The sequence below is a fragment of the Vigna radiata genome, chromosome 10, assembly GCF_000741045.1.
Source record: "Vigna radiata var. radiata cultivar VC1973A chromosome 10, Vradiata_ver6, whole genome shotgun sequence".
Taxonomy (NCBI): Eukaryota; Viridiplantae; Streptophyta; class Magnoliopsida; order Fabales; family Fabaceae; genus Vigna; species Vigna radiata.
In genome coordinates this window covers 19,743,518-19,878,145 of record NC_028360.1, presented here as the reverse complement: position 1 = coordinate 19,878,145, position 134,628 = coordinate 19,743,518, and the positions used below count along the sequence as shown (strand labels likewise).

At 32.5% G+C, this 134,628-nt stretch overlaps 19 protein-coding genes and 1 pseudogene across 34 annotated transcripts; 14 read left to right on the top strand and 6 right to left on the bottom strand.

Moving 5' to 3' along the window:
- Positions 1 to 7,092: 7,092 nt before the first annotated feature.
- LOC106775605 (7-deoxyloganetin glucosyltransferase-like) lies at positions 7,093 to 10,328 on the top strand. 2 transcript variants are annotated; one of them, XM_022786764.1, is made up of 3 exons: positions 7,093 to 7,688; positions 8,159 to 8,864; positions 9,922 to 10,328. In XM_022786764.1, exons 1-3 carry the CDS (start codon positions 7,169 to 7,171, stop codon positions 10,157 to 10,159), a joined length of 1,464 nt encoding a protein of 487 aa, XP_022642485.1. In that variant the 5' UTR covers positions 7,093 to 7,168; the 3' UTR covers positions 10,160 to 10,328. The 2 variants fall into 2 exon arrangements, with proteins under 2 accessions (XP_022642485.1, XP_014518240.1); XM_014662754.2 differs by lacking the exon at positions 8,159 to 8,864 and having other exon boundaries at positions 7,100 to 7,688; positions 9,216 to 10,328.
- Positions 10,329 to 18,486: 8,158 nt separating this feature from the next.
- On the top strand, positions 18,487 to 19,509 carry LOC106775455 (protein EXORDIUM-like 2). Its single transcript, XM_014662580.2, has one exon. The coding sequence runs from the start codon at positions 18,523 to 18,525 to the stop codon at positions 19,390 to 19,392; it is 870 nt and encodes a 289-aa protein (XP_014518066.1). The 5' UTR covers positions 18,487 to 18,522; the 3' UTR covers positions 19,393 to 19,509.
- A 1,305-nt stretch (positions 19,510 to 20,814) lies between these two features.
- On the bottom strand, positions 20,815 to 24,067 carry LOC106776084 (phospho-2-dehydro-3-deoxyheptonate aldolase 2, chloroplastic). The gene is made up of 5 exons (XM_014663400.2): positions 23,543 to 24,067; positions 22,398 to 22,675; positions 21,920 to 22,196; positions 21,475 to 21,720; positions 20,815 to 21,367 (listed from the first exon to the last, which is right to left on the bottom strand). The coding sequence occupies exons 1-5, from the start codon at positions 23,978 to 23,980 to the stop codon at positions 21,110 to 21,112; spliced, it is 1,497 nt and encodes a 498-aa protein (XP_014518886.1). The 5' UTR covers positions 23,981 to 24,067; the 3' UTR covers positions 20,815 to 21,109.
- A 1,838-nt stretch (positions 24,068 to 25,905) lies between these two features.
- On the bottom strand, positions 25,906 to 30,478 carry LOC106776078 (polyadenylate-binding protein 2). Of its 3 annotated transcripts, none has more exons than XM_014663386.2 (6): positions 30,317 to 30,478; positions 30,058 to 30,160; positions 29,086 to 29,156; positions 26,536 to 26,727; positions 26,325 to 26,455; positions 25,906 to 26,243 (listed from the first exon to the last, which is right to left on the bottom strand). In XM_014663386.2, exons 1-6 carry the CDS (start codon positions 30,362 to 30,364, stop codon positions 26,195 to 26,197), a joined length of 594 nt encoding a protein of 197 aa, XP_014518872.1. In that variant the 5' UTR covers positions 30,365 to 30,478; the 3' UTR covers positions 25,906 to 26,194. The 3 variants fall into 3 exon arrangements, with proteins under 3 accessions (XP_014518872.1, XP_022642492.1, XP_022642493.1); XM_022786771.1 differs by lacking the exon at positions 29,086 to 29,156 and adding an exon at positions 28,775 to 28,824; XM_022786772.1 differs by lacking the exon at positions 29,086 to 29,156 and having other exon boundaries at positions 30,317 to 30,459.
- A 1,252-nt stretch (positions 30,479 to 31,730) lies between these two features.
- LOC106775135 (tRNA (cytosine(38)-C(5))-methyltransferase) lies at positions 31,731 to 36,020 on the top strand. Its single transcript, XM_014662199.2, has 10 exons — positions 31,731 to 31,900; positions 31,974 to 32,084; positions 32,547 to 32,640; positions 32,723 to 32,841; positions 32,945 to 33,067; positions 34,056 to 34,395; positions 34,492 to 34,586; positions 35,141 to 35,203; positions 35,369 to 35,433; positions 35,626 to 36,020. Exons 1-10 carry the CDS (start codon positions 31,829 to 31,831, stop codon positions 35,699 to 35,701), a joined length of 1,158 nt encoding a protein of 385 aa, XP_014517685.1. The 5' UTR covers positions 31,731 to 31,828; the 3' UTR covers positions 35,702 to 36,020.
- A 2,346-nt stretch (positions 36,021 to 38,366) lies between these two features.
- LOC106776259 (probable DNA helicase MCM9) lies at positions 38,367 to 49,360 on the top strand. 4 transcript variants are annotated; one of them, XM_022786847.1, is made up of 20 exons: positions 38,367 to 38,591; positions 38,676 to 38,778; positions 38,868 to 38,958; positions 39,062 to 39,200; positions 40,113 to 40,179; positions 40,535 to 40,709; positions 42,689 to 42,758; positions 44,276 to 44,373; positions 44,646 to 44,711; positions 45,432 to 45,524; positions 45,663 to 45,779; positions 46,254 to 46,326; positions 46,949 to 47,015; positions 47,146 to 47,227; positions 47,402 to 47,523; positions 47,599 to 47,666; positions 48,084 to 48,193; positions 48,281 to 48,328; positions 48,409 to 48,561; positions 49,044 to 49,360. In XM_022786847.1, the coding sequence occupies exons 1-20, from the start codon at positions 38,380 to 38,382 to the stop codon at positions 49,100 to 49,102; spliced, it is 2,013 nt and encodes a 670-aa protein (XP_022642568.1). In that variant the 5' UTR covers positions 38,367 to 38,379; the 3' UTR covers positions 49,103 to 49,360. The 4 variants fall into 4 exon arrangements, 3 of the variants coding, with proteins under 3 accessions (XP_022642568.1, XP_022642567.1, XP_014519137.1); XM_022786846.1 differs by having other exon boundaries at positions 42,659 to 42,758; positions 45,453 to 45,524; XM_014663651.2 differs by having other exon boundaries at positions 42,659 to 42,758.
- Positions 49,361 to 49,934: 574 nt separating this feature from the next.
- Positions 49,935 to 51,892, top strand: LOC106775248 (probable calcium-binding protein CML20). The gene is made up of 7 exons (XM_014662343.2): positions 49,935 to 50,112; positions 50,337 to 50,460; positions 50,557 to 50,593; positions 50,674 to 50,701; positions 50,951 to 51,103; positions 51,174 to 51,276; positions 51,639 to 51,892. The coding sequence occupies exons 1-7, from the start codon at positions 50,110 to 50,112 to the stop codon at positions 51,701 to 51,703; spliced, it is 513 nt and encodes a 170-aa protein (XP_014517829.1). The 5' UTR covers positions 49,935 to 50,109; the 3' UTR covers positions 51,704 to 51,892.
- Positions 51,893 to 53,210: 1,318 nt separating this feature from the next.
- LOC106775368 (putative F-box protein At1g32420) lies at positions 53,211 to 54,485 on the top strand. Its single transcript, XM_014662485.2, has one exon. It carries the CDS (start codon positions 53,287 to 53,289, stop codon positions 54,460 to 54,462), a length of 1,176 nt encoding a protein of 391 aa, XP_014517971.1. The 5' UTR covers positions 53,211 to 53,286; the 3' UTR covers positions 54,463 to 54,485.
- A 3,271-nt stretch (positions 54,486 to 57,756) lies between these two features.
- Positions 57,757 to 63,462, top strand: LOC106776157 (dihydropyrimidinase). The gene is made up of 13 exons (XM_014663509.2): positions 57,757 to 57,904; positions 58,062 to 58,199; positions 58,321 to 58,372; positions 58,821 to 59,090; positions 59,211 to 59,422; positions 59,831 to 59,951; positions 61,445 to 61,532; positions 61,626 to 61,704; positions 61,909 to 61,996; positions 62,102 to 62,142; positions 62,249 to 62,301; positions 62,425 to 62,581; positions 62,882 to 63,462. The coding sequence occupies exons 1-13, from the start codon at positions 57,815 to 57,817 to the stop codon at positions 63,071 to 63,073; spliced, it is 1,581 nt and encodes a 526-aa protein (XP_014518995.1). The 5' UTR covers positions 57,757 to 57,814; the 3' UTR covers positions 63,074 to 63,462.
- An 854-nt stretch (positions 63,463 to 64,316) lies between these two features.
- Positions 64,317 to 67,901, bottom strand: LOC106776254 (dicarboxylate transporter 2.1, chloroplastic). The gene is made up of 4 exons (XM_014663646.2): positions 66,767 to 67,901; positions 65,860 to 66,173; positions 65,011 to 65,459; positions 64,317 to 64,604 (listed from the first exon to the last, which is right to left on the bottom strand). Exons 1-4 carry the CDS (start codon positions 67,589 to 67,591, stop codon positions 64,489 to 64,491), a joined length of 1,704 nt encoding a protein of 567 aa, XP_014519132.1. The 5' UTR covers positions 67,592 to 67,901; the 3' UTR covers positions 64,317 to 64,488.
- Positions 67,902 to 71,690: 3,789 nt separating this feature from the next.
- Positions 71,691 to 75,387, top strand: LOC106776284 (bifunctional riboflavin biosynthesis protein RIBA 1, chloroplastic). Its single transcript, XM_014663684.2, has 7 exons — positions 71,691 to 71,959; positions 72,647 to 72,971; positions 73,111 to 73,332; positions 73,927 to 74,249; positions 74,387 to 74,516; positions 74,589 to 74,885; positions 74,974 to 75,387. Exons 1-7 carry the CDS (start codon positions 71,907 to 71,909, stop codon positions 75,226 to 75,228), a joined length of 1,605 nt encoding a protein of 534 aa, XP_014519170.1. The 5' UTR covers positions 71,691 to 71,906; the 3' UTR covers positions 75,229 to 75,387.
- Positions 75,388 to 76,684: 1,297 nt separating this feature from the next.
- Positions 76,685 to 77,428, bottom strand: LOC111242614 (annotated as a pseudogene).
- Positions 77,429 to 79,501: 2,073 nt separating this feature from the next.
- LOC106775582 (classical arabinogalactan protein 1-like) lies at positions 79,502 to 80,246 on the top strand. The gene has a single exon (XM_014662728.2). The coding sequence runs from the start codon at positions 79,616 to 79,618 to the stop codon at positions 79,946 to 79,948; it is 333 nt and encodes a 110-aa protein (XP_014518214.1). The 5' UTR covers positions 79,502 to 79,615; the 3' UTR covers positions 79,949 to 80,246.
- Positions 80,247 to 85,449: 5,203 nt separating this feature from the next.
- LOC106775192 (RING-H2 finger protein ATL54-like) lies at positions 85,450 to 93,665 on the top strand. 5 transcript variants are annotated; one of them, XM_022786523.1, is made up of 5 exons: positions 85,450 to 86,721; positions 87,888 to 88,044; positions 88,346 to 88,520; positions 92,479 to 92,534; positions 92,809 to 93,665. In XM_022786523.1, exon 1 carries the CDS (start codon positions 85,482 to 85,484, stop codon positions 86,655 to 86,657), a length of 1,176 nt encoding a protein of 391 aa, XP_022642244.1. In that variant the 5' UTR covers positions 85,450 to 85,481; the 3' UTR covers positions 86,658 to 86,721; positions 87,888 to 88,044; positions 88,346 to 88,520; positions 92,479 to 92,534; positions 92,809 to 93,665. The 5 variants fall into 5 exon arrangements, with proteins under 5 accessions (XP_022642244.1, XP_022642242.1, XP_022642243.1 ...); XM_022786521.1 differs by having other exon boundaries at positions 92,644 to 93,665; XM_022786522.1 differs by having other exon boundaries at positions 92,479 to 92,740.
- On the bottom strand, positions 89,995 to 91,986 carry LOC106776098 (H/ACA ribonucleoprotein complex subunit 4). The gene has a single exon (XM_014663421.2). It carries the CDS (start codon positions 91,936 to 91,938, stop codon positions 90,211 to 90,213), a length of 1,728 nt encoding a protein of 575 aa, XP_014518907.1. The 5' UTR covers positions 91,939 to 91,986; the 3' UTR covers positions 89,995 to 90,210.
- LOC106774411 (ubiquinol-cytochrome-c reductase complex assembly factor 1) lies at positions 93,126 to 98,154 on the top strand. The gene is made up of 8 exons (XM_014661398.2): positions 93,126 to 93,265; positions 94,603 to 94,750; positions 94,864 to 95,077; positions 96,063 to 96,229; positions 96,444 to 96,568; positions 96,739 to 96,799; positions 97,365 to 97,413; positions 97,774 to 98,154. Exons 2-8 carry the CDS (start codon positions 94,604 to 94,606, stop codon positions 97,845 to 97,847), a joined length of 837 nt encoding a protein of 278 aa, XP_014516884.1. The 5' UTR covers positions 93,126 to 93,265; position 94,603; the 3' UTR covers positions 97,848 to 98,154.
- Positions 98,155 to 102,797: 4,643 nt separating this feature from the next.
- On the top strand, positions 102,798 to 105,325 carry LOC106775210 (pentatricopeptide repeat-containing protein At5g09450, mitochondrial). Its single transcript, XM_014662294.2, has 3 exons — positions 102,798 to 102,929; positions 103,109 to 103,361; positions 104,261 to 105,325. Exons 1-3 carry the CDS (start codon positions 102,895 to 102,897, stop codon positions 105,152 to 105,154), a joined length of 1,182 nt encoding a protein of 393 aa, XP_014517780.1. The 5' UTR covers positions 102,798 to 102,894; the 3' UTR covers positions 105,155 to 105,325.
- A 1,335-nt stretch (positions 105,326 to 106,660) lies between these two features.
- LOC106774984 (pyruvate decarboxylase 1-like) lies at positions 106,661 to 119,730 on the top strand. Its single transcript, XM_014662005.2, has 6 exons — positions 106,661 to 107,070; positions 116,045 to 116,445; positions 118,179 to 118,993; positions 119,063 to 119,180; positions 119,270 to 119,458; positions 119,560 to 119,730. Exons 1-6 carry the CDS (start codon positions 106,746 to 106,748, stop codon positions 119,728 to 119,730), a joined length of 2,019 nt encoding a protein of 672 aa, XP_014517491.2. The 5' UTR covers positions 106,661 to 106,745.
- Positions 119,731 to 124,763: 5,033 nt separating this feature from the next.
- Positions 124,764 to 127,870, top strand: LOC106776161 (root phototropism protein 3). Of its 2 annotated transcripts, XM_022787014.1 has the most exons (5): positions 125,195 to 125,394; positions 125,493 to 125,532; positions 125,624 to 125,693; positions 125,812 to 127,098; positions 127,185 to 127,870. In XM_022787014.1, the coding sequence occupies exons 1-5, from the start codon at positions 125,322 to 125,324 to the stop codon at positions 127,734 to 127,736; spliced, it is 2,022 nt and encodes a 673-aa protein (XP_022642735.1). In that variant the 5' UTR covers positions 125,195 to 125,321; the 3' UTR covers positions 127,737 to 127,870. The 2 variants fall into 2 exon arrangements, with proteins under 2 accessions (XP_014519000.1, XP_022642735.1); XM_014663514.2 differs by lacking the exon at positions 125,493 to 125,532 and having other exon boundaries at positions 124,764 to 125,394.
- A 2,769-nt stretch (positions 127,871 to 130,639) lies between these two features.
- LOC106775898 (transcription factor SAC51) lies at positions 130,640 to 134,241 on the bottom strand. 5 transcript variants are annotated; one of them, XM_022786576.1, is made up of 6 exons: positions 134,137 to 134,214; positions 133,836 to 133,914; positions 133,629 to 133,713; positions 132,924 to 133,500; positions 132,568 to 132,719; positions 130,640 to 132,474 (listed from the first exon to the last, which is right to left on the bottom strand). In XM_022786576.1, exon 6 carries the CDS (start codon positions 132,455 to 132,457, stop codon positions 131,420 to 131,422), a length of 1,038 nt encoding a protein of 345 aa, XP_022642297.1. In that variant the 5' UTR covers positions 132,458 to 132,474; positions 132,568 to 132,719; positions 132,924 to 133,500; positions 133,629 to 133,713; positions 133,836 to 133,914; positions 134,137 to 134,214; the 3' UTR covers positions 130,640 to 131,419. The 5 variants fall into 5 exon arrangements, with proteins under 5 accessions (XP_022642297.1, XP_022642298.1, XP_022642296.1 ...); XM_022786577.1 differs by lacking the exon at positions 133,836 to 133,914 and having other exon boundaries at positions 134,137 to 134,215; XM_022786575.1 differs by lacking the exon at positions 134,137 to 134,214 and having other exon boundaries at positions 133,836 to 134,128.
- Positions 134,242 to 134,628: the final 387 nt, after the last annotated feature.

Here is a 134,628-nt window from a genome sequence, read left to right as displayed (position 1 = left end):
TTTTTACGTCAATTACTTATAATTGGTAATCTTGCAATGAAGAAGCGTAAGTCAAGTGAAGCACAATCACTGTGTGGAGGTATATATAGCAAAAGATTCAACTCTACTTTTGGAACTTTATATAAGTAGTGATGGAACTTTATATAAGTAGTGAAGAGAAGTGAAGAGAAGTGATTTTCCTTGTAGTTAGTGTGAACTTTATATAAGTAGTGATGGAACTTTATATAAGTAGTGAAGAGAAGTGATTTTCCTTGTAGTTAGTGTGACTTTCCTAACATTGTATCGGATTTAAAAATTTTAATATACATCATGTCTTAAAAATATATTATTAACATTTATTTTAATATTTAATTCTCTAAACAATGATATGTAATTTGTGACTTAGAACGTGTAACGTGTAGCCTAGAACATGTAATGTGTAACGTGTAATATGTTATCGGTTATCTTTTATCTATAACTTCTAATTCGTAACATGTAATTTGTAACATTGAAACATGTAACCTATTATCTGTTACTTGTAATATGTAACATGTTATCTCTAACCTGTAATCTGTAACTTGTAGATTGTAACTTGTAACTTATAGTATGTAACTTGTAACTTATAACTTGAATCTTGAATATTGAATTTTGTAGTTTCTAGCTTGTAAATTATATGTTGTATAACTTGTAACTTGAATCTTGAATTTTGTAACTTATGAAACCTGCAACCTGTAACATGTAATTTGTAACCTGCAATATGTAACATTTATCCTCTAACCTGCAACCTACAACCTATAACTCATAACATGTAACCTCTTACTTGTAGTTTCTAGCTTGTAACTTATAACTTGAATCTTGAATCTTTCATTTTGTAACTAATGTAATATGTAACTTGTAACTTGTAATCTCTAACTTGTAACTTACAACCTGCAACCTGTAACCTGTAAAATGTAACCTGTAACTTACAACCTGTAACTTGCAACCTGCACCCAGCCACCTGCAACCTGCACCCAGCCACCTGCAACCTGCACCCAGCCACCTGCAACCTGCAACATGCAACCTCTGACCTACAACCTTTAACCTGCAACCTACAACCCTAACCTGCAATCTGCAACCTGCAATCTGTAACTTGACACCTGAACCCGCAACCCGTAACCCGAAACTTGTAACCTGCAACTCGTAATCCGTAACCTGCAACCTGCAATCGGTAACCTGTAACCTGTAACTTGTAACCTACAACCTGTAACATTCAACCTACAACTTGCAACCTGCAACCTGTAACATGCAACTTGTAACTTGTAACCTATACCTTGTAATTTGCAACCTACAACCTCTAACCTACAACCTATAATGTGCAACGTACAATCTGTAACCTGTAACTTGGAAACTGTAACCTACAACCTGCAACCTGCAACCTGTAACACACATATTGTAACTTGTAACCTGTAATGCATAACCTACAACCTGAAACCTACAACCTACAATCTGCAACCTGCAACCTACAATCTGCAACATGCAACCTGCAACCTGTAACTTGTAACCTACAACATGCAACCTGCAACATGCAATTGCAACTTACAACCTCCAACCTGAAAACTGCAACCCTTTAACCTGTAACCTGCAACCTGCAATCTGCAACATACGGAACCTGCAACCTGCAACATGCAACCTACAAAATACAACCTACAACGTGCAGTCTGTAACATGCAACGTGTAACTTATAATATGCAACGTGTAACCCGTAACCTGAAACTTGCAACCTGCAACCCGTAAACTGTAACCTGTAACCTGCAACATGTAACCTACAACCTGCAACCTTCAACCTGCAAATTGCAACCCGTAACCTGCAACCTGAAACTTGTAATTTGCAACTTGCAACCTGCAACCTGCAACCTGTAACCTGCAACCTTTAACCTGCAATATCTAACATGTAACTTATAAACTTTAACTTGTAACTTATAACCTATAACCCGTAACCTGCAACCTCACACCTACAACCTGTAATCTACAACCTCCAAACTATAATATGTAACCCGTAACCTTCAACCTGTAACTTGCAGCCTGCAACCTGTAACCTGTAACCTGTAACCTATAACCTGCAACCTACAACTTGTAACCTACAGCCTGCAACCTACAACCTGTAACATATAACCTGCAACTTGCAACCTGTAACCTGCAACCTATAACCTGTAACCTGCAACCTACAACTTACGACCTACAAATTGTAACCTGCAACCTACAACATGCAACTTGAAACCTGTAACCTGCAACCTGTAACCTGTAACCTGCAATATCTAACATGTAACCTATAACCTTTAACTTGTAACTTATAGCCTATAACCCGTAACCTGCAACCTGCAACCTACAACCTACAACCTGCAACCTGTAATCTACAACCTACAATATGTAAACAGTAACCTGAACCCTATAGCCCGCAACCTGCAACCTGCAACCTATAACCTGTAACCTATAAACTGCAACCTGTAACCTACAACCTGTAACTTGCAACCTGTAACCTGTAACTTGTAACTCATAACCTGCAACTTACAACCTGTAACCTGCAACCTACAACCTACAACTTGTAACCTGTAACCTACAACTTGCAACTTGCAACCTGTAACCTGCAACCCCTAACCTGCAATATCTAACACGTAACCTATAACCTTTAACTTGTAACTTATAACCTATAACCCATAAACTGCAACTTGCAACCTGCAACCTGCAACCTGCAACCTGCAACCTACAACCTACAACCTGTAACCTGCAACCTACAACCTACATCCTGTAATCTACAACCTAGAACCTACAATATGTAACTCATAACCCACTGCCTGCAACCTGCAACCTGCAACCTGCAACCTGTAACCTGTAACCTGCAACCTATAACCTGTAACCTGCAACCTACAACTTGTAACCTGCAACCTACAACCTGCAACCTGCAACCTGCATCCTGTAACCTGTAACTTGCAATTTGCAACCTGTAACATGCAACCTTTAACCTACAACCTAAAATCTGCAACTTGCAACCTTTAACCTGTAAGGTGTAACCAGCAATCTGCAATCTGTAACCTCTAACCTGCAACCTCTAACCTGCAACCCATAACCTGCAACCTTCAACAAACAACTCCTACAACTGCAACCAGTAACCAGTAACATGTAACCTGTAACCAGTAACCTGTAACCTGTAACTTGTAACCTTCAACCTGTAACTTGTAACGTGCAACCTGCACCTTTTAACTGTAACATGTAACCTGTAACTCGTAACTTGCAACCTGCAACCCATAACCTACAACCTGTAACTTATAATTTGTAACCTATAACTTGTAACCTACAACCTTTAACATAAAACCTGCAACCTGTAACTTGCAACCCGTAACCTATAACCTGCAACCTGCAAATTGCAATCTACAACCTGCAACTTGTAACCTGCAACCTGCAACCTGTAAACTGTAACCTCTAACTTGTAACCTGTAACCTGCAACCTACAACCTACAACCTGCAACCTACAACACGTAACCTATAACTTGTAACCTACAACCTTTAACATACAACTTGCAACTCGTAACCTGCAACCTGTAACCTATAACCTATAACCTGTAAATTGTAACTTCTAACTTGTAACCTGTAACCTGCAACCTACAACCTACAACCTGCAACCTGCAACACGTAACATGTAACCCGTAACCTGCAACCTGCAGCTAGCAAAATGCAACTTGCAACGTGTACCCTACAACCTACAACATGCAATCTCCAACTTGTAACATATAACCTACAACCTACAACATGTAACCTGCAACCATTGACCTACAACCAACAACTTGCAACCTACAACCTACAACTTGCAACCCGTAACCTGCAACCTGTAACCAGTAACCTGCAACCTGCAACCTATAACTAGTAAACTGCAACCTGCAACCTACAACCTACAACTTGTAACCTAACCCATAAACTATAACCTTGTAATGTGTAAACCTGTAACCCGTTACTTGTAACCTACAACTTGCAGCCTACAACCTGCAACCTGCAATCTGCAACCTGTAACCTACAACCTGCAACCTGCAACCTATTACCCGCAACCTTCAACCTTCAACTTGCAACCTGCAACCTGCAATCTACAACCTGAAACCTATAACCTGCAACTTGCTACCTGCAACCTGCAACTTCTAACCTACAACCTGCAACTTGTAACCTACAACCCATAGCCTGTAACCTGTAACCTACAGTCTGCAACCTGCAACCTTTAACTGGCAACCTGTAACCTGCAACCTACAACCTTCAACCTGTAACCTTGTAACTTGCAGCCTGTAACCCTTAACTCGTTACTTGTAACCTGCAACCTGCAACCTTAATGTGCAACCTACAACGTACAACCTGCAACCTGCAACCCGCAACCTACAATTTGCACCTACAACCTGTAACCTGTAATTTTGTAACTTGTAACTCGTTGCTTGTAACCTACAACCTTCAACATATAATGTGTAACTCGTAACCTGAAAACTGTAATCTATAACGTATAACTTATAATTTGTAACTTGTAACATATAATCTCTAACCTCTATCTTCTGACACATGTAACTTGTAACATATAATCTCTAACCTCTGTCTTCTGACACATGTAACTTGCAATATGTGACCAAAATAAATACTAAAAGTCACATGAGCGAACAATACAGTATTTTTCTCCTCTCACATACCTAGAAAATAGTTAAATAGTTTTATATTTGCATTAATGTAGTACTTCTGAAAAACATCCATTGGATTGAAAAGTTTTAGAACATTTTTCCGTACATACCGAATGAATCTTAATGGGCCACAATCGAACTTTTCATTTGGGCCATAATTTCTCACTTGAAAGTTGGCCCAGTCTTCGAATAAGTGTGTATACCTACTATTGATAAATACAAACGGGGAAGACCTGGCTCTAGCCATAGTATCTATTCGTCATTTTCAATCATCAAGTCCAAAACAAAGGTCCAAAATATAATTTTTATGTATAATTATATGATATTATTTTATGTTTTTTTACAAAAAAGTTAAACTATTTTTCATTTTATTTATTTTTCAATTTAAAATGCGATCAATAATAAATATATTATTATAATAACCATTGAATCTTAATCAGTATGTTACGTTATATGTGTAATAAACAAAGGTTTAGTTTACAGATAATATATATGATAATAGATTTATAGTGTTTGGTGTTGTTTAACAGGATAAAGACATAAATAAAAACTTAAATTATAAGGAAAATAAACCTAAAAGGTTAACATTTTAATAAAGAAAAAAGTATGCGTACAAGTTTCAATGTAAAATGTTATTTTATCTATAATCCACAATATAGTTAGAGTTATAATATTAATATTTTAAAAACAAAAATATAAAAAATAAATCATAAAAATAGAATTAATATTTTAAAATATGTAAGTAAATTAATGTCAGAAAAGAATGTGACAATTGATTTATTGGAATGTGGTAAAATCAATACAAATGAGTTTGAAAATGTATATATTTATCATTTTAAAACAATAACTTTTTTCTAGTGGTATAAGTGAATCGAGAAAAAAAGTGAGTCGAATTTGCGCTGCATCAATCTTATTGTCACTTTGATGTTTAAGTTTTTTGTTTTATATAGTAAACTTATGAAATACACAAGTTGTTGCGAGGACTGTGTTATCCTAACTCCAGAACTTTCTGCAGCATTTATTTCTTGCCCATCATTCACCATTAATTTTGCCTTTGAATTATTTGGTTTGGCTGGAAGTAGGTCCATGAATTTTTAATTGCTATAGTGGTTTGTTAAAAAAATAAATGTTCAAGTCAGAATGGTCAGAGATTCTTATTGAGTTAAAGATCCTCAATATTCGGGAATGTTCATCAAGTTGTAGAATCAAGTATCAAATGGTCTGTGTAGAGCATAGTTAGGAAGGTAATAGGTTTTGGAATTGAGTTAAATACATGCTCTAGACTTAGAGGTCGTGTTATTCAACATGAAAAACTAAGGTAGAGATGTTCTCGATCTATAAAGTTATGTCAAACATAATAAGATTCAAATCATTAAAAAAAATAATTTCTAATTCTTTGACATATAACAATGTTGGTTTTGGAAAATAATTGAAAATATCTTTAAATAGGTAGTGATGACAAATTTTCTCTTGTAGTTAATGAGATTTTCCTAACATTTTATATGGGTTCTAAATATTTTAACATGCATCATATCTTAATAACATATCATTAAGGTTGAGAGGGTGTAATTATGCATAATCATACAAAATGGTTGGGTTTTTTTGTATGTTGTTATTGTGTGTGTTGATACTTTGAACGATGATCATCTAGTAAATGTAAGCAAAGAAAGATAATTTAAATTTTGGATGGAGATAACGACTAATGTATATATGTTGTAGTATATATATATATATATATATATATGCTTTATTTTGAATGTACTAGAGGATTTTATTATTGTACATAGTTTTTGGATTAGTGACTTGTATATAAAACTTGGTTCATAATTATTTTTAGATAACTGTTATGTGATTTTATATTCCTCTAATTGTTAACTTTTTTATTTTTATTGATTATGTGATATTTTTATATAGTATTTATACTATTTAAATTAGATATTATAAATTTACATTTAACTTTTTTTAAAAAAATACTAAAAGTCACAAGATTATAAAAAGAAATTCATAGACGGGAGATATACTATTTGTCTCATTAAATTATTTCATATGTTTGTCTGAATTATTTTTAAAACAGCTATTTGTTCATAAAACAAAAACATCTTCTAGTTTCCAACAATTTCAGAGTATTTTTTCCTCAACAGTTTTATGCTACCTTTGTTATAAACTATAACCAGTGGATAACATTACCCGTTATAATTTAATATACTTTTAGAACATAACTAAAAGACCTTGTGTTAAAATTTATAATGATCATAAATATTAAATTTTACTAGAAATTAGTAAATATTTTATTGTAGTATTTTGAAATGGCATTTATAAATAATTTGTGTAGCCTTTATTTCTTGCCCAACATTCACCATAAATTTTGCCTTATTTGGGTAGGCTGGAAGTAGGTGCATGAATTTTGTGAGAATAATGTTTATAAATTGTAATTAGGGTTACTCTCCATGTGAAGATATAAGTACAGTCTGTTCTCATCTTGCAAGAGAAGAAAGGAAAAGCGAAAGATGAGTTACATTGCAGATAGAAAACCTCACGCTGTGGTGACTCCTTATCCAGCACAAGGTCATGTGACCCCGATGTTCCAACTAGCCAAGCTGCTTCACCTCAGAGGCTTTCACATAACCTTTGTCCATACTGAGTATAACTACAAACGCATGCTCAAATCAAGAGGTGCCAATGCTCTCGATGGCCTACCAGATTTTCGCTTTGAGACCATCCCAGATGGCCTTCCTCCATTGGAGAACGATGATGTTACTCAGCCCGTACCCGCAACTTTTTACTCTATCCGAAAGAACTTCCTTCAACCCTTTTGTGACCTTCTTCATAAACTTAACCATTCTGCCTCTCAGGGTCTCATTCCCCCACTTACTTGCTTAGTTTCTGACGGTTGCATGTCCTTTGCTGCACAAGCTGCTCAACGATTTGCACTTCCTAACGTTATCTGTTGGCCTGCTAGTGCCTGTTCGTTATTGTCTGTTATGAACTTTCCCACCGCGGTCGAGAAAGGTCTCTCACCACTCAAAGGTTGGCGTCAACATATGTACTTTCGTTCTTAAACTCATATGTATTGTTTATTAGCACGTGTTTGTTTGGTACATCTTTAGCACAACGAACAAAAAAAATTTAGTATCCCCGAACAAATATTTAAATTTTGGAAAAAAATTCTTTGACAATTTTTTTTTTTACAATTTTTTTTGAAAACGCAAATTAACGCAAATGAAACGGTAAAATATATATGTGAAAAAGTTGCTAAAAAAAATGTTATTAAAATATTATAATCTCAAATATAACTTTTATTTTAAAAAGTTCAAGTTTTGTCTGTAGACTACTTTTCGTCAAGTAGAACTTTTTACCGAATTTTGTAATTATCTTACAATTTGAACACTGTGATAACTTTCTTATAAACAAGTATCGAAGAAAATAAAGAAAATTTGCCCTGATATCAATTCATACAGGAAGCTTTAAGCAATGGCTTTTGTGTTTATGATATGCAGACGAGAGTTATCGGACAAACGGGTTTTTGGACTCCAAAGTTGACTGGATTCCTGGCATGGAGAATTTTCTGCTGAAGGACATGATTGACTTCTTATGGACAACGGATCCAAATGATGTACTTTTGCAGTTTTTCGTTGAATTTGCAAATACAGTTGAAAAAAACTCAATAATTCTTCTTAACACTTTTGACGAACTTGAGGACGATGTACTGAATGCTCTATCGTTTATTTTCCCTTCTGTTTATCCTATTGGTCCGTTATCTTTACTTTTAAACCAAAGTCCACATCAGCACTTGGAATCTTTAGGTTACAATCTTTGGAAGGAAAATACTGAGTGTGTCAATTGGCTCGAATCCCAGAAACCTGGATCTGTTATTTATGTGAATTTTGGCAGCATCACAGTTATGTCCGCTGAGCAAATGTTGGAGTTTGCTTGGGGTTTGGCCAACAGCAAGAAACCGTTTTTGTGGATCATTAGGTCCGATCTTGTCGCCGGAGGTTCCGTGATTTTGTCTTCAGAGTATGTGAATGAAACTCGAGACAGAAGCCTGATAGTAAGCTGGTGTCCACAGGAGGAAGTGTTGAACCATCCTTCAGTTGGTGGTTTCTTGACTCACTGTGGATGGAACTCGACGACTGAAAGTGTTTCCGCCGGAGTCCCAACCCTGTGCTGGCCATTTTTTGCAGATCAGCCAACAAACTGTAGATATNATATATATATATATATATATATATATATATATATATATATACTTTCTTTCCTAAACTCATGCATAATTTATTACCACGTGTTTGTTGGGTACATCTTTAGCACAAAGAACAAAAATATTTTAAAATGGTGTCTGTCAAATGTAACTTTAATTTTAAAAAGTTCAAGTTTTGTACCGAATTTTGTAATTATCTTACAATTTGACTATTGTGATAACTTTTAGTAGAAATTATGTCAGAATCATAAATTTTTCTTATAAACAAGTATATGGAAGAAAAATAAAGAAGTTGAAAATCGATTAACAATTCATACATGCAGCTTTAAGCAATGACTTTTGTGTTTATGCAGACGAGAGTTATCGCACAAACGGGTTTTTGGACTCCAAAGTTGACTGGATTCCTGGAATGGAGAACTTTCGGCTGAAGGACATGTATGCCTTCCTATGGACAACGGATCCAAATGATATAATTTTGCAGTTTTTCGTTGAATTTGCAAATACAATTGATAAAAACTCAATAATTATTTTTAACACTTTTGACGAACTTGAGGAAAATGTACTGAATGCTCTATCGTCTATTTTCCCTTCTGTTTATCCCATTGGTCCGTTCTCTTTACTCTTAAACCAGAGTCCACATCACCACGTGGAATCTTTAGGTTACAATCTTTGGAAGGAAAATACCGAGTGTGTTGATTGGCTCGAATCCCAGAAACCTGGATCTGTTATTTATGTGAATTTTGGTAGCATCACAGTTATGTCCGCTGAGCAAATGTTGGAGTTTGCTTGGGGTTTAGCCAACAGCAAGAAACCGTTTTTGTGGATCGTTAGACCCGATCTTGTCGTCGGAGGTTCCGTGATTCTGTCATCAGAGTATGTGAATGAAACTAGAGACAGAAGCTTGATAGCAAGCTGGTGTCCACAGGAGAAAGTGTTGAACCATCCTTCAGTTGGTGGTTTCTTGACTCACGGTGGATGGAACTCGACGATTGAAAGTTTTTGCGCTGGAGTGCCAATGTTGTGTTGGCCATTTTTTGCAGATCAACCAATAAACTGTAGATATATGTGCAGTGAGTGGGAGATTGGGATTGAGATTGATAGAAATGCGAAGAGAGAGGAGGTGGAGAAGGTGGTGAATGAGTTGATGGTAGGGGAGAAGGGAAAGAAGATGAGAGAAAAGACCGTGCAGTTAAAGAAGAAAGCAGAGGAGACAACAAGACCCGGTGGTCGGTCATACATGAGCTTGGACAAAGCAATTGAGGAGGTGTTGGTTAGGCAGAAGACATCATTCGATTGAAGGATGTTTCTTTTTTATAATATTCTTCTGAGATATTCTCCTTTAGAACCTTTTGCACCAGAAATAATATGGCGGTTATAGCGCCATTTTGTGTTTTATTGGCAGAACTATGTGTTGGTTTATGAATTACTTATCAATAAATAATGACTGTTGTTTCATTTGTACTTTAGATTATTCTTGTTTTTGTCTTTGATTATTTGTGTGTGTGTTTTTTTTTTAACGATCACCTGAATTTTGTCAATGAGATGTTCTTCAAGTTGTTCAGTGCGATGTTGAGAGAGAAGCAGCAGCATTAATAAGTTTTATCTTTCACGTATAGAATCTACTTTTTTTAGAAATTTCAAGTTTCATTGTAAGTTGTCATCCTTATACTTTTTATTTTAGTAGTTTTATACTATTAAAATTATTAAAATAAAATGTTTCTTATAAAATAAAACAATTTTCAATTTTTTTTAATGAGAAAATGGAAGGATTAGTTCTTAGAAACAATTAGTAATCTGGTTCATGATTTTTCCTCTGTATTTACTCCTCTAATGGGAATAAAGAAAAAGAAACAAAAATTATGAGAGTGTTCGCATATAGGGACCATGACTTGTTGGAAGTCTCACATCAACTAGAGATAAGACCAAATTATAATATATAACTTGGTGAAAACCTCACTTTATTACAAGTTGGTTTTGTGGGATCGAGTTAGACTTAAAGTTTACTTCTTGATACCGTATTAGAGTCATGGTAAAACACTCGTATGAGCAAATATGCTCATGAAGGACCTTCGGTGTAACATGTCATCAAGGAGTTTGTCCCTAAGTGTTTTATGAAAATTCATTTAGTGTATACTCTTTCTTTAAGGATTGATTTAATGTCACAATACGCATTTATGTGACAAAAATCAATCATATACCTTGATTGATGCTTCCTATGATAGTTCACAAACAGAAACAATGATCCCTTTATGTCACCATTGTCACTTATTTTTTGTAAGTTTCAATAATTTGAGTCTTTGAACAAATTAAAATTATCACTAGTCTCTACATAATAAACTTTTCCCGTCATATATATCCTTAATCATATTTACTTAATTAAATCACTTTATAATTATTATTATATATATATATATATATATATATATATATATATATATATATATATCCCAAAATTGTTTACAATATCTTTTTCTTAACATAATTTTTTGTTAAGTAGCTTAATGTTAATGTCTAAGATATAATAAAGTTTAATACTCACATTTTATAAAATATAATATTTTATAAGGTCATTATCAGTGACGGTTATGTTTAGACTTAATAATACATATTGTTTGTCAATAAAATAAATGTTCAGACAAAATAGTTAATTATAGATTTTTATGGTGTGAAATTGAGTTAAAGATCCTTAATATTGAAAATTGAAGAAATGTTCATCAAGTTCTAAAGTCAAGTTTCAAATTGTCTATGTGTAGAGCATAGCTAGGAATGTACTAGGTTTTGGAATTTAGTTAAATATGTTCTAACAATTGAAGACAAGATATATACTCTGGACTTATTGAGCTAAGCTGACCTTACTAAACAAAGCTATAGATGTTTTCGATCTATATTAAACATAATAAGATTTAAATTGTTAAAAAATAATTTCTAATTCTTTGACATATATAAGAAAGTTGGTTTTGCGAAATAATTGAAAATATTTTTATATAGACAATGATGAGAAGTGATTTTCTGTTATATATAATGTGACTTTCCCAATATTATCAGTTATAAATGTTTTAATATGCATCATATCTTAATAATATATCATTAACATTTGTTTCAATATTTAATTTTGTAGTTTAAGTGTTACTTTCTTTTAGTGTTTAGATAAATATATTATATATGTTCAGTAATTATCATTTTAAAGGCAATAATATTTTATTTTTCATAAAAAGTTCACCATTTCTCTTTATAATATTCACTTTGAAATAATGATCTTTTTTTTTCGTTTTAGACATACTACTTAAATATCATTTGTATATTGTTTAAAAATTATAAATGACTGAATTTATAATAAAAGGACAGTATTAGTCTTTCCTTTACATTAATCTGATTTTACAATTAAATTTTTCCAAAAGAAATAATAAAAGTCACAAAATTATAAAAAGGAATTCATAAATGAGAGATATATTATTTTTCTCCTCTAATATATTATCTTTTCTCATTAAATTATTTCATATATTTGTCTGAATTTGTTTTCAAGACAGTTACTTGATCATAGAACAAAAACATCTTCTACTTTCCAACAATTTGAGTGTAACTTTTCCTCAAGAGTTTTCTGCTACCTTTGTTATAAAGTATAGTGGATAACATTACTGATTATGATTTAATATATTTTAAGAACATAATTAAAAGACCTTCTGTTAAAAATTATATTTATCATAAATATTAAATTTTACCATAAATTAATAAATATTTTACTGTAGTATTTTGAAATGGCATTTATAAATAATTTGACTTTTTGAAAGAGATGTTTAATTTATCTTACAACCTAGCACTCCGAAGTCTCTGCCACAAAAATGAATGTGTCCTTCAACTTCATGGTTCAGAAAATAATTAATTATTTATATTTGCATCAATGCAGTACTCTGAAAAAAAATCCATTGAATTGAAAAAATTTAGAACATTTTTCCGTACATACCGAATGAATCTTAATGGGCCACAGTCGAACTTTTTCATTTGGGCCATAATTTCTCACTTGAAAGTTGGCCCAGTCTTCTAATAAGTGTGTATACCTACTATTGATAAATATAAAGGGGGAAGAACTGGCTCTAACTATAGTAGCTATTCGGCATGTCCAACCATCAAGTCCAAAATATAATTTTTCTGTATATATGAGTATTTTATGTTTTCTTTTACAAAAAAGTTAAATTATTGTTTTATTTTATTTATTTTTCTATTTAAAATGTGATCAATAATAAAATATATTATTATATTAACCATTGAATCTTATCAATGTGTTTCGTTAATTGTGTAATCATCAAAGTTTTAGTTTACAGTGATATATTATGTATGATAATAGATTTATAGTGTTTTGGTGTTTTTTTAACAGGATAGATAAATAAATAAAAACTTAAATTATAAGGAAAAGAAACTTAAAAAGTTAACATTTTAATAAAGAAAAAAGTATGCGTTTCAATGTAAAATACTATTTTGTCTGTAATCCACAATATAATTAGTATTGTGTTATAGTATGTGTTTCTGTTATGAGTTTGAAAAAGTATATATTTATCTTTTCAAAACAATAACTTTTTTTTCTGTGGGTACATGGGAAACGAGAAAAAAAAAGTTGAATATTTGTCTGTGAGTGTTCTTTTAGAGAGATCAATTTTTAGGGTGAGGTAGTTGACGAATTTGTAGAAATTTGAGAGTAAATTCAATTTTGTTTTTTTTTAAAATGAAAATGAATTTGAATTTTTTTTTATAAAAGTTAGTGTTAGATTTGATGAATGTAATAGATAAAGAATTGTTTTAATTAATAAAGTAAATATTATCAAAATGTTTTTAGTGATAAAAGTAATGTAAAATAATATTATTTTAATAATGTATTTAATGGTAAAAAATATTATAAAAAAGAAAAAAATCTAAAATATTTTTAAAATAAAATAAAATTGTATTTGGGTAAAATTAAATAATTATGAATAAAATTTAACGTTTTATGAATATAATTTACTTTAATTTATTTACTAGTAATTGTTAATGCGATGGATACTTTAGCTAATCCTTTTGCATTTGAATATTAATATTATTATATATGTATAGTCCTTCACTTGGAATGAATAATAAGTATGGACAAAGATTGAAAATCAATAAAGGTTTTCGGATTCGATCACATAATGTATTAAACTTTGGTAATTATGAAATGGTTCAAGGACAAACATGACAAATTATCACAAATCTAAGCAAATCATACAATTTCAGTGATGATTCAAAAAGGAATGAATAATGTATTTCTTTATTTTTCCTTCTTCTTAAATTCATGCAAATGAACATTGGTTAAATTGAAAACCCGTCTTTGCGAATCACGATAAATTCCTCACAAACAAACAGAGTATATTTTTTCTTGGAGTAGTACTTGAATAATAAATTATAACATAAATGTTTTCTCTACTATTAATACTTTCATATTATTTAGAAATAAATGTTAAATCTAGTTTTAAAACAACTACAGACACAAAGTTTCAAAAACATTCAATCTCTTAAGTTTCTACTGATAATAACCAGTTATTTTCCTTAGACTTTAGTTGAAAGAATTATATTCTTATCACAATCATAATGAATAATGACCTGTGATTTGAGATAAAAACAAAAAGTTATTTCTAAAAATTATGATATATTTTTAAAATTTATTAGGTTTGATATCATTGTTGATCCCAATTTTTGTCAGTTTTGTTCGAAATGGTTCCATTTTTTTAGAATGTTCAATGTAGTCCTAAATATTTAGTTCTTTCGGTTAACAACGTTTAAATTATTAACGATACATCACCAATAAGTGAATTACATGGTAGTTATTGGTTGATGTGGCTAGGACCAGAGTTGACTAAGAATGGTCGCGCCAATGAGGGCTTGACATGTGGCAACCCTTTTCTTCACCCAAAAATTAGGGTTTCAAATTTGCATTTGCAGATTGGGGAAAACTTGTTCCAATGTCGTCATGCGAGAATAAGATTTCTCCTTCACGGGGGATATGGTGAACTTCGTGATAGTTAGATTGCTTCTTGGTTTTTCTCCTATAGGTGAATGAAGAAGGCTCGGTGGAGATGCTTGCAGAGGCATGTTGCTATGACGGTTGAAGATTATTGCATGATTCAACTTTGCATTTTTGCGATTTGGATTTTGCTCGCGAAGTTGGTGATGATATTGATATGGCTTTTCACCGTTGTGGCACAAATCACACTTCTGGTTTGAAGGAGATTTTTGGTTCTGTTGGTTTTGATCTTCTGTGTTTCAGGTTGATGGTGGGTGGTGGAGAATGAAGAAGCTTCATGACGACGTTGCTCAGAGACGCGAGGAACTCGCAATTCAGTTTCACGATGCTTGTGGCGGTGCGTTTGGAACAACAGCGTGGCTATCTCGTTAGGATTTCGAAATGTCTGATGATATCGGTGCAAATATGGTGACTGACCGTGAGTGTGACGATGGCGGTTAGGATTGGTGGTCAAGGTTTTTGTGTAAGGGGAAATTAGAGTTTCTGGACGTAAAAGATAATAATGACGCGTCAAGGGTGATGTGTCGTTGATTGTCCAACTGATCATTTAGTCATTAACAATTTAATCATCTAGTAAAAAAACTAAATTGAACATAAATTATGAGATGTTTAGGACTACATTGAACATTTTAAAAGCTAACAAAAATTGGAACCAACATTATTAAGCCAAATTATTAATAGTACTGATAATTAATTATAATTTTCACAATTAAGTAAATAATTATTAACTGAGTGGATAATTAATAATAGTTTTATAAGTAATTAAAATTATTTGTATTATTAATACTAATTATTAATATTAAAAAAAGTAAGAAACCGCAAATGTGGAAAATCGCAAGTGCAATTAAATAATTAATTAAATTGAAAAGATGAAAGTTTTGTGGTCAAAATTTCAGACATTGCTGCTATGGCGAATGCAACTGAGATATCACACTTAAAGAGTCAACTTTGGATGTGAATCCTTCATTTCTTGTCCTCCACAGAACATCATGGAATGAAAAGTCAATGGCTTTTTGCGAAAACCGGTAAAAGTGTCTTCTTTCAAAGACTTTGTCACCAGAAGCCAAATTCTCAAGATTCCTTTTTTACTGTCACATTCTCAAAGCTGTTTCCTACTAAGTATACCCATTACTTCCAATATTGTCTCCTAATCAATACCTTTCTACCTTGGAAATTTTCTTCTTCAAAGAGAAAGATCATCTTATTCAGATTGTAATAAAATAGGATTGGATATATTTGTAATTTTTAAAATTATATTCAAAATTAAAATTTATTTTTATTTCAAATTATGATATATTTTAATAATAAAGTTAATTAGAAGAAAAAAATGATATATTTATTATAATCTAACAACATAGATTTTTTTTACGTATTAAACAACATTTATATTTTTGGTTAAAATTTTTGTTAAAAAGTGTCAAAAGCCAAACATTAGTTTGAAAAATTATTTGATGCATTAAAAAATTTAAGTAGATTATTTTAAAATTTGGGATACGAATTAATTTTAATTTTGTGTTAAAATTTATTTAATCCTATTAAAATACTATATGATTTCAATAACAACCATTGAATCACAAAATACATTAAATGGATTTTTTTTTTAAATGTGAAATTTGTTTTTTTTTAATTCTTTGAACATTATATCATAAATATTTAAAATGGTGTTCATTATTGATTCCAAATGATTTATTTATTATTGAGAAAGACATTGAAAGAAAATAGAGAAAATTTAGGTGTTATATGATGACTTTCTCCTAATACATCCTCAATCACCGACTATATCTGACAACAACACAAATTGCAGTAGGCTATACGCTATCCAACAGTTAGATAAATGAAAGCTAAGTTTTCATATACAAATTAATACAAGCATAATAGTTTCACAATCTTAAGCCACACAACTAATGTATTGGATTATTGGTTTAGAAATTATGCTGCCATACCTAAAAAACTTTTCATATTTAATTTTTTTAGTTCTTATATTAATTTTAAAACTTAAAAATTTCTTTATCTTTTTTAAGCTGTTCAACATTAAATTGTACAACAGATAATAAATTTTAAAAAATGAACATATAAAATAAGCATGAAGTTATTAATTTTCTTCTTCTTTTTTATACTTAATTCATCTTAATAGGCTCATGGTGAAATAATACACACACTTTTATAAAAGGAAGTTTAATATATATATATATATATATATATATATATATATATATATATATATATATATATATATATATATATATATATATATATATATATATATACGTAATGAAATATCATTTTCTCAAAAGCTAGAATAATATATTTTTATTTTTTATTATACTTTTTATTTCAATTTACACAGTTGAAGATGATCATGCACAGTAGTGATATGTGAGAGTGATGTGACAGTGCTGATAAATGGTGGGACAAACGCGGCCTAGTTAGGTTTGACTTTGCATAAATTTGTATTACCCTGTTAGGTATTTTTATATACAGTAAAAGTATTTTTATATTTTGATATGTTAAATATATAAATATTTCATTAACAAAAGATACGACAACAATATGTAACAAAATTTTATTAAATATGATGTAACAAAATTTGAAATATGTTAGAAAATTTAAAAAATTGGTGTCAAATTAGATACATACAAAGATAAAGAATGATTTAGATTTTGACACAAATATTTTTCGAATAATGTTAAAGTCAATTGAAAGAAATTTTCCAATTTGAATATATTTAAAAGATATTTAAAATTCAATCAAGTAAAAAAATATATAGAGCAAAATGAATCATATAACTAAAATATAGATACCAAATTATTAATCAAGTTTTAATATTTGTAAAGATGATCAGGGGTTGTTTTGATTTGAAGTACATTTCAATCACCACTTTCGAGATTATCTTCTTTCAAGTTTAAAACTCTTATTATAATTTTGTTCATACAAGAAAAAGCATCAGGCAAAGTTATTTTATTTTTGGCAAAAAAAAAATGGCAGGATGAGTTAGGGTGGGGTGGGTTAATCTGTTTTATATCTTTGCTACACTCATCAGTCTATAACTGACAATTAAATTGGAATAAGCTAAGTAAACATAAAATTAATATCTGCATATAATAAATGTCTCAAAGTTCAAAATTTCAGGAAAAAAATCAAATGAAAATAAATTATTGTTTAAACTACTAAAAATCTATAAACGTTAAATGTAAATAATAGAGTTAACTTAAATAATAGAATTAACTTAAGGTTTAAAGTTAAGGAGAAAAAGTCCAAAGTAACACTCTAATACATCAGTACTGATAATTAATCTTATCAACTAATTAATTAATGCAGTTAATTTTTAAAATATTCATTACTTTTTTAAAAATAATAAATTATAACAGTAATATTTGTTATATAAAATTCATTTTGTTATTAATTAGCAAGTATGAATAATAAGAATACATGAGTTGAAGTTATCCAATTAAGAATACTTTGAAAGATGTGATTAATATTTTAAACTGGAATTAGAAAATCTGGAATGCAATACAGTAAAACCATTAGAGAGAAAGAGATGAAGAATAGTATAAATAGGGTCTCTAATCATCAATGTTCTTCGTCCAAAACACAAACTATATCTCTCTGTTCTCTCACTGCCATAGATAAACATGACTTCCAAATGTTTGTTAGCCATGCTGTTGTGGTGTGTTCTGCTACAGCTGAAGCCCACCGTGGAGGCGCAGAAGCTCGAGCTCAAATACCACAACGGCACTCTCCTCAAGGGGAAGTTCCCCGTTAATATTTTATGGTACGGGGATTTCACCGAGATCCAACGCTCCATAATTGTTGACTTCGTTGATTCATTTCTCTTCTCCGGATATACCCAATTACCCTCCGTTTCCTCGTGGTGGCAGACGACGGAGAAGTACAAGGGCGGCTCTACAACGGTGTTCGTAGGAAAGCAAATTATGGAGCCATACTCTCACGGGAAGCACATCAACCAAATACAACTATACGGCCTCGCATCACGCTTCAAGGACGTCCAAGCAATCAACCTTGTTCTCACCGCAAAAGACGTCACGGTGGACGGCTTCTGCAGTAGCCGCTGTGGAACCCACAACTCCATTGACGGGAAAATCCCCTACGTATGGGTAGGCAACTCCGAGACCCAGTGTCCGGGCCAATGCGCCTGGCCCTTCCACAAGCCCATATACGGCCCACAGTCGCCGCCTTTAGTTGCACCTAACGGTGACGTGGGCGTCGACGGCATGATCATAAACATTGCAACTCTGTTGGCTGGAACCGTGACCAATCCCTTCAACGGTGGATATTATCAGGGTCCCCCGACGATGCCGTTGGAAGCCGTTTCGGCTTGCGTGGGGATTTTCGGGAGCGGGGCGTATCCGGGTTACCCCGGAAAGGTTCTGGTGGACCCGGCGACGGGAGCGAGCTATAATGCGCACGGCAATCACAAGAGGAAGTTCCTCTTGCCGGCGATGTGGGACCCACAGAGCTTTCAATGCAAGACTTTGGTCTGAACGAAGACTTGAGTCAACGAATCTTAAGCGGGTGTTAAGTGTTGCGTGTAAATCCCTTTCTGCATGGTCAATCATTGAAATACATGAAATAAGATAAAGGAATAACATTTTTATTTATATGAATAATCTATTTTATTATTTCGAATTCCCTCTAAACTTCTGTTATATGATAATCCAACAATGACAGCATTCAATTTTAAGACGAAAAAAAAAATAGTAATTTCATGTTCTGATGCTTGGATTAAATTTTTAATTTAAAACATTACAACAGGGCAGTAATTAATGTATATTTTTATACAATTTTTAATATTCTCATTTTCAAAATAAACATAGTATACTGACTCTACTCAGCTAAGTTCTAAAATAAAATAGTTCATAATTAGCTTATATAATTTATTTAAACAATGAAAACAGTATAATTAAAGGGCTCATGCATGTTTAATATTTTCCAAAATATAATAAATATAGATTACTTTTTAAATAAAAGACATTTAAATATGTGTGTGATTAAAAAGACCTTCAAATGCATGTTTAATATTTTCCAAAATATAATAAATAATATATATTTATTTTTTGAATAAAAAGACCTTTAAATGTGTGTGATGCATGTTTAATATTTTCCAAAATGTAAAAAATAATAAATTAAAGTAAAAAATAAAAGTGTGTGGTTAACATCCAACAATAAAAGTGACATTTTATATTAATCACAAAAATTATCTCGTATAATTTTAACGTAAGAATAATACGTGAAGACAACTAAATAAGAAGATAAGATAAAATGCATATCACTCAATTAACAGAAAAAATAAATAGCAGCGACTTAACTAAAAAATATACAATTTTTCAGTACTCAAGAAATAAAAAAATTAATTTAGACTAACTGAAAATATCTATTAAAAAATAGTTTATATTTATTTTAATTAATAAACTAAAGTGATAATATCAATGCAATTAAAAATATAAAAAATATAGTTTTTGTAATCTTTTTTAGGATATAGTTGGGTCGTGTTAGCTAATGACTTAACCCAATTGAATTTTATTTATCATTAATTCAAATCGATCTAACCTAAAGTAATTCATTCTTATGCAGGTTGAGTTATAAGTTTAATATGGATAATCTAAAATATAATTTGAGATTCAATCTTATACTCGTGTTATATATAAACTGTGACATTTTTATTTTCATGTCCTAACTCAGTTTAGACAAATTTATTATAACTTATTAATTTAATTAAATTATTGAATTAATGTTTTGTAAAAATTATATTATTTTTTAATATCTTTGAATAACTTTCCACTTTTTTTTAAAGAAAAAAAGAAAAAAGTTTTACCACTGTGAAAAGGGAATTCTGAAAACTTGATGAAAAAACCTGTATATTACTTTGTCATATCAGAGAAATAAATACTAAGAAAAATATATAATATTCAATAAAAATTTCACCATGATGCTTTATTATGTAAGTTGTACCTTGAAATTTTTACTTATTACTCACTACCCAGGCATAAATACACACACAATTTCTCCAAACCTTAAAGTCAAAGTTCACAAGTACAAGAAGATGTTTTATCTGACATGTAACACTCTGACAGCACAACTATTAATTATGCTATTTAGGTTGTTCATAACAGTTGGTGAGTGGCTCCCAGAAGAATTTGTTGTAAGAACATGGTAGCTCAGTATTGTGATCCAGGAACACAGGAACATGGTAGCTCGTGTCTAAAGTCCAAGTGATTGTGCTGAATTGAGCCTTCTTTTACGCAGCCTTTCTGCAATATTGAATGCAAGCTCGAGAGACTGAGAAGCATTAAGCCTTGGATCACAGTGAGTGTGGTAGCGAGAGCTCAAATCATCATAAGTAATAGTCCTCGAGCCTCCAACGCATTCTGTCACGTTCTGTCCAGTCATCTCTAAATGAACTCCTCCTGGGTAGCTTCCTTCTTGGTCATGCACATCAAAGAATGCCCTCAACTCAGCCTATCATCAACACCACCAACATCTTATCATACACCAAAAACATAAAACTGAAACTGAAAGAGAGTATGTATAAAACAGAATTATATATCTTGGAAAAAGGAAATTACTCTTATTGCATCAAAAGAGCGGGTTTTTAAACCAGATGGGGCTTTAATGGTGTTCCCATGCATGGGGTCGCTAACCCAAGTGACAATTTGTCCTGCTCTGCGAACTGCTCTGATGAGATGAGGAAGCTTCACTCGCATATTCTCAGCTCCCATCCTAACAATTACTGTAATTCTGCCAGGCTTGTTTTTAGGGTTGAGAATGTCTATCAGCTTGACAAGTTCGTCTGGCACCATCTTATCACTCACCTGAAAATCATGTAGCCTTTCAGTAACTGCAATTTTTTGTCAGAAGCACACTAACTACTGATAATTTCCAACAGGACCTCTCAAGAGAATAACAAATAAGATTGTAGTGTTGAAGGGGCATATCAAATGCAAAGAGAATAACAAATAAGATAAACCAAATTAAAGACCACAGGCAAATAGAGCTCTATGTAAGCATCACCTTTATGCCAAGTGGATTAGCAACTCCTCTCAAGAACTCAACATGAGCACCATCAAGTTGGCGGGTACGTTCCCCAACCCACAGCATGTGAGCTGAGCAATCATAATGAAGCCCTGTAGTGGAGTCCTCCCTAGTAAGTGCTTGTTCATAAGGGAGAAGCAAACACTCATGGGAGGTCCAAAAGTCTGTTGTACTTATGATTGGGTGCTCGGATGTGAGCCCGGCAACATTCATGAACCCAAGGGCCTCATCTACCCTATGAGCCAATTCACGGTACCTGTTTGCCCACAGCAAAAAAATAAAAAATAAAAAATCATATCATGAAAGTTGAGTGATTCCTTAGTCTTCTGCTGTCTTTAGAGCAATATGGAAAGGGTCCGTTCAATCTAAACCATTTTGGATAATGAAGAATAAGAACTAATGAAATACCAACGATTCAAAATCCATACATAAATTTAGAGAAGGTTAGAGATGATACCTGTCCCCCTGTTCACTATGCGCCATGAAATCAAGATTCCATTGGTTAACCCTTTGCATGGCAGCATAACCACCTGTGGCAAACGCCCTCAAGAGGTTCAGAGTAGCCACGGATTGGCAGTAAGCTCTAACCATCCTCTGTGGATCGGGGATTCTGGATGCCACATCGAATGCGTCACCATTCACATTGTCACCTCTGTAACTAGGAAGCTTCACTCCATTCTTCTCCTCAAATGGATCTGATCTTGGCTTTGCAAATTGACCGGCCATTCTCCCCACCTGAAGCACCATATCCAATACTGAAGCTTGTCATCCTCATTCATCATAAAAGTTTGAACCAACACGATGTAAGACTATCCAATCATTGCTCAATGGAAGAATTTGATCATAAGGTAAGTTTGTGGACAAGCCAGAACTTCTATAAGAAATACATTTTTTCTTTTACAGCGGAAAACCTTTTCTAGCTTTGTATCTAAAAAGGCTCTAACAACAATACATGAAAGACACAATCCTCTTCCTCCAAGTTGGTTACTCAAAAAGGAAAAGCTAAAGCTTTAAATTAATATTTTTTGTTCTTAATCCCAGCATAACACATTATTCTCTTTTAGAATTTGGGTTTGAACTGAACCTAACTCAGTCTCAGTTTGAACCTAAGTGAGGGTTACTTGTTACCCCAACAGTATACTATACTCTATCTATTGTGAACATATCCTGATTTCTAACTCATTTCTTGGACCTAACTTAGTCTCAGTTTGAACCTAAGTGAGGGTTTCTTGGACCAATGACTAAACTCTCTTCAATTTAAAATTTACAAGACGAGACTAGACATGATTGTCAGATAACTAGACGGGTAATCTGACGACTCTACAACAACTATCACGACAAATTCTAATACCATTTTAGTATTCAAGTTTTTATCTTTCTCAATCCAAAAGGTATATGCTCGTGTAACGAATATCGCTCCCACTCACACTATTTTTTTTTCTAAACCAGGGCCCATTCCTTCACTAACTCAAGCGCCACTCGAAACACCAAAATCTATCCCAGAGAGAAATTAACAATTCACAATAAAAGAAAAAGGAATCCTTCCCCAATTAAAAAGAAACAAATCAGAAGATGAAATGAAAGAACGGTGAAAAGATTGACCTTGATAACAGGCATTTGACCACCGAACATGAGGACGACACCCATTTGAAGGAGGACACGGAAAGTGTCACGGATGTTGTTGGCATTGAATTCTTTGAAGCTCTCAGCGCAATCCCCGCCCTGAAGGAGAAAAGCGTTTCCCATCGCAGCCTGACCCAGTTTCTCCTCCAGATTCCTGGCCTCACCGGCGAACACAATAGGGGGAAAAGAAGAAAGGGTTTCGAGAACTTGATCCAATTCATTCGCATCAGGGTACTCCGGAAGCTGAAGCGCCTTCTTCGTCCTCCAACTATCAACTTTCCAGCTCGTCGCTATCGGCGACACCGTCGGCTTGGCGCAATTCCGAACAACGACGGATCTCCTCGGAGACCCGAAAATGCAAGGCTTGACCTTGACCTTGATCGTGATAAGGGATGCTGAAGATGAGGCCAGAGCCATTTTCTGTTTTCTTCTTCTCAGCAAAAGGTGAGAGTTTGATTGATATCAGATGATTCTACTCAAACCACGTAACATGCATATATATAATTGTCCGTTTTAATCTTAAAAAGGAAAAACAAATCATCTTGGATGTTTTAAAAACAAAATATCATTCTATCATAGAAAGAGTTGTCATGAACTAACAGAAAAGAGGTTTGACCGTTTTTGTGTACCACTGTCGTTTTAGATATGAAAATCTTAGTTTGATAATGATTAAAAAAAAGCATTCATTTTACACTATATTTAATGATATAATAATACATATTATGATTTTAAATTAAAAATAATAATATAATTGTAGTTAAAATATTATTTTTTGACAGTGTCAAATGACCATAATTTGTCGTTTAAATACTATAAATAAAGAACATTACGTAGGTTAAAAATCTGTTAGAACAATAACCTCACACTATCATTACTGTTATTAATTTTTTTAACAACCATTTTAATAATTTTATCTAAGATATATTTGACGCGCATCGTACTAAAATTAAATTCGTATATTTATTTACACGTGATAAACATAGAATGATTGCATCTGTTTATTTTTTTTTCTTCTCATATTGTAACCAAAGTGTCGTTATATAAATTAAATAAATTAGTCCTCGATAACAAATATCGTTTTATGGATGAATTTAATTGTGTTTTTTATGATATTCAGATATTTTCTATTTTGTTAGCATTATTTTTTCATTTTTTTTGCATGAATTTTATACTCTCGTTTGTGGTGGAATAAAAATTTGAAAAATTTATCTTGGAATATTTTTGCAGGAAAAATAGAAAAAAAATTATAAATAAAATTCATACTATAGTTTGAACAAAACAAAACTATGAACTTTCCATAAATGTAAGGAAGTAATCGATTTTGAAAATTATAGAAAAAAAAATCTCAAATTTGGCAGAAAATATTCTCCAAAAACATGCAAGAAAACTTTATAAGTTTCAGTATATGAGTTTTTCATGCCATAATGAAAGAATAATATAAATTAAAAACATAGAAAAAATAGGTTTCAAAAATACAAAAAAAAGGTTTTTTGTTTTGAAACAACAATTAATCAACGTATGCAAAATTTTACGAAAATAATTATGAGGAAGGATTTTAAAAAAATATTATTTTATTTTATAACGTTAAAAAATAGTTGTTATAAAAATAATAACAATAAAGAAAATGACCAAAAGTCAGTTTTTTCAGTTTAATAACAAAATTCAAAAATTCAATATTCTTTTAATGATTTAAATTGAGAATTAAAATAACTTTAAATGAAAAATATAATAAAATCTTATCAACGCCTACTAAAAGTATAAATATTTTTTGGCACTTTTTAATTAATCTAACTTTATTATTGGCGTTTTTTTAAATTATTCTCTCTATTAAATATAAGTAAAACTAATAAACTTTTTCACTAACTAATTAATATTAACAACACTAATAACATTTATAAATAAAAAATTCCTTTATTATAAGTTAATATTAATTAAGAATACAAGAGTTATTTTCTCTAACCAATTTTAACGGTCATTTTTTTTTTATTGTACATGCTCGTTTGACGTGAAATCATCATACCCTGCATAATCCAAGTGTTTCGGTATTCTAATTTAAACTTACCTTGATGGTTGCATTGATATGATAATTACATGAATGACGACAAAAGTTGGAGACTTATTTGCAGTCGAGAGGGATAAACTACTGACACTGAGGTGATTAGATCAAAGAAAGACATTTCTATCATAAAGGAATACGTTCTAGACTTAGTTTTAATAATACCCAGATCAAAACCACTGATAAGAAGAGTAATCAAAGGTTATCACACTATTGACAGGAGACCCATCTAGTTATTTTATCTTTGTTATCTTAACAGGAATAATACTCACAGTTAAGATGTTCATGAAGAAGCACGAATGAGAAAATTGGATAAAACCTAAAACCCATGTATTAATCACACTTGCGAAAGAAACTTTTACACGAACTTAATCCAATATAATATAACAATACTAAAGCAAAGCAATTGCAAACACCACAATTTTACACGGTTGGCTGATAAGTAAACGCTTAATCCTCACAGAACTGGTTGGATTTTCCCTCTCCCATGTTCAATGGCCAAAACTCCGACCATGACACTACATAGGAGTAGAAGGGAGTCATTTAGTTTAGTCCATCTTACCCGAATTGGACAGTTAATAGTAGGGGCTGTAGCGCATTGCCATTCTGAACCTTGGGACCTTTCTGCAATTCATAGACAAATCTTGTTACTTTGTCTGTTGCAAGATAAAAGGATTTGAAAGGGATGATAGATTGTATTGTTACCCATATCCATATGGAGAATAGATAAAGGGAGGTGCATATGGGGATCTGCCTCGAAAGCCCCCAGCGTAAGGATTCGCCTGGCGGGAACGAAACTGTTTCATCCCTGGTATATTGGTCCTTTTAGCTGTCACCTAACAAATGCTCAAATAAGAAGAAATTATTAGAAAGAGGAAACAGTATATTCAACAGCAATATCCTCTAACTGTCTCACCTTTAATTGGCGCCCATGAAGTTCAGATTCATTCAACGAAAGGGCCTCTTGAACAGCTTCCACCTCAAGGAACTCAACATAAGCATAACCCTTGGGTTGGCCAAACTTATCAGTTCGAATAGTGACTCTGTTTACTGTTCCACAAGACTGAAAATGCTGTTGCACTTCTTCAGGAGTGCATGAATAGTCCACCTGTGGAGATTATCAAACCCATGAGACATTATATGAATAAACAAACAAGTAAAGCCAAAAGATTCACCACATGACATGTTTTCAAGCATCTGTTAATACCAAATTAAGGTTAAAAGATCATACTTACCAGTTTCTAGTCTACTAGTACAACCAGACATAATTAGCGTCACTAAATATCAATACAACATTTACTGAAAGAAACACATTTTTAAAAATTCAACCAGCTTCGTCAACAAAACCATCTGAAATAGATATAATAATATATACATTCAATATAGAACTGTTCTGTGGCAGCTATCAAATCACTGGCTCAGGACCAAAAATGATGAAGATCCACCTTCCTTGGCAGAACAACTAAGCTCTGTGTATTTCCATATTTGCAATCTCCATAGGCTGAAAGCAAATTGTTTTTGCTTTAATAAAACTGTTACAGATCTCAGATATTGTAATATAACCTCCAAAACTTGATCTCATGAAGTAAAAAAGGCACAACAACTAGGCAAAATGCAAACCTATACCAATATAGGTTTTGCCATCATTGTCATTACCAATGCTAATGGAATAAATTTTGGGCTTTGAGCAAGTCAGTTAATTTCAACCACTAAAAGAAAAAAAGGTTCACAACATACAGTAGATTTAAAGCCTCCCCCTAATAAATTTATTGTTTTACCTAGCCCATTTAAGATTGAGGAAGAAACAAAATCAAAATCAGCTCTTAGCCGCCATGTGTTATATCTGAAACATGGCTGTTTTAGCAAGCTGAAAAGTTTCAGGGATGCAGAAATATTTTGCCTGGTCCATGTGGTAGCAAGATTTATCCCTAAAATGCAAGGTAGGTCACAGAATAAAGTACCAGCAGACAAATGGGGGAAAAAACTAGGAAGTGGAATTTTTTGTAAATCCAGAAAATATTATTCAGTGGGTTCTTAAAACCATTGCTGCTGCTGCTGCTACAGTGTAATTTGAAGCTCTGCCTGCAATCTTGAGCAACTAGATGGCTGCTGGGATGTGCTGCCTTGGTGGTTTGGAAGTCTCTGTTTCTGAGTGAATCATATCTGGGCAGACTTCTGTACCTGCAACTATCCTTGGTTCCCATTATTAGCTGATTTGTGCGTAATTTGTTAGTCATATGCAAAGTTTCATGCTTTGCTGGCCTACAGGTGATGCCTTTGCATTCCCTGCTTCTTCCACTTAATTTCAGATTTTTCTCATTAAAAATGTCATCAAGAAGTATCTGTTTTTGAAAATTCTTGTAATAACTAAAATCTTTTATGCATTTTGAATTACAAGATACTTATATGCTATTGTGAGCGACCTTTTATTATTATTGCTATTATTCCTCATTTGTTTTACATATATTAAAACAATATAATTGTGCATTTCTACCTCCCAATGAGAGGACCTAGGATTTTGAGAAGCCCACTCACTGAAGTGCACCACCTTCCTTCTTGATCACTGTTTATTTTTCCAATTTTCCTTTAGTTTTTTCTAGTGTAAAGTGTATCAGAGAACAAAAAAGCCAATAGTCTAATCCCAAAGTAGAAAAAGGGAATGACAACAGTCCCTCACCATGAGAGAGAATAATTATTACATGAACTAGCACCACAGAAAGTTTGACCAGGTGACATATATGCATGCATAGCATTGTACCCATAAAATATGTCCTCTTCTCAACAGTAGGAGTCCAGATTCTTTACCTCCAATCCACAATTATTTGGTTTCCTGTCAATATCCCATTGCAAATACTTGGAATGTATACTGATAGAAAAAAGTCCTAGTTAAAGATTTTTCCTTTTCACATTTGATGACTTCCTATTCTATTTTCTTTATTCTTTTTTTATTTCCTTTTTTCGTTCCAAAAGAAAAATATGGAAACTCACAAAACCACAAAAATCACTTTATCCCTCAACAAATAATTCTTTAACGCTCTTGTCATCTCCTTTATCCCTCAATGTTTCTTGTGTTGTATATTTTGTTTTTCAACTCCATTTTTTTAATAACATACATTGCTAACATTTTTACCCTCCAAATATATTATAACACATACTTTCAACTGCTGCAATACAAAACCAGAAAACTTGTAGGTGGAAGCGTGACCTGCGATTGTAGTCAAAACATCATGTCAAAGCAGGATGCCACTGCTTGGAAATATACTAAAATTTCAAAACAGTAAAAAGCACATTCATCATCAAAGAAATTTAAAGGCTAGAATATGATGAAGCCCAACATATTTACTGACCAAAACACTTTGGCTCATAAATGAATCAGACACAACAAGCCCTTAACCCATATCATGAACGATGACAGACGGTGAAAGACAATCAAGCACGATAACATACAGGGTAAGAGAGAGCTCACATTGCCTACAAAGACTGATCGAGAATCTATTTCCTCTCTATTGGCCTGACTCGCAGAAGCAGTTGCAGGATCTAATTTTGGAGAAAATAATTAACAACGGAGATTGGAGTCCAACAAAATACATTGTAATAATATATGTTATGCATTAAAAAAACAGTTCTATGCCCAATATCAAGGAACGAAAACAATTTCAAGAAAAACTGGGGAAAAATAACAGAACTGATATTTGTAACCCAAGCATCAAAGAACGGTTCTTCCAAATTTTCAAACAGAAGTTAACAACATTACTAGCGCGCTGGCAGAGCAATAGCGGCAAGTAACCCCTGGCGGCTACAGGCGCTGCTGTGGCAGAGCACCTTAGTGTAGCGGCCTAAGCAGCACATAGCTTAAGACATCTATAACTTTTTATTTTTAATTAGGAACGGTCATTAACCTTTAGAAAATTTCATCCTTTATGAGAATTTATATGCATCCGTAATATATATTATATAGACTATAGACTTCACAAAAAAGATTCGAAATTGCGGTTATCTCATATATATATCTGCTATCCCACTGTAACGTTTCTGGGGCAGGCCACTACATACTACTATTCGGGATTTCTAATACTGAACTAGAATGGGTAGAAGGATATGTATATATATCTTATGATTTATGACCAAACTAAGAATGAATTTCTCATTACCACCAGCTAAGAGCCTAAAACTAGTCTACTGATCAAAACATATATAACCAAAATGTAAATCACAAAAGATATTCTAGCAAATAAGTTAAGACTCGTTGTAGAATCCTACACAAACAAAAAAGAAAAAAATAAACTAATTTCCATTTTGAATGTATCCAACTCACTGCACACTATAGCATTTTCTTCCCAAAAGGTAATTTTCCAAATTTTTTTAAAAAAAAAGTGGTTTCAAATATAAATTTTTTTGGAGAGAGAAAATAACAATAACAAAAGAGAAAGGGAGGCACCTTGAACAGATCCCATTTCCTTCTCGACCTTGGCCTGCATCTCTCGCAAAGCAGCAGCTTCATCCTCCATCTCTTTCAAGCGCTTCTTCATGTCATCCAATTCCTAAACCCAGATGATTTGGCACCGAGGAAAGAACAAATTAGGGTTGAAGGTTGAACGGCGGCAACACCAGAGAGGTTTGATTCAACGAAATTAGGCGAATGCAGAAAATTGAAATGAAAATTAAGAAAAAAGATAAAGAAGGGAAAGCATGAGTACTTCGTTGGCGTCGGCTGCGTGCATGTCAACATCGTCATCGCTTTCCATGGCTCCGCGAAAGAGGAAGAAGACCTGCAACCCACCCTTTGCTTTGCTTGCCCCTCACCCTTCAACCTGTTAGAGTGTCAGTGTGAGACCCAGAGGGGTTGGGTTAAAAGTACTTGGGCCTAAGACAAGACAACCTTTTTATTTTATAAGAATAAGAATAAACATATTTAAAAAGGATATATATATATATATATATATATATATATATATATATTTGATATACCATAATTTTCTAAATTTGCAATACTACAGCAAAAAAAAAAAATTAAAATCGTAACATCATATTTCAATATTCGTGATTAAATCTAATTATTACCGATTAATAAGATCAGGATTGTATTTCTTTGTTCAGTGATTTTTTTAACTGAAAAATGTTATATTATATACTGACAGAAAATGTTTTTCTATAGAAATTTAGCCAAAAATTGTCAACTTTTTGCAGGAACATAATTTTCAAATCTCAGATGCTGAATAAAAAAATAAAAATATTCTGCTAAACATCTCAAAATTCTATTTCTCAACCTAAAATGATGAATAATGAGATCAATAACAATTGTTTACTGGCGCTTTAAAGGAATTATATTCTCTATATGTTGATTTATTTAGGTTAATTGCTACTCCCATCTCATATAAACCTAAATATACTTAATTTCAGATTTATATTATATATATATAGACTTTTTGATTTACTTAATATATTTTAATAATTTAATCGAAGATGAAATAAATACGAGAATGAGTATTATAAGACGGGAATGTAACAAATATATAGCCACGTATACATCTTCATAAAAGCCCAGACATTACATACATATTAAACTTTTATTTTTATTTTTGTTGTATTTAAAATCATTGGAAGTAAAATAGAGTATGAGTATAATACTTCTAATGCTTGTTGTTGAGACAATTAATCAACGTAACCATGTTAACAATTGATCACAAATTATTATCTTTATTAAATATAATAATAAGTTATTTTAAAAAATAAACAGGCCGATTTGATAGCAGTAAATTGAAATATATTTTCTTTTATTTTATTCTCAACTAACCAACCTATTCAACATATTATTCTTCTATTATTTTTCTTGTTTTTGTTTAATTAAATTATCTTTATCTCTATTCTAACTTTTTCATATATTATGAAAAATGCAAGCTAATTTTGAATTAATTTGGCATACAAATGTTACAAAAAAAAAACTTGAGAATATTCAGTAAACTAGGAAAATTAGAGAATTGTTAATAAATAGTAAAGAATGACTTAATAATATTTTTTTATTTAAAAGTCTATTAAATATTTTCTAAAAAATCTTTTTTTTTTTAATTAATGGTTTACTTATTTCAAAGACTTGTAAGAACCCTAGGCTATTGGTCATTGATTGGCAGGAGGCAACTAGGGATTTTTGTTATATCATACGAATTTTTGTTTGCTAAAAAGCGATTGGTAGCTTAGAGGCATTAATCGGAATGGCGAAGGCGTCGTCCGAGGCACACGGTTGCCGGAGAGTGTTGGAGTTTTACAGTGGAATCGGCGGCATGGTATTCACTTCATTTACGGAAGCAAGTCTTTTTGCTTCAATTTCATATGCTAATGGTCTTAGTGTTTGTTTAGAGGTACTCTCTGATGAAGGCCCAGGTGAATGCCGAAGTGGTGGAAGCATTTGAAATTAACGACACAGCAAACGACGTTTACCAACATAATTTTGGTCATCGTCCTTTTCAGGTTTCCTTTGCTGTTTTTTTAATTTAAACTGTTGATTTGAAGTTCTGTTCACCTATTAGTTTCGTGCTTATTCCATTAGCTGAATGCTGTTAGTCTTTGCTTATTTAGTTATACTAGTTGTAGTTCTCAATTCTTTATGCATTCTGTGAAAGTCTAAATTCGTTCAGAATAAATTGGCTTTACTCCAACTTTTTTTTTTTCATTTCATCTTGTCAGTCAGGGGTCCTGTTTAACCCTCTAGGCTCTGTATACTGGTGAAAAGTTTGAATAGTTTGTACAAGATCCTATGTTGAAACCTTGTTGCCGCCATTGTACGCCAAAAAAAAATCTAGGTTCTTTTTGGAGTTTGGGTTTGTCATAATTGTCAAACTAGAGGAATGTGCACTTTACATGATATCCCAGACAAAGATAAAACATGAAATGATCAGGCTTATCTTTATTAACTTGTGCTTGCTGATTTAGGGAAACATTCAATGCCTGACTGCTGCTGATCTGGACAAGTATGGTGCCGATGCATGGCTTCTTTCTCCTCCTTGCCAACCTTATACACGACAAGGTGAGTTTTTCATCTTCAAATATTATGGGTTACCTTTTTCTTTCTTTGTTTGGCAAAAACTTACTCAATAATCCTGTGCTAGGCCTTCAGAAGGACACTGGAGATGCCCGAGCATTTTCTTTTCTTCAGATTCTTGAGCTCTTGCCATTTCTATTGAAGCCTCCAAGTATGTTATTTGTAGAAAATGTTGTTGGATTTGAGGTTTGTCTTGTTTGATTGAACTCATAGTTATTAGCCAAGACTCCAAATTATTTTTAATTATTTCTTCTATTAATTGTTTTCCTGTTTTATTCCTTGGTTACAGACTTCTGATACACATGCAAAACTGGTCGACATATTGGAAAAGACAGATTTTATCACACAGGAGTTCATTCTGACCCCTTTACAGTTTGGAATCCCATATTCCAGGCCTCGTTATTTTTGTCTGGTAGTGTTCTTGATCCTTGGCATAGTCTTTTTTTTTTTGGGATGTATTTTATATTATCTAGGAATCATCTGGAAATAGGGATTATGTTCTGGAATATGATCATATAAGTGTGATTTTTTGCAAACGTGTTTTCTTTTCTTAATTGTTTTAAAATTGATATTCTAGCTTTTATGTCCTCTGCTTTATCTGGAACGAAATGAAATTTTGTTGGGGCCTATAACAGAGATTTTCAGAGGGTTTCTTGTGGAAGCCTTCTTCTTGTTGACTTAAGCTGTGCTCACCTTTTGTATTTAAGTTTGTCATCCAAATATCTTAATACAGTTGTTCGAATTACTTGAGTATGGACCTCATGACCTAGTGGTGTATGTGTCATCAATATCAAATTACAGCATGTTTTTTAGAAATGAAATAACAAACACTGGGTCCTTAGCAGGGATGAATTCATTCTAATACTGGACCTACGATTCTGACATGTTTAAACAATACTATACTTTAAAATTATTCCTTATTCCTCAGAGAAGTTGATTTCTGTTTTGGTATGTTGATTTAGAGATACAATTTGGAAAAAGATAAAAAGAAGATACTTAATTATAAGGTTGTCTGATGGATTTTCCTGCACAGCCATATATATCTTGGTGTTTATTCAGATCATATTAATTTATAGCTGAGTGCAGATATAAAATAAAGATAAACATTGGTTAAAAAGCTTTTTGCAAAGTCTTTCAATTGGATTGAATAACTTCAGGAGGCGGTTGGAGTAAGATTTCTTACATTGAGTTATAGTGCGTGTGATGTTGTTGGTGTTTCCATTGCACTTTAATCTCTCTAAAAATTCTTGTTAATCACTCGATTTGGAAATTACATACGGATAGTGGGACAAAAACTGAGTCATACTAATATCATCAATTAGGATTCTTGCTAGGTGATTTGTAAACCTGTAATGTAAACATGTTTGTTACTGTTGACTTTATGTGTATAATATTTTCAGGCTAAGAGGAAAACTTCATCTTTTGTAAATGAATGTTTAAATCGCCAGCTGATTCAGTCTCCGGGGCCATTATTTGAGTACTTTGATACAGTGACTGATGATGAAGATGATTCGTCAAAAGAGGACAGACATAAATTGTTGCAGTTATGTCAACCTATTGAGAAATTTCTTGAATTGAAGAAAGCTGACAGCGATATACCTGTTGAACCAGCTACTATAATGTCTAGTTTTTCTAATGATGTTCCTGGGACTTCGGGAATAACTAATGGTCATGAATATGAATCTTTGGACCAATATTATGTTCACCCAAGCTTGATAGAACGGTGGGGAAGTGCTATGGGTATCCTTGCCACAGTAATTTGGTTACATCATATTCAAAACCATGTTATAATATGATCACTGTGTATTTCCCATCCCGTTCCTTAAAAGAGCTTAGATGTTGTCTATCCTGATTCAAAGCGCTGCTGCTGTTTCACAAAAAGTTATTACAGATACGTGAAGGGAACTGGATCCCTTTTGGCAACTGTCCAGGTAGGGATTCTATTTTGTGCAAGTCTTTCTTCGTCATATTGCTTAATATATCTACGTAACACTACAACTTGTTTGTTATTGAGTCACTGAAATGCTTTTCTCTCTATGCTCTATAGTCACCGTTTCATCTTATGTTTAGTATCTGCTCTCTGTTGCTCAATTGATGACAAAACTTGGAATTACTACCTGTGGTTGATGAAAGTTTCTTGCTCATTAACATAGAATATCCTGCTAGTTCTTTTTTATCATAATTGAGATATAATATAGTATAACATTTCTATGATACTAAAGAATATGTTTCTTGACATTGACCTTTTCAAATCACTATTTAATTTCCATATTTTTTCTTTTCAAGAAAACTATCCTGATAAAGACTATAAAGCTATCTTCTTATAATTGATCTTGGAACAAATGAGTAAATAAACTTACCAAACCCAACGTTTTGTTTTTGTTTGGGGAGGGAGCGTTGGGTAACTATTTGATAGCAACTCCCTTGACGTTAAAACTGGTTTCATTCTTTGCTTTCCTCCTCAAATCAACATTTAAATGTGCAGCCGATGAAGAGGGACAAAAGTTCACTGAAGGAGCAATGTCTCAGATATTTTACCCCGAGAGAGGTTGGTGGATTTTCTTTATTCTCAATTATTTAAATTATTTTTAGTCAATGTCATACGTTTTCAAGAATGCTTGCATGTGAATGCATGTGTTTCAGTGTCTGAAGTTTTCGTCTTGACTTCCGTGCATATTACTAATCTATATTGTATTTGTCATCATGTACCTAGGTTGCCAACCTACACTCTTTTCCTGAAAAATTTGAGTTTCCAGAGCACGTTAGTCTCAAGCAAAGGTATTGAATGATATTTTTGCATTCCTACGGAGGAATCCCTTATTTTAACTTTTTAGTGATGTTTAGTTGTTGACTTATTAATTCCGAATAGTCTGTGTTTTACACTATTAATTGGTCAGATTGCTGAGTTATATGCTTTCGTGTATTTATTGCTTGTGTTTTATTATACTACTGATATTTTTTCTTTTATAGGTATGCCTTGTTAGGGAACAGTTTAAGCATAGCAGTTGTTGCTCCCTTACTTAAGTATCTTTTCACCGAACCTTAATGATTTTCGATCGCGACATTCGTTCGACAGAAGCAGATAGATATTTCATAGGGCCTTCTCCTGTAATTTTGCTATGATAATGAGATCATGTATCATAATGCTGTGAGTTCGTGTGTCGATCATAACGATCCAACACTCACGAGTTTGGCCACTTCAGAATTCAAATGTAGTTTACTAATGAGGGATACTAAAATGTAAATGATATTTGGGAGAAATTTAAAATGTACTTATCCGGCATCTTGTAGAAGAAATGATAGCATCTTGTATCAAATTTGAATTTAAACAGATTTGAGGAAATATGCAGTTAAATTTAAGTGTTCTTTAAAGCTGATGGTTTAAAATGAATGGTTTCTTGCTATACACTTGATTTTGCTACGTTGTTATACATATTGTTTCCGAATCGTATAACCATTGATTCTGCGAAACACATAATGATGATGTTGGTGGTTTCATATAAAAAGATGCATACTGATAATGTCTCTTTGATACCTTAAATGTGCGATGTTATGGTAAGGTGAGTGTTCCTTTGTAGGAATCGATGGTTAACAGCTTTTACTTCGATAGCTAAGGTGGTGAGTGTTTTAAAATATATTTAAATATCATTTTAGTGTCTCTAAATATTATAATCTTTGATGGTTAAAGTTATAGTTTAATCTCTTTATTACACAATAAAAGGAAATAGTCTTTTGTAATCTTATAAAATTTGGATTTTCTGTTATTTTTTCTGAACAGTTTTTTTTTATTCAAAATATATTGATGAATACTGATTTTAATATTTTAAAATATATTAAAAGTATTTTTAGAATATTAACATCAATGTGTTTTAAAGTCACAACAAAGGACTAACATAAAAGAAAATCAATCATGAATATGTATATATTTAGGTTGTTTGGTTTGAGGCAAATTATAATAACAAGAAGACAGGTCTCTTGCAAATTTGAATATTTTTAATTAAGTATCTGTTGAATATTTTTGGTGTATTGGAAAGTTTTATATATTTTTTCTTATTTTCTTCTATTTGTCTTTGTGTTTAGAAATATGATATGTTTTTTTTATTAATATAAACTATTAATGTAAGTTGATAAATGATTTTTGTTATTTTCCTTTAAAATGTATTGGATAATAAACACACACTCATCAATGTTGATGACTTGTATCATCTTTTAATCACGGTAAGTAATGACATAAAAATAATGAGAGAACATGACATTTTTGTTATCCAACACATTTTAAATGAAAATAATAAAAGTTATTGTTATTTTAAATTAACATAGATATCGTTTTCGTATTAATCACGAAATTTTACGTATCTTAACACAGGGTGACAAATAAATAACATTAATCAATATAATAGTTATGTCAGATTGGTATAAAAATCAAACTATACGTTTTGAATACTCAACAAATAAAAAAATAATAATACAAAACTCAATTAAAAGTATTTTAATTTGTAAGAGACTCAAAACTTTTTTAAGTCTAAAAGAATGAAATCATTATTGAAATACTATATTACAGATAATAAAATTAGTACTTCTAAGACACGTAGTTGTAATTGTTCACCATGAAAAATTATTATATCGATGAAAATTGAATCAATAGACATAAAATGAAAAAATTAATTGTGTTTTGTGACGACCATTTATCACAGTATTATAGCCAAGAGAGGTGATGACCTTCTTACAAGATCATCAAGAATTTGTTGTATTTTCTTGATCATTATTAGTTTTTTTAGAATATTCAAAATTTATAATTCTTATGCCAAGGTTAAGTTCCATATTTCTAATTTTCTGCCTCTTATTTTATTATTATTTTTTCCATATTTGATATTCATCTGATCCTAGTATCAGAATTTATTATATCATTAAGCATATTCCTAATTAATCTTATGTGATAAAACTTATTCTAAGTAGGTTGAAGTTCTAATCATCACTACATATTTTTAAGTATAAGATGTATGACTTATTTTAAATTAGGTCAACATCTTAGCCATTAGAACACAACTCAAAGTCTTCGAACAACAATTCTTATTTTAAGGTAAGTTGAAGTCCAGTTTATCACTACTCAACTCCAAGTCTAAATGATAAGACATATTTTAAGATAAATTAAAATCTCACCTATTATTACATAACTAAAAAATCTTTAAGGGACAAAATTTATTTTAAGATAACTTAAATCTTAATTATCCCAAAGTTTATAATCAGTAAAACTTTCTTAAATAGGTCAAATATTACCTGTCACTACACAACCTTCAAGTCTCAAATAATAAGATTTTTCCTACATACAAGTAAAAGACATATCTATCTATACACAAAGTAAAAAGTTATAAGAAGTAAAACAATCAATTATCACAAAAATATAATAATTTATCCCAGAAAAAAAGTGGTAAATTTGTTTTTGCTTTTTCTTTACCAAACAACCTTAGTTTCAGTAACTTTTTATTCTCTCTGTTCTCCCGTCAACGTCTTAGATATAAAAATAAAAAGAAAAAAAGATATTCGACGAATAAAAATAATAGAACACTGAAGTAATAAAATAACAATATTAGAATTAAAGTGTACTTGGTTTTTTGTTTTAATATTTAAAGGAATTAATAATATATGAAAATACTTGGAAAAATTTTAGATATTCATAGTTTAAATAGCATGAAGACAGAGAGTTTGGCGTGTCACGTAAGGAAAATGGGAAACATTGAAACTTGGAGTGCTGGTTGTTTTCCCTCCGAAAGGTGTGAGAGTGTGCAGAGCAGAGGAGCATGGTTAACGGGGAATTACATCGCTCATCCAGATGACTTCCAGTTAATAGTCTCCTTTCTCGAACGCAACCATTCCGACCAGTTCCAGTCCATTCTTTCTTCTCCCGATTCCGACCTTCACTTCCCTCTTTTCGTCGAGTATTACGATTATTGTTATGCATTTTATACCTTTTCATTTGTTTTCTCACTGCAAGATTAACCAGTCCTCTTTTTCTTATTCAGTTTTGCTGAACTGTTCGAAGAGGAATTGCGCGTTGCTTGTCTCCTCTTGTTCCAACCCAATACCTATTTGCGAGTATTCGACGCGGCTGCCATTTCGGCCCAGGTACGTAGTTCTCTCTTGTGTTTGTTTATTTTGATTTGGAAGAGTAAAGGTGGAATTTTGACTTCTTTTTATGTTGTGGGTTGTGTTAGCAAACCGTATTGGCGGATGGTAAGAAAGGGGTGGAAAAAAAATCCATTCATGTTCGTATTAACACCTGTGGCTCACCCCTTGAATTCCCTGGTCTGCTTTTGCTCTCTAGTTGTTTGTTTCAATACCCCTTATGAATCCTGAGTTCAAATGTTGATTGATTCGTGTGTGAGTTTATTTTGTTTGGCTGAATCAGAAACTTTTCCAAGCATTGGACGTGTTCGCGTGCAGCACCATGGAATTCTTCTCACTCTCAAAGGGATAGTGATTAGGTCTGGAGCAATCAAGATGCACGAAGGGGAGAGGACGTACATGTGTCACAAATGCAAAAACAGGTGTCTCCTACTTCATTTTTTTGTCATTCTTCATAATTTGTCTGGCTAGGACATCATGGATAATTCCTCTTTGTCAGAATGTTTGGAATATCATCTGTACTAGTAATATTAACAATTGCGATGTTCTAATATAGGCTTTACTGCACTATTTTTTCTTAACAATTTATGCTACATACTCAATTCCAATGCACTCACCCTGTTTCACAACCTTAGCTCTCTGTATGTCATTGTACGTTATTAGTGTCTGGGTGGAAACCCTTGCTTCCCAATTTGGCTGTGTATCACTCCAGGCCATTCTCATGTTGGTGGGGAGCTTTTCGAGTTTTCCAAGAGTATTATCAGTATGCATAGGAGCCAGCGGTTTCCTGTTTTTCTTTTGTGTCACAAATTGCCATAAGTTTGCTTTTATTTCTCAAAACTCTATGAATCGATTGTTAAACTCCTACCAGGACAGGAGAAGCCTTGGTAAGTGTCTGTCAAGAAGTCAAACAATCTCTTAAAAATCATTGAATCAGTTATTCAACTATGTCATTATAGCTAGCTTAATGAGTATATGGTGTGTACGCTAGAATGAGGAAAAAACTGGATGTTATGAACAACTAAACATTAGCTCTAATACCAGTAACTAATTTAGCTGCACACTTATTATTGTTGCCCTAAAGGCTGTAACTAATTTCTCATGCTATGTGTGTGCACATTAGCATGAAGTCACCTGTGTACATTCACGGATTGATTATGGTTGACCTAGTGGGCGATGGTTTGGGTAGCTTGCATGATGTTAAGCTCAAATCTCATTGTCGCCATTGTGCACCAAAAAAATTATGCACATTCACAACTTGGTAAAGATATCTGTTTTATTCCCATACACCTCTCAATATCTTTCCCACATCAGTTAACTAAGTAAGTATGCAGCTTCCCAGTACATCCTTTGGTGGAAGCTCGAAACTCGATATCATTACCTTCAATTTGCCCAATTCAGGTATGTTCTGCATCTGAGTTCTACATTTTCCTTACAATACTTGGATATTTGTTCCCATTTCATAACCCAAAAATTAATACATAATAAGATATGCTATCATATATTAAAATATAAGATAAGCAAAGTGCCAGATTAGAATTTGCTTGTGTCATATGAATTTTCTTGCAACAAGTTGAGGACTATGTCAACTTTCTCAATTCTAGAAATTTCCTGAAAGCTTAAATTTGATTTTTGAACTCTTATCCTTTCAATTTATGTGTTTGTTTTTATGTAAATATGATATTAGTATACTTTGAAATTGGCAGACTATCTTTTCCCGTTGTTTATGTTTGTTATTTTGTGTTTATAACATCAGAATTCCAAGCCTTGTTCCGGCACGAAATTTCAGTATGTAGAGAACACTATAGTATGCCATGATTATCAGGAGATAAAAATTCAAGAAAGTACACAGGTGCTAGGTGTTGGGGCAATTCCTCGTTCAATTCTTGTCATCTTAAAGGATGACCTCGTTGATGTTGTTAAAGCTGGAGGTATTCACTTCAAGTTTTGATAACTATTGTATCCCATACACATTGAATTTTAACATATGAATTGATCTAGGGGTTATTACCGCTGGAAATTATGAGCAGGTTTCAGTATAATGTGTGGTAGCTCTATTTCTCATTCACTAGTATTTGATGTAAGGAATATAGTCCTTGAACTATGGTTTTTCCTTTCAAAAAATTATGAATGATGCATCTTTGGATTTCTTTGTACAAATCTGTTATAATTTCTATTTTGTCATATTGGCCTTACTTGAGATAAGTTGTTAAGATGTGAGAAAGTCTTATTTGTGTTGTAAATGGCTTCCACGTCATTTTAGCTTGGCTTGACCTGACATGAATTACAGTTTATGCTTACTGATTCTTAATGACTGTAAGAATCAGAGTGCATTCTGTATTGGATTTAGATTTTGAATGTTGAGTGGTCACTCTTAATAATCCTCATCGATAATGATGCATTTCTCTGTTTTGTCCGTGGAACTATTAATTTTGTGCCTACTTTTTCTTTCCTCTATTTGTATCCCTTGTTACATCTTAAGACTGTTTCTGAAATAATCAGGAATCTTGTTATGTGTATATTTATTTCAATGCCATGCAGTATTGGGTCATTTGTTTTAGATATGGGCTTTTCAGTAGAAAACGTTATTTTTATTGCATTATTTTCTTGACAATTTGATGGTCTGAATATGCTAAAGCTGGGGTATTGGAAGAGAATATTGACAAATTATTTCTGGTAACTATCAGAAAATTAAAAGCAGGCATTTCTATTAAAATTAGATTATGTGCGTTGTACCATGTAGTTATGCATAGAATACTTTCTTATTCGTTGTAATTTGGATTGGTCTTCCCACATATTTTTAGGGGCATACGACTAATAGGACAGATTTGTAGCCTAAATCCTTAGGTTAGCAATTATTTATTCATGCGCTTATATACTTGTGCCTATTTCTGTAAATAAACAGAAAATAATATACAATTTCAGCTCTCTCTTTGAGTAATTGGAAGAGCCTATCCTTTTTTAATGTTGTTGATGGAAGAAATAAAATGCCTTTGTTAGTCCTTACCCTGCACTATAGTGTATAACATCCAAAACAAATTAAATCAAGAAATACTCATAGTAACCTTTCATGTAGATAAAATTAATTGTCTCTATTGAACAATATCATACTGTAACCATGAAAAGATTGTTAGGCAATTTGCAGGCTGCAATCTGAATTAAGGGTTTTTGGAATTATCTCAAGCATGCAGCATCACACTCCTTTGTCTTGGCTTGGGATTTAAACGAGCTGAGCTCTTTAAGCTTGAATTTGGCTTGTGAAAAGATTAGTGGCTCAAGATTGACTCATTTATTCAGTTGAGCTTAATTAAAAGCTCGAGTTTGGCTTGTTAAAAAAATATTAAACTTGAGTCTGACTTCTTTAGCACGTTTATAACTTGATTAATTTTGTTTTTATGAAACTTTTCTTAAATTATCTGTCAACTTTATCAATATAGCATCCAATTCGTTTTATGACTAATCTACTAATAAGAAATATACATAAACTTTTTTTCCCAGAAAAATTACTAATTAAAAAAGAAGCTACATTTTGCACAAATGTAATTCAATATTAGCTAGTAGAACCTGAACTTTGAAACAAGTGTACTAACATCTCAATAAAACGAAAACTACAATTGATGTTAAGCTTTTAAAGCTTGGACTCAGCTCATATAATAAAGCGTAATTGAAAATTTGGATTTGTTTATTTAACATAGCAAATGAGCTTGAACGAGTAATTAACAGGTCTGGTCCGAATAACAAATAGTTTGGTTTATTTACACCTCTAGTACCGACCATTATAGCATTTATATTGCCAAGGGAATGATGGGGCGTATAATGAATTCATAAATGGAATATTTGAAGTTTGATTATGGTGGATTTGATTCTTATTTGCTTGCAGATGATGTGATCGTCTCTGGTGTCTTAACAGCCAAATGGGCTCCAGAGTTGAAGGATGTGCGTTGTGACCTTGATCCTGTATTAATTGCCAACAATGTAAGGTGCAAAAGAAGTTCTCACCATGTTTACCTTAAAATTAGTAAAAATATAAAGCATTCCTCGTGTTTGACATCGGTCATAAAAGTTTATCAGTTGATAAATATGTTTATTTAAGCACATCGAAACTTTTCCTGTTTCCCTATTCTGACAACGGTCTTCCAAATATTCTCTTTTCAACTTATTGAATTGTCAGTTCTTTAACTATGCAATGCCTAGATATGAATCTTACGTTTAAGTAGGTGTTATTCTTTCCAGCATTCTATTTACTTCTTATGATGATTTGAACTACTTTCCATTGCTATCACTCCCCAAATCCGAGGATGTTAATACAAAACTCTTCATGCACCTCCAGCTAATATATTAAGATTTCGGGTCCAATGAGTTCCTGGCATGGTATTGAACTTGAAGTCCCCTCAGCTAATATATTAAGTTTTCGGGCCCAATGAGTTCCTGGCATGGTATTGAACTTGAAGTCCCCTCAATCACATGGTCTATAAATTGGTCCTCGATAACCTCATTTTTCATATTAAATTACATTTTAGACCGAGTTAAAGTGGATTTGAAGTACCTCCTAAAGTGCTGTGTTGAAGTAAGCCAGGCCAGTCTTTCAACATTGTCAAATTGATCATTAAAGCACTGATGCTCTTGGATCCATTTGGCCACTTTTCACTAGAATGAGTTCTTAACAGGAGAAAGCAAGTTTCATTGAGAACTTCTGCTCAGTGTTCTTTTTTTCCTAATTCTAAATCCAATTTAATTGGCAACTTATCTGAAATGCCTTACAACATAAATTTAATGTGAAATGCCAAGTATCAATGGAGCTAATAAAGATTCTTTAAAATAAATTATGTGTGTGTATATATATAAATACAAATTTTGTAGCACAAATAGTCAGTAGGGTGAGCCCTGGCTCAAAGGTAAAGTGTCACTTTGGTGATCGGTTGGTCATGGGTTCAAATCCAGAAGCATCCACTTTTCACACGCAAAGGTAAGGCTGCACCCAATTATCCTCTCGATACCTTCACATAGCGAAGAGCCATCTAGCACTAGGATATGCTAGTTTATCCAGTCTTTATATTATATAAGCAGTCTTAGAGGTAATAGCACTCTTGCCTTATGAATATGTTCCAACCTGCATTTTTCTTCCTGACTATGGCATAGCTAAATAGGAATGGCGGGATATCATCATTTTTACTCATTTATTTTGGAAAATCTGTTCCTTTGTCTTCTTGAATAACTCTACAAGATTTGTTTGCAATACGGTGTTTTAAATTTTTTCTGTGCATTGATATCATTTTTACGGTTCTCTTATAGTTTTAGTATTTTGCATGAAAGAAAACATTATGATTCTTCTGTCACACGATATATATTTTAATATACTTAAACACAAAGCACAGATTAAGTGCTTTCAGGAATTGAACTTACGCTTTAAATTGTAGACATCTACTAGGATCCAATGGAAGGAAAGAGAGAATCTAATCAAGTTTATTTTGAATTTTTATTTTCTGTTTGTTGTCAGGAGAGTCAATGAACTGAAGTCAGTAATTGATGTTTCTGACGATTTTGTTATGAAATTCAAGCAGTTTTGGGCTCACTTCAAAGATTCACCTCTAAAAGGTGGTATTTTGATACACATTTCATGTATTGCTTGTATCAGTTAAATTCATATTTTTTGAACCTTTTGTTTTCTACTAATATTTGTGATTTTATATTGTCTATAAGAAATTTGACTACACAGTGCAGCATTATTCATCACTACCTTTTATTTTTAAATCGACCAGACTCTTCACATGCAAATTTGGTTAATGCTTGTACATATTTTCTGGGATGCTATAATATATGCATATTGTGTGAGATGAAAACTCTAAAGTCTTTTCAAATTGATCCAGGGAGGAATGCTATCCTGCGAGGAATTTGCCCGCAAGTATTTGGCCTTTTCACTGTCAAGTTGGCTGGTAAACGCATTCACCCTAGGTTGAGTCTTATGATTATTTACACATTCATCTTAAAATTTGTTGCATTTCAATATAGGTTCTGTACTTGCAACTTAGAAGCTTTCATCCTGGACTTACCTTTTCTTTTGAGAGTTTTATTTGAAATGTTTTCTAGTTGTATTAAGGAATATAGGATTCTATATATGATGAGTTTCCTTGTCACAGTTACTTGAAATAAATACCTTGGTTCATATTGGAAAGTTTGAAGTTTATGTAAATTTTAAATTAAAACTAAATTGAACCCTGAAATGAATAGTTCAAATAGAACCAAACTTTCAATTGATCTTGGAAACGGAAAGCCTAAAGATGAAGTAGTGGTCTCTTTGAATTCCATTCGAAAGAGGAACCTTATATAGGTTGTATAAGGAAGTACAGGACTTCAAAAAGAGTTTGAGGAACTTAGTCCATGACATGACTTTAAAGGGGCAACAGAATCGCAATGTGGTGGAGGCATTCGATATATTTTGAATTCAAATTCATGTCTTGACATGCAACAAGATAAATTTTATAGCTCTTTGCTTTGTTAGTATGGGTAAGAACTAGAGGATTTGTTCTTCTCAAACTGAGAATTATTTTTTCCTTTGATAAATTATCTGTCTCTTGTAACTGAAATTCTTCTTTTACGTGAATCACTCTCGCATCTCTTTGCAAACTTCTCATGTCTTTTGCTTCTGAAATCAGTTGCATTAACTCTTATTGGAGGTGTGCAACATGTCGATGCTTCTGGAACTAGGATACGAGGGGAGTCCCACTTACTCCTGGTTGGTGATCCCGGTAAGCGTTTAATTGCTGTTACTATTTGTGGAACTGTGGACTTTTCTGTCAGTTCTTATCATCAAATTTAGATAAAGAAAAAAAATGTTCTTATCATCCTAACTTTCCCTCACATACCACACACTGTCTTGGTTACAGGCACCGGAAAATCTCAGTTTCTGAAATTTGCTGCAAAATTGAGTAACCGCTCTGTTATTACTACTGGATTGGGAAGCACAAGTGCTGGATTGACTGTTACTGCAGTGAAGGATGGAGGTATGTTTTTTAAGCTGAAATTTTAATGGCAACAGATTCTTTTAGTCTCGTTCATACTTTGTTGCACCTGTTTATTTCTACTTTTGAATTTGCCACTTGCTGTTAAAGCTATTTTAAAACCATGTTCTAGTTACCCTTGAAGTCCTAGATTCTTTTTATTATTGTTGTTGAACCTCAACATGAAAGAATTGTTAGGTTGTCTTGGTTTTTTAATAATTGATTTTTGTTGTTGAAACTTGTCAGTGAAGGACTGTTTATGCAAATGTCTTTTTATTCAATATTATAACTTTATTCTCATCGTGTATTATGTTCAACACTAATGACGATGATTGTTATAGTCACAATCTAGCATTTCAATGGTACTTTAATTCAATTATACATAATCATTTAATTGAATAAACAATTGGCATGCATGGATCTACACAACTCGTGGATGGTTATAATAATTGCAAGCCTGCACTGTGGAATCTTTAGGAGAATGGATGTTGGAAGCTGGAGCTCTTGTTTTGGCAGATGGAGGATTGTGTTGCATAGATGAATTTGATAGGTAAGCTCTTTTGAAATTGCTTTGGATCTGAAATTTCTTCTGGAGATTCAGTCCTTTACCAAATGCTGTATATGGTCAATTATTATCTCAATTTTGGAGCTGAAAATTGAAATAAAGAGCTGGATATTCATATCTGTAGGTTTAAATTGGATATTTAATCAGGCAACTTGTGTGGGTAAGAATTATAAAACATTTTCTTTTGGTTTTTGAATGCTATATTCAAAATTTGATGTTTGTGTCTATTGCTATGCACAAAGATGCCTTCATTTCAGAAGTTCCTTTGCCTATCCAAGTTTTCTTTCTCATTTTTCTATGACGCAACAAAACTTGTAGTCTGTAAAAAGAGATCATACTTTGTTTTGATGGGGACAAAGCTTTTACTTTTAACTGCACTAAGCTACTAAATTTCTTCTATTTGAAACTTGGAAGACCTTAACTAGGTCATTCAATTGATTATATTTTTCCAATACCTGAAAGCTTCTACACCCTTAAGCTGAGTGAGGCAAGTTCGCTAGATGCTTTCGTGAAACTTTAAAGTTCTAATTTAACGGGAGTTCTGCAGAGTGTGTATTTTCATTTAGCACCCTGGGATTGGGTATGTAACTAAATAATATTTTGGCAGCATGAGGGAGCATGATAGAGCAACAATACATGAAGCCATGGAGCAGCAGACAATAAGTGTTGCCAAGGTAGAATGTTTGAGTACATTACGTAAAATTTGAATGAAATTCAGCTTTCTCTACAACACAAGTAAACTGGCTGCTAGCAGATCTGTGGTAAAAGAATGTGGTTACTGATTTACTCTCTTGCTTTATTCAGGCTGGTCTTGTAACAACACTCAGCACTAGAACAACTGTATTTGGTGCCACAAATCCCAAGGGACAGTATGATCCTGATCAACGTATCACTTAAGTTAACATATATTGGTTTAATACTATTTAAGATTAATTTTAAACTACAGTCCTTATTACTCTTGATGTGCAATCAAGAGTCCTTTCCTCTTGCTTCTAGCTTATGTCTAAAGAAGTTTGCTATTGCTTCAGTTTCAATACTTGTCTGACTTAACACAAGGTAGCTCTGTCTGTCAACACAACACTCTCCGGTCCTTTATTAAGCAGGTTCGATATTGTCCTTGTTCTATTGGATACAAAGAATCCTGATTGGGATGCAGTGGTTTCATCTCATATTCTTTCCGAGGTAATCTTTGTCCCTGTGCAATGCATAGAGGTTCCCATGACTAGATTATAATACTTGTATGAAAACTACATCCAGGCAGAATCGGATAGCACCACTAATGACGAAGATCTCATAAATAGCTGGCCACTTGCTACTCTCAAGAGGTAGGTATATGAGGCTAATGGCCATGAATAACATTGTCTTGTTTCAGTGTTATACTCTTATCTCTTGAGTACATTTAAGCTGTCAGCAAATTAGGAATCTGGAATTTAAGTTTAATTTATCTGCTTGTAATCTTGGGACCCATTGCTCATGATTTAATTATGTTGTCATTTTGAAATTGCTCATAGTGTTAGGCATATTAGCCAATTGCACGCTATAATAGAGTATTGGAGTGGCCTTGGTCTATAATGGATGCAGTGATCCTAGTTCTGTGTAAAATTTAATCTACATTGAGTTCCTTTTGTCCTGTTGGAATATGCTTCAAAATGGGATAGATCTTGTTTATTTGCAAACTTCGTAAAATTGATGCCTTTGTAAGAAACTCTTGGTTACTTAGAATAGTGAAAAGAACCTTGCAGGTACATACACTATGTGAAAGAACATTTCAGACCAGTCCTAACGAGAGAGGCTGAAATAGTTATATCCAGCTATTATCAACTTCAAAGGAAATCTGCAACTCATAATGCAGGTTTGACCTAGAAACCGATTGTTACGTAAAGTGAGTATGATACTTGAAAGATTTGTCACTTTCCTTGATTACAAATTTGCAATGTAGCTAGAACAACTGTCCGCATGTTGGAAAGTTTGATACGCCTAGCACAAGGTATATAACTAGTACTCGATGAAACTTCTCTGGTGAACGTATTCCTCTTATTCTGTGCTTTGACTCTTTGAATGTCACAGCCCATGCAAGGCTGATGTTCAGAAATGAGGTGACTCGACTAGATGCCATAACAGCTATTTTATGCATAGAATCATCCATGACTACCTCAGCTATCGTGGATTGCATTGGGAATGCTTTGCATTCCAATTTTGCTGACAACCCTGATCAGGAATGTATCCTTGCTGTCATTCTTTGCATAAGTTAGCCAGCCTTACATGCATTTAATGTCACTATGACAACCAAGCCTTCTCTTATTAAATTGGGGTTAGTCACGTAGATCAATTGAGATCATTGGGTGGGTGGGTGAGCTCAGTTGCAAAAAACCAAAATTACAGTAAAGCCACATGTGATAAATTTGATACGTATACTTTTTATTCTCGAGCCTAATAAAGTGATAGGATAAGTAGTGTTCTTTAGTTTAAATTGAAATTTTCTTAGAACTTTTTACATGGTAATATAGTTTGCCGAAGTCATAAAGATCAATCTGCAGAAGAGATCAAGGGGTATTAGAGATTTTGGGTGTTAGATCAAATGAATGCATTTAAATGGCCTGTAATTTTGTGCATGGCTAAGTTATATTGTCGTGTTGCGTTATGTCCTCTATTCACAGCTTTTTGACTTTGTTTCTACAAGATCCTTACTACCGGTAAAACAGATGCGAAGCAAGAAATATTGATCCGACAAAAATTGAATAGAGTGGAGAGTGAAGGCTAAGAAAGGAAAAAGAAATGGAAGAATCGTGTAGTATAAGTGGTTCCTTATGGTGGCCTCTGCTATTTTTGTTACAGTGGAATTGTTTTCTTTAGCCTTTTTTGAACACTTTTGAGATGTATACTTGACACTATGTTTACACAAGCTATCGAATTATCTTCTTTCCTTCCTGATGTATATCGTTGTGAATAAGTTGACAGTGTTACAAGCTATACGAGTCACAACATAATGGAAAGATTCCAGAAGTTTCTCACAACTTAAGACTATCAAGTGTCAACTTGTGGCAAAGTCAATTGCTTATAATTTTGTATCGCTTGAAAAAGAATAGCACAAATGCATGTGTTTGATTTCATGTGGATTATTCAAGATGAAGTTGAAATATCAATTATTTAACACTATCTAAAGTAATGTATAACATGTTTGATTCTATATTGAGAAACTGTTTATAATTTCATAACTGATGAAATTGAAACACCGTAAGATAATTTGTGTTAGATTAAAAGTTATACTAAATTGTATTATTAACTTATTTTATAATAAATACATCTAGATACAAATTACATAATGTGTGGGTCATTCACCTTCAGAATAAATTGCTTTGGCTATCAACAAATCTTGTGAGCAGACACAAAACTGTTCATATATGATGTAGTAAATTATAAATTTATAGTTAAAAATTTTGAAAAACATTTTTTAAAATACTTCTAAAATGTGTGATCAATTTTTTGATGTGTATTTAATTATATTTAAAAAATGTATTAGAGAGGTGTATGGACAAAATATAGGAGTGCATAAAGTAGTATCTAAAAATAAGTGAGGAACACCAAAAGCCCGATCTATTTAATTTGATTGAAAAAAAAAGAAAAAGGAAGATCCGAAAGAAATTTGAGGGTGCAGTCTTTCTAACTGTGTGCAGAAGAAACGTCGTTAAATTATCAAAAAGCGGGGAAAGGGAGATTCTGCGAAATTGTTTCAATTTTGGTCGTTTCGGTGCCCTGTCTCAGACAACCATGGTACGATCTCCCATCTTTACTCACTGAAACCAATACAGTAGATCATTCATCATGAGTTCTACTATTCTTTTACAATTTTTTTTTCTCTTCTTTTCAGATATATAATAAGCATAAGTCAGTAGCTTCGTTTTGTTTCTTGTATCAAATCTAGGGTTCGGAGCAAAAAATGATTTTTAAAAAAATTATGTTGAACGAACCATTAACTTGTACAATTCCCGTATCAGTCTTCATTATACAGAGGGGAATCTAGGAGGTACAACAATAAACAAAGAGGACGCCATAATTTGACAACGCAGAAGAAGCAGGAAATTAGGGAAGCCTTTGAGTTATTTGATACCGATGGCTCAGGTTTTGTATCTACGCTTCAGTTTGGCATCAAAATAACACTATGGTCCAATTTTTTATTTTTATTTTTATCAATGCTATTATTTTGATGATTTTTAGGTACTATTGATGCCAAGGAGCTGAATGTTGCCATGAGGTACTGTTGTTGTTCATAGTCTTAAAATTATTGTCCTATTGTTTGGCTGTGATGTTGCGAATGACATGTTATCTTGGCAGGGCTCTTGGATTTGAGATGACTGAAGAGGTATTATACAGTGACCATTTGATTTTCTTCTGATTGAATTGAATTTTGCAAGTTTTGCATTATTTCCTCTGAGAATACCCGATTGTCATGAGGATGGGAACCATCTGTTCTTTCTCTTATTGAGTATAAGGGAGTCGATCTGTTGTAATGAAATCCAGAAGTTAGCGTTGCAGTGGTATTTCCAGATGATATGCTGTTTGTTAGAGTTCTGTTTGCATATCTGATTGATAACATGCCGTGTCATTTCAGCAAATTAATCAAATGATAGCAGATGTAGATAAGGATGGAAGTGGAGCGATTGATTATGATGAATTTGAGTACATGATGACTGCCAAAATAGGAGAACGGGATACTAAGGAGGAGCTCATGAAAGCTTTCCATATTATTGATCATGATAAAAATGTAAATCTCTGCACTGCTGTATTATACATAACTTTAACATGTTGATTCTAATTAATCGTGGTCTTTTCAGGGAAAGATATCTGCATCAGACATCAAGCGTATTGCCAAAGAGCTGGGTCAAAATTTCACTGACAGAGAGATTCAGGAGATGGTTGATGAAGCAGACCAAGATAGTAAGTTATACCGATCATATCCTGGTCAACTTTCTAATTTTACAAGAAAACTTGTCATATTGTGAATTTGTATTGATTCACGAGCTTTAGATTATGCTGACATAATGCTGTGCATATGGCATAGTATTATCATTACTTTGATCTTCTAATTGACAGCTGTCTGCGCTCAAAGACATTAGACAGAAAATACTGTTGCGAAAAAGATTAAAATGGAATTAATTAAGATGATGAGAGGTCTCTAACTTGTATGCAAGATTTACTGAGAAAAATTACTCGTAGTTTGTCACTTGACATAATTTTCTATTACTTTACCATTTGTCTCTGTAATTTGAGATGTATTTTCTTTCCCTCAAAACGTGCAGAGGATCGAGAGGTTAGTCCAGAGGAATTCATCACGATGATGAACAGAACTCGCTTCCATCACTAGTGATATCTATGTGGGGGTAGTTGCTATCTTTGTTTGGATGCACTTGTATGGGAAAATTAAAATTAGAATGGCGAAGTTATATATTGTTATATATTGTACACTCTGTATGAATGATTCAAATGCTGTGACTTTTTGTATTGCCTATGAATAACATTGATGTATGCTCATATCCATGTGTGTTCTGAATAATTTCACTTTTGTACCAAATGGGCACAATGGGATAACTGAAACTCAAGATGGATCTATATATCGATTTCTGAAAGAAAAAGGAATAGGTAATTATGAAGGTGAAAGAAGGGGTCCTTGGAGGGAGGTCTTTTATGTGAAGTAAGTTGGATTTTAGATATACGTGATTAAAGCATAATCAAACAATTTGGTATAAAACACAAATAAAAGAAGAGTGGAGAGTTTAGGAATAAAAAGAATATTATTAAAAGGAAACTTAGAAGTAATTTTTCTTCAATTTCAAATAACTTGAGTGTACCATTAAAATAATATTTTTATTCATCAACATATTTTTTTATTAAATATGTTTTAAGTGAATGATTATAAATTTAAACTCTTATTGATAGGAAGCGTAGTATGTGTCCAGTGTAAGTTTTTTAATTATTCAATTTCTAATAACTTTTAGTAATTTCTATTGATGGTAGTTTTAACCTTATATTTCTATCATCCGAGTCCTTCTTCAAGATCCCATAGTTTATGTCATTTTAATTCAAAATTTTCAAAATCTTCAATATTCAATTGTTTTATAAAAAAGTCTATCTTATTTCGATATTCAATTCAATAGAAAGAATGTAATAATTATCACAAATAAAAGTAGTAAAAAACTTTATGACAATCAATTAAATTTCACAACTTTTAACTCTTTTTTTACTTAATTAAACGGAAGTATATTTCCTATTTCATAGTATTGCTTTTAGCCTATATTTGTTTTACGTTGTTTAGTGGAGTCAAGGATGGAACGGTGAGTCTTTCGTTAGTATCAAACGATTTGCAAAGAATTGCAAACTCATCATGAAATTCCCATTTTAACTTTAATGATTTTTCACTTTTTTTTATGCATGGTGTGTGGTTTTATTCCTGCAGACACAGTGAACAATGATTTTTAATGTTGTATTAAATGGATGAGTATAATTTCATTAATTATATCTCATATTTTATTTTGACATTATTGATACCAATTACATTTTATTTTAAATTATTTTTATATTTAAAGATAAAATGATTTTAATTTATCAAACTTATTATATCATTTATAAATTTTTATCTCATTTTTCTTTTCATAATTTTTCATTTAATTCAAAGAAACAATTTCACTTTAAAAAATTTTCTCCTCAAATTCATTCAAATCCAAATTTCAAAATCTAAAACAAAAATATATTATAAAAAATAAGAAACATATCCTAAATAATAATTCATTATTAAATAAGCAGTATGTGGGCGTATTTTTTATTTATAAGAAATATATATTGTTTTAGGTTTTAGGTGTATATATAATGGGTTGTGAAGTTAGATGTTGCAGAAAGTGCAGCAAACGAAAGAGAATTGAAAGCATGGAAATGGCGAGAGAATTGTTTTGAATGCAAAGATCTGAAATGGAGAAGGAGGTTCTGCCATTCGATGTTATGATAAACATTCTGAAGAGGGTTCCGGTGAAATCCCTAATCAGATTCAAATGCGTCTCAAAAGAGTGGTTAAACATCTTAGAAAGAAGCCCTTTCTTCACCAAACAGCACCTGGAGCACTTCGCCGCCAACAACGCCCTTCTCCTCCTCCAACGCATCCATCGACAGCCGCGACCTGAACCCTTCTCCACCTGCTTCATCGGACCCCACCACGACCTCATCGACGAATCCCATCTCTCCCACATCGTTTCCCCCTCCGCCAAGATCCTCGCCTCCTGCAACGGCCTCCTCTGCCTCCGCCACAACATCGGCCTCTCCATCCTCAACCCGGCCACCCGTCAAATCAGACAGGTTCCCATCACAAACCTTTTGGCCTTCAACTACGTCGGATTCGGGTTCAACCCCCTCGCCAACGATTACAAGATCATCCGAATCTCCATGTGCGTCTTCGCCCCGGACGACCAGGTGGTCGTTCTCGACAACATTAGGGTTGATCGGGTCGAGGTCTATTCGTTAGCCTCCAGCCTCTGGAGGGAAATCGACGCCGAAAAGTTGCAACCTTTGTGTATTGTCTCTTGTTCCGTGGCCATCACTGGAACTATATTTTGGCTTGCAAACACCATAACTTCTGCTTCTAACCCAGATTCTGAATTTGTGGTTTCATTTGACATCGGCAGGGATTTGTTTACTTTGGTGAACGGCCCTCCGATTCCAAATTCGCCCTATCATCCCTACAACAACAACATTCTTGCTGTTTGCAACGATAAACTTGCCATGTTTCGGAACTACATTGTTGGGGCCTTTGAGTCTGGTTCTTGTTCGTTTGATTTGTGGGTGTTGGAAGATTTTCATGGTGATGATCATGATGGGGAGAGTTGGGTGAAGATGTACAGTGTGGGGCCATTTTCGAGGCTTGTGTATCCTTTAAGCCTTTGGGGAGATGAAATTGTGTGCCGGGAAGAGTTGGCTGAAGCGGAGAATGATTTGAGAACAGTTAAAACTGTTTTGACTCTCTTCAATCCTCTCAGCAAGCAATTCAAGAAACTCCCATCTCGCAGAGACGAGTTTTTCTATGTTCCCTTCTCCTATTCTGAGAGTCTTGTTCCAGTTTCAAACCCTCTTCACCATTAACAGTAATGTTCATGTTTCCTTTAGCTCTTTCTTGTCATAGATTCATTTTCCTAGATTCTATATCATTTACTTTACAAAAGTCCCTCCTATTTTTAATAGGAAAACGATTTTTTTTATGATATAGTAAACAAAACATTTAATATTACACACTTTCTATATGTTATATTTTCTTCATTTAGTTTCTATATGTCCACTGGTTATTTCGATTATTTACTATGGGTTTTAATATGACTTATTTGATTTTTAATTTTTAAAGGAATATAATTTTAGTATAAAATATTCTATAATTCTTTATTACATCAATTTACAATTTTTTATCTATATTTAAAGCTAGTTTTTTTCTAATTCGGTTTCTGGAAAATCTTATATATATATATTTTTTATAATATTAGATCGTTTAGTTTATTTTGATAAAATTTAATAAATTTTATTGTATAATAATTATTAAATTAATATTAAAAATAATAATATAATAATAATATAAAATGTGATTAATATATTATAAAATATTAAATCATATTAAAATAATAAAATAAATTAGTTATTTATTAATTTTAATTTAAAAACAAAATTTAAAGAAATGTTAAACTTGAAGTTTAACATATTTTTAAACTTTTTTATTTAAATTTTAATTAATAATTAACTTATTTTAATATAATATTTTTTAATTTAACAAATTTCTTAAATTAATTTTATTATAAAATTTAGAAATATTTAATTTATTTTAATATAATTTAGTATATGTTATTATTTTAATAATTATTATGAAAATTATAATAGTAATAATAAAACTAAAAATAATAATAATAATAATAATAATAATGTAAAATTTGATTTAATATATCCTTCAACGATTTCGAAAATGGTTTAAATGGTTTTCGAAAACTGTGGAATACTTAAAACGTTGAAGTGTGTATTAAGTTGGTTGTGAAAATATAAGTATTTTTTTAATACAGGTAGCTTCTGACATAATATTTAATAAAGGAAAATAAAAAACAAAATTTAATATTTCACGAAAACTACACATTTCATTTAAATTTTATTTGGGAAAGGAAAATTTATATTCTTACTCTCTTAAATACAACCTATTTTTGAATTATTTTTTTACCCCATAGATAGCACACTTCTACATTTTTTTTTTAAATAATACCATGTAGCTTTTATCTTCAGAGATAGCCTGTTTTTATTATAATTCGGCTTTCGAATAACTAAATCTAGAATATAATTTTGACATATTTTTTTAACAGAATCATCAAAAACATGTTGAAAATTCATAAATCGAATTACGAACTAAAATAATAATAATAATAATAATTCATAATAAACATTGAATGCTTTGGATAGCTATAATCTCCCCTTTCATTCACAAATCATTGTTTAATTCATCAAATTCTTTGGCACCATGATAGATCAATTTCCTCTTTAACTCATAATTATTGATTAAGAAATATGTAACAGCTAAGACAAAACAGATTCATGAAACTCATTCAAACAGAGAGAAACAGAGCATTCTAAACATTCAAACAAAATCCATTCCCATTTCCCTTCACACAAATCTTATTTACGCATCTTTATTTTTGAAAAGTGATCAGTCCTTTTAATTTACGTCTACAAATTAAAACAGAGCATAAATTATTTTACGGATCAGATGGTAAAACAGGAACATATAATAAAACATTATAGGTTTATCTTTTGCTTTAATAAGATACTGTACAATACATAGCAGACTTAGAACGTTGTTCATGTCACTATATTGAACTCATCTCATGTACATACAAACTTTACAACTCATAAATTTCATGTGCTTTAACAGCACATTATGCTTCTCAGCGCACATCATGGCTTAATACAACAATTCATGCAGCCTAGCATATTCCTTTTCCCCTGCATCACAAAAAATCAACAATCTCATCACAAAAATAAACACCAAAACGAGTGTAGCATTTGAAAATCCACATTTCAAGAAAGAAAATAGTTTTACCATGACTTCATGACGCTGACCATGACTATGAAAATGATGAAAATGAAAATGACGATGATGATGATGATGATGATGATGTCTAGAATTACTGCTACTCGAAAAGGATTCTTCATTCTCAAGATTTAGAGATTTAATTTCAGTTATATTGGTCTTTTGACGTTTTTTGGTTGCTCGAGCTTGGTTGAACACCACTGAATAGTCATAAGCTCCTTCATTTTGGTCCCACCCTCCAAATTGAGGCACGGACATCACAGTTGTGTTCTGCATAACAATATTTCTTTGTTATTCTTTCATTTCTTTTGCATGCAAAATGCAGAAACAAAAACCTCTACCTTTTGTTCCATGGCGAGCGAGGGAGGGACCTGGAAAACTTACCTCCTACTTAACAACTTTTCAAAATATAAGGTGAGGCTTTCAAGATCTTCTTATGCTAAAATTATCAACCTTCAAAAATCTCTGTCATCAGAGTAAAAGTAGCACAAATAAATATGCTTCTCCATCCACTGCTTACATATTTATGCAAATCACAACATTATTATTTTCTATAAATGAAAAGCATTCAGTTTCTCCAATGAGTCATCATGATTATGTTAAAATAGTAAGATATTTGTAATTGTATGATAAAAGATTAACTTACAGTTATACCAAAAAATGTCAGGGTTTGGAATTATTCTAGTACAGGTTAATTGGAGAACTGTAAATAGTAATTTTAAAAATAACATAATAAAAAAATGACCCATGAAAAGTGGAAACATTGAATCATAGTCATATATTTTGTTGTTTCAGTTCATGAAAAGGCAAGTAACTTTTGTCATTTTTGTATTTGCTTTATTTATTTATTTTTTTTATTTCTGTGATGAAAGGTTGGTTTAGTAGGAATAAAAATTATTTTCTAGAAAAACTCTTTTTTCTAATTTTTATATATTTCTTTTTTAATTTGTAAATTTTACAATTTTTTTAAATTATTAAATATCAACCTAGTAGATTAATGAGAAGAATATTTTGGTACATAACATTTTCTCAAGTGTAACTCCAAAGATATAGTATGATATAAATGACTGAATATCATTTTGGGTATTTTGTTTTCTAATCAATTTTTATAATGAATTTTGATAAGTTAATAATTTTTTTTACAATTTTTTGACACATAAAACGAATCAATCATTACTGGTTGTAAAAAAAAAATTGTTGAATTTTTTTTTTCCATATTTTAAAGTACAACGTAAGAATTTTGTCGACGTGGCAACTGAGCAGTGACCCACGTTGTTGTTGGCCGAGACAGCGACGCAGCCGTTTTCTGAAATACAAATGAAGATGAGGTACAACGAATGAAGAAGAAGCATTTGATTCAACAGAGTAATCCCCATAGCCATGGGATTCACTTCTCAACTCCTTCGTCTCCTTTATCTTACTCTGACCTTCTTCATCGCCCTTTCTTCTTCGATTTCACAATCTAACCAGGTCTCTCTTCTCTGTTGACTTTCACTCTTTTCGTTCTACATTTTTCAACGTTTACAAATTCAATTATTTGCGTAATTACTACTTGGGTGTCATTATTACTATAGCACTGAACAGATCGAGATTTTCGTTTTCGTTTTTTAATGATTGCTCTATTCAGTTTTGTGATGCTGGAGCTGGAGCTCCGTCATCGAAGATCTTGATCAAGGGAGGTACCGTTGTCAATGCTCACCACCAACAGGTTGCCGATGTTTATATCGAAGATGGCATCATCGTTGCCATCAAACCCGCTATTACGGTATATTTTCTCAATCTATTTAACGTTTCTGCTTTTTTTTTGTAAAGTGTTAAACCTCTACTAGCACCTTGTGTTTCTATTATTTTCTGTTTTTTCAATGTGTGATTGATTCCACTGGCAGGTTGGAGATGAGGTGACTGTGATAGATGCCACTGGCAAGTTTGTCATGCCCGGTTGGTCCTTAAACTTTCGATCTAAAACCCACACTATAATTCGCCCCTAGTTATTTAGTGTCTACACTAAGGTAAAGAAGTCAGCTTCTGCTAGAATGAATATGATAGATATGAAGGGTCTGTAGACATAAGTTCCGGGGAAGGTACAATATGTCTAGCTAGTCTTCTTGCATCTACTTTAAAGTGTTGTGTAAAACAATATTTTGGTCTTGAGTTCGGCACTTTATGCACTATTGGATGGTGCTCATACCCTAGGAAGTTGGAATTCAATGCATGGTAGTTAGCTCTATTAAGTTAGAAACTCCCTCCCCTCTTTCCAATTGGTGGAATTCCTACTCATGCCCTTCACTTTTACTATTGTTACTATTATTACTACTATTACTATTATTGTTGTTGTTGTTATCTTATACCTGAGATTCCAGGAATGTATCTTTCTGTTAACTGGCAGGGGGAATTGACCCTCACACCCACCTAGAGTTTGAGTTTATGGATACGGTAACTGTTGATGACTTCTTCAGTGGTCAGGCCGCAGCATTAGCTGGTGGGACAACAATGCACATTGACTTTGTTATACCACATAAAGGAAGTTTAACTGCTGGTTTTGAAGCCTATGAAAAGAAGGCGAAGAAATCTTGCATGGATTATGGTTTCCATATGGCTGTTACCAAATGGGATGAAACTGTGTCAAGAGAAATGGAACTCATGGTCAAGGAGAAAGGTCATAGTTCATTTCCTCGTTGCATTTTGATATTTTGCCTGATTATGTGGTGGCAAAAACCTTTTGATTAAGTGTTGAAGAATTTACTTCACGTAGTGCATCTATGATTTGTAATTATAGGTATCAACTCTTTTAAGTTTTTCTTGGCGTACAAAGGAGCTCTTATGATCAATGATGAGCTTCTTTTGGAGGGATTTAAAAAGTGCAAGTCTCTTGGAGCCTTAGCTATGGTTCATGCAGAAAATGGAGATGCTGTGTACGAAGGGCAGAAAAAAATGATAGAACTTGGAATAACTGGTCCTGAGGGGCATGCTCTTTCAAGGCCTGCAGTGGTAAATCCTCATATTTGTTCTTTTATAACAGCATGGTAGAATGACAATATTGGCCAGCTATGGTTTCTTTTCATCTTCCTGGTCATCTTACCAACCTATTGCCTATGCTAACACGATTTTTACTCTTCGTATCTGAAATTTCCTTTTTCATCTTGGTCTGCTTCCGGCATAGCACATGTACCTCAGCCATATTCACTGTTTTTAGCTTCGGTTATTAAAAGTTTGCTTGCTTGTATCATCCTAGTTCTGCATTTATTTTGTTCAGTTTCATCTATTTTTATTAACCATGCCTAGTAGATATGTATCAGGTTGAATACTGACATGTTTCCAGGTATAGTGTGATTCTTGTAATGTCTAAATATATGTCTCTGATATCCTTTCCTATTTGACTTTGATATACCTATGTAGTTGGAAGGAGAGGCAACTGCTCGAGCTATTCGCTTAGCTGATTTTGTGAACACTCCTTTATATGTGGTTCATGTAATGAGCATTGATGCAATGGAAGAAATTGCACGGGCCCGTAAATCAGGTTCTTAATTTTAATCCTAGTAAAGTCATGCGTAATTTCCATTAATCTGTTCCAGTCACAGTGCATGGTTCATTCAAGAGAAAGTAGAAAATTAACAACACACAAACAAAAAAATCCTTTTGCAGAAAAACCACAACTTTTTGAACAACAATGTTCTACTATATTTAAAAATAATGCAAAAAATAGAATTGTACTTGAATTTACGGCAACCGTAAATAGGTTAACCTGAGAACAGTTTATAATTCCACTTTGGTGCTACACTTAATGTTGTACTTGCTTTGTTATGAAACTAGAAACTAAGGGGACTATAATTGCTTAAATTTAATTGAACGTTTGAAACTTGATTCCGATGTCTGTCTTTGATATTACCTTTTTAGGGGGATACTGTTCAGGTTTCTGATTTGTAGGATTGGCTTACTGATACTTTTTTTTGTTGGTTCATTGTTTTGCACTTTTCTGATTTAGAGGATTACTTATCCTCTTCCCAAGAAAGGGTTGCTTATCTTATCCTTTCCCTCATATCATTCTATCCTGAGAATCCTGAGAAAGGAGGAAAAGAGTTTCCCAACCGGACATTATACAGACACTATTGTCATGTGAGATGAGATTTTAAACTTGAAGCTGATAGGCCATGCTAGAAAGTAGTTGCCTCCAGCAACCAGATGACCAATAGAAGTGGAACACTGTTACTCTTCATGGTGTTTTAAAATCGTATCATATGGACTTGTTCTCTTTTCATGCCCCCGTATGTTTTTCTTTTTCCATCTCTTCACGATGAACTAAAGCATCCTTTTTGGCCAAAACTAATTTTTTTGTGGTCATCAAGATGGATCAAATATATACATACATCATGTTTTATCCTCACTTTCAAGTTTATATGAACTTCTTCACATTTATTTTATTTTTACTTATCTTCCCGAATGTGAGTGCACCAAACCAACATATTAAAAAGGTGATTTGGATTCTGGATCCCTTTATTTTAGTCTGATTCATGTGTTTCAACTGTAGCTATTTTTACTTAAGTACATAAAGAGAGTCCAACATCCGTTACGTGAGAGTGCCTCAAAACTTAAACATCACGTTAAGCTTTCTATTCTACTCTATGCAAGATTCATAACATTGCCACCTCTTCAAGAGTTTATGCTTAAAAAAAGTGTTTGAAAAAAAAAACAGAGTTAGATAAAAATAAATAAAACATCGCCTCCATAAAAAATGCAGTTTTTTGTTTTTTTGTCTGCCTGTGCTTTTTTAAACAAAAAGACCCCTTATTTGGTACATTTCAATCTAAGTTATTGAAGTCCTTCTCATTGACCAACTCTCACTGCAAGCCCAATTGTATCGCATTGAGTTTTCCATTCTTAGTGTGGGATTCGTAGCAGTGACTTTTTTATTTTTATTGATGACTGATTTTAGTGATTTACCTTTCTTTTTTGGTAGTTTAAATTTGTTTCCACCATGACATTTTTGTTCCACTAACTGCTTTCATACTGCAGGACAAAGGGTAATTGGAGAGCCTGTTGCCTCTGGGTTAGTCCTTGATGAATCTTGGCTTTGGCATCCTGACTTTAAGACTGCTGCAAAGTAAGTGCCTGTACTTGTTTCTTCGTTTTTTGTTGCATTCTTTTGTTGTCTTCAGTTTTAAGAACATAAGCTGTACTCGATCTTGTGATTCAGGTATGTGATGAGTCCCCCTATTAGAAAGCGAGGACATGATAAGGCCCTTCAAGCTGCTCTTTCAACAGGAATATTGCAGGTTTCACATTATGATTTAGGCTAAGGTTCACTAACCAGTAAAAGTTTGAATTTGAGAAAGTAATTAGGATAGTCTCAACCATGAAATGTACACTCTGAACTCTTCACTGTTTCAGAACTCTGTATTATCTAATACCTTGAGGTCGGTTAATTCTTTTTCCTAGACTAATTATTTAACCAAAGGTACCTTTTTACAACTTTGCAGCTGGTTGGAACTGATCATTGTGCCTTTAATTCCACCCAAAAAGCTCTTGGAATTGATGACTTCAGGAAAATCCCTAATGGTGTAAATGGTAACCAAACGATGGATGACCCTAGATATTTCTGGCCTAAAACATTCCGGTTGATATTGAGATATTTCCTTACTGGTGTGCTTTGCAAATTGATATTTTTTGTAGGTATTGAAGAAAGGATGCATGTGGTATGGGATACCATGGTGGTAAGATAATAAATTATCAGCGTAGCCTTCCGTTTCTTTTTAGATTGGGATGAAATAGAGGAGAAGTTAACATTCTAACTATAATTTATTGTTAAATATCTCACAGGAATCTGGTCAAATATCTGTCATGGACTATGTCCGGTTGACAAGCACTGAATGGTATATTTTTTGTTAATCAAAGTAAAATTTAGCACCAGTTCTTATACAACAAGGAGAATTCAGAGTATTTAGTGAAGATGCCAAAAATCTAACTTCTTTTATTTATTTCTGCAATAATTTTAGTGCTAGAATCTTCAATATTTATCCAAGGAAAGGAGCTATTCTTCCAGGATCCGATGCAGATATTATCATCCTCAATCCAAATTCAAGCTTTGAGATAACTGCCAAGTCCCACCATTCCAGACTGGACACAAATGTCTTTGAGGGAAGGAGAGGAAAGGTACTGGTTTAACTATATTATCATCCATCAAAGGATTGAAATTTATTAATTACTTGGTGACTGCAAGAGTACAGCACAAATCTCCTTCTTTTGGTTTAATATGGATTTTTCTCCCATATCTATTAAGTTCTTTCTCTGTCCATCGACCTCTGGGCTGAGTATCACTACTCATTACTTGAACTGTTCATGCCATGTTCTTTTTTCCTTGTCAGTGTCCTACAGCTCCATTAAACATATATATAGTGCAATGATTGAAGCCGGATTTTGTAATATCTATATTAAAAAGTGTTTTTTTTTCAGGGGAAAATTGAAGTGACTATTGCAGGAGGAAGAGTTGTCTGGGAAAATAATGAACTGAAGGTTGCTCCTGGAACTGGGAGATATATAAAAATGTCACCCTTTAGCTATCTGTTTGATGGAATTGACAAAAGGGATGATGCTTATCTAAAGTCCCTTCAAGCTCCAGTGAAGCGAGCCAAATCCAGCTCTTAAAGGTTTGGGACAAAGACATATGTAATATGTTGATCTAGTTTTTTTACTCAAATAAAGTAAAATGTATTATACATGTAGCGGAAAGCTTCGCGTGTATATATATGTCACCCTTCGTGTTACCCTTTCCACTCATGTAATTTACATTGCTTACTCTCTAAATCTGTTATAGAATTATAGAATAAGAGACAATAGTTTAAGAATAAGAACTGTAAAATATGTAGCACTCAGATTATGGTTCTGCTGTTCAGATTTCTTTTGAACTTGTCTCATATTTAATAAGTCCTATATCCCTTGTGCTTTATTCACATGCCTTTGGCTTGAAAACCAAGGAGCACTATGGTAGTTGCTGTGATTGAAGACTGTTGCAGAATAAACAAAAAGGTCAGGAAGTTCGTTTCTTTCATAGTGTTGATAAACAATATTCATACTCTAATTTATTTTTCTTCGGACCATTGATATTAGTTTTTCAAGTATCCATCAAATTTTGACCGAGTTGGGTATGAGAATAATATTCCATTGCTCATGACTTGCCCATACAACAAAGGAATTAAAACACTTTATACTGATTATTTAACGACATATATGGACAACAAATTATAATCCAAAGTTAAATTTACCATTTTTACTTTCTAGTAACAAATATATTTTAATTTTAAGATTTTATGTATAATTTAGTGTTCATTTATTTATTATGTTACGAACTTCATAATAAGTGTATTTCCTGTCCGATCCATTCAAACTTGACGGTCATCTCTCCGTAAAAAATGAGATAAGACGGCATCATAGTTAGAGAAGTTAAAAGTTCTATAATATATATGTATTGTGCTCATCTCTAATTAAATTCCCATCCCACCGGGCATGTTAGCAGAGAAACCAATTCATTTGTCATTCCTAATAATATCTCTTATAAAAGACAAAATTTAGAGTTGTTATTTCAAAAGTTGCAGTATGATTTGTGAGTTGATCCGGAACAAGGACACGCACCAAACCACGTTCGTTGGTGTACCTGCTAAAATCAAACCACACAGCTGTGGCATGTGGAAGCGTATATTTAAACTCCTATTCAAATCAATCCTAATATTCTTTCATTAACAAAGAATATCATTGAAAAAGGTAACGTCGGAAAACCACATGCTAAACCAAAATCCCACAGAAGAAGATCATGCAATGTCAAATCTTTTAGGTTCCTTGAGAAACCTTTGTACGTATTTATGATACTAATGAGTGTATATAAACTACTAAAGAAAGAAAGGGTAACAATAATATTGAAACTAGCAACGCAAAAAGCAGAAAGAAAATTTTCATGTATGACTCAGCTCATCTGTCCTCAATGGAAGGACCTTTTCTTTCGGCCGGGAAAAAGAAAGGCCAACTGAACCGGGAAATGTGCTATTTACTTACATGGAAATGAAAAATCAGTACAAGCCCAAAAATTTCCACCACAAAGAACCAACACCTCCCCAGATGATACTATTAATAACAGCCATGATGAACCCCATTTTGAAGATATCCGGAAGGTCTACATAACCAGCTGTTGAAACAAAAAGAATTCAAATCAGTCATATCAGCCACCATGCTAAGCTTCAACATGAGTTACATTCATAATAAAAGGGGGGAAAGGATAAAGATGTGGTTTTCCTTAACAAATAATCCTTTTGGTCACCAATTGCAACTAGAATCAGCAGAACAAGAATAAAAATATTCACCTACAATGTTTCCTTTAGAAGGTTTTCAAAAATTACAGTATTTTTTCTTTTCAACCATTACACCATTGAACAAACAGCAGTCTCAAGATTGAGAAGACAGAAATAAAGTGTTTGAACAATCAAAATTGTAAGTATTCTGAGAGAAGGGTACTGAATAAACACATGCCAAAGCTAAACAGGAAAGAACAATAGAAAAACAGAAATTAGATGACATTATAGAGGGAGACAAACCTCCATAGTATACAGCAGCCTGGCCACTACTATAGTGTGTTATTGCACCAAAAAGATTTGTATTGTAACCTAAAGCAAGTGCTGCCAGAATGCCAGGAACACCGGCTGCCCTATGCATGGCAAGGAAAGCAGAGTATAAAGCCCCCACATGTCCAGTCTGACTAGCGAAAAGGTAGTGGATGAAGAAATAAGCTGCCTGAAGAACAGCTAGTGCGGCTGGCCAGGTCAAAGAGAACGACCGAAGGTTGTTGGCCACACAGTCAGACATCCAATTCACAATTCCAAGGTTTGTCAACTGGCTTGCCATACCGACCAAAATGGCAAACCAAGCTAAGGTATCCCATGCCGATTTCTCATCCAAGCAGTCATTCCAGTTAAGAACTCCTGTTAGGAGAAGTATTGACAAACCGATCATTGCAGCTACAGTACTTGCTATGCCAATAGTGTCTCTGCAGGACCAAAAACACATGGATGGTACAGAATTCAACGATGAGAAATTGTAAGAAAAACAACAATTTGCATTGCTACGCAGACAGGTATAACTAGTGGACTATTGGATAGTCATTAACAGAAGGTGTAATACTCGTAAGCATGGTTGAGTTTGTGAGATGACTCACATTATTATCATAAGTTCTTATGTTATGCATACAAAAGAATTCCGAAGAGTGCATCCATAATAAGCCAGAGAGTATAAACTTGGTGACCAGAACATTGACGAAAATTAGAAAGTACTAATTAAAAAAACAGGCTCTCCACCCAAGAGGTCAACAAACTTAAGAAATCAGTTAAAAAAGATGCATCCATACACATACATAGATGTGTAGAAATAATAGTAGACAGGTGACATACCCAAAGATCCACAGAGACACTGCAAGAAGCATTGTGACAACCATAATCCATTCATTTTTTGTAACAGGGCCCATACTTTCCAGTTTCTTGGCAGCCAGTGCAGGAGCCTCTGGAGTGTCCTTGATTTCGGGGGGGTAGAGCTTGTACAAAATCAATGGTGTGAGAAGAAGACAAACAAGTGCGGGTAAACTAGCTGCCTTAAACCAAGTGACCCAAGGGTTTGGAACTATCACCCCAAGCTCCTCTGCTAATTTGATACACAGCAGATTTTGAGCTGCAGCAGTTAGGAAAAGAGCACTAGAGTTACCAGCAGACTGTCATATGTCAAAGAGGCAATGCACAAGTCACTTTATCATCACATGATAACAATTTGTAAGAAGAGACAGGACACGTAAAGAAAATTCAGCAACATCAGAATAAACGCAGACAAGTTGCTTCACAATTTGAAAACACCCTGCAAATCTTATAAAATCTGTGTCTAATGATTTTTCTGGCATAAATCTCCAGATATTCTGCAGACCGCAAGCAATCAAATATCCAAATTTTTCTGTCACACTAGTATACCTATCTAGCAAAATCAATCTAGCATTAGGTGAAAACAAATCCTCCTACCTCTCCTGGCATGTCTTTTTCCTGCGATATTTTATAATGTTTTAAAAGGTATACACTGTTCTTGCAATAAATTATCATTACCAATCAATTAGAAATCATGTTTGCTGTAACTTTTGAAATAGTCATTATCAAAGTGAATTGACTTATCATTCACGATATTTTTTAAATAAACGACTGTGTAAAAACATTTCACACTCTTCCATGCATTATTTTTTTCGTGTATACCAGCTTAGGGACCAGAATGTCAGGCGTAAATATAATTATATATAAGATAGAACATAGAGAAAAGGAAAACCTGAAATTGGTTCTGAACGAGGTAAGCCCCGAGTTTCTTAGCGGAGGGAGAGTCGGGTTCACTGCCAGCTGAGAGTGAGAGTGACTTGATAATGGGCAAGAAAACCCCACCAGCCCTGGCGGTGGTGCTAGGCATTGCAGGAGCAATCAGAACTTCACTGAAAGTGAGCCCATAAGATAGGCCCAGAGTGCTCTTTCCCATCCACTTCACGAAGTAGGTGGCAATCCTATCTCCAAGTCCGGTCTTCACGAATCCACGAGCAAAGAAGAAGGAAATGACAATGAGCCAGATCACCTCATTGGTGAAGGCGCTGAAGGCTGCTGAGAAAGTGAGAGTCTTGGTGACGACGGTTGCCGTGAGGCCCAGAAAGGCCCATGCACCGACGGGGAGCGGGCTGAGAACAAGGCCCGCGATGGTGGAGAGGAAAATGGAGAGGAGTTGCCAGGCCTCGGGGGTGACTTCCACCGGTTTGGGGACGAAGAAGCGAACAATGAGGCCTATGCCTACGGAGATCACAAAAGGCAAGGGCTTTGCACCCTGGAGAGGTGTTGGTGTTGGTGGTGATGACTTTGAAGGTGGAGGAGGTGATGAAGAAGCTTGAATTGGGTAATGGGGTTTCGAAAAAGGGTTGAATTTAAAGGCTTTGGGTTTGGAAGGGAAGGAGAAAGGTTGGGAGATGATGATGGGTGATCGGAGAGCTGATGGAGTGGCATGAGAGAATTGGGATCTGGAGATGACGGAGCGAGGACGATGACGGAGTTGGGAGAAGCGAGAGAAGGAGGTTGAGGTTGATGGTGAGAGAGAATGCAGTGCAAAGCTCTCCATTGGAATGAACGAGTGATGCTGCTAACGCTTGCTTTGGTCCTGAACTTTTGTTTCTGTGGTTCGCGTAAAGAGATTTAGTTCGGTATTTACAATGATGTGTGAGGGAGGAAACAATGTTCTATGTGAGGTTGGAAATCGTAGGATACTTGCTAACCTCTTTTCCTATGATGCTCTGTTTTTTCTTCACTTTCTTTTACCTTTTTATATCCCACTTGTATTTTCTCCACTTTCTTCTCTTCTCCTTACCCTATCGTTTTCTGCTATTTTATCACAGACAAACCTACTGGAATCACTTTCCTATTCTTTTTCCCCTCTCATCTTATCAACCTGAAAATGGCAAACTATCAATTTCATCAGATTTTGAAATTTATTACAGACAAACCCTAACATTTGATGGTTTTGTTTCTCTAAAATTTCCAAACTTCAGTTTTAATCTCTCTAGAAAAAATGTTTATTTTGTCATTTAAATATTGGAATACATCACATTTAGTTTTATAAAGTTTTAAAAATACTTTGTACCTACAATATGACACTTTTGGACATAGTATGTAGATTATATAATTAAAGCGAAAAAAAAAAGAAGACAATTTTTACCAAAAAAATAAAATCAAACTTAAAAGTATTAGAAAGTCAAAAAATATATGTATTCTTATATACAATGAAAGGCGCAGATTTTGATCATACATTAAAATAAAACTTCAGAGTTATGTGATGTTTTAAATCATCACATGACATTTTGTTGCACGTCTACGCTAAGAAATTAATAATTGTATATTTGAGTTTATATTAAATGGATGGATAAATCCGAAAACTCAAAACAGTTAAGAAAGTTACAATTTAAAATAAATTGTATCACGGTTAAAAAAATTTACAATTTAAAATAAATTGCATCGGTTACATTTCGACTATAATTCATATTGACAAAATAATAATGGTGTTCTTATAAAATCGGATCAACTTCACACAATTAACAATTTTTTTTATTTTTTTAATTATTTTCATTTTTGCCTTTATCTTAATATAAAGAGACTAAGTATTTCTAGTCTTTTAATCTGAGTTTTTTAATTGATTTCGGATGTCGGTATCAAATGATGAAAGTATTTGAAAAAACACTTTAATATTATTAATAATTCCTTATCGAAAGGACAACTTAGTTTTAAGTTGAGTGTTTGTTTGTTTATAAAAGGGGATTATTAGATTTTTATCCTTTATTAACAGTTAATTATGATTTAAGTTTTGTTTTATGTTTAGTTAAATGTTAATTGGTTTCTTAATCCTATGACTCATAAAATGTAACAGTATTAATGAGGTTAAGGTATATTTATGTTGAGATATTTTTGTTACATTGTTTGTTACTACTTTCAGTACATATTCTGTTAAAGAAATTTGATTTCAGTTGCACATATTCGATTATAAATGAAGCGTATTTGGTCCTAAGTATTTGATTTCAGCTATACGTATTCCATTTCACGCTTAGCGTATTTGATATTAGGTATTTTTGTATTTAATTTTTATCAATTAAATGATTTTTTTATCTGTCGATAAAATTCTACATTAATTTTTATATTTTTTATTTTTAAATTCACTTTTACTTTTAAATTGAGTGTCGAGATTATTTAAGTAATAAGGACATTCAATTATTTTTTTATTAAATCATTAATATATATTCTACGTGTTCCTCTCATCTTAATTTATATGAACTCAAAAATAATTTTAATAATAAAAAAATTGCAGTATGTAAATGTTCTTTAATCATAAATGGAAACTCCAAACAAAAATTTATTTTTATAGAGATATATTTAAGTTCAATTAGAATAAATGCATAGTAAATATATTTCTATTATAATTTTGACAGCATAAAAACACTCGAAATGTAAATTTTGATTAAAATTAAATAAAAAAAATTAAATGTAATTATGTTGTTTAGAATATGTTTGATATAAAAATTAAAATTATGCATTCAAAAATCAATGACGTAAATATATGTTTTATTATTTATTGTATAACAATTTATTTACACTATCAAAAAATAAAATTTATATTATTAAAGAAATAATTAAAATGTAATTAAATATTACTTAAGTGAATAGTTTTAAAAAAATAAAGTTATATTTTTCATAAAAATATAAAATTAAAGAAGATTTTCATATTAAAATAATTATTAAATATATATTGAAGAGAAAGGAAGAAAATCTACAGAAAAAATATTTATGATTTTCTGATTACGAATTAAGTGTATTTATTACACAGTTAAGGTCAACAGCCAATCTAAAATAGAATGAAAGTGAAAAATCACTAGTAAGTCATTTTACTTATTGTTGAATATCCAACACTTATTAATGGAATAAATGGATTCTTACTTTTAATTTGTATATGAAATTATTATATTTATAACTAAAAGCAATTTTGTTAATATAAATTAAATGTTTAAAATACATAAACTTTTTGGAGAAAAAATTATTATTTTTTTTGTTTTTAAACATGTCGGAAAGGTTTGTCAGATTGATGTAGGACATATCAAACCTAAAACAGTATTTTTACAATATATTACGAATGGAGTCAAAATAAACTTATTAAGTGATCTATCAGGTTTAAATTCAATTGTTGATTTTATCAATTATAATGATTTAGTTTGTAAAAAAATATACATTTTTAGTTTATAAATATATTTTGAAATTCATTTTTTATCTATGATAATTTTTGTCTAAAATTTAAAAAATAATAAATATAATCATTTTAATATAGTGAAATCATTTTTTTTAAGTTAGATAAATAGTTTTTTAAATTAATATTTCAACAGAAACATTTCAGACCGTATAAATAGTTTAAACATTCACTGGAAAAATATCTTATAAGTCAAAACGTAATTAAATTAAAGAAATGGTATACATTAAAAACTAAAATATATATTAAAACTTAAAATATAAAATGTTCCAATTTTATATAAAAAATAAAAAATATATTTAACTCAGAAAGTATGTGCAAATATCCATTATTTTTCATAATGACAAGTAAGAAAGGGTGGAATTATATAACTTAAAATATTCAAATAATAGGATGAGTATCTGATTATTCTCGTTGCAAAAGATAATATATAATCAATGTTTAAATGTGTCAAAAAAAATATTATTTAAATATTATTATCTTGAACTAAATAAATATTTTGATATACTAAAATAATCCTATAAAACATTTGTAAAATAATCCTATCTAAGTTCTATAGTTTTCTTTTTCTCAAGTCTCTCTAAAAGCTTTTGTTGTAAAACTCATCCTATTAAAATGAGGCATATTATTTTTAAGATAAGAAATGTGACAAGTATTCTATATAATATTTTTATATGAATTATGGTTAAAAAATAACTTTTAAGCTATACTTTTCGTTGTATATAATTCGAGTATTACGAGTGTTTTTAATAATTGTGATTGTATTGTTTTCTACTTTCTAATTGTGTAATATTTAGGATATTATAATCCTATATTTATGCCAATTAGAATATGTACAAGTGAAGAGATAGACAAATAAAGTACTATTCATTTTAATAAAAATATAAATCAACAATGTTTGAATGTTGTGGTAGATAGTCAACCCCTAAGCAATGCTTTTAACTAAGCTGAAACTAAATGGAATTAATCCTTTTTAGTAAAAGGCAATTCAATAACATATAAAAGTTGTTGTTTTGATTAGGATTTGAACAAGTGGCAGTTAATCATTGGTTGTCAAAACTGGACGGTTTACGTGCAATGGTGGCTCGACTGTATGAAGTAGTTGAATAGAGGAATAGTCACGGGTCAAAGTAATACCACTTAATAGAATCCTAAAAAGCTCTACATTCAATGGATAAAAACATCAACCCCATCAATTTCATTTTCAAACGTAATCGCTTACTCCCAAAGCACCACTAATTGCATAAACTTTTATTATGCAAAAATCATGTTTTTTTTTCTTTTTACGAAAAGACGTGAATACTAAAATTTAATATTAATTAGGGTAAGGACAATTGCAAACAATTATTAATATTCTTATGGTTCTTGTGTATTATGAAAGATCAGAGCATGGGCAAATAAATATATATAGATATATATATATATATATGTATGTGTATGTGTGATTATTAAAGGGAAGGGTGGAGGAAGAAAGGAGGGTGAATTTCTGAGAGAGCTTCGAGGTTGGTTCGCTGGTGCAGTTCCAACTTCAAGTCCACGCTGCATTTCTTTCTCTTCTTGTCTCTTCTTATACGCAATATATAAATTCAATTCCAGGCACCGTCTCATTCTTAGTTCAATTCAAAATCCTTCATTCTGCTTCAACCAAACAATGGCTTCTTTCAATCTCTCTTATTCTCCCTCACCAGCCCTCTCATGTCCCAGGTGGCTTTTCTTTCTCCGAATACTTCATTCCTTCTTTCTGCATTCCTAACGTTTTCTGTTTCTTTGCTGCATGTGTCTGTTTATTTTCGATAAACTCTTGCATTCTAAATTCTGAACCCAATCTTGATTTTTCTTTTAAAGTTTATTTTTTTAGTTTGTGGGGTACCCTGCTGCATCTTCAGTTATTTGATCCATCCCCAGAAACCTTTTTACATATACGCTGTTTCTTTGATCCACAATTCGATTCAAGATCCCTCTTTTTGTGTTGATTTTTTAATGGGACACGTGAGTTAGTCCCTTTGTAAAACCATGAGGTGACGCTGAATAGTTCTATTATGCTAGGTGGAAAAATTAATAGAATTTTCTTTCTTCTTGTTTGAGACAGTTTTGAATTTGAGTTTAAAATGCGTTATGGATCGCTTCTTAGCTCTGTTTTTTGGTTCTAATTGAATCTCGGTCAAATTATGTATGACCACTTTGTTTGTGCATTTGTCCTGCCTCACTGTATCGAAAGTGTTTGTCTTTATTCTAAGCTTTATCCTGAAGCATTTTACCTGCATAGACCATAAATCTGTTCATCCTTGCCCGGTGTTAAACTTTGGAATTCAGTATTCGCCCTCTTTTGTTTTTATCTTTTGATGTCATCACTGTTAAGTTAACTTTGATCTGTTTTTCCATTCAATGCAGGGCAAGCAAACACTTCAAATTGTTCAATGATGCGCCTTTTGTCCGAATGAATTCTAAATTTCCCTCAAGCGATAATGCTGTTAGAATTAAAGCTGGAGGAGGAGACCTACTTTCCTATCCAAAGAGCAATGACATTGTGATAGGCAAAAATCTGGTTGGAGATGAATCTGTTCGAATTGATGTACAATATAATGGTTTACCAACTATAGACACCGTGATAACAAGCAATGTTTTCTCTGTTGATGGTGATGAATTCGATCTGGACAGCCCAACAGCAGGTTTTGCTTCCATCCCCGAGGCCATTGAAGACATTCGGCAGGGAAAGGTTGTTACTCTCTCTCAATAAAATTGTTTGCTCCCCTGTTTTTTAATTAGCACATAAGAGGTGTGTAGTGCTGAAGTTCTTCTGTTCAAGTATGATGATAGATTACTGTTATTAACGGATATACCTGTTCTTGATGCAGATGGTAGTGGTCGTCGACGACGAAGATCGAGAAAATGAAGGAGACTTGATAATGGCAGCACAGTTGGCAACACCCGAGGCAATGGCCTTTATTGTGAAACATGGAACTGGGATAGTTTGTGTAAGCATGAAAGAGGAAGATTTAGATAGATTGGAACTTCCTATGATGGTAAACAGTAAGGATAATGATGAGAAGCTTCGTACGGCATTCACTGTGACAGTGGTATGTAGTACTTTTCTTCCATGCATCTTACATTCGGAGTTAATACATATCTTTCTGAAGGTCTTCATTGTTATTGATCTGCACTTATATAATTGTGATTCTCTTGGTCTAGACCAGCTTTTTTTACAATCAAAGGTGACTTATTGACAAGGGAAACCCAGAGTTTATAGATCAAACATTTGTCTTCATATATGCAAACCACACATTACCTTCTGTATAGAAGAATCAATAATTTGAGAGAATACCAGACAAGCCTCTTAGAAAAAAGGGGGAAATGCTATATGGTGGAAACTAGAAAATGAAATACCTGACAACTTTGTATTTCTATCCAACTATATATGGTGGATATATTTTTTCTCTTTTGAACCAAGTGCTGTGATTTTTCCTTCTCACATTAAGGGTTTACCATCCTGAAATTCGACTGTTTTGTGTCTTTTATTCATTGCTTTTCATCTTACTGTCTATTTTAAGTCACATAAGGGAGGAAATATCCTTGAGTTCCTTTGTTATCGTCTTGAATGATCTGATATACTCAGATAGACCTGTGTTTCCCAGACATTTGATACATTTCAATAATTCAATGTCCATGTGTAGGATGCTAAACATGGTACCAGCACCGGTGTGTCAGCTCAAGATAGGGCAACAACGGTCTTAGCCCTTGCATCTAGAGATTCTACTCCAGGTGATTTCAACCGCCCAGGTCATATTTTCCCACTAAAATACAGGGACGGTGGTGTCTTGAAGAGGGCTGGTCATACAGAAGCTTCGGTTGATCTTGCTGTACTTGCTGGCATGGATCCAGTGGCAGTTCTATGTGAGATTGTAGATGACGATGGGTCCATGGCCAGACTGCCAAAACTTCGCCAGTTTGCAGAGCGTGAAAATTTGAAAGTCGTATCCATTGCTGACTTAATAAGGTATTTAGTAACATTTCGTCGATTATGTAATATAATTCATTGTTTACAGCAGATACTATAATTTATATCAGTTTCTTGCTGTGGTAACTTGTTGATTAATATCTAGCAAGCGATTATAACACTTCCCGTTATGGCAGATATAGAAGAAAAAGGGATAAGCTGGTGGATCGCGCTTCTGCGGCACGGATACCTACAATGTGGGGACCATTCACAGCTTACTGTTACAGGTCCCTTTTGGACGGGATTGAGCATATTGCAATGGTTAAGGTGAGCATTTGTTGTTGTTATATATGTGTTAGAATCTATCTCAGTGGTTCTGAGTAGTTTATTATTTAACAGGGTGAGATTGGAGATGGAGAAGATGTCCTTGTGAGGGTACACTCCGAGTGTCTAACCGGAGACATATTTGGATCTGCGAGATGCGACTGCGGAAATCAGCTTGCACTCTCAATGCAACAGATTGAAGCTGCTGGTAGAGGTGTGCTGGTATATCTCCGTGGACACGAAGGACGTGGTATTGGATTGGGCCACAAGCTTCGTGCTTATAACCTACAGGATGATGGACGTGATACAGTAGAAGCCAACGAGGAGTTAGGATTGCCTGTTGACTCCAGGGAATACGGCATTGGCGCTCAGGTATCAATCACATCACAACCACCACGCATGATGTTTTTCTATGATTGTGAAAGTTAACTGAACTGAGTTTTGTATTCTGAACTTGCAGATATTAAGAGACTTGGGTGTTAGATCTATGAAGCTGATGACCAACAATCCAGCAAAATATGTTGGACTCAAAGGTTATGGTTTGACAGTTTCGGGTAGGATCCCAATATTAAGTCTCATTACTTCAGAGAACAAGAGATATTTAGAGACCAAACGTATGAAAATGGGTCACATATATGACATGGAAAGTGGAAACAAGGTTGATGACTCTAATACCTTTACCAGAGACAGACATTCTTCGTCTTCAAACATTTAAACATAGTTTCTTTCTTCATTCTTTTTATGCAACAATTCGTTTACAGTTACCTCTGTAATTTGATAAAAGAATTCATGATTTGTAGTTCTACTGTGTTGTATACATAAATTCCTTTGCTACCTTTTTCCCATTTATGTTTAAGGATGGATCCCTTTAGTACGGTTGGACTATATGCTTCGTTTACGCTTTTGAATTGACTCGGTGTTCGGAAGCGAGAGAAAGTCGAATGTGAGAGCTAACAAAATTGAACTCTTCAAAGAAATACTAATTTATTAACATTAAAAGTAGTTAATACATTTATGTAAAGTTATATAACATTATAAAAGGAGAAATGCAAAAAAAGAATTTTAAATAGTAAATAGGTTATAAATGATTAATAATCACAATAATTTTTCTAGACTTCATATACTAGATAAAATAAATTAAATAAATAGGTTTAGATTGAAAAATATTTTGAAAAATCATGATTAAATTTTCTTAATATAATACATGTCCGATTAAACGTATAAAAATATTACATTTATTTTACAAAGACTGAATTTAACAGCTTATTGATTAGAATTCTTTTTTTGTGAAATATAATTGCCATGATAATAATTAAAATAAAAAATTGTAGAAATATTTTAATTTTTTTAGGTAATACTATTTTGGATTAAAATCATTCTAATTCTATCCTAATTAATCATGGGGTGGATATAACTTTCTGCAACTTATCACTTTTTAACAAGATTAATTTACTCATTAAATGAAATTAATTGTACTTAATTATGTAAGTTTTATTTAACAATAACGATTACCTCTTTAACAAATTATTTAATTATACTTTTTTATATATAAACTTTTTTATCTGTATTTAAATAAAAATGGCATACACATCTACAAATGTTTACACTACAAGTCTACATATGTTTAGACTACTTTATAAAAAAGTAAAACAAAAATATTTTATGGTAAAATATAAAATAATAAAACAGATCACATGAAGTAATGTAAAGGTTTAAAAGTGATTATTTTAATAATTTTTAGACATAAAGTTAGAATTTCACATTTATTTCTATTGCAGATATAAAAGAAACTACTAGTCGTGACAGCTAGCTGTTTAACCTGTGGAAACCTAACACATTGGGTAAGCTACTCAAATTGTGCACTACTTTCCAAACCTTTCACGAAACATTCTTTCTAATAATATTGCTGCTTCAAACGCGCTTATTTGACCTGTACAGCGTTTGCCAACTCCACACGCTGTGGAACATAAAGTATTTCCTTCACCCCAACGGCTATTTTTTCCCTTACATTATTCATGTTTCGACCGTTGTTACGTATCTTTTATCCAACGGTAACATATATTTTAGTAAACACATGTACGTTCCAGATTTCGTGACAGCTGTATCACTTCACCACGTCAAAAAAACCCTTTACCCTTTTCACGCGTACTTATTTTCTATAAATACCCTCTTAGTTTAGCTCTTTCCCTTCACACATCTCAACCAACACTTAACTTCTTCTCTTTTCTTTCATACATACTCAGTATTCATTCTTCTTTAACCTTCTATTCACTCAACAATGGCTCGTTCCTTAGCTGTTATGCTGCTTGCTGCATTGTTGATCAGCTCCACAATGGCTCAGTCTCCGGCTTCTTCGCCGGCGTTGTCACCCGCCAACACTCCCGTTGCCACTCCACCGAGGAGAGCGTTGTCACCGGCTCCGTCTCCGTCTCCTGTCGTGGTAGCACCGTCGTCTGATTCACCCGCCACCGGAACATCTCCTCCTGCTCCACCTACGTCTCCTTCTGAGTCCCCAAATGTCGCTCCCACCGTTCCTCCCTCCTCAATATCGGGCCCACCAGGTGAAGCACCAGGACCAGCTACAAACGGTGCCGTTTTGAACAGACTCGCCGGATCTGCTGTGGTCTTCGCCATCGCTGTGGTTGTGCTCGTATAAAAGATATTTTATGCTGTTTTATTATTTATCATATTTATTTTTCTCTCATTTTTTTCAGGAATATTTGAGTCTTGAACTCAAGTACTTCTTTCTTTTTGGTTTTTAGTGGTTGCCCTGGTGTCATCGGGATTCATTTATTTGATTATTTTGTACATTTTATTACTATTTATTATTATTATTATTATCCTTACGATTTATAATATATGAGAGCTTTATAGTTTAACACCACCCGATAGTTCTGTTCCTATTATCTGTTATGTTCCCAAAGTTCAATTCAACGGAACATTTTTCTTTAATCACTGACTCGGTCTTTGAAAAAGTAAACATTTTACCGTTTCAAGAAATTTAAATTTTAAATCTATTTAATTAGAACTGTTTAATATATATATATTTTTTTTTAAATTAGAAATAGTCACTTGATATATAGTGAGTTGTTATTTTTCAGATAACATCGGAACTTAAAAACAATCATCAATTATAATTTTTTATATGCTTATATTTTAAATTTGAAGATAGATTGAAACGACTAACACTAGGTTTATATTTGAAGTGTATGTAAAAATGAGAGAGAATAAATAAACGTATATCTGTGGTTCAGTTCTTTGAAGAAATACACCAGGAACAAATACATTTATGATATTTATGGATGATTTTATTTATTGATTGATTATTTTACTTACTTTTATCCTAAGAACCTAAGACATGAATTGAAAATGGATGGTATTGATTATAAATGATTTAACACTAGGTTTATATTTGAAGTGTATGTAAAAATGAGAGAGAATATCAATTGATTGATTTATTAAATAGAATAAATGAATGATTAATTTTGTAAATTTTAAGTTTTTTGTTCTAATCAATATCTATTCAACAAATTTCCATTACAGAATAATTCGTTTAGTTACACGAAATAATTTCAACGGATTGTTTTAATTTATTCAAACTTTTTTTCACAAATTGAATGATGTATCGTGTAACAAATTTAAATAAAGTGTTTTTATCCTATTTGAATTTTTTTTCGTGTGTTAATCATATGCTATATTTTGAAGTAAATCAAATTTGATTAATGAATAATGTGAAAAGTAGTTACCCAAAGTGATAATACGATATGATTTGAGTAATCGTGTATTTATATGAAATTGAAATATTCGAACTTTATTTATAACGAAACATTGAAAGGTGGATAGAAATGCGTCATTGTATAAAATATTATATAAAATGAATACAATAAGAAACTACCTTAATATGACTTGAGTTATGAAATATCATAAATTTGATTTTGATGCTTAAACCTATGATAATATTGAATGGCTACTCTCTTTTTTGTGCAGTTTTTATTTTATAGATATTTACTAAAATATTGATTATTTACTTAAATAACCTTTTAATTGATAATATCTATGCCAATGAAAGTGTAATCCCCGGTGAGATGGACAAAATCTTTTGATGAACAACAAAGATGGGTCAAATCTTCTCATTTCTATCTTTCTTTATTTTCCAAAATAGGAATGCTAAAAAAGAGAAACTTGTCTAAGCTATGCACATTCTATCTTTCAAACTCCAATTCTTTCGTTCTATGTACTTGCACCGTAATTCACGCCTCAATCACAAACGATCATATTTTAACAATTATTAACAATTATTTTTAACAATTATTTTTAACAATTTTTTTATGTGTTACTATTTTATTGGTTTATTTGAATTTATTCTAAACAAATATTTAAAACAGATCAATCACAAACTACCACGTATGCGTTGTCAAAAAGTTATTAATAAAAAGTTGTTAAAGAGACTTTTTCCTTTTTCTATCAACTCAAAAACAAAATAATATCTTAATACCATTTTTTATTTACTTTTACTTTTCATTTTTTAACTCTTAATCTATCTTATTCATTTCTTTTCTTTCTACAATTTTTAAATATCCTTAATTTATAATTTAATATGAATTATACCAATAATACAAATGTCAATTTTCTTGTTAGTAAATATTTAAATTCTTATTATTAAATATAGCAAGAATATAGAAAAATATTAAAATATGATGACCCACTGAAGGCTAGACCAAAGTCTTCCCCTGTCCTTAAGGTTGTGTGTTGTGGATCCCCACGAATTTCACACTTTCCTATTTCTTGACCGTTACAATTCCGGCACCCGTTTCATCGACGGTACCTGTTTCTCGAAGATCAGATCAGTTTCCACGTGTAGTTTTCTGATTCAACCAAAATTGCGTTTCTATGGACGCGACTCATCATTACCTCCACGCCATCATATCAATTTATCAGAGCAATCTCCACCATTGGATCCTCCCGTCACACTAATCTCTTACTCTATAAATTCTCACTGTCTCTTCATCCTTCCCAAACACACTCGTTGTAAAACTAGGACAATCATTCCTTGCATTGCACCAATTTCACATTTATTCACTATTTTCCTCTCACCCTCTCTAATGGCTCCGTCTTTCACTCTCATTCTCACGGTGGCCGCGATGTTACTTTTCTCCGCCGTTGCACAATCTCCGGCGTCGTCTCCATATGCCGCTGTTACTCCACCTGCCGTTTCTCCACCCACTGTTTCTCCGTCACCAGACTCCGCCGTGAGCTCTCCGCCATCTCCTCCTCCATCGTCTGCGTCCTCTCCCTCTCCTTCCTTCTCTCCATCGTCGATCTCTGCTCCTCCGTCCGAGGCTCCTTCACCTTCTGAGAATGCCGCTGTCTCGTATGGTTTTTCTGCCGCAGGATCTGTCGTGGTTGGTTTCGTCGCTGCCTTCTTGGTCATTTGAAACACCCCTTAGGCTAATATAGGAAAAGTATCGTCTTTGATTTACAGTTTGTTCTAGCTATAGCTTATTGTTATTATTATTTCGTTTAGGTTGTTGGAAAAGGCTTCACCTTTGTGATTATGTCTTCATTGTTGTAACACTAGGAGGCTCTTGCTCCTTATTCTTGTTCTGTAGTTTGATTGAACATTCTTACGTTGTTGTTTTCAGTTTTATGGTTGTAGAATGTTTGAGCATAAATGGAAGAGACGACTAAAAGAAATGTTTCAACATTCTTAAAAGAACTTTTGAATCAAAAGCATAGCAATGAAGCACTTTTCTTTCTTTAAAACATTATGTATTATAATGAAAAGTCAGGAGACAAACCCATCAATATTTCTTTTAATTTTTCATCACTCCCACCAATAAAAAATTAAAGACGTTATCTTTTTTATTATTTTTACTCTTTTTGAAGACATTAAAAAAAAAAATCTTGAAATGTTTTAACTTCAACTTGTTTGGTTTTTTTTTTTTTTTTATGTTAAACTAATTTATGGATATGTTTCTTCTGTATACTTCAAGTAATATTTATTTTTCTTCATTTGTAGAAAATGAGTTAATAGTGTGATACTAAATAACAAACTCTTTTTACTAGATAGTAAATAATTACTCTAATTATATGTTTATTCCTAAATTTAATTGAATCTTGTTTTAGTCATGAATTTAATTGCATCTTATTAATAATAATAAACTTATTTATAATCATTAGTTTTGTGATATTTGGTAAAAAAAAAGTATTCCTTTTTAGAAAACAAAATTAATAAAGTTGTGTTATAAATGTATAAAAATAAAATAATAAATAATGTTTTATAGAAGTTTAAATATAAAAATTTGTTTATGTTTTGAGTATAAAATAAAAAACAATAGAAGTTAAAAAATCACGTTTTAATAAAGGAAATATTAAATCGTTATTAAATGCTATATTATTTTAAATATGAGTCATGAAATAGTTATAAAGATATATTGTTAAAATTTATTAAATTCAATGTATCAAAATAAAGTTAAAATAATATTAAATTTATTAAATTCAATCTAAAAAAGTAATAATCAAGATTCTTAGAACCGAGAATAAGTCAAAATATTAATTCAGTGAAGTGATTATAAGAAAAATGAAATTAATAACATAATGTTAAAATATATAATCTTATAGAATTATAATACTAATAACCACCAGAACGCTCATTCAACAACTTCTCACACCTACAAATATTATTATTTATTATTGTTAATATGTCAGTCTTAATCAATAAAGATTTCAACTCACGATTTTAACATTTTTTACCATCGAAATAATTTTATATTTAACTTTTTTTTAAGTTATCATCTTGTGAAAAAAAAAATATCAGTAAAATTTTATACTATAGTTTTCTTTTTAAGTATTTATTATTGTATATAAATTTTTATACATATAATGATATTTTTTAATATTATTTATATATTTATATGAATTTTTCTAATATTTATATATTTTATACTCGTATCCCTTATAAGACCGCGCGAGAATTATTATATGTGTAATTTAAAAATTATCTGAAAGGAGAAAAATGAATAAACCAACAAAATATTAAAAGGAAACACTCACTATTGTTATGTTCTAAATTTTCATGGTTTTATTTTAAATTTCCCTTTTTTACATAGAGATTTTATTTTTACCTAAATAAAATAAAAACTTAATTATTTTTCATGATAGTGTGAATGAGAAGATGCAAAAGAGGCAGAAAGAGTCGATTGGAAGAGTTAGAATAAAAGAAATAACAGTAAAATAGAAGTCTTTTGAAGCATTCCTTAGGACAAATGCTTCTATTTTCTTCTTTCTCTTTTTTCTTTTCCTTTTTGTTTGTTCTAATTAATGACCCTTCATTCATGCAAAGGAATTCTTTAGTTACTCTTATTACCTTCAAACAATTGTCACTAATTTTTCCACCAAAAGAAAAAAACCAAAAGGACCTATTCATTGTTAAAATTAAATAATATAAAGTTCTTTTAACTTAATAAAATTTTAATTATTTCAATAGTTGTTAATTTAAAGGTGTTAGTTGAAAAGGAATGAATTGTTGCTACATTTTGGGGACCTGAATAGGACACCTATACCATTAAACTAAAAACAACTTAAAGTTTAATTTAATCTCAAAATCTAAAGTTTTAAACTATACACTCTTCATTAACTTATAATCTATTTTAGCATTTCTAATAATTATGTTAATATTGTAAAATATTCATATCAAATTCTTGTAAAATATTTACATCACACTCAATAATCAAGATTTAAGTAGTTTAAATGTTTTTCTTTTTATTTTTTTTTCATTTTTCGAATGTTTTTTAAGAATAAAAGCGTCACATAGTTTCATATTCCAAAATGAATAGTATTTTTTGGATGTATGGTAATTAATCCTAATTTTACTCACTAAAAATAAGTTAGATTAAAATTATTTTTTACTAGATTAAAAAATAATAAATAACTAATTAAGTGGGATAATTTTATTAAATTACCTCTTACGGTTTTCAGTAAAAATGATGGATAAAGAAATAAAATTTTAGAAGAAATAAACGAAATAAAACAGAGTGAAAATTTTACTTTGTTGATTTGAGAAAAAGTAGTGTAAAAATAAAGGAAAACATTATTTTAACAAATAATAAGTTAATTAATACCGAGTAATCATACCATTAGAAATTACTCCTATATTAGTTAATTGAGTTTTTTGTAAATGTTTTTTTTTTAAATTAACATACTCCTTCAAATCAAGATTTATTTTTTCCCAATATATTTATACTTTAAAATGTAGCTACCAAATAGTTTTTGTACACAATTTTGATTTTTTAAATATTTGAGATACTTAAACTAATCAAACAATGTCACCCCAAAAATAAAAATTAAATTAAATTTTTCATTAAACTTGTATAACAATGTTAATATTAATCATACTCTACCAAACATAACTATTTATGTAAAAGAGAATGAAAAGAATGTAGCCAAACTATTCTGGAGATAGATGATAGATGACTAATTTTGAAAAATACAAATTTCTTTTGTACTTTTCATTTGTTTCTTAAATTTGAACGAAAAAAATAATATTAAAAAGTAGTATATTTATTTACTAGCAAAGGGGAAGAATATTTATATTTATCTGGAATACACTCAGAGTAAAAAAAATAATGTTTAGTTAAAAACTTAAACTCCGTTTAATACGAAATATTTTACATGAACTGATATTAATTATGAAATGAAGGGAGGGAACTATTTTATCTGTTTCATACATTATTAAAATTAAATATAAACTAAAAAATTTATGAGAGTTAATATTTTTTAATTCAGCCGTTGAGGGAAATCAAAGTATAAATGGAATGTTAAAATATAATTATTTAGCATCCTGGCTAATTTTCTATAAAGAGTGTATTGAACAAGAGATGTTTCAAATTACAGAGATAATTTAAGTTTAAAAGTTAAAAGTAGTTGATAAAAATTGTTAAAATTAATTGTGTTAAATATGTTTTTAGTCCTTATATTTTGGGACAATTTTAGTTTTAGTCCCTCTTTCAAACTAAAATACAATTTAGTCCTTCAACCTTAGAAAACTCTGGTTTTAGTTATTTTTACCAAATTTTTTTAACTTTATCTGCTGTTTCAAGCACATTTTATTATAGCATTTGGATTGTTTACACTGTTTAATATATTTTTGCTTCAATGTTAACTGAGAAACGCGTTTGAAACTACAAATAAAATTAAAAAAATTTGATAAAAAAAACAAAAACCAAGAGTTTTCTAAAGTTAAATGAGTAAATTATACCTTAGTTTGAAAGAGGACTAAAACCAAAATCGCTTTAAAGTACAGAGACTAAAAACATATTTAACCCAAAACCACTTGAAACAGTAAAGCCGAAGCAGAATTAAAAGATTATTCATTTAATTTTTATAATATTATTCTTATTTATCATACTGTATCAAACGTCATTATTATTGTAAAATAAAAAGAAAAGTAATACATATGAAAGCAAATAGTTTTAAAAAACATTTTTTTTTCAATAACTAAATATATAAGTAATCAATGATTTTAACGTGAATTTATAGAAGACTATTTATGCCAAAAAAGAAAACGTCAATGTTTTTTCTAATTAGGTGACCTATACAAAAAAAAATGTCGATCGACAAACATTATAATATAATGAAGTAGATTAACCTAAGTGAACTTATAGAAACACCTAACGAAAAACAAAACAGTAAATTGTAGCCAGATGAAGTAAAATCAGTGTAATTTTCTATAACAATGATTAATTCATTAAGATTACTGTAATAATAAATAATTAATTATGTTGAGATCTGACTATTTTATGAGTGAAGTGACGGTAAACGTTATGAAAACGAAATCCAACTGTCTACCAAAACCTAAAACTCGGAATCATCAAACGCAGAAGCAAACGTTGTTTTTTTCCGTTTATTGTATATATGTTTTTAGAACACACAAACACAGTATTACTATATGTATAGAAGAAACGTTATTTAGAGGATAACATTCAACTCATAAAATTTAAATTTATTTTGGCTGATGGAGAAAGATTTCTGTCATCTCAACAATAAATATTATTTGAGAAATAAATTATTTTCTTAAAAATAAAAGTTTGACCTTTTAATCCCATTTAGTATTTATTAGAATATAAGGTAAACATTTTTTTGAAAGTTAAAGTTGGCCCACTACGAGTCGGTACGTTAGCAAAGTAAATGTCTTTAATCAATAGTCAACTGCATTAAATAAAATCTTTATTATAGAATTAAATCAACGTAAAAGATTTAATTATATTATCATGTCGTTTTAAGTATTTTTTTTTTCAATTTTTAATTGATTATTAATATCTTATAACAGTTACATTTTTATCATGTTTATTTACATTTTAATTTCTTACAATTAAAAATGATAATTTAATTATTATGTAGCAGGTTTTAATATTTTTTTTTTATAAAACCTACCACATAAATGAAAGAATCTCGCTAACACCCTGTTCTAAAAAATTTCTAATGAATGTGTTATTCTTTACCAATGTTTATTGGTTCCCGAAAGGAATAATGCATTATTTAATATTGATTAAACAAGAGGACGACTTTGGACAAAAAAAATAGATTATAAATAATTTTAGCCATTTTTAATATACAAAAAAAGGATATTTTAGAACACTATTCAATATATTATTTTAAATACATTTTAATTTAAAATAATAAAAATTGGTAAATTTTACAATTCATTGATTAAATCTGTCTTAATTTTTGTAATTTTAATTAATAAAAATATTAAAGAAAAAAAAAACTGTCATAGCGTAATTTTATTATTCAATGCAACTGCTACCAGTGGGATGTGAACACCCTTAAAGACAAAATTCTGAGTTATGGTTGGAAGTCAAAGTTTGAGACTTGATGTCGTGATCATCATCATCTACTTCTTCTTCATCAGTCCAAATTGTGATGCTGATTTGAGGCCTTCTTTCTTTCCGATCCAGCCCCTTCTATGAAATGGGTCTGCGTCATCTCTCAAACTCGATGACGCCATTGCCAGAACTCTGTGCCTCACTTTGTCATGTGAGGAAGTCCGAGCCTTGTTCATTAGATTGCAAAGTTTGCCTCAGGATCTGCTTCACCAATCCCCAATACCCTATTTATGATTCTCCTCCACCGCCGCCGCCGCCACCACTTCCCCTTTTCAATCCAGATAACGATGGCGCAGATGATACAAACAGCCACAAAATAGCCACCTATTTGTTCCTTGCTCTTGCTATTCTAACCGTTGCTTTCTTTGTCGTTTGTTGTCGCACCATCTATACCAGGTTCAGCTCGAGGAGGAGAGAATCATCAAGGCACCAGCCGGAGAACACCGCCGATGATGATTTTGTCGATGAAGAGCATGGACCTGTGGTGGATCACCCCATATGGTATATCCGAACCCTTGGGCTTCAGCAATCGATTATCAATGCCATCACAGTTTGTAGGTATAAGAAAGGTGAGGGCTTGATTGAAGGAACCGAATGTGCGGTTTGCTTGAGTGAGTTTGAAGAGGATGAAAATCTCAGACTTTTGCCTAAATGCTATCATGCTTTTCATTTACCTTGTATTGATACCTGGCTTAGGTCTCATACCAACTGTCCCATATGCCGGGCTCCCATTGTTTCTGACCTTGCAACTGCTAGGTCGGAGTCTAGTTTTGTTGATTCAAATTCCTTTGGACATACCCATGTGGAAATTTTGGAAAATAGTGCTCCTGATTCTGAATTAGGAAATAGGGCAGAGGAAGAGGGCCAAGTGGAGGCTGAGGATGGATTTAGGGTTTGTGAAACTGAAACCCCAGTTGAAGAGGTGCCAGGCATTCTTCCTAGAAGATCTGTTTCTCTGGATTCCTTTTCTGTTGCAAATATCAATCGTGCTCTTGCAACAGTGGGATCTAATGCTAACTCAAAAAGAATGCTGGGAAGCGTGGATGATGATGCTGCTGCTTCTTCTTCTTCTTCAAAGGTGGTTTCTGGAAGCGATTTGGCAAGCACTTCCAAAGGCAGCTCCTCTTTCAGGTTAACTAGGTATCTGCAGGGTGCTCCTGGTTCTTCAATGAAAAGGTCACAGTCCTATAATGGAAAGTACCTTCTGTCCTGGTACGGTCGCAATCAGAAGAAGCCAAATGCTCCTCTGAGAAACTTTTAGTAACATTAGAACTGCTACCTTTTGATAACTTCCCAACAACAATGTACATGTAACTCTCTATAAGGTGAGAGCTTCGATTTTTAATTACTGCCTGAAGCAACTTATGTGATGCTCAAGTGTATGTAAATCTGTAAGTTGCAAATAAATACATATACATTGCTGAATTTTGCTTAGATAGTTCCACCTACGGTCAGTGTCTTCGCATGAAATTCTGCTGTGTCAAACGAATCACTGAAATTCTTCTCCATATCGTTCCAAAAGGATCAATTATTTATCCGCTACGTTTTAAAATCTTCCTGACTTGCAATTGATGGAAGACGAATACGGGTTTCATGGATCTGTGCGTAAAAGTTTAAAGATAAATAATTCCTCCATGTGTGTTGGCGTAAAAACTGAACCTCACTTTCATTTATTTTGACTCGTCTATTTTAGATTCCTTGGTGAATTTGTAAAGACTTGCTATAAAACTTTGTTGCTAGGTTTTTGTTTTATATTTTCTTGTGTTTACAGAATATATTTTCAGAAGAAAGAAATTTTACCAAAACTAAAAACTATACTTTTATTTGTTATTGAGGTTCCCATTATTTAAGGAAGGACTAGTGTTTATGCTTGATCAGATAAGCTTCACTTTACTTTTGCCAATGTCTTGGTAATTGTATTTAGATAAACCAAACTGATAGTGAAGCTCAATTGCAGAAGAAAAAACCTATACTATTTTTTAAAAATTTTAAACTTTAAATTACTGTATTAATTGAATTTTTAAAATCTAAATTATTTATGAAGTACCTAAAGTGTATTACTAAAGAACCTAAAATGCTAATGTATACTGCCATGTTCCAGCTGTTAGGCTATGCTAGAAAGTAGTTGCCTCCAGCAAGCAGATGACTGATAGAAGTGGAACACTATTACTCTTCATGGTCTTTTTAAAATTGTATCATGTGGACTTGTTCTCTTTTCATGCCCCCTTATGTTTTTCTTTTTCCATCTCTTCACGATGAACTAAAGCATCCTTTTCGGCCAAAACTACTTTTTTTGTGGTCATGAGGATGGATCAAATATATACATACATCATGTTTTATCCTCACTTTCAAGTTTATATGAATTTCTTCACATTTATTTTGTTTTTACTTATCTTCCCGAATGTGAGTGCACCAAACCAACACATTAAAAAGGTGAATTGGATTCTGGATCCCTTTATTTTGTTTTTATTTATTTCTGCAATAATTTTAGTGCTAGAATCTTCAATATATATCCAAGGAAAGGAGGTATTCTTCCAGGATCCGATGCAGATATTATCATCCTCAATCCAAATTCAAGCTTTGAGATAACTGCCAAGTTCCACCATTCCAGACTGAACACAAATGTCTTTGAGGGAAGGAGAGGAAAGGTACTGGTTTAACTATATTATCATCCATCAAAGGATTGGAATTTATTAATTACTTGGTGACTGCAAGAGTACATCACAAGTCTCCTTCTTTTGGTTTAATATTGATTTTTCTCCCATATCTATTAAGTTGTTTCTCTGTCCATCGACCTCTTGGCTGAGTCTCACTACTCATTACTTGAACTGTTCATGCCATGTTCTTTTTTCCTTGTCAGTGTCCTACAGCTCCATTAAACTTATATATAGTGCAATGATTGAAGCCGGATTTTGTAATATCAATATTAAAAAGTGTTCTTTTTTTCAGGGGAAAATTGAAGTGACTATTGCAGGAGGAAGAGTTGTCTGGGAATGAACTGAAGGTTGCTCCTGGAACTGGGAGATATATAAAAATGTCTGTTTGATGGAATTGACAAAAGGGATGATGCTTATCTAAAGTCCCTTCAAGCTCCTGTGAAGCGAGCCAAATCCAGCTCTTAAAGGTATTGACAAAGACATGTAATACGTTGATCAAGTTTTTTACTCAAATAAAGTAAAATGTATTATACATGTAGCGGAAAGCTTCGCATGTATATATATGTCACCCTTCGTGTTACCCTTTCCACTCATGTAATGTACATTGTTTACTCTCTAAATCTTTTAGGTTCCTTGAGAAACCTTTATACGTATTTATGTTACTAATGAGTGTATATAAACCAAAGAAAGAAAGGGTAACAATAATATTGAAACTAGCAACGCAAAAAGCAGAAAGAAAATTTTCATGTATGACTCAGCTCATCTGTCCTCAATGGAAGGACCTTTTTCTTTCGGCCGGGAAAAAGAGAGGCCAACTGAACCGGGAAATGTGCTATTTACTTACATGGAAATGAAAAATCAGTACAAGCCCAAAAATTTCCACCACAAAGAACCAACACCTCCCCAGATGATACCATTAATAACAGCCATGATGAACCCCATTTTGAAGATATCCGGAAGGTCTACATAACCAGCTGTTGAAACAAAAAGAATTAAAATCAGTCATATCAGCCACCATGCTAAGCTTCATCATGACTTACATTCATAATAAAAGGGGGGAAAGGATAAAGATGTGGTTTTCCTTAACAAATAATCCTTTTGGTCACCAATTGCAGCTAGAATCAGCAGAACAAGAATAAAAATATTCACCTGCAATGTATCCTTTAGAAGAAGATTTTCAAAAATTACAGTAATTTTTCTTTTTAACCATTAAACCAATTAACAAACAGCAGTCTCAAGATTGAGAAGACAGAAATAAAGTGTTTGAACAATCAAACTTGTAAGTATTCTGAGAGAAGGGTACTGAATTAACACATGCCAAAGCTAAACAGGAAAGAACAATAGAAAAAAACAGAAATTAGATGACATTATAGAGGGAGACAAAACTCCATAGTATACAGCAGCCTGGCCACTACTATAGTGTGTTATTGCACCAAAAAGATTTGTATTGTAACCTAAAGCAAGTGCTGCCAGAATGCCAGGAACACCGGCTGCCCTATGCATGGCAAGAAAAGCAGAGTATAAAGTCCCCCACATGTCCAGTCTGACTAGCGAAAAGGTAGTGGATGAAGAAATAAGCTGCCTGAAGAACAGCTAGTCCGGCTGGCCAGCTCAAAGAGAATGACCGAAGGTTGTTGGCCACACAGTCAGACATCCAGTTCACAATTCCAAGGTTTGTGAACTGGCTTGCCATACCAACCAAAATGGCAAACCAAGCTAAGGTATCTCATGCCGATTTCTCATCCAAACAGTCATTCCAGTTAAGAACTCCTGTTAGGAGAAGTATTGATAAACAGTCATCCAAATAGTGTCTCAGCAGGACCAAAAACACATGGATGGTACAGAATTCAACGATGAGAAATTGTAAGAAAAACAACAATTTGCATTGCTACGCAGACAGGTATAACTAGTGGACTATTGGATAGTCATCAACAGAAGGTGTAATTCTCGTAAGCATAGTAGGAGATCTATTAATCGCTAAAGAAGATTATGCATACTACACGTTTCCATAAACACAGTTGATGGAAAAGTTAAGAGAAAAAACATAAGAAAAACTACCAAAATGTTGACCAACAATACACTAATTCAATGCGAAATTTTAAAAGATCAAGATAAATAAGCATTACATAGTAAACAAACACAAAAATATGGTTTCCTCTATTCTTCCTCATCTTTGCTTTTCTTTTTCTTATGCTTCTTCTTTTCACTCTTATCAGCATTACTGTCATCCTCCTTTCCATTGCTAATTTCTGCAGCAGCAACAGCTTCTTTGTCTTTCTTTTTCTTCTTTTTCTTCTCAGACTTGTCTAACTCCGGCGAACCGTCTTCAGCCTTATCCTTGTGCTTCTTCTTCTTCTCCATTGTTTTCTCCTCATCCGAGGAGGCCACTTCACTGCTATCCTTATCCTTCTTCTTTTTCTTCTTCTTTTCTTTTTTGTCAACTTCAACCTCCACAGCCTCATCAGCTACCTTCTTCACCTTTACCTCTTCTACATCCACTTTCGCCTTCTTAACAGGGACCGAAACTGGGCTATCAGTGCTTTCATGCTTCTTCCTCTTCCTTCCTTCCCCATCTCCGTCCTTCTTGACCTTCTCATCCACAGGCTCCGACGCAGCAGCCATACCAGCAATCACACTATCCCCACCGGTGGGCAAAACAAGATTCCTAAGCCACTCCTGGGGAGTCTTCTCATTGGGCTTCCCATGCTTATCCAGCTTCCCTTCAGAAATAAGCTTCTTCTTCATGGAAGCTCTAGGTCCCAAACCCCATTTCCGTGGATAAGTATCCCTATCCATGACAACCCTCTTGATCTTGGCCACAACGCCATGATCACAAGTGGCCATAACAGCAGTAGTCATCTCAGCAATCCCAAGAGCAATAGCCTCCCCCTTGGTGGTCATAAGCACAACCTCCTCCCCAACATCAATATCATTCTCAAACCTAAGCAACCCAGGAATCATCAACTTAGCACCATAGCAAATAGCATTGACAGCAGAGTCCTTAACAACCAGCCTCTTATAGCTAGTCAAAAGAACCTCCAAGGGCATAACAACCCTCCTCAAATAACTCTCACCCCTCCCACCTTGAGTTAAATCCCAATGGGCATCCATGACATCATGCATGGTCACCATGTTATCCTTCTCCCCCATGATCCCAGAGCGAACCCTCCTAAGCTCTTGCATATGGCCACCCACACCAAGAAGCAACCCCAAATGGACACACATAGTCCTAACATAGGTCCCAGCCTCACACGAAATCCAGAAAACAACTAAGTGCCTATCAGGGTCATACTCAAGGAGCTTACTTTCGTAGATGGTCCGGATGCGGAGTTGACGTTTGACGGCAGAGATCAAGGGAGGGCGCTGGAAGACGGCGCCAGTGAGGGTCTCGAGGGCGCGTCCGACCTTGGAGACGTCGGGAACAGCGGAATGGAGACGGGCGATGCAGACGTATTCCTTGCCGGCACCCTGCTGGGACTTGACAAGGCGAGTGGCGCGGTTAATACAGACGATTAGGTTGCCGGTGACCTTGGGGTCGAGGGTACCGGAGTGGCCGGTCTTCTCGACTTTGAGGAGGCGCTTGATCCAGGCGACGACCTCATGGGAGGAAGGGTTGGCGGGCTTGTCGAGGTTGATGACGCCGTATTTGAGGTATTCCGGGAGGGGGCGTTTGAGGGGGGAGTGACCGGAGGGGATAGGGGTGTAGTGGCCGGTGCGTACGTTGAGGCGATCGTAGTTTTTGAGAAGGATTGGCCATTGGGAGGTGTCGATGGGGGGAGTGAAGCTCTGAGGCTTTATCATCAACCCCTCATCTTTGCCTGCTTGCTCCTCTTCCTTCTTACTGGTGCCGCGCTCCTTCTTCTTCTTACTCTCCGACTGAGACATCGTGACAGTAGGGTTTTAGGACTGAGGCCAATGGAGGCCATCAAACTCAACTAGGGTTTTAATTAAAAGGACTCACCTCCTCTACTCCATTGGGCCGGCCCACTTAGGGATTACTAATCTGCTGCCAGATAAGCTTTCCATATTATTATTATAATTATCGAATTTCCATAAATTTGTTGTGCTTTTAATTTTTTAACACATAAAAATAAGAAAACAAGATAATATAATATAACGTGACCCAATTAACTAAAAATAATATAAAATTTTAAATATATAGTTGTTAATTCTCTATTTTTTTCATTTTTCTATGTTAATATTCTTCTTTTCTTTTTAGGTTAGTTTAGTTTTTAATTTTCTAGAATTAAGGTAGATTAATATAATTTGGATAAAAACAGGTTTTAAATAAAAATAGTGTTAATTTTGTGTTTTTAGATAATAAATAGTACTTTTGCTCTTTACTTTAAATGTTATATTAATTTTCTTTGTTGTTACCTACTTTCATTTTCTCTTTTTGCTAATTTACCCTATTTCTTTTTGCAGCTCAGCCCATAGTCAAAAGGGGCCAAAATCTAAGAATGGGCTGAAGATTAAAAATGGTTTGTTTCATCGTACATCTCCAAGCTCTTCATCCTCCACCTCCAAATTTTACTAAAATAACTGTTTAGCCCCTAATTAAAATGTGGTTTAACTTTTCTCTCTGCACAGCACCATTATTTGGTCTCATTTCTCTCCAAGAGCACCACCACTGTCCTTTCTCTCCCACAACAATCACGAACTCACAGAAGCTCTTTCTTCTCACAAAGTACCATGCACATAGGTTCAGTTTCTCTTTTTCGCAACAGCTTCATCTTCTTCATTTTTGCATTTCAGATTGTGCTTTTTTTGGTCTGCACTGGAATGGACTGGCCGTGGTTGAAGATTGCTGAAATAATGAAAAATTGGGCCGCTGCACATGGAATTGGGCTTAAGTGAAACGCAACGTTTTGGACCATTTTTCAATTATTAGAACGCTGTCGTTTTGCCCTGAGTAAGCTGTTGCCTTTGGGGTTAAGGCTCGAGTACTTTCATTTGAGCAAAAGAGCTCGACCAGGTTTGAGTTTTCCCAATTCTTCACGAGCTAGGTTCCAATAAAGAGAAGAACAACGAACCAGAAGCGGGTTCCATGGTTGATTTCAGAAGCTGATCAGAGGTCCACGGCCTAAAGGAAGCCAGCCCAAGAAGCTAATCGGCTTGATCGTGATCTGAGTTGGTTGGAAGCACGTGCTGGTCGACGGTTGAAGAAGCGAATAAGCTGATTCAAAGTTCGTTGGAGGACACTCGAGAATCAGTTTAGTCTTTTCCCCTTTCCCTCTTTTCTTTTCTTTTCTGTTTTACGATTACCCTATAAAAAGGGAGGTTTTGTAACTTTTAAAGTACAGGTGGTGGGTGACATACACCACTATATACTCTAGACTCTCGATTCCATGCTTAGTTTAGGTTTAAAGCTTTCTTAGAATAGGTGTTCTTTGCTTCGCTGGGGTTCTTGGATAATTCCATTGGGTGACAGGGCATTGGAGTATTCGTGGGCTCTAGTATTTTGTAATTTCGAATTTAGTTTTCAGTAAAGTACTGTTAAGTTCAAGTTTCGATTTTCTTTACATTTAAATTTGTTCGGTTAATTTCTGCACTTGATTTTACTTTCCTTGCTTTACCATTCAATGATTTTACATTCCAGTTTTATATTTTGAGTTTCTTGCGGGTTTGTTTCTTTCTTTTATGATTTTCTTTGCATATCCATTTCCAGTAGAAGTTTTCATTTCCTATATTTTGATCTGTTTCGATAGTAATAGATGATTTGTTTACTGAGTTAGTTGATACGTGATTAGGTTAGATTTCAATTCTGTTTTTGGGTGTTTTCAGATTTCATAAATTTCCATTCACAGTTACTGATTTAATTTCTTTCTTAGCATTCATTCCCATGATAGTCCTTTTTGTTCATTTACTTAGTTAATTACCAAATTAGGATTTCCTTCATATTAATTGAATTTTAGATTGTGAATTCTGCTTTAGTTTCTTTTTAGTTTTTAAGATTCTTTTAATTGCATTAGCTTAGTCATTACATAGGATAGATATCATGCATTGTTTTCTTTCTACTTTTCCATTAGTTTTACTTAGATTTTAATTCTTTTAGTTTCTCTTTTTAGATTTTAGTTTCATATTTTCTTCCCCACCTAGTTTTATTTTTAAATAATAAGGTTTTAATTCTACAATTCTAGCTTAATAACTACCAAGTCCTTGGATTAAACCTTAAGTTGTTCCTATACTACGTTTGTGGGGAATTTAGGTTTGTTGAGATTTTAGGCGACTAAAAATCCTTTCAACAATAGTAAATAATTAATAAAAACGATCAAAATTTATAAGTAGTCCGGTTTGAACCAACTCCTTTCAAGCTGGTGGCGTATACCCGGTCCATCGTAGTCCGGTTTAAACCAACTCCTTTCAAGCTTCGTTTCTCGTAGCAGCTGAGTTTGGTCTGTGTCCAGAGGTTTCAAACTAAATCCTTTTCTATTTATATTTTTTTTTTCCAATCATTCTTCTTTCTCTTGCGTTGGGTATCAATGTGTTGTTATCTGGGTTGTCCTGCATAACACAATCTATTAATCTTTGATTTCGATTCATAACCAGAATGTTACGAAGGTGGAGCAAAGTACTTTCTCCAATCTCCAAATTTGGATCGCAGAGCCATCTTAATTTCGTCAAGAATGTCACGCGCCAAAGCTACGCTGGGGTTGCACCCGCGCCCACGATAGAGGACAAACCTCAATCCCCTGCGGTATGCAAACTTCACTTTCTTTTGCTCTTCAACCATAACTCAAATTTGCAGAACTGAAATGGAAATGAACTACTATTGATTTGATGCTGCTAATCAAAATTTGTACTTAGCAGGTTAACCCACACAAAATGTTTTGGTCTAAACCCTGTTCGCTAGCCCTGCCCCCTGACTCAACCCTCAGAGTTGAAGAACCTAATTATCAGGGCATCAAGCGTTTCATGCTCAAACTCATGTTGTTTTATAGTAAGCAGAGCAGGTCAATTCGAGGGGCTAATGTTGTCTACCATAGAATCATTTCACAAGTTGATAAACCTCCCATTTATGAAGGTTCGTTGTCCTCGTAGCAATAATATTAGCCGTAGTGGTAGCTCAGATGCATGTATGCTCTTATGATTATTCACTCACCCAATTATGCTCCTATACCCCATTTTAAACTGCGGTAGTTGTTGAGGACACCCAAAAGAGCTTGATGTTGGGGCTAAAATCACAGTCGCATACCCTATTTTGAAACTTTAATCTCACTAATTTAGTCTTTTGGGGTGCTTTGGGGTTATAAATTGACAGTCAATGATTTTCTCACAACACATAGGAGTTATGCATCTCTGGTAGTTTGGTATTTGTAGCCATTTTTTGTGATATTGTGCTTATTTGCTATCAGTGGAAGCTCTTGGTTTCCCTCCTACATTTTTAAATACATGCTGACTTGTATTTGGTAGAATATGAATACAAGATTTAATGGATTTGTGCATGGAATTTTAATGATAGATTCTTCCTCCGCATGGTTAATATGACATAGCTGTTGATATCATTCCACTCTATTCTTTTTTTATTCATGATCGTATTAGGTTCTCTGGTGATGAATATACACCTGAGTTAAAAACCGTGTTGTTTGAGTGTTTGTGGTTTGTAGTACTTTGTTTTATAAGGTTTCTTTTTCTTATTGTTCTATATTTTCGTGTGGGGTTTTAGAGAATTTATTTTCTGATGATAGAAATATTAACAAACTAAAGACCACATTTTGGCCATGTTATGACTGATAAAAATGTCATTTCCTCCTGTTGACATTTGTTTATGCTTTTGAAGTTCCCACCATTTAAGGAAAGGCAATTGTGTCATGCTTGTTTGGGAAAGTTTATCTTTTTTGGTGCTAGTGTGTCTCCGGTGATTTGGTATATATCTGCTTAGAAAAATTAGTTGTTTGCAATCATGAGTAATCATGGCATGAAAGGAGTTTTATTTGTATTAGTGTAAAGTTTTGTTATAACTAGTGTAAACTCTCTTGACATTCTAAACAACTTCTATTCGCTTGCAGCTTTTAACTTGGAGAAAACTTTCAAAACAACGTTCTCTTTACTTGTACTTCATATGTGGTTATGTTTGCGTCGCTTGAAGCAAGAGGGAAATGAGGGTGTTGAATTTGGGCAATACCTTTATGAGATTTACAATCATGATGTGGAGCTAAGAGTGTCCAAAGCTGGAGTAAGTAGTCATTTATTTGAGTTGATATATTTTTGGGAACAATGTACACTGAAAATTTTCCTTAATATTTCCGTTTAGTATATTCAGTAGCTATTGTTTGACATCATTATTCCTCGGTATTTTGCCTTAAATTCCCTTTTTGCAATTTATCCAAAGTAGTCTGGGGACTTGACTCTGTATTGGTGACTTATGATCGTTCAATTTGAAATGGCAGGTTAACCTACTACTGACTAAGTGGATGAAAGAGCTCGAGAAGATATTTTATGGGAACATTGTTGCCTATGATACTGCAATACTTCCAGAAGCTAAACCGGGTGATTTCTCCAAAGTTATATGGAGGTTGGTAATAATCTGAATGTAATCCTCTTCCTGTTGAAAGTAGGAAACTTTAGATCAATGCTTCGCATCTCTCAGTTTTGGATATTGAATCAGTGAAGACTCATTTCTCATACCTAGTAGTTCCTTTATATTTGTAGTCTATCCTCATCTGTTTTTTTTGGGGATTTCAGGAATATATTCTCTGAAGATGGGTCTTCAACAGAAGACGATGCTGCATCTCAATCAGTGCAGGTATGCCTATATATGTAGCATTTTTCATTATATTTGCAGAAAAATAGTGTGAATTTTCTAACATACACTTCTGAGATTGGGACTATTGCTTGGTATTTCAATCTATAAGCCAAGATGTTGAACCCTGGGGCAACTGTTTAATCAAGCCATACAACTTGTTAATGTTAACCAACAACCAATGAAGTTACTTCTTAACCTGCTGTCATTTACCAGTTGTTGACTTTTCAAGAATTCATTCTTTTATTGTTGACGAATTTTTTTGACACATTACCGTTATGCTGGAGTTTCTCTTTTCAAACTTGGCAAGCATAGTGATCACTTTTAATGAAGTAGAGACTACTAGATGAGTGGCTTTCTTTCCTAAATTCGTATTAACTGCCACTTTACTACCCAGAAGTGTTTCCAAAGTAAATTTTTCATTCTAGTTGTTATCATGAATTTTTCATTCTTTCCCTTGCCCTTCATATTTTAAGTGAATGCCAGATGCCTAAATTGTATACTCAGTGTGTTCTTATCTTGTTTATATTAAATATACATACACATTTATACTGAACTATTGTTTTAGGCGCTCGCCAGGTATGCTCGCCGGGAAGAAAGTTGCATGACTTTAACAGGTAAAGCACTGTTCGTTTTCTCTTTGTGCTACACTTCTACCTTACGGACTGCAATCCTTCTTTTAACTAAATAATCGTTAACATTATTTATTATTTCACTGGTGTCATGCAGTTTGAAAAATACATAGTTTTCACCGAGTCATTAAATATTTACATAATGCTTTATGCATTTTACTTCTGTCCTCCCAAAGAAACATTAAGAAGGTTATTTTGAACTCAGATACTCCATGCACATTAGTTGTTTCACTAGTGTAATGTATGAAACTTCAAAAGATATGTCAATGAAAGAATTCTAGCAGATCTTATGCAAATATTGTTTTCTGTTTTTTCTTTTAATTTTGAGTTTTATTGAATTGGCAGATAAAGAAGCACTATTTTCAGGGAATTTCATGTTCACCTCGTTGAAACATGAGAACGGAAGACGGAAGGGGTGATTGAAAATACACGATGTTGTTTTTTTACTTTTCTTACAAAAAAAATGTTGAATAATTAGGACAAAAGGCTTGTGTCCTTCTCCCTAAATCTTTATACCTGATTAGCTTGGTGTCTAGATACTATATTTTTTTCATATTCTTTGCTCTGTAAAACAAGAAAAGAAAGAGGTGGGCGTGATTAAAAAGTGTCGCTCTTTCTTTTGAAGGTCCTCTGTTCTTTACAGCGTCTTAGCTGCTATTAAGCTTGCCTTCGAAACGGAGTTTATATGACAGTAATAATGATATCTATAATTTCTGTTTGTGATAAGCTCATGAACATGTTCTGCAAGTTGCGATTTATCACAAACTTCGACGAATAGTTTTAGCCTTATTCTCTCAGCATTTTCAAGTTTTGCTTTTTATTAGATAGATCTTAAATTTAATCTTAAAGATTGAGCCATATACTCTTAAACACCTAAATTAATAAAATTTAAAAACACCTAAATTTATTTTTCTTAAGTCAATTTAAAAAAACACCTAAATTAATAAAATTTATCATTGTCATGGGAAAAAATTCCTCAAGATTTTGTTCAGAACGGGAGATAATTGAATTTCTAACTTGATTGATAAGAACCTACCTCCAAGTTAACATTTCCCAAAAATATGTTAATGTTTAATACCATATAATGTATAAATATTTGGCTTAATAGATATTTTGGTCCCTATTTTTGTTTGGTTTGTTCATTTTGGTCCTCATTTTTTTTTTGTTCAATTTGGTCCTAAAGGTTGTAAAATCTGTTCAATTTGGTCCTTGTTTGAAACGGCGTCTAAATACTTAACGGCTCACTGTCCAGCTGTCCATTTAGAGAGAGAAATGTCATTTATGATCTGACGTGGGGTCCTTAAGGTGTACTCAAGTGGAATTATTATTTTTGGAATTCTTTTTTTGATATTAGGGTTATTCTTTTCAAAATTAAATTAAGGTTTTCAAAATTAAATTAAGGATATTGTTGTTTGAAAGATTAATCGTGGTTTGGGAGACAGATCTGCAAGATTGGGGAAGAACACAATTATAGGAAACCCCCAAAATCCAATTTGAAAACAAAGATCCCAACTCCTCCAATCACAACATCAGAAAAACCAAGAACAGAAACCTCGAAGAAAAAATCCCAAATTCAGAAACCCTAAAATCAAACCCCCAAATTACAAGATCAAAATCGTCAACCTATAGTTGCAAACCTGCAGAAAAGAAATAGAAACACAAGAACAACCCCAAATCACAAGCCAAGAATGATCATAGAAAGGGGGAGCCCTAGCGCCACGAAAATGGAGTTCGCGTCCTAGCCACCTGAACTCGCATCCCCAACATGCAAAAACCCCCAACCAGAACAAAGAAAGATAAGAGAAAGGAAGCCTTCACTCCTTGTGACACGAACCAGAATGAAAACAAAACAAAAAGAAAAACCCAAAATTGGGTTAACAGTGAAGGAAGACAGCCCAAAATTGAAAAAAAAAAAAAGTTGTGATTAGGATCCTCTGAATCTTCCAAGAGGATTAACTAAAACTTAGAGAAGATAATTCTAATTTAGAATTTAATTAAAACTCCAAGAAGATAAATAACAAAAAATTGGGACCATTTTGAACATTCCCAACAAAAATTGGGACCAATATAGGTATTAAGCATTAAATTTATAATAAGTTGAACCCAATCCTGGGACTCTTCGTCTCACACGAGAAGCAGATTAGGGGAGCACAAGCACAAGCACAAAAGTCCTTTTTCGCAGCGCCAGGGCTCATGGGGGGATGTNTCACGATTTTGAGGCTTTTTATGCTCATTCTTAGCTTGTGATTTGGAGTTGTTCTTGTGTTTCTATTTCTTCTCTGCAGGTTGGCAGCTATAGGTTGAGGGTTTTGATCTTGTAATTTGGGGGTTTGATTTTAGGGTTTCTGAATTTGGGAATTTTTCTTTGGGGTTTTTTTTCTTGGTTTTTTTTTATGTTGCGATTCGAAGGAGTTGGGATCTTTGTTTTCAAATTGGATTTTGGGGGTTTCCTGGACTTGTGTTCTTCCCAATCTTGCAGATCTGTCTCCCAAATCACGATTAATCTTTCAAACAACAATATCCTTAATTTAATTTTAAAAACCTTAATTTAATTTTGAAAAGAATTGGGATCGTCCATGTCTTGATCCAAGAATGTGATGAAGATTGGTTAAGCTCTGGAACCCTGCACTTTTCAAAGTCTAATTTGAAAACCCTAATTTCAAAGTCTGCACTTTTCAACATTGCTTCAATTTGGGGGTATTTGCAATAAAAAAACCCCTAATTTCAATTTAATTTTAATTAAGTCCACACAACTGTGCTGAAGATCATCCACGTAGGCAGTCCTGTGCCAAATCGTCACTACAGTGCACGTTTGCCGTTAAGTATTTAGACGCCGTTTTAAAAAAGGACCAAATTGAACAAATTTTACAACCTTTAGGACCAAATTGAACAAAAAAAAAATGAGGACCAAAATGAACAAACCAAACAAAAATAGGGACCAAAATAGCTATTAAGCCTAAATATTTTTATAATATTATAGAAAATAATGACTAAAATTCCGGGTTTCAAATAATCTTATCTGTTACTTAAAATACAAAATATAATCAAATTTAGCTACTATAAACTAAAAATGCCGATAAAAAAAAACTATAAACTAAAAATTATACGTTGAACCAATTTATAAATTGAAATAAATGATAAATATACTTTCAAATAATTAAATATTAATAAAAAAAATTCTAAAGCAAAACAGAATGAAAAAAAAAATTGAAAGAAAAAAATCATTACTTTACCTAACAAAATAGCGGTAAAAAATAAAAAAAAAGGAGGGCAAAAGTGGAATTGACTGTGTATATAGCGGGAGCATGCACTCCAGACTGCCCTACCTCCCTCCTGCTTCTTTCTCACATTTTCTTGAAACGGTTTGAAAGCTGCTACTCTCATAACAGAGTTAGGGATTTCTCAGCTTTCAATTCACCGTGTTTCTTTTCTCTTCTGGATGTACGTTTCCTATCCTTTATCTTCTTTCGTCTTCTTTATCCTTGCTTTGTGCTTTCTTCATCATGAATCTTGCTGTTTTTACCTTGATCATGTTTTACTCTGTAAGTTGCATCTACCATTGTAGTACACTGTCCTTGCCTTTCTTCCTCTCGGCCGACGGTATATCTTTTCAAACCTGAGTAATCTTTTCCTCACTTTTCAATTTTCTTATTTGTCCTTTGGTTTGTTATTTGATTTATTTTAGATGATTCCAGAAGTAACAGAAGAGATTCCAAAGTTCATAATGAATTTTAACAAAAGCTGGATGCCGCCGCACGCTGAAAGTATTAGGAAAATCACTGAAGGAGTAATCATGGCAGCAACGGTAATTCTGTGTCAGGTTCCTAGCAAGAACCAAATAGAGCTTATCGGACTTAGTTTTCGCGTGATCATTTCTTGGGCTGTTTTTGTTAGCGGGAATAATTTCATCAAAGAAAGTCCGCATAACCTTCTTAGAAGATTATTACACTCATTTGTGCTAGGTTTAGCATATTTTGGAGGTGGCCTAATAGCCTTTATTCCCATCCATTTTTTCCATGAGTATAAACCCAGAACCATTTTTATTTCAATAATTTCAAGTATTGCAATAGTGATACTTGGAATGATAGAAACCTATTTTAGAAAGAGGTCCTATCTTAAGCATTGTTTCGCATATATGTTAGCATTCGGGGTATCATCTATACTTTCTGCTCTACTTAACCGGAGTTTCTTCTCTTAAGTGATCTCTATTGTTAGGTGATATTAACTATGATGTAATGACATTTTGATTTCCCTGTAATGACATTTTGATAGAGATATGCATCTTTATATTTCTGCTACACTTCTACCTTCTACCTTACGGACTGCAATCCTTCTTTAACTAAATAATCGTTAACATTATTTATTATTTCACTGGTGTCATGCAGTTTTAAATAAAAGAATATTTAAAACTTAACCGAATGAGTATAAAATGTGTTAATCTGTTATATTAACCTCGTGGGTTAAGGTAAATTTAGGGTTCGAAATGTAATGGTGGAATGATATGTAGATATAATATATTCGTATGAGTTAATTATTAACATCATTTGTCCAAAATAGCATAACAATGGATTTTGGGTTACTTCTAATTTGTCCAAAATAGTATAATAAATTCGTATGAGTTAATATTTCTTATCTTGAAATTTCTCTCATTTACATTTTTCTCTCTCTCCATAATAAACTATACACTTAGTATGAAAAATATATGTAATACTGATATTATTTAAAAAAATACAAAGAACGCGCTCTTTAAAATACTTTTTACTATTTGATAGACAATTTTAGTAAATTTCCATCTTTCTTTTTTTAATAAGCAAATTCATCTTCTCATATAATAATTCTTTCCTGATTGCAGTTCAAATAAATTTTAATTAATTGCGAAGTGGGTATTAGGAAAAAAAAAATACGTTGCCTCGATTATTTTTACTATAGGTCGGTTAAAACGGTCTTTATTTTGGTGGTTTAAAATTAAAAAATAAAGAGATGAAAATAATAGAAGTCATTTGATATAGTAAAAATAAAATATTAAAATAATTTGCTATATTTTTCTTAATATTTTTTAGTTAAACATATTTTATTTTGGTTAAGATTTTTTTATTTAACCACTGTTTTTTTTTTCCTTTATAAGTGCATAATAAAGGCAGGAGTAATAATATTTCTACTATTTTAATTTTAACTCAAACATACAAAAGTAATTGGTATTGACCAATTTATACTTTTTATCCAACATCTTTAAAATTCTAATTTATTTTGAGTATTGAATTCTATGAGCTAAAAGAACCCAATAATCTATTTTACAGCACAACGTTAACTATCGCAATAAAAAAAAATTAACTTCATGTTTACAAAATATTATTTACACCAATTTTAGTGATTTTTAAATAAAATAAAATTTCACATGATTAAGCATTTTGTTCTTGGAAAAGAACACGAAGGAGGTGAAGAAGGGAGCAAGTGAGAAACGCCGCCATGGCGCATCGCTCACTTTTCCTCTCTCTCAGACGGTAAGCCCATTTTTCACGTTCTCTTATTGGTTTCCCACAAAAACACAACCTAAAATTACAATCTTTTATGATTCTGCATCTTAACTGATTTTTCTGACCGTACTTTCTTGACAACCAATCATAATTGAGTTTTTGGGTATGGGTAATTGATCTGAAAATTGCATCTTCTCATCATGCAGAAGTAGCGGTTTAGCTTGTGTCCAGAACAGAACAAGATTTGCGTCTTCGGGTGCTGTGAGCAGTGATTTAGTTGAAGAGAGTGTGGAAGGTGATGACCTAAGGAGCAAAATCTTGAGGCTAAGGCTCCCCAAGCGAAGCGCCACAAACATTCTTCAGAAATGGGTCCTTCAAGGGAATCCTGTTACGCTCTCTCAGCTTCGAGATATTTCCAAAGAGCTTCGAAGATCTCAACGTTACAAACACGCTTTGGAGGTTTCACCCTTTCTTTTCTCATTCATATCCTCTTTCCATTATAATAGCTAAATAAAAGCAAGACACAGGATTCGAGTTTAAAACATTTTAGCTACCTAAGCACCGCAAAATTTATGTAGTTCTGTGATGTTGTTGAATTAAGAATAATTTTCACAAATGGTTAGGAAAAAGTGAGACAAAAATCTGTAAAATGCCACCAAGCAGATCATGCATGCTTTTGGATCTTTTCATGTTGCTGAATTTCCACTATACGAGTGGTTATTGTTAAGAATAAATTATACTAACATCACTGATTTTTTTTAAGCTCACGCCGCCACTATTGTCTTTTTTCGAACAATAACCCCTCTTACTCGGTTTAAATTCATTAGGTTGATATTACACTGTTTATTCTTGTATAGGGAGTTATTGTAAAATTAAAAAAGGACACAGTTTCGTGTGAATTTTGAAGAAACCATAGGAATTTGAGTGTAATTTGCTATATATATATACATGTGGCTTTTGTAAGGTTCAGAAGAAAAAAAAGGAAAGATCGTTAGATGGTTCGATCACTTATTTCTATAGTGCCTATACTAGTGAAATGAAAATGTTGTTCAGTGCCGTGGCCTTTGGCAAAATGAGGTTTTCGCAACATGAGAAGAAGTGAATATATGTGAATTAAAATTATTATTCGGATATTACTTATTCCTGATTTTTCCGATTCTGTATAGTTTCATATATTAGTTTTTCCTCCAACAAATTGCAATTTCTAATTCTTCCAAATTCTAAAGACTCGGTCATACACAATTTTATTTATGTTTCCTTTTCTGGTGATTAGATTACGAATTTGTAACACTTTGAATACTACATTATTTTTCTGTTGGATGTAAAGCTTTGCTATTTGTGACTATTGATGATTGCAGATATCAGAATGGATGGTTAGCCATGAGCAATACGAGTTATCAGACTCTGATTATGCAGTGCGCATAGATTTGATGACCAAAGTTTTTGGCATTGATGCTGCAGAGCGCTATTTTGAGGGTCTACCTCCTGCGACAAAGACTGCTGAAACTTACACAGCCCTCTTACATTCTTATGCGGGAGCAAAATTGACTGACAAGGCTGAGGAACTTTTTCAAAGGATTAAGGATTCAAACCTCTGCTTTGATGCCCTTACTTACAATGAAATGATGACTCTTTACATGTCAGTGGGACAGTTTGAAAAGGTCCCTACGATTGTTGAAGAACTGAAACAACAAAAGGTTTCCCCTGATATCTTTACCTATAATCTATGGATAAGTTCATGTGCCGCCATTCTTAATATTGATGAGGTTAGGAGGATTCTTGATGAAATGAGTCACGGTGGTGGTTGTAATGAAAGTTGGATAAGGTATTTGAACCTGGCCAATATGTATATTAGTGTAGGTCATCTTGATAATGCAAGTTCCAACACACTAGTTGAGACTGAGAAAAGGATCAGCCAAGGGCAATGGATAACTTATGACTTCTTAATCATTCTTTATGGTGGGTTGGGAAGTAAGGATAAACTTGATCAGATATGGAATTCCTTGAGGATGACCAAACAGAAAATGATAGGCAGGAATTACATCTGTATTATTTCTTCCTATCTGATACTTGGTCATTTCAAAGAAGTGGGTGAAATTATTGATCAGTGGAAGCAATCGACAACCTCAGATTTTGATATGATTGCCTGTAAAAAGATTATGGTTGGTTTTAGGAACATTGGTTTAGCTGAAATAGCCGACAACTTGAATAAGATTCTCATTGAGAATAATCTCAGTCCGGGATATGATTAACTGGGGTTCTATAAGCTTCAATGTAATGTAGAATACATAGATTTCGGATCAATTTTGCAACTTTCAGAAGGGTGAATGAATAAACCTGCTGAGGGAATGAAATGGAACTCTTGCAATGCTTTGGTGGATGCACAACATTCCATTTGCATAATTGCATTGCTTCTAACCTTTTTTTTTTTTTTTTTGAGTATTGAAGCTTATGTCATTATCATATTTATTCCTTAGAATTTGGATGGATTTTGCATTACTTGTTGAATTATTTTTCAACTTTTACCGTTACCTTTTTGCCTTGCTGCATAAGTTTCTTTACTTTGTTATTGAACTACTCAAGCTGGTGTGGTAGTTTGATAAGTCTAATTAGAAGTTGAGATTTTATATGTTGTAATTTTATTTTATTTTTCATCCATGATTTCTTAACATCTAAAAAATTAAATCATATGTAAAATATCTTTAGGGTTAAAGTTATATAAAAAATATTTATTACAAGTCCGGACTATCCAAAACTATTTTTATTAGTTAAATAAACTTTTATCTGTTGAAAAAAAAATGATGTTATACTATTTATAAGTTTCTGTGATTTTATTTTAACTCATATATTACCATGGTGAAATTTCATACAAAAATGTATTTATTTCATAATTCATAATATTAGTATTTTAGTTACACTTTTTTATTTGAAACTATTGAAATTCTTATCGATAATTTTATCCTTAAAAAAACCCTTAAAAATAGAAAAAAATATTAAAATTAATATTTACATCGATTTCTAAAAAAAAATATAAGCCTATTAAAATTCTTATCAACAATTTTATCCTTAAAAAGAAACTCTTAAAAGTAAAAAGAAAAAAAAATTTAAATAAATATTGACATGGAGTCCTAAAAGATATAGCCTATGGGATCTATCAAAACCGTTCTAATTACACGAAATTTGAAGACACATACTATAAAACCGTTCTCAGTTTAGCTTTTGTTATAAAGTATGTTTTGTTAAAGGATACCTTTTACTTTTCTTTTACTTGATTCATCTAATATGGTCTTTAAGAGTTAAATAAGAGAATGTAATATGAATTTTTTGTTTTATTTTGTAAGAAGATGTAAGTTTAAATCGAAACTTTGCATTAGTATTCAGTGCTATAAAAATGGAAATAGTGGAAAAGGTTATTTAAAAAAATCAGGAAAATAAAGTCCTTTTAGATGGTGGTGAGATAGACTTGGTCAAAGCCTAAAAATGGTAGTGTGAGAAGAAGGCATTGGATGAACTGTGTTAGATGACCCAACTCAACTCAACACTGCTATTCCCCTTTTCCAACCCCTAAAACTGTATGAGTTGGTCATCTACGTTTGACATATTGGGAGCTATAATAACTTAATATCACTCAACCACCTTATCAGTCCAACATAATAAAATTATTTATCTATTCAAATAAAGGAGGAAGGTGAACAAACAAAAACATGCTTTAGGCTCTATTTTCTTCTCCAAACAAAGTTAAGCTGAAACCATAGCAAGCCCTATATATATCCTTCAGCCTTTCATACAATCTCAAACAAAACATAACAATATCTCTTCTTCATTATTGCACTCCAAACAACTATGGCCTCCAACAAATCATTCATCACTGCTTTTCTTCTTGCTCTCACCTTCTCAAGCATCAGCATGAGCCTAGCAGCTCGCCATCTTATGCAGACAACTGCACCAACATTGCCAACATTGCCACCATTGCCTTCAATTCCAGCCCTTCCTCAGGGTAATGTTCCACCACTGCCCACTATCCCATCTATACCTACCACTTTGCCTCCACTTCCTACCAACATCCCTAACATTCCAACAATTCCACAGCTCAACGTTCCTCCATTGCCTTCAATCCCAACATTCACAATTCCAACTACTATGCCCTCCATCCCATTCCTCTCCCCACCACCTTCCACCTCCACCCCTTAAACTACCTTTCTTTTCTTCTTCCTGGCCAAGCTACCGTCTCAGTCTGATTCGTAGCAGTGCCAAGTTGCATGCTTCCTACAGATATGGCCTGATTCCTTTTGTCTGAGAGCCTTGTGTGGTGTTTACCTTTTACTTTTGTCGTATGGTGTGAAAAACTGTATTTCTTTTCAGTTTACGTGAGTTATCGCTATTGTTTCTACTTTTTCTTGTATTATAGATTACATATTACGAATGATTACAGCTATATACAACTTATAATGTCTCTTATCCTTTAATTTAAACTCTTCCAACCTCCTAATTAGATGTCTAACTGACTGTCTTTACATTATTACTAAGTATTCCAACCTCCTAAGTATTTCAAATGATAATTATATAATTTTAAATCAAAATATTAAATAAAAGCAAAAGAATTACATACTATATAATACAATTTCACATAAAAAAAATTTGATAACAACCAAAACGCGCATTAATTTTAAAAATATTAACAAAATAAAATTGATAAAATTAAAAAATATTTTAAAAATTATGAGAAAAACAAATATTTAACTATTTTTTTACTTTTTTTTCTCTAAATTATATTCAAATATCTTTTTAATAAGAACAATATTTTTAAATTAATTTTTATTAATAACAAATATTTAATTTTGTTTATATAATAACAATATTTTTTTTATACATTAATAAGTTTTTTTTTCACTATTATTTCTCTTTGCTTAAGTTCTCCGTTCCTTCTTTACTTTGGGTTCTTGATTATTTAAACATTTTTCATATTTTAAGTTTTCATTTTTTTCCTTACCAACTTATTTAATGAAAAACAAAAGTAATAAAAAGTGTAAATAGTACGCCTATAAATAAATAAAAGGGACAAACACGAACACTAATTCAACATTAATTATATATCATATTTTTATTTTAAAATACAAAACGATTTCTGAAGAATCAACCATTAAATTAAAAGTATTTTTTTTATTACATGTATCATAAGGTAGAAAAACTTAAGGATATTTATGTAAAATTTTTCTAAAGAAAATGATACAACATAAACTTATGCAATAAGTGATTAAATTAATATAATCTGAAATATCATACTAGAAGTATATTCAAGAAGAATAATAAAAACATATAATTTGTACCTAACAATAAATTCTTTGAGGGAAAACATTAGACATATTTGAAACCAATATATTGGTAAGTTTTTACTTTGATATTTTAATTTTTTTTTCTACCTGATATAAAATTCGCTCATTTTAAGTTTATAACACTTAAACTATCAAATTATCATGATAAGACAATATATGAAATTAATTTCTACTATTAACTTTTGATAAAAGGATATATAAGTTGGGTTTATATAATTATCATGTATCTCTAAGAAATATACTTAACAATAGTGGTCAAGAATATATAATTATTTTAAAAATTGTATTTTAGTTTTAAACTAAATATATAATTATTTTTATCTTTACAAAAATGTGAGATATAACATTTATTTTAACAAATTACACATAAAACTTATATTATAGTTTATCTTGAGTGCTCTGAGGTCTTATAGTTAATTGCTCTTGAGGGTGAATTTAACTTTATGCTATTTTCTCAATAGAGCAATATCGTATGCAAACTTCATTTTAATTGCATGTTGTCTCTTTTCCTTCAAGTTGAGATCCTAAAATTTTACACATTAATTTGTTGTTTGGTTTTTTTCTTATGTAGATAAAGTGATTATGTGGATGAAAGTCGTTCAGGAAAAAAACAAAGTCGGGAAAACTAATTTAATTAGAAATTTTAAATATTATATATAATTATTTAAATTTTTAAATATTCATTACTTAAATATTATGTATAAGTCTACATAATTATAGTATTTAAATATACTTATGTAAATATATTATTTATTTAAATATAACAATAATTATATTAATATTCTTAGTTTTAGATTTGCTTTAATTTAATAATTAGTTAAAATATTGTTATCTTTTTATTATATTATAACTTTTTTAAAATATTGTTTCCAAATTGAATTTTATTTTTTAAAATAAATAAATAAATAAATATAACCTTAATATGAGAGCCTTGCTTCCTATTACAAGCTTCCAAGAGGATCACTATCTGTTCCAAAATCCTTCTCCATTTGCAGCAATTTCACCCGTCTTGGATCATCTTCAATCTTCAACTATTGATTCTCCAGGATTGTTTATTGATTATCCAGGATTTTTTTTTTATTATCCAGGATTAATATCACTCAACCACGTTTTCAGTCCAACATAATAAAATTATCATTTATTCAAACAAAAACATTCTTTAGGCTCTATTCTCTTCTCCAAACAAAGTTAAGCTGAAACCATAGCAAGCCCTATATATATTCTTCAGCCTTTCATACAATCTCAAACAAAACATAGCAATATCTCTTCTTCATTATTGCACTCCAGACAACTATGGCCTCCAACAAATCATTCATCACTGCTTTCCTTCTTGCTCTCACCTTCTCAGCCATGATGAGCATGAGCATAGCAGCTCGCCATCTTATGCAGACAAATTTTTCATCATTGCCTTTTATTCAAGACCTTCCTCTGTTTAATGTTTCATCATTGGACCTTCCTCTGTTTAATCTAACTAACCCATAGCTCAACGTTCCTCCATTGCCCTCAATCCCAACGTTCACAATTCCAACTACTATGCCCTCCATCTCATTCCTCTCCCCACCACCTTCATCACTACCTTTCTTTTCTTGCATGTTTCCTATTGATATGGCCTGATTCTTTTTGTGTGAGAGCCTTGTGTGGTGTTTTCCTTTTTTACTTTTGTCCTATGGTGTGAAAAACTGTATTTCTTTTCAGTTTATGTGTGAGCTATCGCTATTGTTTCTACTTTTTCTTGTATTATATATTACATATTGCGCATGATTACAGCTATATACAACTTATAATGTCTTATCCTTTAGTTTAAACTCTTCCAACATCCTAATTAGATGTCTAACTAACTGCATTTATATTATTACTAAGTATTTCAATAGAGAAGAAAGGAAGAAAAACATCACACTATTTAGTTGATGGAGAAAGGTAAAAACACAAATAATACACTGATATATATAGGAGACGATCAAGATGTTATTCATACAATGCATGAGACATAATATAATCACTATTCTCTTCTTTAAATCCTTCTAATATTGAAGACAAAAATAGGAAATAAATAATATCCATCGTTTTCTTCTCCTGATACTCAAACTCTCAAACTATTCCTCCACTCTCGCCACGGAAACAAAATAGCTAAATGAAAGACAGAACACCAATAAAATGCACGATGTACACCTATAGGGAAGAACCCAATTATTAATTTGGGAGAACGTATACATGCTCCAGAGCAGATACATATATATATAGCGTAATTAATATTGCTTATGTGCAATTCTGCAGTAAAACAAAGGTTCACACCACAGCACTAGCTTTCAATTCCCACTGTACTGTAAGGGGTGAGACGGATGGTCGAATAAGAGCTGGGACGACCGCCACACCAAAAGCCTGAGGGAACACGATGAGGGACCCGGTTGTGGCGGCCGGGACCAGTCTTTAAAGAAATTCTGATACGAAACATATGACCTGGGCGAGCAGTCAAGGCCCCAAGTTAGGACGGTCGGCACGATTCGACCCAAGGAAACACTATGGGGGAGTCCGACCTCGGCGTCTAGGAGTAACCTCTGTTTGTAAGAAAAACTTTGAAGAATTCTCATGAAGCCTCGCCGGCACACATTCTCCAGAAAACCTGAGACGAAACGTACACAACCTAGGTGGTGAATCTCACTTTGCCGTCGCATCCGCATGACTGTCAACAATCATAGCCGGACGCAAACGCGCCCATAAGAAACCTTGAAAAATCGAGTGGGCGGAAGACCGGACGGTCGGATGCGTAATTGCATCGATACCAATCAGAACTTGGGATACCGGCGTTCCGTAGGATCGAAAGTGATGACCACCGTTAGATCTTTTCTTGTTACACAATAGAGACTGCCGGCAAAGTTCACAGATTAAGGTATCTTAAGCATACGAGATTAAAGTAAAACTAAATTAACCTCAACAGGTCTGCGATTGGGCCGTGATTAAATTCCCACTAATCATTGGCCTATGAGAAAAACTATAAATAGGAGTCAAAGGTAAGAGGTAGGGGACACATTGAATGCACATTTATTTCTCTCTCTCTATCTCTACCTTTATCATTAAAAGCCTGTACATTGACTTGAGCGTCGAAGTGCCATTGACAGGTACCCGGGCGACTGGACGAAGGAGAATGGTTGAACTAGAGTCGGATCAGCGGAGGACCGAACGGTTCGAAGTGGGAAATTGTGCAAGGGAGCTTGGACGAAATCCCGACCGGAACACCCATCATGTTTAGTTACTTAGTTTGCTGTAAATTGACTCAGTGAACCATGCCAAGTAGCACCATGTAATGGATCATCGTAAAATATCATTTTTCCTATTTGCTTTCTAGTAAAATGCCTGTTCTGTTGCATTAAATTACGACTTATATTTTTCCTCTACAATTTTGGTGTACAAGAGAAACATTAATAAGGGTCAGTCAACAATTCACATTCTCAATTAGTTAATTCAAACAATTCCGTGCGCAATTTACCATTAAGTATCCATAGCTAATCTAGATATACAAAAACATGATTAACATTCGACTCCAAAGTATTCAAGATTCAGCCCGTATAATAAGCCTCAATCAAATTCTAGTTTCATACAAAAATGTATTTATTTCATAATTCATAATATTAGTATTTTAGTTACACTTTTTCATTTCATATATATATATATATATATATATATATATATATATATATATATATATATATATATATATATATTTATTTATTTAATTTTTTTTTCCAAATGGAGAGTAATCTCAAAATTATTATTATTTATTTCGCACCTCTAAAAAGTATGAAAAATATTCTTATTTTAAAATTGAGTTCGCTTGTAAGTATGAGATATTGGTACATCATTCTGTTTTGCAACTTATAAGATTTTCTTAATTTTTTTTTCATTATATTACCTTTTTTTTTTATCATTATATAATATTATTTGTATTTCGAATAGACTAACCATCTTTTTATCATTTTATCAATATTATATATTTAAAATCCAAATATATATTTTATTTTTAGATTTTTTTAATAATATGATGCTTTATTTACTTGTAATAAATAATAAATTATCAATCATTAAATTTGTTAATTAAAATATTATTTTTATAACATATTCAACTTTAAGATTAAAAAATCACATAACTTTTTTTTTCAACTTTTTAATTTATACGGACTGATCCTCAGAAGTGGTTTGCATTTCGGTTACCTGATTTTTTTATTTTTTTTAATTTAAAAATCATTTATGAACATTACCAAGTCTCACGTTGATTCTGATGATGTTTTAATAATTAAAAAAAAAAAAACATTGAAGTCAAACACAATAAAATCAGCATCATTAATCATTAAAGTTTCAAATATATAATTTGAAGTCAATGGAGAGAATTTTCCACGAAAAAAAGTGATACACGATATGAAACTCAAAAAGAAAATAATTTTGGAAATCAATTTACTTTGTGTAAATGAAAATAGTTGACATAAGTTTTGTAATGTAGAACTTTTGGTCCAAAATATAAAATTGGCATATGAAATTTGAAATAAAAAATGGAAATGGAAATATAAAGTTTGAATCCACTAAATTGAAGTTTTATATTTAAAGCCATCGAAATCGAAGATGGGTTTGGATTAGCCAACTTTGAATGCGATTGCACACTATATATCATCTCATTCATAATCAACATTATTTTACTTTGAATAATGATATTTAGACAACATTTTTTTGATAATATTTGAACATTGATTAGGTGTCAATCTGTAATTGGTTAAAAATTACTCCACAATAATGTTTGTTTATGATTATTATTATTGATTGTGGAGTAATTTTTGACCAATCACAGATTGACACGTAATTAATATTCAAATGTTGTCAAAAAAATGTTATCTAAATATCATTATCCATTTATTTTATTTCCGAATTCATAGTTTCTGTACAAAACTTTATTGAAAATTAAATTCACTTCACTAACATCCACATTATTGTTCCATTGAAAGACAGATTTATATTTTCTTTTTATGGTCGATTTTTTTTTTATATATATAAAATGCAAGAAAAAGTTTATTTATGAAGATAGGATTGAATGTACGATTGATGATTTAATACCATATGCATTTTAAAATTACACATAAAACTATGGTTCATGGTTGAATGTGTTTAAATTTTATTTTCAAAATATTCTTTAACGGGGAAGAAAAGAAATCGAATGTTCAAAAATTTCTATTTCTATACTCGAAATCGAAATGCTATTTGATATTGTATACGGTAAAGAAAATAATAAATAAAAAATATTTAATCATGAAGATCCAGTTTTGAAAATCAATTTATCGTTTGAGTTCGGTCTAAATTTTGATGAAAATTAAAAATAATCAATTTAAATCACATTAAAATAATTATTAATTTTGTGGTTGACCAAATGATCAGGATAAGAAAAAGAAATCTGAATGAATTAGTCAAGCAAATCAATCCGTAATTGATTAGATTGATTATTCATATTATTGATCGAATGATTATTCATTATCATATTGTAATTGATTAAGTTATTATTAATTAAAAATTCATTTTAAAATGAGTTGATGATATGTATTTATTATACGGTAAGTTAATTTTGACATCAAAAATATCTTTTAGAAATATAAGTGAATATTATTTGGATAATGATGAATTTCAGAAAACACCAGACAATTTTCCAAACTTAGGACCGTTAACCCAGGTTTCGAAATTTTTTAAAACTTAAGAAGGAAGAGGTGTCTCAAATAATATTTCAGAGATAATTGAAATTTACAATATGATGATAATTAAGATTAGAATAGTGATGTTGTTGTAACAATCGAGATTTTAAAGACCATAATAAGTTGAAATAAAAGTAGATTTGGGATAACGTTTACTTTGTATTTGTTTGGTTGTAAATTCTAATCTTGGACGTAATTTTCACAGTACAGTTTGGTTAAGGTGGGTTGAAATAAAATTAAATAGCCCAAGCCCACCGACCCACGTGATTTTGAACTTCCACTCCTCACTCGTTTTCTTTGCTGTTCTTTTAAACGTGAAACACTTATCCATGGCTTCGTGAAAATTTCGTATTAATTAGAGATAAGACTAATTAAATATAAATTTTGTTTCATAGATCAATTTTATAAGGTTGAATTAAACTTAAAATTCACTTATAACACATGTAATTTGAAAAAAAAAGACCTAAATTGAATTCGTATTAAGTATCTTAAATAATGCCTTACAATTTTAGTTATACGAATCGAGAGTGATTCAAAATATATCCTCCAATTTTAGTTGTAAATAAAAAACAAACTTAAAACAATATTATTATTATTATACTTAAATTCTTAAAATTATTTTTGGATGGAGTTAATTTGTTATAATTTATTGACCCTAGGCTTGTTAACTTGTTACATAAACTAAGAGCACATGGCACACGAGATTTACACGCATCACTATTTTCATAGTATTTATGTCAGCTTGATTTTAGACAATTTAAATAATAAAAAAAAAAGAAAAAAACAGGCGTGCAACACAACATTAAGTATTATAACAATATGATACATTATATTAATTACATGTGATATATCAATATAAATATAAAAGTTAATCCACACATAGCTGGATTTATTTTTCTAAAATAAACTCATCGTGAATATTTGTACAAAAGACCAATCTTATATCAAATGTTTTCTCAATCCGATATTTTTTCAGAAAAATAATAGTCAAAAAATATTTTTTTAAAAAGAATACTTAAAACGAATTTAACAATAATAAAGTGAAAAGTTTGTTTAAAAGTACGAATTTAATTATTTTCACAATAAAGCTACTATTTTACAATATTGAAATTAAATAATTATAATATTTATATAAGCTTGTAAGCATTTAATGCTTCAAAACTTAAAAAAAAAATAGGGCTAAATATGTTTTTAGTCCCTATACATTGGGACAATTTTGGTTTTAGTCCCTCTTTCAAACTAAGGTACAATTTAGTCCTTCAACTTTAGAAAACTCTGGTTTTAGTCCTTTTTACCAAAATTTTTTAACTTTATTTGATGTTTCAAACTCGTTTCTCAGTTAACATTGAAGTAAAAATATGTCAAACAGTATAAACAATCCAAATACTATGATGAAACGTGCTTGAAACAACAAATAAAGTTAAAAAAATTTGGTAAAAAGAACTAAAATCAGAGTTTTTTAAAGTTGAAGGACTAAATTGTACCTTAGTTTGAAAGAGGGACTAAAACCAAAATCGCCCCAAAGTATAGGGACTAAAAATATATTTAATCCAAAAAAATATGATATATTAGATGGTAGTAATATTTTTAAAATCTTTTTCTGTACAAATATAATTCTTTATATATATATATATATATATATAATTCTTTACCCTCAACCAATGATATCAATATCAAATCCACGTTTTTTTTTATGGATAATAATATTTTAATAACTTTTTTATTATGATTATGTAATTTGTCTAAAATTAATGTAAAATCAATAATAATAATAATAAATAAACTGTTTTTTTTATATCAATTATTTTTTTTCCTTAAATGAACTGTTACATGAGAGGTTGTGGATGATCTATATATAGATAGATTTTGAGTGTTTCAATGAACAAAACACACCATCTTGTCATCAATTTAGTATCTCTTTTGTTATTAGCTAAGGGTGAATCACATATATTCTTAACAAAAACATTCACACTTTGAATTATTTTTGTTCTTTCACCTTCAATGGAGGACAGTGGCAACATGATAAACGGGAACAACAACGCATGTAGTAACAAGGTTGTCGGTTTTCCGACCGAGGGAGGCAACAAAAGCACCATTGGCCACCACATCGCACGGCGTCTGGTTGAGATCGGTGTGAAGGATGTTTTCACTGTCCCTGGAGACTTCAACCTTGGTCTTCTGGATTATTTGGTAGCTGAAGCTGATATTAACCTGATAGGGTGCTGCAACGAGCTAAACGCTGGATATGCTGCTGATGGGTACGCGAGATGCAAAGGTGTGAGTGCATGTGTGGTTACTTTCAATGTGGGTGGGCTTAGCATTCTTAACGCCATTGCCGGTGCTTACAGCGAGGATCTTCCAGTGATATGCATTGTTGGAGCTCCCAATTCCAACGACAATGGCAGCCAAAGGATTATTCACCACTCCATTGGCATCCCAGATTTCAGTCAAGAGCTACGTTGCTTTCAGCCTGTCACTTGTCACCAGGTATACTCCTTCTCCTGTGTGTCTGATGATGATACCTAGAAGATGGTAGTAAAAATACAAAAACAAAGAGAGATTTTTTAAACGAAAATTTTTGTATTTTAATAAAATGACAAAAATTAAACGGTATAATAATGTAAAATAAAATGTGTGTAAAAATTAGTTGGTGTGAAAATAATAATAATAATAACTAAAAGTAAAATGTTACAAATAAGAATAAATTAATATATTAACAATTAATATTTATGAAATAAAAAATGAAAAATCAACATTTAATAGAGAAACTATAAAATTAATAAGTTTATCAAGTACTATGTTAAAAAAGAGAGATTAAAAAATATGTAATAAAAGTTCATAAATCAATCATGTATGCATATTATTATTCATAAAAAATATTTATTTATAAATTTGATAATGTATTTGTTTCGCCAAAATAAGAGTAAAATACACAAACTTATTTGTTGCTTTATAATTTTCTTTTAATAATAACATTTAGCACTTACAAAATTGTTATGAACAGTAATATATGTACACCTTCATTTTATCTACCTTATTACATAATTAATTTTCTTTCTATTTCTCTCTTCTATCACATCATCTAAATATTTATATTTTTCTCTAAGTGTTTATAAATGTTAATGCACATTTTTAGTATTCATAAATTATTTTTCTATTTTTATTTAGGTGATACAAACACTACCCTTTTTATACTCTAAGTTTATTCAACAGCAAAATAATATTTTTTTAAAAAAAATATCAAACAAATTGAGATAAATAAATTAGAAAAACTAAAATATTAATATTTTATTAAGTGTTAGATAGGTTTAGGAAGATTGAAGGGTGTATGTATATAATTTTCCTCTTTTATATATCTTAATATTAATTTTGAACAAGTTCTTCTATTTTTTACAAATAGATTTATCTATTTTTATATAATTTGGGATGGTAAAGTTGAAAAGAAAACAATGATATGGAGATATATCACCAAAATTTTCATAGTTCATACCCACTATTTTATTTTTATTTTTCTCTTAATTATTATAATTTTTATTATTATTACATATTACCCTTTAAATATGTTGTCAGTTTGAATCTTTAAATACTATTAAAAGGTTCACATTAAAAATTTATTTTACATTTGGTATATTTAAGTCATTTAATATTACAATTTTTTTAACTGTTATTTATCTATGCCATATTTTAAATTTTAATAAAGAATTTAATTTTTAAATAGAAATAAAAGGTTCATAGTTATCTACAAATTTTGGAATTATAATTACCTTAGAACATACCAAAAAATATGTAAGAAATCCATATAAACAAGTATTTATTTATTACTTTACTATATACTAAATAATTTTTTCTTATAATTTTTCACAATTTCTACTAGAAAATTACATTCTCAATTATATGCACTAAAACACTCCAAACCAACTCTTAAATTTTGAACTTTAAAAAAAATAATGTTCAAAATTGTCTTTTCTTCGAATTTCTTCTTAAAATACTTGTAAACATTATTATATGATTTTCTTTATAGTTCAAATTTTAGTCAATCATATTCCCCCAATTATATCTTAATTTCTTTTGTCCTTAATCCGTTTGAGTGATAGTAGAAGTCTAATATATATATATATATATATATATATATATATATATATATATATATATATATATATATATATATATATATANATATATATATATATATGGATTATTATGTGTTATTGTAATTTTAGGCTGTAGTAAAGAACTTGGATGATGCACTTGAACTGATCGACACTGCCATTGCAAGTGCTTTGAGAGAAAGCAAGCCTGTGTATATCAGCATAGCCACTAACTTGGTTGCCATCCCTCACCATTCCTTCATTGATGATCCTCTCCCCTTTTATTTGACTCCAAAGTTGACTGATCAAAACTGTTTGGAAATTGCGGTGGAAGCCACATCAGAGTTCTTGAAGAAGGCAGTGAAACCAGTGATGGTGGGAGGGCCAAAGTTGAGGATGGCAAAGGCTAGTAATGCTTTCATGACAATGGTAGATGCTTCCGGTTATCCCTTTGCAGTGTTGGCTTCAGCAAAAGGGATGGTGGCAGAACATCATCCCAACTTCATTGGCACTTACTGGGGACAAATTAGCACTCCCTTTTGTGCAGAAATTCTGCATTCTGCAGATGCCTACCTTTTCGCTGGTCCAGTATTCAATGATGTTATCACTTTAGGGTTCTCACTACCCTTTAAAAAGGAGAAGGCAATTGTAGTATTGCCTAATCGGGTAATGATTCCAAATGGACCTACCATCGGGTGTGTTTCAATGAAGAGCTTCTTTGAAGCACTTACAACACGCCTTAAACGCAACACAACTGCTTTTGACAACTACAAAAGATTACACGTCCGAAATGGCCTTCTCATTCATCCTAACCAAAAGGAATATTTAAGGATCAATGTTTTGTTCTTGCACATACAGAAAATGTTGTCCCGTGACACTGCTGTGATTGCTGAAACAGGAGATACTTGGTTCACATGTCAGAAGTTGAAACTACCACAAGGCTGCGGGTAAGTAATAGTTTTATGTATAATATGAATGAAGAATTCAAGAAAGAGAGTAACATATTAGGTTTACAGGTATGAGTGTCAGATGCAGTACGGATCAATAGGTTGGTCAGTTGGTGCAACTATTGGCTATGCGCAGGCTGCTCCACACAAGAGAGTCATTGCTTGTGTTGGCGATGGTAGCTTCCAGGTATGGAAGAATGTATAATAATAACATGTCTAACACTTTGGTTTTGAGACTGATTATAGTAACGATTTAGGTTTCAAACTTTGTCGCAGATGACAGCGCAGGAAGTCTCAACAATGTTACGGTGTGGACAAAATTGCATAATCTTTCTAATTAACAATGGCGGATACTCTACAGAGATACAAATTCATGATGGACCTTACAATGTCATAAAAAACTGGGACTATGCTGGACTGGTTGAAAAAATAGACAATGGAGAAGGCAAGTGCTGGACTACCAAGGTGAGTGATATTCTTAAAAAACACTTGAAACATGGAAACTCGGATAAAACAACCTTAACAGAAAAACACTTACTAATTTATAATGTCGTGAAATTATGAAGGTGCACTGTGAGGAGGAGCTAACAGAAGCAATAAAGATGGCAATGGAAAGAAAAAAGAGTTGCTTATGTTTCATTGAAGTGATAGTTGAGAAGGGTGATACAAGCAAGGAATTGATTGTGTTGGGAAGCAGGCTTGCGGCTTTTAGTGGTCGCCCACCTAAGGATAATTAAGATTTTGCAGATCTTAACATGTATTATACTATTGTTTAAAGTTTCTTTACCATCATCCAAATATAATATTTTACCATTAAAAATTCTCATTAGTCAATTATTTGAAAAAAAAAAAAACATTATCAACAAATACTTTTACTAAGAACGTAGTCTATGGAGGGCTAGGTTCATGTTTGCATCTGAGTTGTATTAAATACATAGAAAAGAGGATTGGTTGATTTATTGGTGATTTTACATATATTTGTATTGGTTTATGTTATGTAAAAATAAATGGTATTTTAAGTGGTTTCTTCCGCTTGTAATACCATAGATTTAATTTTTAATTCTACATGTTCAATTCAAGTTTCTTAATGACACCCATGAAGAAGGCTAGTTAATAATAATTAAATTTAAAAATTCTATGTAAAAAATGAGAATTTTTCTACACTATATTTCATTAGAACTTTATTTCACATTGAAAACTCAATTATAACTAATTTATATTTCATTAAATAAAGGAAAGTGTTTTTTTTTTCTTCATATTTTAAACCAACTTATGATCACTTATCTTTATCATTCAAGATGGGATGATTATAAATTCTATTTTACAAATTACAAAAATATAATTATGTGAAAGTTTTAGTGCCTAAAGCTTAGCGACCATTATAACACTGACATTAAATTTGAAAGAACCCTTTGTGTCTGAAATCTTAAAAGTATTGTTGTAGAGTTGGTTGAGGTAAACGTTATAAGTAGTTAATGAAGTTATTCATATACGTATATTTTATTTCATAAAGTGAATAATATGATTTTGATAAACTTTAAAAAATATATTAATTTTTTTATTCAATCATTTTATGTTATCATTTATCATATAAGTATGTATGGCAGTATAATATATGTGAATATATTATGAGTTCATATAAGATATTTTTCCGTAAGCATTTTTAAGAAAAAAGAAAGGACGAGACAGTTAAAATGAACTTATTCGTAAACTAATTTATAAAAACGATCTTATATTTTAACTTGTCTACAAGCTATTTTAATATCATGGAGAATTATTTCTCTTATGTTTCTTTCCAAAAAATATTTATGGAAAATTTATTCAAATACATTTTAAATAAGTTTGTTCAGCTAAAATATAAAATACTTATTTTTATTTTGTTGTGATAAAAAAATTAAGTTTTAAACAAATGTTGCTGCACTTGCTATTTTATAATAGGTTTAATACCTATTTCTTTTAGGAGGGTTTGTTCAAAGTGGTCCCTCCTTTTTTCAAAAGTTCACTTAAGTCCTAACTTTCGTAAAAATTGTTCAAAGTGGTCCTTTTTGGTAACGGCGTTAAGTTCACTAACGGCAGACCTGTCAGGTGTCTAATATGTGTTGATGTGACATTGTTATGTGTTTTAAAAAAAAAATATTGTGACGTGTAAATGTATGTTCTTAGGGTTAAATTAAAAAATGAATTAGGGTTATATTACAAAATGAATTAGGGATTTGGGTTAATTAAGTAAACAGATTGTTGGTCAGATGCAAATTTTACCCAAATTTGCGATTGCAATTGGGATTTTCTGGATTTGACATTAGGGTTCACAACCTTCAATCATCGATCTTTTACATACATCAAGCAACCAAAAACGCTTGAACCCTTCCAAATGCAAGCAACAAATTACAGATGTCAGACACCCTCACTCTTCATTAACAAAAACAATTCAAACCAAATATAACCCTCTACGAAAGATTCACATGTTCTAATATACAAGAAACTCTCGTAGCTCCAGAAAACAAGCAAGGGAAAGGGTTAAATGCAAATTGATTCAAATTCCTCATCCCATTTCAACGTGAGTACAAAACCCACTAAAAAGATAAAGCTTTCAGGGTTTAAATTTGGGAGGTGCATTGATCCTGAAGCCTTCCCAAATCCCAAATACGACGACATTCTTCTTATTCTTCTTCTATGAAACAAATATTCTGTTTTGGCACAGAGCATAAGCTTCTTCTTCTTCTAATGACCTTTTCTCCTTCTTCGCTTGGATTCGGGATAAAGAAGAAACCCAAAAATCAGGTATCGTTCTTCTTCTCTTCCCAACGGGAGTGAACTTTTAAAACTTCTATGGGTCTTACGAAAACTCAGTGTGGTGATTCCAAATTGATCCTCAAGGTGATTAAGCGAGTGAAGAAAGGAAGCAAGACTATTCAGACAGGTTAAAATTATATTCCAATCGCAAGCCCAGAAAATCTCAATCCTAATCATCTTGAAGATTGATAAACCCTAATCGNAAGCTCAGTCGCAATTGCAAATTTGGGTAAAATTTGCATCTTACCAACAATCTGTTTACCTAATTTAACCCTAATTTTATTACAATTCCATGTCACAATTAATAATTTTTTTAACACATAACAGTGCCAACACAATAAAAATGTTACACATCATCAAATATTTGCCAGCTAGGCAGCTCTGCCATTAACAGAATTAACGCCGTTACCAAAAAGGACCAACTTGAACAGTTTTTGCGAAAGGTAGGACTAAAGTGAACTTTTGAAAAAAGGAAGGACAACTTTGAACAAACCCTCCCAAAAGAGGGACCAAAATAGGTATTAAACCTTTATAATATAGTCACCTTTCTTCTTTCCTTTTTGAAGATAAAAAGATTAGTTTATGCATGTCTATTAAAAATTTATCAGCTTCGGCTTTAGTTTTACTACATTACTCAATATTTAAATATACAATCAATATAACTTTGATCTTAATTATACTTAAATAAATAAATCACGAATCACTTTTAAAATTAATTATACCATCTTTTATAGTTGAAAAAGAGAAAATTTATTGTAAAGACTGATGATTAATCATCAAGTCAAACAGTGAACCAACAAAATCGAATGGTTAATTATCAAATTGGATAGTTAACTAACAGACTCAATTATCAACAAACTAGACATTTAATTACCAAATTGAACATTCTAAACACTGCATAGACCGATCAGTCAAACATATCATAATATTATATATTTAATCAACAGACCGGGCAATCAACCAATAATCTAAACAGTCAACCAACAAACAGGACAATCAATCACTAAACTAGACGATCTAAACACCGTATAGATAAGTGCAAAACCATTTTACTTAAAAGATTAAATCATGATTAATCATGTTTAGATCCTAATTATACCAACCTTAATCAAAAACTTATCACAAAGTAGTTTTAAGATATAAAAAAAAAAAACTCAATTTGTGAGTGAATTATTTAAAAACAAGCCGTTGAATTTGAAGACTCAATTCCACACCCAAAACACTTGTACACCTATAAATGGCAGCATTCACAATTGCAATTCAGTATTGTAAATCCAAACAACGAAGTGATGAATCAAAGAATAAATGTAAACGAAGTGTTGATTTCAAAAGAGATTAAGCCTCTGTTTGCATGAGGGCACTTTCCTGTAGCAGAAGATTTGAGAGGATGGAATTTGAAATTTTTTTTGTTCCTTTGATATGAAATGCAGGTAATTGAAGAGATGGATTTGCGGGATAATGTAACTATTCACGTCTCTACAAATAAAAGAAATTTGCACAGAATTAATACATTTTACAATATCACCCTTCTGTTAGTGCTATTATAATAATAATAATAATTATTATTATTATTATTATTATTAAATAACATTTATATTACTTAAATAATTAGGGATATTTTGGTAATCTTCAATTTTTATTAATTAAACTAATTTTTTATATTTATCACATCAATCAAATCTTACATTTATTCTCATAAAATTTACTCTCAATTACCCACAAATCCACTCAATAAAACAACAAAAAAATTACTCTCAAATCCACTCAAATCTATTCAAATCATCTCTCCCAAATCATCTGTTCCAAATCTTCACAAAACAACACAGCATAAGAGATAGATAGATTTAAATGAGATTGGGCTCAAAACCAGAGCAATAATGAGTGAACCCAACCCAAACAATGCATGCACTGGTAATTCAATAAATGCTGCATATGGTACTACGAATTCATAAATACTCCCATTACTACTAATTCAGCATAATAATAAAAAATTTAATCAATAAAAATGATTTTTTTTTAATATTAAGGAAAAGTACTAATTCATCTTTGGTAAAATTATACTTGAATATCGTTTTACTTTTATAAGTAAAGGAAACAGAATTCTTAAAAGGTTAATTTTGAGTGTGTTATTATGGGAAAGTAATGTGTGGATGAAAGAGTCGGAAGCAACGCGGCAGAACTTGCACCATGCAATCTCTTTCTCTTTCAACCATTTTCACACTCTTATAACTCACCAACACCAACCAAAAACAAGTTATCAGGAATCTACAGTGCCCATGATTCAGCTTGTGCATATAATGGCAAAGCATATCTAATTCAGTGGGCAAATTTTCAATATGGGTTGGCCCAACCAAATCAGATGTGACTTCAAGAATCACATCTATTTCTCTATTGGTCGCTTTTGTTTCTGCCCTCATTTATTCTCAAATGTCCTACACCTTCTCATCAAAATATAAAACAAAAATTACTTAAATCATTATGAACTAATAAATAATGTATATTTCTACTCACTTATATCTTTTAATTTATTTATTCTATCTCTGTTTTCTCAAACCAATCATGCCACAACACAAGATGCGGGCAACATTAAAAATTGTTATTTTATAAAAGCTGTAACTTGGAGAAACACAATTGGTAAAATCCACAGGGATGCAGAAGTACAGTTTTATACTGCACTTATCGTAAGCCAATCATTCATAGGAATTCCCAAATATACCAAACAGTTAATACAAATCCCAAGAGTTGTGAAAATGCCAATTGTCCATGTTGGTATCAGTAGGACAAAACATATGCCACAAATCACACTCATTTTGCCTTCCATTCACGCCACTTGTTTTTCCTTTTACCTTTATTTCTTCAAAATTCATCCTCGTTCACAGGAGAAAAGAAAGATATGTTTATGCTAAGTTATTGGTTTATCTTTTTACTTTGACTCTGATTAAACATAGAAAAGCCAAATTGGTGGGATCATTGGTCATCAATTGGCTATGTCGTAAAGCCAAAATCCTGTTACTGTAGAGCATTTTCATGGTCAAAGGTATGAGGTTGTGATGTATGAAATTCAGTAATATGAAACCGAGCTGAAAAGGAAGAGACATGTATGGTCAGTGGTCACACTGGTGAGGCAAAAAGAAACTGAAACTGAAACTGGCTGTCTTTAAGCATTGACTCGGGGAGTACAAATATTCAAAGCTAGAAGAAGCATAAACTTAGATGATGATCATTCACAGCAAAAACTGATTATGCCCATTTCGTCACAGCCTGTATGAGGTCCTTCAAACTTTTAGACAAAGAAACCGACAATTTTAACATGACTAATAATTCCAAGTTTCCAACCATCCCATGTGGCTCCCTCCTCCTTTCACTGAAATCTGTGCTTGCTTAGTCACTCTGCTCTTTTTCTCTGCCCCCTCTTTTTCTGGTTGTGACTCCCAGTTGAAGGTACTGTCCCAACAAAAATCTAGAGCAGTGCATTCCGTGAGTCTGGTTTTCAGCATGTGGGAATCCGAGAGTGAGTCAGCGACAGGACACAAATATGGGGGTGGACTTCTCACTTCAAGTAACCATGGTGTCAAGACTGAAGGATTTGTACAAAGAGGCAACTCTTGGTATGTTAGATATGCGTAATTAGCTCAGTACCTTGTGAAGATGTTACCAGTTACAACCACTGTTTTGCTTTGCTAATTCTTGTTAATCGAAATTGTAGGACACAGACAGAAAATAAGATTGGAAGTTCTGCTAATATTGTTTGTATTATTAATTTATCCATTCTGTCTTGAACAAGTATGATTTATAAAGCATGAAAGCTGCCTAAGAGTACTTTCTCTCCCCATGCAGGTATGTTGCGACTGATATTCCAAGTGACTTTCTTGTTCAAATTGAAGAAGCTAGCTTCCACTTGCACAAGGTAACTATCTTGTTTTTCTTTCGAATTTCATGATTTTATTTGTTCTATATCAAGTGATAAGAAACCATTGAGTTGTACCGTTGAATTTTGTGCTTTTGTTTCCCCTTTGGTGTGAAAGTATCCCTTGGTATCTCGGAGTGGAAAGCTGAGTAGAATCATATATGAAACGCACGATCCAGATTTGAATAAAATAGTTTTGGATGATATCCCTGGTGGGGCAGAGGCTTTTGAGCTTGCGGCCAAATTCTGCTATGGAGTCGCTGTTGATTTAACAGCAGGCAACATCTCAGGGCTAAGATGTGCTGCAGAGTACCTAGAAATGAGCGAGGACTTGGAAGAAGGGAATCTTATATTCAAGGCAGAAGCGTTCCTAAGCTATGTTGTTTTGTCTTCATGGAGAGACTCCATAGTAGTGTTGAAAAGCTGTGAGAAGCTGTCACCATGGGCAGAGAACCTTCAAATTGTTCGCAGATGCAGCGAGTCCATTGCTTGGAAAGCTTGTGCTAATCCCAAAGGGATAAGGTGGTCCTACACCGGAAGACCAGCGAAAATTTCCAGCCCAACATGGAATGACATGAAGGAATCCAGCCCAAGTAGGAACCAGCAGGTTCCTCCTGATTGGTGGTTTGAAGATGCCTCAATCCTTAGGATTGATCACTTTGTCAGAGTCATCACTGCCATTAAGGTAAAGGGCATGAGATTTGAATTGGTCGGTGCTGCAATAATGCATTATGCAACTAAGTGGCTACCAGGATTGATCAGTGACACATCAATCCCAGGTGATGAAGCAAGCAACTGCAGTGTGAGTAACAGCAGTAGTAGTGGTGGCAGTAATTGGAAAGGGGGACTTCATATGGTTGTGACTGGAACAAAAGATGACAGTTTAAGTGTTCAAGCTAAAGAACAAAGGATGATCATCGAGAGCCTTGTCAGCATTATTCCACCTCAGAAGGACAGTGTCTCGTGCAGTTTTCTTCTTAGGCTCCTGAGAATGGCAATCATGTTAAAGGTTGCACCTGCACTGGTTACTGAATTAGAGAAAAGGGTTGGAATGCAGTTTGAACAGGCTACACTGGCTGATCTTCTAATTCCTTCTTATAGTAAAGGAGAAACTATGTATGACGTTGATCTTGTTCAGAGGCTGCTAGAACATTTTATTGTTCAGGAACAGACTGAAAGTTCTAGCCCCAGCAGACAGTCATTTTCTGATAAACAACATATGGGAATGGGATGCATCCTAAATGCTAAGGCAAGAGTGGCAAGGCTTGTTGACAGTTATCTCACAGAGGTATCCAGAGATAGGAACCTTTCCCTGACCAAGTTTCAGGTACTTGCAGAAGCTTTGCCTGAGTCAGCTAGGACATGTGATGATGGACTTTACAGAGCAATTGATTCATATCTCAAGGTTATAATTTGTTTTCAATTACCTACAATTTCACTTCGTTATGGATTCCTAGTTCTGATGTTCTTACATGTGTAACTAACTAACAGGCACATCCAACACTTTCTGAGCATGAGAGGAAGCGACTATGCCGTGTAATGGACTGTCAGAAACTCTCCATTGATGCATGTCTGCATGCTGCTCAAAATGAAAGGCTTCCATTAAGGGTTGTAGTGCAAGTTCTATTCGCGGAACAGGTCAAGATAAGCAATGCACTGGCCACGAGTTCTGTGAAAGATGTTGAATCAGAGAGCCATGCAATGGTAACAAACCGGAAAACACTTCTAGAAGGGACACCACAATCATTCCAAGAAGGATGGACGGCTGCTAAAAAAGACATCAACACACTGAAGTTTGAGCTTGAGAGTGTGAAAGCCAAGTACATGGAGCTTCAAAATGATATGGCCAGTTTGCAGAAACAATTTGATAAGATGCTAAAGCAGAAGCACACTTCTGCATGGAGCAGTGGGTGGAAGAAACTCAGCAAACTTGGAAGGACGACAAATGTAGTAGAAAATCAGGATGATTCTCCTAACATTCCAGATTCCATAGAACACAACAGAAAGACTGCTAGAAGGTGGAGGAGAAACTCGATATCCTGATTCCTGAAATATCAGAATTCTCAATTTATTTTAAACTCATTCTTCTTCCCTCTTCATATCTCATACCAATTTCTACAATATCCTAGCTAAATTGTAATTTGTCATCAAAGCTAATCATATCTTTCAAGTGTGAATTCTACTGGCAATTCAATCATATCATAAAAAACGTTATGTACATATTTAAAAATCTTCAGTTATATTCCTCCGGATTGCACATTTGAACATGGCTCCCTTTTATTTTTCACTTTTGTTGTAGATAACAGAATAAACCAGTAAAAAGAGAGAATAACAAGAAAATGTTAGTAGATAATATATATATATATTTATATACAGTTTTTAGAATAAGAAAGTGTCCAGAAGCAGTGAACTAGAAAGGAAAAAGAAACATGATTAGATATTCCAACATTAATCATGTGATCTTTGCATAAAAACAGTGGCACAGTTGTCAAGTGACAAGACAAAAGACTTGAGTGAGTCGAAATCGGCAACAAGTAAATCTTTCAACGAGATTAGATGACGGTGAAGGATTGTTTGATGCTTTCATCATCAACTACAGTTTAGCAGCATGAGAAAGGATTATGATGGCATGTGGTTGAAGAGAAAAACCAATGAACGGCTTAGAACATATCACGGAATTGAAGGGTGAAAACACTTTAATCTGTTAATAATTATCTTTCAGTGGCAGTCTTTTTCTTCAATCCATTTGAATCTAATAATGTTCTTCTCTGTGCTCATTTGGAAGAACTTTATTTGGCATGATAAGCAGAGCGATAATATATATAATCACTGATTTTCCAACCAACTCATAATTATAGCCTCCAGTTTAAACAGTGGGTGCTTAGAACCATTTCTGCTATACAGTGACCATACATTATTGTTGGCCTTCAGCTCATTAGATATTATTCATCACATTCCAGAACCCTGCGTTGTCACCAATATCAATGTCAAATGCTTCATAATTGCATGTTTTTTGCTTATATAAACATTCCAGAGATTAGATGTTAACAAAAATAGTTTACCATTTTCAATAAAAAAATGTTAAATACATTTACATCTTATATATATATATATATATATATATATATATATATATATATATATATATATATATATATATATATATATATAAGTTTAACTATACCAAAAAGCAGGAAATATTCTGCAGATAACATAATGCTATTTTAAAGTTTGAACATTTTTAAATATGGTATTTTAATTTTTTTAAATAATTTCAGGCGGACGTTATAATCATCAAGAGTGAAGTATTATTGTAATAATATTTCAATATTACTATTGTCAAATTAATTTAAGTTTGCAAAATAATTAATAAATTTGTCCTCTAGTGTTACCGATTAAAATTGTCTTTAAAGAATTAGCTTTGTAACAAAAATTGTTAGAAGAAAAGTGCTAAGTGGTACCGACCGATTTTGATAAAATACCCGAATCTAGCATGTTTTCTATAATTACCGATTTATATATACACACACTATCTAAATTAATTATTTTATTTTGAAAAGTATTCTCAAATATTTAAAGTAATTTATGAAGGGAATTAAAAATTCATATCAATCATTGGAACTACTCTTTAGCTAAGGTTCCATTTAGGAGTGATAGCAGGCTTTTTTTTTTGTTTTAAGTTTTAAAATTTAATTTTTAAAATAATTTTCTTGGATAAAAATGTAATCGAAACGTTTTTACCTGTTTTAAAACATTTTCTTTTTACATTTATTTAAAAAAATTACAGATTTGATTTTTATTTTAATATATTAGTATTATATTTAGTAATGATTTTTGTTGTTATTACTACATCAATACTATCATCATTATTAATAACATCACTATCTTTATGACAAAAAGATTATCACTATTAATCATATGCATTATTATTATTATTATAACCATCAACAAACATTTAATTAAACTAACTTTAAAATATAAAAAACTTAAATTAATTTATTTTAAAATGAAAAATGGAAGTAAAATTAATTTTTAAAACTAAAAAATGATTTTAATATTTATATTCTTAAAACGTACAAATAGAAATCTTTCAGAAGGAAAGCTAGAAAGTAAAATTCAATAAGTTCTGCTTCCGAAATTTCATTCAGAAACCTTAATTAATATCGCTTTTGTGCTAAATTTAGTTTTATATCAAACTAAACTTTCCAAACTTGAAAAAGTTCTGAAGAAAAATAGCGTTTGCTTCAGTTGCATAAGTAGCCTCTTCTGATTCATGGTTGACCGATTAGTCAACGAGGAACCACCTTCTGTTTCCGATTTATCTGAATTCGCTATCTCATGCAAAAACTTGAGAAATAAATGGTAAAGTAAAACCCATATGAAAATTTTATAATAACTAATAAAAGCAGAAATTTTCTTAAGGTGTTCATGTTTTGTAGATAAGTGACGGCATGATTGAGAGATTAGTGTTCATTTAACACCATTGCTTTATGTCAACAAAGTATGACACAAAAGATAGACCTACAAAGCCAAAACTGCCTAGACTACAAGTGTGACGGGACTGAACAAAATAATTAATAAACTTTAATTTCCACACAGATCCTTAGATTAACTAATACAAATATTAAATATTGAAGAAATTATTATCATGTAAGCTACAAGTGTCGCACTCGCACAACGCAGACAGACAATATTCTAAAGTTAATTTGAACTTTTGTTTGCATAAAGATTTTACCAAACTGGTGGGGACCCATCTCATCAGGTTTGAGAAATTTCCAGTCTTTCCGTCTCACAGGTGAAAAGATAGGGTTATCACTTTTTTAGTATTTCTTATTGCACGTTTTCTGGCTTACTTTAATGCAAAATCAACTGAAACAGAACAAGTTATGAAAGATGGATTGGTAGTATTTAAGTATTGAGCAGATAAGACAATGACAATGAAGATAGAAACATGAAACCGGAATACAAACATTGACACTCCAATTATTCATACAATCACACAACCGACAGATACATACATAGTAACATCATGAAAAAGAAATATAGAATACTCAAGCCACCTCTCAATTACAACGTAGAAAATAGAATCACCTATGATTCAACCCTCAACACGTAAAACAAAGAAACCTTTACCACAACGTGTTGTGTGTATGCAACAAAGGGCCCCAACAAGTCATGATGAAACACCACGCTCCTCATTCAAGCACGCCCCAACATGGAACTTTCTTGGTACTTTATAGTCTACGCTAGCATTATATGTGTACAAGCCAAGCTTGGAAGAGAGGACAGAGCATAAAATCAGGAATTAAAGGGAGGGTGGAAAGTGGGACCCCAGTTACCTAACGCGCATGCATTCAATCAACAAGAGAATTCAACACTCCGGGAGAAAAAAGTGTCCTCATTTACAGCACAGCCATCCACTACCATCACCCATCCCTTCAATCTCTCTGACCTTTAATCCTCCAAAAGCTAAAAGATAAAATATCTTTAATCCAAATCAAATTTAAATCTCCTAAATCCCATATTGCAGTGGCAAAGTGCAGTACCCTCTATTGCCGCTTTCATCCCTTTTATTGGTAAAACATGAATACACCTCGAGGAACAAGATCAAAGAAGCAAGGATGATAAGTTCAAACTTATAATGCAATAAATCTAATGATTCAACATACAACTTTTTTCACCATCAATGTGCCCTTCAACCATTTTGTAACCACCACAATGAGCACTTAGTTATATTTCAGTGTACCAGTTTGGGACATCAGAGATTCCAAGTACTCAATTGTACCATCGATGACTAATAGGGGGTGCTTTCCTTTTGCTCCTGGAATAAAGTTCTCAAGAACTCTCACCAGTCTACGGATTTTATCCTTTTTCAATTGAATATCAGCAGCTGTTGATTTCTCTTTAGTTTGCCTTGTAGCATACACCCCACCACTACTAGAATAGTTTGATTCAACATCACTGGCATACTCACACGTTTTATCTAGCCTTTCGGAACTAGCACTCTCCACAAGTGGTGGTAATCTATTGAATCCACCATCAATTAACTTCTGCCTTTTGTTTGGCCAATCAGTGCTAACAACTTCCTCCTTCATATCCACAAACTGTTCTTGAGTCACACAAGTTTTTTCAGTAACCAACGGAGAATGACCTGTACTAGTTACCTCATCATCATCACCATCATCATCATCATAAGAATCATCAGAATAAAGCAATGCATTGATTTCTTCTGTGTCTTCATGCATTTCACTTTCTTCATTATCTACACGATCCTTACCAGTCTCTTCTGGTGAAGTGTACACTGGCCAATGCTTTAGACCTATATTAGTTGTTCGTGTTTCTTCGTTTACATCATAAACTTGAGTAAATTGGGTAGCGGTAACAATTGGACTCTGGACAAAAGGGAAGACAGGACTATAAAGCAACCTTGTCTTACTACCAGAGTGGTCAAACACAAGCAACTTCTTCTGCAAAGATGCATTTTGCATAGCCTCTCCAGTATGTGTTCCATTCAGACATGGTTCCAAACTGGGATGCTGAAGGAATCCTTGCACTTCCTTGGTCTTCTCACTCTTCAAATCTGGGATAGCAGGAGCTGTGAACCCGGGAAATAAGCTGACAGCAGGAAAGATGCAAGGGCTAGAGTTCATGTATGTTGAGCGAACCAGCGAACTGGGCTCTGCTGAGGTGCAAGGGCTATTAAAGTAAGGTGATGGCCAAGCCACGTGCTGTGGGTAAGGCCAAGACCTATGAGCCTTAACCATCCAACGAAAAATATGACCTAAAGAACAATAGAACAGACCGATCAATGCTGATGATGAAAAACTTGAACCTCTCAGACGTGAAGATGAAAAGAGCATTTGAAAATACATACCAGTAGATGTTATGGCGTCTTGATATGGGTTTTTCAATGACTTGCTGCCTCTCTTTAGAACAAATGACAGAAACAGAAAATTCCAGCTTAAAGAGAAATAAATGCAAAGTAATCTACGTGACAGGTTTAAGAAGATGACGGAAGTATTCAGCCTGCAAAGAGTTAGAAGATATCACTCATAAAATTGTCCAATAGCTGATACCATAGATCTAGTGATCATTAATAGTAAATGTTCTACACGAAGAAAAGGGGCATAATGAAAATTTTCTTCAAACAGCTGGTTTCAAAATCATGTCTACAGTATTAGGAAAGAAATGCAATTGCAAAACACTAAGAATTAGCAATAGGTTACTAACCTGACAATCGTGCAAAGGTTGAAAGCATGCTATCACTCTAACAATAATTGTCGGTTCACCTTCAATGCCATTCTCATGTTTCAAAGCCCGAAATCTTGTTTGGCTCGCTGCTTGGCACACCATAACTTCTTTTGGATCCTACCACACTAGAATGTAATGCACACCCAAGAAAAGGTCCCAATGGAATGTGATAATGAAGGAATCAAGCTAATTAAAGATCAAAATCAGCTAGAACTACAGAAACACAACAATACCGTAGGAACAAATACCAGGCTCTATCTTCCTTCCCAATCTTTCACCCAATTCTATACTTATCTGAAGAAGTTATCAAACAGTGCTTGTCTTCCATGGCAGTAGTTAAGAATAAAGAACCAAACTCCAAAAGTAACAAAGTAAAAGGATTGACGGGACTGGGAAGCTATAGAATAACTTTACAATATAAGTTCAAGCGTACAACTTGACGATATACATAAAACATAAGACCCAACCACCGCATGCTGATTTCTTCCTGTGTGACTTAAGATTTCACAATCGCTTAGAGCTTCAGCAAGATGTTATGCCCTCAGCACCAATTACTCTGAAACAAGATTAAAACAAATTTGATGCTAGCAAACACAGTAGTAGCAAGGAAAACAACAAAGTGTTATATTATAAAAACCAAAACAAAGTTTTTTATTTTATTATAAATGAGAAAATATCAATAACTCATCCATTCATTTCTTCAAAAACATGAAACTGTAGAAGCCTCGGTCTTCTCTTAATTTTCTATCCAATTGCGGGAGAGACTAATCTGGCATAACAAGGAACATAATAAGATTACAGAGAAAGTAATCATCATGATGTTAACTTGTTGGCAGCTAAGGAAGAAGGCCATGAAAGCCACGTGACCCAGTAGGGTAACTACCCAATTACATTTTTTAATTCCTTGAAAATTGCAGTTGTTCTACTCAGCGACAAGAAATAAAAAGTAAAATTGAACAACTCTGTAATCCTGAAATTTGTCAGCAACCAAAAAAAGGTCGTTAATTTAGCCAAGATGATCCCAATTAAAAGAAAAAAGAAAGACTGAATTCAATCATATCGGAGATGGTAACCCCAATTGAATTAAAGCCTTCACCTTTAATATGAATTTGTGTTACCCAATAACAAACTAAAGGACAGATAAGAAAAATGAGAAACGAGGACAAGGTTACTCAGATTTGGAAAGACTTACAGTCGGAGGGATTGGCCGAGAGAAAGAAAGGCAAAGACAATGAACAGTTTCAAGAAAATGTGGGAAAGAAGCACTGGAGGGAGGTTGGACAGTGGTGTGCATGCCCCCCACTATATACACAATCAAATCCCACTTTTGCCCTTCCTTTTTTTTTCCTTTTTCGCCCTTTATGCTATTTTGTTAGGTAAAATAATGATTTTTTTTTCCTTCAAAAACAATTTTTTCATTCTGTTTTGCCTTTAGAAAAATTTTCTTTGATTAATAATTTTTAGTTTATAGTTTTTTTATCTGCATTTTTAGTTTATAGTACCTAAATTTGATTAATTTTGTACTTTAAGTAAAAGAGGAGTCTCTTTTGATGATTTTAAACCATTATTTTCTATAATATTATAAAAATATTTATGCATTACATATGGTATTGTAAGTTCAAACATTAACATTTTTGTGAAATGTTAACCTGGGAGTTCTTCATCTCTTACTGTAGGTTCCTAT

Coding starts and splice junctions, on each gene's coding strand:
- LOC106775135 (XM_014662199.2), top strand. CDS start 31,829: ATGGCGAAGGCGTCGTCCGAGGCACACGGTTGCCGGAGAGTGTTGGAG. Junction 31,901..31,973: donor ACAGTGGAATCGGCGGCATG/GTATTCACTTCA, acceptor GTGTTTGTTTAG/AGGTACTCTCTGATGAAGGC. Junction 32,842..32,944: donor AAAATGTTGTTGGATTTGAG/GTTTGTCTTGTT, acceptor CCTTGGTTACAG/ACTTCTGATACACATGCAAA.
- LOC106775582 (XM_014662728.2), top strand. CDS start 79,616: ATGGCTCCGTCTTTCACTCTCATTCTCACGGTGGCCGCGATGTTACTT.
- LOC106775898 (XM_022786573.1), bottom strand. CDS start 132,457: ATGGTTAAGGCTCATAGGTCTTGGCCTTACCCACAGCACGTGGCTTGG.
- LOC106775605 (XM_022786764.1), top strand. CDS start 7,169: ATGAGTTACATTGCAGATAGAAAACCTCACGCTGTGGTGACTCCTTAT. Junction 7,689..8,158: donor AGGTCTCTCACCACTCAAAG/GTTGGCGTCAAC, acceptor TATGATATGCAG/ACGAGAGTTATCGGACAAAC.
- LOC106776161 (XM_014663514.2), top strand. CDS start 125,129: ATGTGGCTCCCTCCTCCTTTCACTGAAATCTGTGCTTGCTTAGTCACT. Junction 125,395..125,623: donor GTACAAAGAGGCAACTCTTG/GTATGTTAGATA, acceptor CTCCCCATGCAG/GTATGTTGCGACTGATATTC. Junction 125,694..125,811: donor CTAGCTTCCACTTGCACAAG/GTAACTATCTTG, acceptor TTGGTGTGAAAG/TATCCCTTGGTATCTCGGAG.
- LOC106774411 (XM_014661398.2), top strand. CDS start 94,604: ATGTTACGAAGGTGGAGCAAAGTACTTTCTCCAATCTCCAAATTTGGA. Junction 95,078..96,062: donor TAAACCTCCCATTTATGAAG/GTTCGTTGTCCT, acceptor ATTCGCTTGCAG/CTTTTAACTTGGAGAAAACT. Junction 97,414..97,773: donor AAGTTGCATGACTTTAACAG/GTAAAGCACTGT, acceptor TTGAATTGGCAG/ATAAAGAAGCACTATTTTCA.
- LOC106776084 (XM_014663400.2), bottom strand. CDS start 23,980: ATGGCTCTGGCCTCATCTTCAGCATCCCTTATCACGATCAAGGTCAAG. Junction 22,676..23,542: donor GTCAAATGCCTGTTATCAAG/GTCAATCTTTTC, acceptor ATGGTGCTTCAG/GTGGGGAGAATGGCCGGTCA. Junction 21,368..21,474: donor GCTCTTTTGATGCAATAAGA/GTAATTTCCTTT, acceptor TGTTGATGATAG/GCTGAGTTGAGGGCATTCTT.
- LOC106776259 (XM_014663651.2), top strand. CDS start 38,380: ATGGGAAACATTGAAACTTGGAGTGCTGGTTGTTTTCCCTCCGAAAGG. Junction 45,525..45,662: donor ACTCCTGGTTGGTGATCCCG/GTAAGCGTTTAA, acceptor TCTTGGTTACAG/GCACCGGAAAATCTCAGTTT. Junction 45,780..46,253: donor TACTGCAGTGAAGGATGGAG/GTATGTTTTTTA, acceptor TGGAATCTTTAG/GAGAATGGATGTTGGAAGCT.
- LOC106776078 (XM_014663386.2), bottom strand. CDS start 30,364: ATGGAAAGCGATGACGATGTTGACATGCACGCAGCCGACGCCAACGAA. Junction 30,161..30,316: donor ACGCAGCCGACGCCAACGAA/GTACTCATGCTT, acceptor ATCTGGGTTTAG/GAATTGGATGACATGAAGAA. Junction 26,728..29,085: donor GATCAGTCTTTGTAGGCAAT/GTGAGCTCTCTC, acceptor TAATCTCCACAG/GTGGACTATTCATGCACTCC.
- LOC106775210 (XM_014662294.2), top strand. CDS start 102,895: ATGGCGCATCGCTCACTTTTCCTCTCTCTCAGACG. Junction 102,930..103,108: donor CTTTTCCTCTCTCTCAGACG/GTAAGCCCATTT, acceptor CTCATCATGCAG/AAGTAGCGGTTTAGCTTGTG. Junction 103,362..104,260: donor GTTACAAACACGCTTTGGAG/GTTTCACCCTTT, acceptor TGATGATTGCAG/ATATCAGAATGGATGGTTAG.
- LOC106776284 (XM_014663684.2), top strand. CDS start 71,907: ATGGCTTCTTTCAATCTCTCTTATTCTCCCTCACCAGCCCTCTCATGT. Junction 73,333..73,926: donor CGGCATTCACTGTGACAGTG/GTATGTAGTACT, acceptor GTCCATGTGTAG/GATGCTAAACATGGTACCAG. Junction 74,517..74,588: donor AGCATATTGCAATGGTTAAG/GTGAGCATTTGT, acceptor ATTATTTAACAG/GGTGAGATTGGAGATGGAGA.
- LOC106774984 (XM_014662005.2), top strand. CDS start 106,746: ATGGCCTCCAACAAATCATTCATCACTGCTTTTCTTCTTGCTCTCACC. Junction 118,994..119,062: donor AAACTACCACAAGGCTGCGG/GTAAGTAATAGT, acceptor TTAGGTTTACAG/GTATGAGTGTCAGATGCAGT. Junction 119,181..119,269: donor TTGGCGATGGTAGCTTCCAG/GTATGGAAGAAT, acceptor ACTTTGTCGCAG/ATGACAGCGCAGGAAGTCTC.
- LOC106776098 (XM_014663421.2), bottom strand. CDS start 91,938: ATGTCTCAGTCGGAGAGTAAGAAGAAGAAGGAGCGCGGCACCAGTAAG.
- LOC106776157 (XM_014663509.2), top strand. CDS start 57,815: ATGGGATTCACTTCTCAACTCCTTCGTCTCCTTTATCTTACTCTGACC. Junction 57,905..58,061: donor CGATTTCACAATCTAACCAG/GTCTCTCTTCTC, acceptor TGCTCTATTCAG/TTTTGTGATGCTGGAGCTGG. Junction 59,952..61,444: donor TGCACGGGCCCGTAAATCAG/GTTCTTAATTTT, acceptor TTCATACTGCAG/GACAAAGGGTAATTGGAGAG.
- LOC106775455 (XM_014662580.2), top strand. CDS start 18,523: ATGACTTCCAAATGTTTGTTAGCCATGCTGTTGTGGTGTGTTCTGCTA.
- LOC106775192 (XM_022786524.1), top strand. CDS start 85,482: ATGGGTCTGCGTCATCTCTCAAACTCGATGACGCCATTGCCAGAACTC.
- LOC106776254 (XM_014663646.2), bottom strand. CDS start 67,591: ATGGAGAGCTTTGCACTGCATTCTCTCTCACCATCAACCTCAACCTCC. Junction 66,174..66,766: donor TCGTTCAGAACCAATTTCAG/GTTTTCCTTTTC, acceptor GACATATGACAG/TCTGCTGGTAACTCTAGTGC. Junction 64,605..65,010: donor GGCTGCTGTATACTATGGAG/GTTTGTCTCCCT, acceptor TTGTTTCAACAG/CTGGTTATGTAGACCTTCCG.
- LOC106775248 (XM_014662343.2), top strand. Junction 50,594..50,673: donor GAGCTGAATGTTGCCATGAG/GTACTGTTGTTG, acceptor TTATCTTGGCAG/GGCTCTTGGATTTGAGATGA. Junction 51,104..51,173: donor TTATTGATCATGATAAAAAT/GTAAATCTCTGC, acceptor TGGTCTTTTCAG/GGAAAGATATCTGCATCAGA.
- LOC106775368 (XM_014662485.2), top strand. CDS start 53,287: ATGCAAAGATCTGAAATGGAGAAGGAGGTTCTGCCATTCGATGTTATG.